At 39.4% G+C, this 144,179-nt stretch overlaps 4 protein-coding genes across 7 annotated transcripts in view; all 4 read right to left on the reverse strand.

Annotated features, from left to right (window-relative positions):
• mnta (MAX network transcriptional repressor a) overlaps window positions 1-1,406 on the reverse strand; it is a 15,172-nt gene extending 13,766 nt beyond the window's left edge. Inside the window, exon 1 of the mRNA XM_058413386.1 lies at window positions 1,095-1,406. Coding sequence (XP_058269369.1) covers window positions 1,095-1,167 — 73 coding nt within the window. The 5' untranslated portion in view covers window positions 1,168-1,406. The remainder of the gene's footprint in view (window positions 1-1,094) is intronic.
• Window positions 1,407-4,726: 3,320 nt separating this feature from the next.
• On the reverse strand, window positions 4,727-45,857 carry mettl16 (methyltransferase 16, N6-methyladenosine). The gene is made up of 10 exons (XM_058413387.1): window positions 45,699-45,857; window positions 45,234-45,363; window positions 22,077-22,264; window positions 20,054-20,194; window positions 19,848-19,960; window positions 19,515-19,657; window positions 15,090-15,159; window positions 11,997-12,086; window positions 5,637-5,810; window positions 4,727-5,381 (listed from the first exon to the last, which is right to left on the reverse strand). Exons 2-10 carry the CDS (start codon window positions 45,359-45,361, stop codon window positions 4,896-4,898), a joined length of 1,533 nt encoding a protein of 510 aa, XP_058269370.1. The 5' UTR covers window positions 45,362-45,363; window positions 45,699-45,857; the 3' UTR covers window positions 4,727-4,895.
• A 1,063-nt stretch (window positions 45,858-46,920) lies between these two features.
• On the reverse strand, window positions 46,921-90,659 carry LOC131368205 (lissencephaly-1 homolog A). 4 transcript variants are annotated; one of them, XM_058414182.1, is made up of 28 exons: window positions 90,278-90,659; window positions 85,638-85,822; window positions 85,372-85,543; window positions 85,123-85,266; window positions 84,906-85,033; window positions 83,707-83,861; window positions 83,414-83,539; window positions 82,706-82,853; window positions 82,511-82,603; window positions 82,153-82,433; window positions 81,570-81,983; window positions 80,354-80,691; window positions 79,602-79,703; window positions 79,410-79,510; window positions 79,000-79,152; window positions 78,857-78,919; window positions 78,522-78,766; window positions 78,124-78,208; window positions 77,877-78,030; window positions 77,593-77,732; window positions 77,432-77,512; window positions 77,203-77,328; window positions 76,882-77,003; window positions 76,699-76,792; window positions 76,365-76,499; window positions 76,207-76,280; window positions 70,227-74,292; window positions 66,238-66,474 (listed from the first exon to the last, which is right to left on the reverse strand). In XM_058414182.1, exons 1-27 carry the CDS (start codon window positions 90,408-90,410, stop codon window positions 74,163-74,165), a joined length of 4,122 nt encoding a protein of 1,373 aa, XP_058270165.1. In that variant the 5' UTR covers window positions 90,411-90,659; the 3' UTR covers window positions 66,238-66,474; window positions 70,227-74,162. The 4 variants fall into 4 exon arrangements, with proteins under 4 accessions (XP_058270167.1, XP_058270165.1, XP_058270164.1 ...); XM_058414181.1 differs by having other exon boundaries at window positions 80,267-80,691; XM_058414183.1 differs by lacking the exon at window positions 90,278-90,659 and adding an exon at window positions 89,301-89,439 and having other exon boundaries at window positions 80,267-80,691.
• A 1,199-nt stretch (window positions 90,660-91,858) lies between these two features.
• On the reverse strand, window positions 91,859-105,330 carry ccdc92ba (coiled-coil domain containing 92Ba). The gene is made up of 4 exons (XM_058412989.1): window positions 104,935-105,330; window positions 104,022-104,166; window positions 102,892-102,939; window positions 91,859-97,369 (listed from the first exon to the last, which is right to left on the reverse strand). The coding sequence occupies exons 1-4, from the start codon at window positions 104,959-104,961 to the stop codon at window positions 96,678-96,680; spliced, it is 912 nt and encodes a 303-aa protein (XP_058268972.1). The 5' UTR covers window positions 104,962-105,330; the 3' UTR covers window positions 91,859-96,677.
• Window positions 105,331-144,179: the final 38,849 nt, after the last annotated feature.

Genomic DNA, 144,179 nt, shown 5'->3' on the forward strand with positions numbered 1-144,179 from the left:
AATAATAAAAAAAACCCCAAAAAACTGTTCTTGACAGAAACTATTTACACCTACAAACAAAATAATCCACTCTTAGTAACAGATACTGTCACATATTTAACGGTGTTGTTTTTGCAATATTTCTGCTATATTTACCTTTGAGAGGTTTAAAAAAAATGACACAAGCACTCACTTTGCCAAAAGATAAATATAGTTTTCTTAAACATTTGTGCAACAATCTGCATGGCCTACTTTCCCCCCAGTCTGTACAGAGTGCGCGCGCTTGCCTGGCGCGCACATGGCTGCGGGGGCGGAGTTTAGTACCACGCGGATTCTACTACGGGGGCGTGGCCACAGTGCACACGTCACCAGCAAGAACGCGCTGTTCCGCGCGGCAGACCGAGCCGCTAAAGGAAAAAGAAAGAAAAAAAAACACGGGAGAAAACAAGAGTGTTTCTAAATCCTAATGTTAATACAGTGACTAAAGTCATAATGCACACGATCGCGCTGCGAATCACTAAAATACTTTCTTTTCAGTCGTCCAAAAACAGGAGCAGCTTTTAGACGCGTAATACGACACCACGGCAATGTCAAGTCATTATGTAAAAACGCAACTGGCACACACACACACACGTAGCTCCTACAGCCGCCACCGCCCTTAGGAGCAATGCAGATGTGTTTTAACTGAAGCCATGTGATTAAGCATTTGGAAAGATAAGAATTTCGCTTCATTCAGTATCACATGTAGTTGACAAGCCTGCATCGAGCCCAAAACACTGCATACATCAGGGGCAAAGAGTCCAGTTACAGCTACACGCTTTAAATCCTCGGAATATTTCAGACAGTTCCTGACTACTTGTCTCGTGATTTGCACTTTTTCCTCTCTCTCTCTCTCCTTAGAAAACGTCTTCAGAAACATAAAATGATCGATTCCGTTCAGTGTAGCTCTTTATCATTTTGACAGTCGTTAAAGTCATCACAGGAGCCATCAGTAAGCGGTGTGAGACATTAAAGCTGCAGCACTACGTGCAATCAGGACCCCTTTGCACCACTAAATTCGCGCGCGCGCGCGCACACACACGTACACACACTCCGATAAGTACACTCTTTCTTACCACGTGTTTTCTGTTGTTGCTGGGCTTGCAATTCTATAAACTTGGCTGCCTCCAAAAGCGTATCGATACTCATCTCCGTTGTTATTTTAGTTCCGCAAAATAAAATAGCTGAGCAGATCCTGCTCTGGAGCAATTAAAACAAAATCTTTTCGTTCGGCACCCTGGATCTCCACTTAAAAGGGGAGGAAAAAAAAAAAGAAAGAGAGAGAGAGACGCAACTTGATCCCCCCCCTTGGTAGGAACTCTTTCACACACGTAGTAGAGCCGCAGCAAGATGGCGGGCTGTGAGGCGCCTGATCAGTGAACACAGCGGCCCACAGTACAGCCCGCTAGGAGTTGACCACGCCCACAAGCGCTGTAACCACGCCTCAGGAGGGATTACAACCAAAACACGGAATACGCTCTAAAAGTCAAAGATATTTTATTGTCTTTAAGCTTCATCCAAATGTACATTCTTATAGCTACTACACTACATAATGCCCACATGACACTGTCCTTAAAACCCTTACACAAGAAATAAACGTGCAATTCGTCCAGGTATTTATAGACCTCTGTTTGCATTACCGATCCGGGTTTTATCTAAGATAGTGATGCGCAGTCTCCCGTGTCCGTAATAAATAAAACGTCTCGAGCAGCCAATAGGAGGAGAGAACAGACGGCATGGTAACGGCTCACGTGGGAGACATTCGGCGGTTTTGACGTCTACGGTCCCGACAGCTCACCAACCAAAACCTCCTGTTTACTGTGATCATAAAACATTACACACGGATTAAAGCGTAAAGCGAAAATACACAAGGCATTATAACTATAACCCAAAGAGCTATATGAGCACCAGGAAAGATTCTTGGTCATTTTGTGCGATTTGGACACTTAACAGAAGAGCACATGACATCCACATGATGGAAGTTCTCACTAAACACTGTGCATGAAGGAAAAGTTATAAGGCATAAACAGACAAAAACTAACTCCACATTAAAGCTACAATGTGTAGGTATGTTGCTTCAATGAAAAATCATTATTGGGTCAGGGAAGGAAAATTATGACCTGGATATGTCAAACATCAACACCAGCTAAAAAGACTGTACTTCTACAGGGGTTGGACAATGAAACTGAAACACTGACAAATTTAGTGTTGGAGGTTTCATGGCTAAATTTGACCAGCCTGTTGGCTAATCTTCATTGATTGCACTGATTGCATTGATTGATTGTTCAAAAGAGGACAAATTGTTGGTGCACGTCTCGCTGGCGCATCTGTGACTAAGACAGCAAGTCTTTGTGATGTATCAAGAGCCACGGTATCCAGGGTAATGTCAGCATACCACCAAGAAGGACGAACCACATCCAACAGGAGTAACTGTGGACGCAAGAGGAAGCTGTCTGAAAGGGATGTTGTATCCAAAAAACATAAAACCACAGCTGCCCAACTCGCTGCAGAATTAAATGTGCACCTCAACTCTCCCGTTTCCACCAAAACTGTCCGTCGGGAGCGCCACAGGGTCAATGTACATGGCCGGGCTGCTATAGCCAAACCTTTGGTCACTCGTGCCAATGCCAAACATCGGTTTCAATGGTGCCAGCAGCGAAAATCTTGGGCTGTGGACAATGTGAAACATGTATTGTTCTCTGATGAGTCCACCTTCACTGTCTTTCCTACATCCGGGAGAGTTATGGTGTGGAGAAGCCCCAAAGAAGCGTACCACCCAGACTGTCGCATGCCCAGAGTGAAGCATGGGGGTGGATCAGTGATGGTTTGGGCTGCAATATCATGGCATTCCCTAGGCCCAATACTTGTGCTAGATGGGCGCGTCACTGCCAAGGACTACCGAACCATTCCGGAGGACCATGTGCACCCAATGGTTCAAACATTGTATCCTGAAGGTGGTGCCGTGTATCAGGATGATAATGCACCAATACACACAGCAAGACTGGTGACAGAGTGGTTTGATGAACATGAAAGTGAAGTTGAACATCTCCAATGGCCTGCACAATCACCAGATCTAAATATTATTGAGCCACTTTGGGGTGTTTTGGAGGAGCGGGTCAGGAAACGTTTTCCTCCACCAGCATCACGTAGTGACCTGGCCACTATTCTGCAAGAAGAATGGCTCAAAATCCCTCTGGCCACTGTGCAGGACTTGTATCTGTCATTCCCAAGACGAATTGATGCTGTATTGGCCGCAAAAGGAGGCCCTACACCATACTAATGAATTATTGTGGTCTAAAACCAGGCGTTTCAGTTTCATTGTCCAACCCCTGTACATAGTGAGTGACAGGAGCCACAGCCAATCAGGAGAGAGAGAGAGCAAATAAACACACAAAATCAATACCACAGATTAGATAACCAAATACATGAGGACACAGATCAGAAGTTCAAGTAAACCAGGGGAAATGATTAGGTTTAGTACACTACATTAGATTTTAGGCAGCTAGTGATGGACAGTTCAGTGTTGTGTGTCTAGCAGTGTCTAACACCACCTAGAGATGTGCAGAGCATCAGAAAAAGTCTCTGCATGCATCCTGTGGTCTGGTGCAGACACAGATTAATGCACACAGTGGAGAACAGTGCAGAACAACCCACATTACTATAGCATTTTCTGCAAGTATCTTGCAAAGCATATAAAGGATAAAAAAACAAATAATAATAATAATAATATGAAGTAGAAGAAGTACACTCTACAGGTTTAAGTTTCAGTTCCACTTTATGAGCTGTTTTTATCAATTAATCATTAATGCCTTCGAATTTTTGTTGTTAGTCCTGACTATAATGCGACCAGTTAAATCTTTCAGGTAAATAATGGTAGAAAGAAAAACTACAGTAGGAATTTAAAACTGAAGGTTGTGTTAGTGGAGGCACAACTAGACAGTGTGAAACCTGATCACATAAACAAGACCTGAGCCCCAACAAAAAAATAATTCATACATGCCACCACAAGCTCTAAAACACACATGGAGTGTAAAAGTAAGCACATTCTGTTCTCATAATATCACATGATTCCCACAAGTTTTGCAAATGGGGAGCAAAGTCCCTGCTTCAAACAGAAGATGCATAAGCTAGCATAAGCACAGTAGATGATTTATTTCTAGGATCAGAGAACTTCACATGACCCACCACGCTGGACAAACGCCACTGCTTCGAACAGTTACTTCCTGAATCGCTGCTGACTTCCTGTTATCCATGCCGGCCCCACTCTGGACTTCTGTCTACTAGCCCAGATTTCCTGCCAGGAAACCACCAGAGGTATTCCAGGGACAGGAAATGGCACTCTGCACAAACATCTTCACAAAAAGCTGTAAATCAAAATCAAATTAGTAAAGCACAGCTGGACACTAGGAATTCCGCTATTCTTATGAAGTGTTAACTTCCATACTTACCAGTGATGACTGAGAAAGCTGGAACCACGAGAGAAACAAATCTCCATGAAAGGACCAAGATATCAGTGCTGACAAAAATCAAGGGACTAATTAGATACCAACTGTCCTTTCCTTTTCCAGTAGTTTACTTAAGCAAAAATCTTGTACACAGAATAAATGATAGGCATCAGTTAGTCTAAACAAAAACGGCCATGGGGAACACAACGTAATATCAATGAACAAATCCAAGGTTTTAATTTAAAGAAAGATTCTGAACCACCAACAATTAAAATGTTTATTACAAACGTATCAAAGCCAAACATGGAATAAAACATATTTCACCATTTTCTCTGCAGTTGTACTGTACAGGCAGGAAGTCGAAACATTAGTACTGCTCACACCTCAGTTTGAGCTCGATCTGTTAATGAAATCATATGCTTATAAAAGGGGTCAAATGGACTTGGCTACACGGCGAAAGAGTGAGTTCTTAATACATGTGCATAGCTGGTTCATCAAGTCTTTATTCTGACCCTCCACCCAGTGCATCTCAACCAACACATCACTGTCTTCTACCTTCACGTTCATCAGGCACTTAAACAGGAAGTTGTGGACTGAGCTGGAGCTTGGGGAAATAGCAGAGACACTGGACCCCTGTTCCTGTGTGCTGGGGGTCTTACAGAGGACATCTGTATCCTTTTCACTGCCCTGTTTTGCCTTAGATTCTTCTCCATTACTGTGAGGATCAGTAATGTCCTGTGCTGGTGTCGGGTCCACACTCTCAGCAGTGGGAGTGTCAGGTTCTGGGGCTCTGGGGAGCTCACGAAGCTGTCGGCTGTGTTCGCGGCGTTTCTGCCGAGCATGGACCCAGGTGTTCTCAACAGCAGTCAGGAAAAGACTGAGTTCAGAGTTGCAGGAGGGCACACGATTGTGCAGGACCTTTAAACACAGTTCAACACTGTTATACTATGACTGCTCTAGTCTTAACAGTCTTTTGAAAGATATCATCTTTCCCCATAATCATGGGTTCTCAAAGTGGGGTCCATGAAGTGTAACCAGGGAGTCTTTAAAATTTAGTCCCAGTGGTGAAAAACACAACCCAACTTTGACAAATGTTCTGTGATGAAAAGCTCTATAGGACTAGTAATTAAAATATTATTGTACATATTAAAATAACATGAAGTGTGTGTGTACCTTCAGGTCTGTTAGAACATTCTCCAGCCAGTAGGTGACGCTCTCCACATGGCTGGTGTGTGTCTGGCCGATGCTGAGCGCCTGAGAGTGCAGTTCTGCTGCGGTGGCTTCTACCACGGTGAAGGTCAGAGGCTTACGTGCCTTCTCCAGCTTACGCTTCTTGTTCGGCGGAGACTGGAACACACAGACCAAGTGGAGCAATTTGCAGTCGGACAAAAACTGATTGCAGTTATTTGTCTATTATTTGTCTGTTATTTGCAGTTATTAGAAATGTCTAAATCTACCAAGTATGACACCATCATCAGAAATCTGTAATCCTAAGCATACTCCAAAAAATACTGCACACTGCCTTAATACAGAACGGTTTGAATGAATCTACTACATGCTGATGGAACAAAGTTTTATGTTAATTAGTCATGCACGTCCACGTCCACATACATGTTTGGTTAATTTTTAGTTTTTGGTAGTTGCTGTTTTGTCACCCAAGGTAAATCTATACAAATGTCCTTAATGAGGTTTCTTTTTAAACCCTTTTTGCTTAATACAGAAAAATTTGTTTTAATAAATGTGGGTCATTAGAAGTAGACTTATTTTCTAATATATTCAGTTATCTATTCATTTTCCAAATCATGTACCTACTGGATGCTTACTCTGGCATTTGAGATTCAGTCTAGCTCTAATAAAAACGCTAAAGTATTTCATCCATGAAATGTGCAGCACTATGTATCCTGGGGTAGAAATGTAAAACTGTAAATATTGGTGACAAGAAAACTGTAGTTTAATACCTTAAAACAAATCGGAACCATAATCCACGACACAATTACGACCCAGCCTCGCTGTGAGTTCTGTTTGTTTGAGAAAATGCCAACATTCAATATTTGTGTTTTATGGGATATGGGATGCAGACTGCAGCACTATTGCTAATGTTTGCTCTGCAGCAGTATAACATGCATATGCATACTGAAAACTTTAAGCAATGAACAACTGAATGTGAGCTAACGTCACTATATTCTGTGAGTGAGAAGAGTCCAGCAGAGGGCAGCAATGTACAATTGAGGATTTAAAGGTGTGGCTGCTCCTCCTGTCCCTGACCTTGGCTTACAGCGGAGTAAATACACCATCACTGTCTGAGAGATGTGCATGCCATATGTCGAGGGTCTGATGCACAGGGACATGACAGCGATGTCTGGGCAAGACATTAGAGGAGAGATCTTTAAAAAAACAAACAAAAAAAAAACAACTCCATTCCATGTCATTCATAACACCTCACAGTTATGGCAATGGTTGAGCTTTACATTTATGCCATTTGGCAGATCATTTTAGCAGTCATCAAGAGCAACTTAGTACAGAAGTGCTTGCCTTACAGCAAAGAGGTCACCAAGCAGGTCCAAATATTACATAACACACACCTCTCTCTCTCTCTCTCTATCTATATATCTATCCATCCGTCTATCTATCCGTCTCTCCATCTATCCATCTATTGGTCATCTGATCTCTCAAGGGGACACTATTGTCACTGATAAACTGCATGCATCTAGTCTAGTATAGAAAATTATCTGAATATGATTCATCTGTCTGCCTGTCTATGTATCTACTAGATACATGCAGCTTTATTCGACAATCACACAATTTGTTCATCGGAATCATACAGATCTGTAAGTGTTATTACAAAACAATCATATTTATGCATCCCTGAGTAATGAGGTCAGGACGCAAGCAGCAATGTGACCCTCACTAAGCCTTGAGCCTAAGCTCATGTTTCTACAAAGCAGATAATGCTCTCCCCCACACACACAAAGCAAACATTCCACACATCAGGGACAGACAAAACCTAAACTAGAACATTTACCTTAAAAACACCATCGAAAAATGTGCAAGCTATGTCAAAATATGATAAAGGAACAAAGCGAGATTCTTCTCAGACTTTTCTACAGGTCACATTAGCAGACTGTGCAGCACAGAAGAGCAGAAGAGGTGAGAGACATTTGGCAAGAGTGAAAAACAGAGTGAGTCAGAGTAATTCAGCATGAGAGAGGAGCATGCCTCATGGGCATTAGTCTTTACTGAAGCAGAACATTTGTAGTTATGAAAGACAAACAATCATCTGCTTGAGTTAAAAGTGCACACATTTACAGCTAAAACAGAAAATTACACTGGCATTTAGTTAACACAGTGGACACCCATAAGCCATCAGGCTACTGCTTTCTTTCACAAGATGTCATATGATCAGCATCTTACTTAATCTGACTGACTCCAAGAGAATCTGCTCCAAAATCGTTACTGGATACTCAACAAACCCCTGAATTTAAAGTGGGGGTATGTAAAAAAAAAAATCTTTTTAGACTTGTAAAGATATGCCACAAAACTATGCCAAGAAGCATGTGGTTGGTTTCTTCTTTCAGTGGAAACATAGCAGCTCATCTCTGCCCCCTTTCCTTAAAAGGCAACTTAGGAAACTAATGCAGTCTCAAGAGAGAAGATGGGTTAGGTTGGAGGAAATGAAAAGGGTGATCAATAATTTCTCTGCAATTAACCCCACAAGCAGTAGCAGGCGCTAAACATAACAAACTGCTCCTTTAAAATGGACAGAGATCGAGCTGTCTTGCTGTGAGCTGCCCCTCAACAATCTATGGTGCTCACTGAACAATTACTTTCACATTCTGGAATTTGGCAGATGCCCTTATCCAGAGCGACTTACATCAGGATATTCCCATCAAATATTACATAACACACACCTATCCCTATATATCCATCCATCCATCCATCCATCCATCCGTCTGTCTTGTCTGTCTGTCTGTCCATCTGTCCATCTATCTATCTATCTATCTATCTATCTATCTATCTATCTATCTATCTATCTATCTATCTATCTATCTATCTATCTGTCAAGAGGCAATCTGTCAATCTAGTCTAGGATAGAAAATGATCTGAATATGATTCATCTAGCTATCCGTCTGGCTATCCGTCTGTCTATCTATCTGTCTGTCTATCTATCTATCTATCTATCTATCTATCTATCTATCTATCTATCTATCTATCTATCTATCTATCTATCTATCTATCTATCTATCAAGGGGCAATCTGTCAATCTAGTCTAGGATAGAAAATGATCTGAATATGATTATGTGTATTAAAGGCAAATGTATATAGTGAAAGTAAATGCAGGCTTCATTCGACAATCACACAATTTGTTTTCAGCATTGCCTTAATGTTCAATTCAAATTCAAGGAAAAACAGAAGAATCTCACAGACTGCTGTATATCAAACTTTTGTGAATAAATCATTCATACTTAACACATACAGCTCAACTGGTCCACTAGCAATTTTTCCTAGTAAACCAGCAAATCAAAACCAGTAATCCATTCATTTTCAGATGTGAAGCAAAACCTGTTTCAGTATATCATTTTTTTAGTGATTAATTAGTACAGGAAAGAAGCGCACTTCAAATCACAGCATGAAACCAGTGCAGTAAATCTGCAAAAGAATAAATCTCCATTATATTCCATAATGAAAAATAAGTGAAATTCTTCCATGCCATTTAAGATTTGGATAAACTGGCAGCTCTGTGGAAATCACTGATGATGAAACTGAGAGCACACAGCATGGAGCAGAAACTCTTTACAGCTTAATAACAGATAGAGAGATATGAAGGTGTTTCCACCGTGTTCAACTCTGGCATCATCAGCATCTGAAAACAAGTCAGGATTGGTTTGTTTGAGTTGGCATGCGCTGCTGAGCTGACTCTAATCTAACTGAGTGGGACTGCTTAATGAGGTGCAACCCATGGCTCTGAAAGAGAACTTTCACACAGCGCTGGTCCTGATGGAATTCACCATTGCACAATGAAATGATTTTATTTGAATTTTATTTAGCTTTAAAGGTCGACATAAATACATGTGGGAGGAATTCAACTGGGAGTGGGATTAAAACAGGATTGTGTATGCCTCTCATGCAATATGATAATGTGCTAACAGTCCATTAAAGCAAAGAGAATGGAAAATACAACAATAACCCTTTTCTGTAGTCTGTCCTTCTACCACTGATCTGCATTCATATGTAAACATTTTTATATTTTTCCCTATACTTTTCCACCTGTGAATTCCTTACTTCTACTGTAATTTAATTCACATTCTATTCTTGGTATATTTTTATTCTCGGTATATTTTTATTCTCATTGTTTCTATTTTTATGATAAATACAATAAACCATGTCATACAACATGATTTATGATGAAATTCATGATGAATACAATAACAGCACTGCATGTACTGTGTGTGGTTGTGTATGTGATGAATAAAATTTGAAGTGTGAATCTAGCCAGAGGGATTTCCAGACCAATAAAGTGCATTCAGAATGCTGTATTCACCATCTGCCTTATTGTTTCAGCACAATACAGACTAGACCATATACCCACAGCAGCCAAATGGGAATGTATAAACTGACTGGTCTCTGTATCCCCTGGTACTTAACCTAAAAATACACACCTATAGTGCACCAGGGGGAGCCATTCTATGGCTGTTGGTCACATAGTGGCTACAAAAAACATCAGTGACACTGGCAGGTATGAATCAGTCTATCCACCTAACAATATTGCACTAATGCTCTGTAGTTTAACATAAATTACTGTCCAGCACTAATTCAGTCAGTCAACAGGCTTGTGTTAAACCACTGGAACTGTGCACAATAATGATTAATTACTTGGCTACAACACAATGCATGATATTCTATTGATTGAATTGTACAGCAGGCAGGTTCAGTGCATCTCATCCTGTTGGGTCTGAAAGACTCTGGTCCATATTAAAAGCTCAGTGCTTAAAATAACAAACAGGCATTAGAATCAATAAAATTGATCAAGTCAGTCAGTCTGTGTAGTGCACATGGGTATGGGCAGCTAATGAGACTACACACACAGACTAACACATTTTCAGCTGCAATACTTCCCGTTTCATTCTTCTGTTCATTTTTTTGTCTATCATTTATCCAATTTATCTTTCTTAATTGTCTGTTATATAGATGCACATCCACGGCTGAGCATGGAGAAAGACCAGGAAAGTCTTTAAATGGCTGGTACACTCTAGCTCCACTTGAAGAAAAAAAAAATCATCTATCCGGCACCTCCACAGACAAAAAGGTTCAACATATTAATTATTGAACATACACAGATACGGCTGAGTGACAGAGGGATCAGAGGTTAAACTCAGAGCCTGAAAGGAGGAATGATTTTGACACACACTTCTCCATTCTGTCATTTCTCTCATCCTCCCGGAACGCTGCTTCCACTAATGCCTCACAGTCCTGACCTCTGACCTTTCAGCCAACGCCTCTGCCGTAAATCTACTGTCCTAACAGCTAAACGTGTCAGATGCCCCCCCCCCCTGTGTGTGCCCGAGACAGTTTCTCGCTTTCGTCTTGGTGAAAGGAGGATCATATTCCATATCCGTGAACCTGCCACACTTTTCACCATCTCACAACTGTATTAAAGACCAAACTATCAATCAGATTGATCTGGTTTCTATAATGGGACTCAGCTGGGCTCAGAGAAAACGGATTAACATAGACGTACAGGCTTAACATAGATGTGACAGGCTTTTTGTGCATGTGTGTGTGAGAGAGAGGGAGAGAGAGAGAGAGAGAGAGAGAGAGAAAAAGAGAGAGAGAGAGTGAGACAGACAGATAGAGAGAGAGAAAGAGAGGGATGGGGGAGGGCATATATTACTTCTTATTTACTTTGCCACCTGGGCTAAGAGTGATTAGTATGGCATGATAATATAAATAACTAGATAATGAATAAATAAATAAAATAGTTAAATAAATAAAAACAAATACACTAGATAGACAATCATGTCTAAATAAAACGATGTGTACAATGATCCCTGGTGTGTATGTGTAGCAGCTCATGGTGTGATAAGGAGATGAGTGGAATGCAGACAGAAATGTAGGCCAATCTTTCTGCTCAAGTGCCCTCCACAAAGGCATGTAGGGAAGTTGGGAAAGACTGGAAGCATTCCACCTCCCGCCCCTTTCACTATGCTTTACACTTCTCTCTCTCGCTCTCTCTATCACTCCCTCTCACTACAAGAGCATGGCTATACAGCACAGCCCTGCTGCCCTGGAGACCGTTGCCAGGCTACAGCGACTGGGGAAGAGAGCCGGGCTGCAGGGAGCAGTCAGAGTGTGCCTAATGGAATGGACCAGAGTTTGCATTATTAACACAGGCACCGATCTGGAGCTGCATGAATATTCTGCCAGTGTGGCTTTCCCTCAGCTGAACCTAGACACACACACACAAAACTCCCAAGTAGCTTAGTAGGTCACAGCAGGACCAAGTCACATAAGGTAGAGCGCTGAAGTGAAACTTACTGGCATGGTCACATCCTCATAGAAGCTCCAGGCCAAAGCCCAGCGCATGGTGCGTCCCTGACAGAACTCAGTGTGTGTTACTTTGGGGACCTGTTCAAACAAAAGAGCAGATAAGAGCTTTGATCAACAGCAGAACAAAAAGGAGTCTTTACAAGGCACAAACATTTTATTTTAAACCACTTCTTATAATCAATGTAGAATAAAACCAACAGAGTGTTTTAAATGCCTAGGAAACATCTGCTAGAAACATCCTCATAAAATGCCCAGATCTCATTAATATGTATATGAATGTGTACAATAACCATGCCCCTATATCCTCCTGCCATCACAAATAGCTGGTCAACTATCTAACTGCTAACTGCAATTCACAGAAACAAATAATTTCAGTTTGCAAGTCATTGGTCATAGCTTCAGCAAATTATACAAACAATAGCCAAACCTGATAAAATACACCACAATAATCATGATCACAATTGTCAACAGCAGCTAGTTTAATACACAGATTTTGTGGCTAAGGAAACGCTAACCCTTGTATTAACGTGCGTCTCAAGGTGAACTGATCCCAGATGAACTGGAATAAGCTCTAATGCGCTGAAGAAACATTGTGATCTGCTCGTCAACCCGCTTTGTGAACATGTGTAGTGTAAACACTAATGAGTCTTTGAGGTGACATCTATTTAACTGCAACATGCGTCTACGTCATGAGATCAGATTACCGCTCACTAGAGTTGCGATCAGGACATGAAATCATAAACAGCTCTCTTACTCTTAGTTGTGTATTGGTTTAGATTAGATCACTGAAAGCCCTATTTGGATCGGATTAGTTTTGAATAGAGAGGTGGGGTAATATTATTATTACTGGGGCATCTCTTGAATCTTTCTATCTCAATCCATCATTTCAGTCATTTTAATGGATATTGTGCCATATTTTACGTCTCATTTGAATTGACACAACGGTAAAGATCACATTATAGGCTTTGCAGGTTTTGTTCTTCACGATACAGACACTCGAAGTAGCATTCTTCTGTCCAAAAACAAAACAAAACAAAACCAAAATCAATTACTGGCACAGAATAACACTGAATAATAAAGAATGGATGAGATTTACAAGGACGTATCAGAAAAGTGAGTTTCCAGCACAGGTATAGCCTGCATTTATATTATGGTCAGGTGATCTATCAAGTGATCAATCACAACTAGCTCTACCACACACACTAGAGAAGATGCTTATAATGAAGGTCAAAACAATGTGTTTGAATGAATATGAACTATATGTAGTACAGTAGTAGTTTTTAGGGTGATGACCATGCATCCCATCTCTCTGATTTATAGAGAGTCTACTAAATTGTGCAATTTAATTCTGATTACTGAAGACATCATTTGGAAACATAACTTAACAGACATGCACTATGTCTGAAAAAATCTTAACCTGAAGAGTACTTAAGAAGGGTCTTACTATAATTTTCCAGGTACAGTGTCACCTTACACAGATCAGGCATAACATTATGAGCACTGCCATGTGAAGTGAATAACACTGATTATCTCCTCATCATGGCACCTGTTAGTGGGTGGTATATTTTAGGCAGCAAGTGAACATTTTGTCCTCAAAATTGATGTGTTAAAAGCAGGAAAAATGGGCAAGCGTAAGGATTTGAGCGAGTTTGACAAGGGACAAATTGTGATGGCTAGACGACTGGATCAGGGCATCTCCAAAACTGCAGCTCTCATGGGGTGTTCCCGGTGCAGTGGTCAGAATCTATCAAAAGTGGTTCAAGGAAGGAACAGTAGTGAACTGGTGACAGGGTCATCGGCGGTCAAGGATCATTGATGCACGTAGGAGGGGAAGGCTGACCCGTGTGATCCGATCCAATAGACAAGCTACTGTTGCTCAAATTGGCCAAAGAAGTTAATGCTGGTTCTGACAAAGGTGTCAGAATACACAGAGCATAGCAGATTGTTGCGTATGCATATGGGATGTTATTTGCAAGTAAGTGTGGAATGGATTATGCATTTCAGTTTTGAAAAGACTGTACTGAAAAGTTCATTTTTAAATGGACAAACAGGAATTTAGAGCTGTTTCAGCAGAGCTCTAGTCTATAACATCAGGATCAGACACCCGAGAGGAGAGAACTACATTAAAACTGGTTTGGAATTTACATGACTTGTTCCAGTCAAACAGTCATTTAAAACACATAAAGCGTATGCTAATCAATCATCTCCATTCGCAGAGTCTTAAATGCAGCCTGCTATTTTCTAACTGGCTTCAGACAGCAAGAGAACTAAAAGTAGCAGATGCATGCAGCGTTTAGGGAGTTCTGTAGCTCATCATTTAAATCCTTTCTACCTGAAAAGAGTCTGTGGCCAGGTGTGAAATGATGCACTTCTACACGTTCATCACGGATCACGGCTGTATGTACGGGAGTGGATAGGGACAGCCTTGCTCCAATCCCACACTCTATTCTCTAATTTCACACTATCTTCACAGCACTACATAAAGCAGATTCTAAAAACAGGGCGTAGTTAGACTACTAAGTGACCTCTAAATAGCCATTTAAACTAAAGATACAATCAAAAAGGAGAACAACAGGAAATGAGCACGTGAAGGAGAGAAAGTCTCATTAGCATATTAATTAGAGCCCCATTAGTTGGCTACGGGGCAGATTGGAGGTATCAGGCTTGAGTGCTGGAACACAGCCAAGTGCACCATCGCTCTGATGAGAGGTGACAGCACTCTGACACCTCCAGATGAAGTGAGGAGAGAAGACCGATACCATCCTAATAACCTGTAAACGTGGAGAACAGCTTGCAGTCACAGCTATTAGAGAGTCCTGTTCTCACACAAAGCTGAGCTTGGGGCGTATTTGCTCATGGGGGAGGGGGCGGAAGCTAATGATTGCTAATGAACTAATGAAATCCAGCCCATCATAGCTCTGTTTCAAGGGGCATTTTCAGGGCCACTTGAGGAAAGCTGATTTAGATCAATTAACCTGCAGATTCTTTCAGCGATGCACATTTACTCATTCAATCTGGAGAGGATTAATGAAAAACAGCACACAGGTTTGTATACATGCGGACACACGTGGCACGACTCACCCCTTGTTTTCTCAGCTCCTCCTTCAAGGGTGCCAGACTACACTTTTTCCCCAACATGCAGCTGTACCATCTGCAAAAGACAAAGACAGAGGCTGTGTTTACATGCAGAGATATTTGTTCATCCAAATCAACTCCAATTGGAGATTCCTAATGAAATGTTTACATGCACCCTAAACTCAACAAAAAATCATTACATGTATGCAAAGTTACAAACATGAGACTTCTTTGGATGATGAGAATGACAAGAAGCTGCACTATTCTGCTATAATGTGATAAATATGTAAATCACAGCATGGTACAGTGGTGATGATGATGATGACAAGGATGATGTAATAACGTTTTTATAATGTTTAGAAAAAATCTAACAAAATGTTTCAAAATTATAAAATGTCTTCTTTTAGGTCAAGGCTTTTGGGCAAGATGTGCTTCATACATGATACATTTGAAGTCATTTTCATTTAAATGATGATTTTAAGGGTAACACACGGTCAGAGCTCCCTTTCAATCCCAGCATTCCATCCTGAGCTCAGGTTACTCTCTGTGCACAGTACTGTACTGTACTGCAGGTGTCCATATGGGTTTTCTCCCATATGGAGTGTGGGTGTGTGGACGGTGCCCTGTAACAACGATGTGGCCCATCCACGGTTTATTCCCACCTCAAGCACTGTGTTCCTGGGCTAGGTTCCAGATCTACCATGACCCTGACCAGAATAAAGCCATTAAAGATGAATGAATAAATGGCCATTTTAATGGCAAATGTGACAAATAAGAAATTCTTAAAAAATTAATGTCTGGCTACTCCACTGTAATTAAATTAAGAGCTCTTAGAACAAAACAGACAAATAAACAGAAGGAGAAAATTGGAACACCATTGTTTGTTTAATTAATTTATTTTATTTTACAACACCTGAACATCACACCCATATGTGGGTTTTTCCAAAACTGTTGCCACATAGTTGGACGTTGAACATAGAATGTCTTGGTATGCTTTAACATTATCATTTCTCTTCACTGGAACTAAGAAGCACAAACATGTTCCAGCATGACAATGCACAAAGCAAAGTCCGTGACGACATGCTGTGTTAAGACTGGTGTAAAAGAACTCAAGTGTACCCAGCACATGGTTATGACCTTAATCTCACCCTTTGAATGACCTCGAACACCTTGGACCCCAGGCCTCCTCACCCATCATCAGTACCTGTCCTCACTAATGCTCTTTTGGCTGAATGAACACAAATCCTTACAGCCACACTCCAAAATCTAGTGGAAAGTCTAACTGTTTGAATTGTTCACCAAGAGCATATAGCTGTGACGTTAAGGTGTCCATAAACATATCACCATATAATACATTATATGTTAATTCAGTGCATAATAATGATATTTATTATTAATAACGCCTAAATAAAACAAACTGAACAATGGTGTTCTCATTTTCTCCTTAAACTGCAACAAACATTCTTTCTTCAAAGTACCTGGTTTTTGCTATGGGTTTGTGTATGACATATTGGGCATTGTGTTTGATCCCAACTCAAACACCAGAGCTGGGCGAGGACTGGAGCAAACAGCTTGCGTCATACCCAACCAGGCCCAGGACTTTGAAGTCACACAGCAGAAGAAGAAAAAAAAATAAAATCAATGCTTACACTTCACAGTAAAATCTGAGCCTTCATCAGCCATCACTGGACTCAAAAACACAGCAGAAAGAAAATCTATGTGTAACTGACTAGTACATGCAGGGTTTAACAACTGAAGCCCTTGAGGACCAAATAATCCATACGAATAATTGCCATCAAAGAGAGCATCCTTCAGTTTAAGAGGAGAGTAGCAGTGGGAAACGAGGCTGGCACGGTGTCTAGCTGAATTCCTACTGAGGGCAAACCCCCAACTCCTCAGGGGATACCCAAGTTGGGGAAGCCTGCAGGCCTACAAAATCTATTTCATTTTTTCTCGATAAAATATTAAAGAATCTTAATATCCACAGATGTTCTTCATGCTGCTCAGAAGACGCTACCAGCACCTAACAGGCTAAACTGATTGAAGATTATAATGAAACTGAACAGGCAAAAAAAAAAAAAAAAATTTACTACACGCTCATCCTTTAACTCACTCTAAGGAGGAAGCAATTAAAATGTCAATAATAAGAAGCTCTTGGCAATTTGTGAAATTAGATCTGTATTTTGTGTGTGTGCATGTGCGTGTGTGTGTGCGTGTGTGTGTGTGTGAATGAGATAGATGCAGAGAGGGAGAGAGAGGGAAAAGACTGGGTCTAATTGCAGATCTATGGATTTAGAGAGGAAAAGCAATCTGTGTCCGGCGGTGTCTCTGGCAGAAAGTCTACAGACACCTGCCAGCAAAAAAGAAAACACACACACACACGTGCACAGACACTTTACAATTTACACAGACAGCCTTCTGGTCTTGAAGAAATGGAAGCACTCAGAACCCACACACCCCTTTTCCAACAACAGTGTGCTGGTTCTGATGTCTATTCTGGAGCTGTTCCACCTGTCTCTACTACAAAAAGCACAAAAACGCTGCTGGTCTGAAACCAAGAACCTAATCCTAGGTGCTTGGAGCAGTCATTGCGTCACCATGACAACAACTCGAGTTATTTACAGGAGTCTTGTTAAAATAAGATAAACCCTTTTTAGATCATTGTTGACAAACAAGCAATATTAAATATTTTTCCAGTGTTCTGAGGTGGAAACAACCATGTTTTAATACCATGCTTAATTTAAGCATCTACAAACTTGAGTATAATCATGTAATCAGCAGATAATGGAACAGTCTTCTTGCATGTAAACATCTGACATGGAACATAAAGCATTGTCTCAAAGTCCCAGAGGAAAATTCCATGACTATTATTTAGTTGCTATTTTTATGGCATACACTATGTAACTCACATGCATTGTACATCTAATTAATGTTAAAGGAAATGGCAAAATTAGCTTTACCTGGAACTGTAAAACAATCTACATTGCAAAATAGTGCTCACAATAAAAGAAAACACATCTGTCATTTTGCATGTAATCATTCAATCAGCAGATGTGCTGTGAAGAGACGATTTAGAGGTAACTGAAAGAACCTGTCTGTGGAAGCACCCATTTACACCGCATCATACTACTGAAATGCATCACAAAGCAGAAAAACCTGCAGTACAGTCCTTTCTCTCTCACACACAACCAACCACACACACACACACACACACACACACACGAGTACACTCATGCAACCACTCCCCTGGGGCTTCCAGGTGTGGCTTTGTTAATCAGGTCTAATGTGCGCTGCCATGCACACACATCTGCTCCCATCGGACAAGCCGGATGCTGCATGGGTAATCGTTTGCTTTTTCTGCCAATTAATTAAACAAACTCTGGATGACAGTTCCATCTCTGCCTCCATCTGCTGTGCCCCGTCATCAGGACAGCTTCTTCCCCTCTGCACCACCACAGGAGCTGGGAATAACCCACCGTAATGCAGTACGAAGGGGAAAGGATGAAGTGGAAGCTAAATGCAAGCTTTCATTTTTCTAAATATAAGACAGTTATTCCTATCTTTGCACCCGTCTTTCCACCGGAGCACGAAAAGCTAAACATATTTTTTTATACTGCTGTCCACTGAGCATTGTTAAACAGCTCAACACGTTTAGACATGTATACTAATTACTCGACTTTGGCAAGTACATCGCAATCAAAACATGCCCAGATTCACTCCCTCAGACCTCCTGCTCAAGTGGCACTGGGATTTGAACATTAACGCCACTTTTCCTTTAGACAGTGTGATACACATTCCACCCAAAACCTACCCATGTACCCGAGCTCTGAACCATGTGATCTGAGGCAGGATACATGAGTGCAGCTAAAAATAGTTCAGGCAATCGACTGGTACTCAAATTGCTTTTCTGCCATTCTAATGTAGTATTGTAATGTTTTCTTCCTCATTTTAAACACTCATTTTCTAAAAGCTCTGAAGCAATTTTATCACATATTCTACTAATGTGTTTATTTATTCATCTCCAGCAAGTGGTGTTCTCACTGATATTTAGCTCATTTTCACATTTCCTACCCATGGTCCATGTGAAATCTGCTTTCCTTAAACTCCAAATGGCTTCTAATCTTACAACTATATGCCGTATGACATCATATCATTTTTTTTTTTAAACAAAGAATAATGTTCCCTTGCCTGTATGTGGACGTGCTTAATGCTATAAGCATGTAGTGTCTCATTGCCACACACTTTAACATAACATGAGAGAAGTGAAAGAAACGATTAGGACATTTAAGGTACTCAATTAGTCAATTACTAGACTCCACCCCACAAAGCTCCACCATGGTACTGAAAAATTACACATTAGGTACATGAACCGTACTACATGTGTGCCACTATATGTGTGTGTGTGTGTGTGTGTACACATGTGCATCAAACCTGAGCCTCCTCTTAAGCTGCACACTGTCATGGATAATCCTTTTCACAAATTCCAGCTCCCCTCCCTCTGCCATGATTTCGGTCACTCCACCCGTGTTGACAGAGCTGGGTGGGGGTCTGCGCGAGTTCCTTGAGTTGACTCCCTGATGGAGTAAATGTAACACAAGCCACAAAACAACCGCCCAGCCGTTATTAGCAGCATGTGAAATATACAGATGCTTGTATTGGACTGAAATTTAAAATGTTACATTAATGTAAAGTCAACATATAGAGCTTGAATATTAAAAGAAAATGGGCTTATGTTCATGTCTGAGACGGAGAAAACACTGTTACCTTAGCCTCTAAGTGGTTAGCGAAGAAAGGAGGATTGCACATGCAGAAATCGTACACTATCGACTCCTCCTTTAGGGCATCCATTAGCAAGGTCTTTTGGGGCACCTTCACCACTGCAACACACACACACACGATTGCTCAAATCTCACACAAACTTGGATCAAAATCAACATGAAACAATGGTCAGTGAATGTACAGACTCGTACCTTTTATTAGGTCTGCCATATTGTTTTGTTCAACATTTTTCTTTGCGTAAGTATAGCAGATGTCATCCACCTCTGTTGCGAGAAAGTACCAGCTATTCATTGAGGCTCCCAATAGGGGGTAGATACAGGAGGCCCCCGTACCTGCATGCGCACACACATTCATACGCACCCGCACACACACAGACACACACAAAAGAAGACAAAGAGCTTACATGCTGTTCCACCCCAAGTCTGCCATCTCAATAATATTTCATTACACACACGATTGCAATCGAGGAAGTACACAATGTACTGGAACCCCATTATTGATGAATCACCAAGTAGCTCAATGTCACTGATACATACTGTCTTCAGTATACTCTTACATTATTTTAGTGAACAGGAGAAAAGAAAAACGGTTAAAACAACACAGTGGATGAAACCAACTGCAACAGAAAAGTAGTGGAGATGTGATTTTGTAGTGGAAATGTGATTTTGTAGATTTTATATAGAAATGTTCGATCTAAAAGGAGTTCTAATATGGTGAATCATGCTCAAGTCAGTTAGCACAAGGAAGTCTGTTAACATGTTGACCTGAACTGACAGACGCCCCACCAAAATGACAGATCAGGTCTCTAATGCAATAATGTGCAGCAGGCCACCTCTACTCATCCATTATTTACCCTCCCACGTCTGCTACTCTCAGGATGCCTGACAGACAGAAAGGCTTCTGAAGCCAGAGTTAAACAGCTACATCGGGCCAATTCATCATGTGTGTGACAGTAAAACTGCATAGACACAAATAACTCAATAACATCACCTCAATTTAATAACACTCACTGAGAAACTGGGAAAGGAACAATAAACAGATGGACAGATGTGTAAGGATTTCTTCTGCTTCCCTCAGAAACAAAGAACACACAAAAGCAGAGCAGTGACAAGGACATCCTAGTGGCCGAAGATCTTCCGAGCGAGGGAGGGAGGGAGGGAGGGAGGGAGAGGGGGATGGAGGGGAAAGATTTGGAGGAGCTTTATCTTGTCTAGAATTCACCACCAGACATCTGCCTATTAGTAAACCTACTGGCACCGCTGGCACAGTGCGAGAACCAGGGATTTTCACACAGCATGTGACCCACCGCTCACGGCTCTGTCTTTCTCCATCTGTTTCCTGCATGACAAGTCAGAATTCTGCTGCTTAGATTAGCTTTCAGGGCAGGTGAAAAAATGCTCCTGTGTCTTGAATGGTAATGACTTTAGAACAAAGCAGATCAAGAGCTTGTCCAATGCTCAAGTATTTTAGGCAAGAGTTTATTTACTCAATGGCCACTGCCCTGAAAAAAAAGAGTGCTAATACGTGCCAGCAATATTGACTACTGTCATACATGATATACTAGCTTAATGCTAGCTAGCTTGCTATAAAATACATTACATAATGCTAGCTAGATTTCTTGTGATCTGGCATACTAAGATATAAAATATAATAGTTAACCTAATATTAGCTAGCTTTCCAACAACCTTGGCTACTGATTAAACACAATATATGCCTAAAGTTTTCTTAATGTATCTAGCGTGCTGCTTTACGCATTACAACCGTTAGTTTCATGTTAGCTAGCTTTCCTGTGAAAAAAATACTCATATTTAACCCAATGTCAGCCAGTTTGTTAGCTTTTTTTGGCTAGTCCTTTAAATTTGAAAACAAACTTAGTTAATTTAATGCTTGTTAGTTTTCATATAGACCAAAGTGACTAGTTTAAACATTAGAATAAATAATTAGCCTAACATTAACTAGCCTGCTAGCTTCTTTGGCCAAAAAAGTAATTAACATCTAAGACAAAAAAAAACCATGATGCCAGTACAGAGTAAATCTCTGCCCAGATCTGGCTGCAAAACTACACTTTCACTGTTCAGAGTTTCGTGGGAATGTGCCATCAGTGTCGCCTCACCTGCATAATGATCAGAGAACAGGAAACTGTGTGTAAAGCCTTGTGTGCTACTGGGAGCAGAGAACCGGGGATGTGGAACTGTGTTAAAGAACTGTGCGTACCAATATCGATGCCCCTGCGTGGACTGCCCTGCCCTCCGGTCAGATCCTCCACCCAGTGGATGTAGTTGAGGCGCAGAGGGACAGTGGGGATGAGCCGTTCCAAAGGAATCTCTATACTCAGGCCAAAGTCTTCCTTCAGCAGTGTGCACGTGAGAGCACGCACCGCCTCAGGGTCCTTAAAATTCAGCCTGCAGGACATTGAGGAGCGTGAGAAGAAAGTGGGGAGAGAGAGAGAGAGAGAGAGGGTGACAAAGAGAATGGGAGAACAATAAAAGCCATAAGTTGTACAGCAGGTAGGTGTATACATTAGAAGTGGGCATCTCTGGGGATAAAGGCGTCACAACACATCATGCGTCAGCTTCATTTCTATTTTTTTATTGTCCAGTTTGACTAATTGCTGCTTTCAAAAACACTTTTCATCCATCATGAAAAACACTTCCATCATGGCTCTCTAAAGACATTTTCCAAACAACAACAACAACAACAACACAAATAACTAACTAATTAATGAATTTATTGAGACTGATGAAACAAACAAAGAAACAAATAAATCCAGGCATAGATAAATATGTATATTAAACCCTTGGGTCATTTGGCATTCTAAAAGACTTTAAATAAAGGCCCTTGTGTCATAACGTCTCTAGTTTTAGTGACTAGAAATCATTAGGGGATTTGATTTATCTGTGTGAAAATGAGTTGATGGTTAAAGTTCACATGGATTCTAAGAAGTAACCTATGAAATGCTGAATCATCACTGTGAAAACATGCAACCTTAAAGTCTTTGATTTAGGATGATTTAATAATACTTCACTGCAAATATTACTTCAATCTGTGACAAAGAAATGTAGTTTAACCTTTTAGAATAATTCGTGTCAATATTAAGGGTTTTCATGAAAAACTATTCACGTAGAAGTCTATAGAGTAGTCTGGGCTAAATTGTGCTTCGATGCAGAATCTAGCAGGAGAGATTTGTGAAGCATCTAGGGATCGATTCTTTTCCCCTCACCCCTAACGTGCATTAATAAAACCCGCAGTAAAGCGGCTTTCAGCTCGTTAGTGCTGATCACTCCGACGTCCACGCTGATGGAGAGACACAACAGAGTCACATCTCTCTATTTGCGCTGGCTCCCTGATGGAGTGTGCATTATCAGCACCAGAAATCCCCCAGTTTACCCGCACCGCTCCACTCCTAATGTATTCTGCAGCACTGAGAGCACGTGTGGAGCAGAAAGAAGAAGATAGGTGTAATTAAGGCGACTCCATTCACACCTCCCAATATGTAATTAGACGCTTCCTTGTGAGGAGGGGAGTCTGGCACCTCTTGAAAGACAGGGTTTGCATGTGTGTGTTTTGTGTGTGTCTCAGCGTGAGAGCTTAGAATCGAGTCTTGGCATGTAAAACGCTGTTGTGTTGTCGAGTGATCAGCCTGCAATGCACTCTTAAAAACACCTGCAGTGAGCCGCTAACCACCGCAGTTACTTACACAATGAAGCTAGTGCTGCACAATACGCAGTAAATACTACACTAATATACACATCGGCAAAACCTCAATATGACACAGCATCACATGGATGCTGGCATTCATCAAAACAGCCACAGAAGCGTTTACAATACAGAAAACTGTACATGCATTTGAATATCAACATTTTCTGTGCTAATATCAGAAAAAAGATTTAGAAATGAGATAACCGAAGATATGGGGCACACTGGGACTTGAGAATAATTTGTCCATTTTATAGAGAAGAAAACACCCATGGTAACACAAAGAAGACGGGATGAACATAGGTGCAATTATTCTGAAACAACTTAAAGCAAAATCTTGAATAAATGATTTGATTTTATGGTGCCACAGCAGGGAGTGCGGCTGCATCACAGCTCAGTGGTTCCCAGTTTGAGGTTATTGTCTGTATGGGTCTCTGTAGGTCTCTTTGGAACCCTCCTGTTTCCCAAAAAAATGCTGGTAAGTAGATCTAGATGTCCCTAGATGTGAATGAGTGTGTGAATACTGAGGTAGGCTGATGTCCTGTCCAGTGTGTATTCCCATAATATACCCAATTTTCGTGAGAGAGAAAGAGAGAGAGAGAGAGAGAGAGAGAGAAAGGAGGGACAGAGAGAGACTGAGAAAGATTAAGAGAGAGAGAGAGAGAGAGAGAGAAGGAGGGACAGAGAGAGAGACTGAGAAAGAGAGAGAGAGAGAAAGGAGGGACAGAGAGAGACAGAGAAAGATTAAGAGAGAGAGAGAGAAGGAGGGACAGAGAGAGAGACAGAGAAAGAGAAAGGAGGGACAGAGAGAGACAGAGAAAGATTAAGAGAGAGAGAGAGAGAGAGAGAGAGAGAGAGAGAGAAGGAGGGACAGAGAGAGAGACAGAGAAAGAGAAAGGAGGGACAGAGAGAGAGACAGAAAGAAAAAGATTAAGAGAGAGAGAAACAGAGAGACAGAGAGAGAGAGAGAGAGAGAGAGAGAGAGAAACAGAGACAGAGAGACAAAGAGAGAGAGAGGGACGTAAAGAGATAAACTAGAGGCAGAGACAGGGATTAAGAGACACAAAGAGAGATGAGAGACAGAGATAAAGAGAGAGACGGAGTGTGGGAAGTGATGAGTAAAGTTGCTGGATGTTGTCTGCGGCAATTCTGATTGATTAGTTAATGTACAAAGTGTATAAATTACAGCGACGTGAGCGTGTTCATGATGTCCACATGGTCACCAAATAAATATTCATTGTTTTTAATAAGTGTAAGGCTGGAAGGCTTGTGGTCAGGCTTTTCATTAGTAGCTCAAATGCTCAGGTATGAATGTATGCTTTACCAGTGCTTTAAACACAATAACTTCTAACCTTAAACCCCCAAACCGTCGCCTCTCTGACAAGCCCTTTCAGACGCTGTCTATATTTCATTGTTCTGCATTGTATACTTGGCCAATATTTGGTTTTTAGTTTGGTTTTTTTTTTTTTTTTTTTTTTTTAAGAGTGTCTTTATGCTAAGAAAAAAATGTAAAACATCTTTCCCCTCAGGACAGGTTTATTCATCTTTAAAAGGCTTTAAAGGACAAAGCTCACAGACATGAACAGACAAATTGAGAAATTGTGTCTGTGTGAATAACAGACTGAAATGTCAACTTCAGATTAAAAAGATTAAAAGACATTTAGAAAGAAATTTAACTTCTTAACCCCATCAAGTACACCACTGGCTTCAGATACAAAAAAAAAAGTAATAGAATTATAGAGGGTGGAAAGACAATATCATCTATATTTCATTAAATAATGTCTACATACAGTTTTCTGAGAATATTTTGAAGTGTTTTATACAAAATACAAAACAAATCGACAACCAGTGTCTAAGTAGATTATTGGAAGTTACATCTTTTTTTTCGTTCTACCAATTTAATTTTTTCTTTTATTCTATACCAATTTTATTTATCTTCTACATTATGTTGCTGAATATTGTTACATTTTATTAACAATACATACATTTTACAATACATTTTATTATCAACTGGACCAAGTAAATATTTATTTGCATATCCTCTCCAACTAAAAACGAAACACAGATATGTGCATCATGAAAATGATTACAGCTATTTATATATCTGATTATTTTAAAGTACTAAATATAGGATTCTATACAAGGCATAACATACACACATGCTCAAAAGTGTTAGTACCCTTCTACTGAAACAAGAAAAACCCCAAATGGTAACTGAAATAACTTGAAACTGACAAAAGTAATAATAAATAAAAATTTTACTCAAAATTGACTTATGGAAATCAGACATTGCTTTTGAATTGTGGTTCAACAGAAGCATTAAAAAAAAACCAAACTAATGAAACTGGTCTGGACAAAAATGATGGTACCCCTAGAAAAGACTGAAAAGAATTTGACCATAGGGACATGTTAAACTAAAGTGAGTCCTGTAATTAGCATCACGGGTGTCTTCAAACTTGTAATCAGTCAGTCTGCCTATTTAAAGGCTGAAAAGTAGTCATGTCCAGATTATCAAGGCATTCTGGGGTGAAATGTGCTGCCCAGTGTCAGAAAGCTTGGTCTCAGTCACAGGTCATGGGTCCTCCGACAGGATAATGACCCAAAAAACACAGCAAAAATACACCCAAGAACGACAGAAAAAAAAACATTGAACTATTCTGAAGTGGCCTTCTATGAGCCCTGATCTAAAAAATACCTGTGGTCAGGTGCAGAAGTCTCACTGAGAGTTACAGAAATCACTTGATTGTAGTGATTGACTCAAAAGGTTGTGCAACAAAGCATTAAGTATCATTTTTGTCCAGGCCAGTTTCATTAGTTTGTTTTGTATTAAATGCTTCTGTTGAACCACAATGTCTGATTTTCATTAGTCAATATTCAGTAAATTTGTATTCATTATCACTTTTGTCAGTTTCAAGTTATTTCACTGACCACTGCGGCTTTTTCTTTCTTTAATGGAAGGGTACCGACAATTTTGTCCACGTGTAATTAAGCTGATGAAAGTAAAGGAAGTCACAGTGTATGTGTTTCACTGTTCAGTGTGTTGATGATCAAGTAAATCTTTGTTCAACAGCTTATCATTTCTCCAGAAATCATTTAAAAACACGTGCAACAGCATTCTGTAAAAACCTCAAGCTGCTCGGAGGAGAAACGGCAAGATCTGCTTTACCTGAATATTGATCCTTTTTTTTCCGTTCTCCTCTATAGACTGGAGTGTAGAAAAGAGTCTATAGACTGCTCACATCTATGAAAACACCAGCTATGAAAAGGAAGGTCATGTTTGCTCGAGTCCCAGAATTCATTGTGGTCAGATGGTTGCAGTGTTACAATGCAGTGCAGACAGCACCACCTGACTCTCCAAGAGGCAGAGAAATATAGAAAAAACCCAGAGATAAGCAAAACAACTTACAAACACACATCATCTCTCTAACTCCCTTCACATAAAACAGCAGAGAGTGTCTGAACATACTCGAGTAAGGATTTCTCTGGCAATACAAGAGGTTACATTTGAACACCTTCTTTATCTGATTTCAGTGAATAAATAGCAATTTCACTCTAAAATGACAACCACATTAACTCTAATTAACCACAATTTTAACCAGGTCTGTTAATTCATTAACGTGACCTTGAGGTTGACAGCTATATTAAATATGAATCTGATTGTAACAGATGGTTTCCGTGGTTACGGCTTAATTGGGTCACCTATATTGATGAGAAAATTGAGGGGCAAAATGGAAAGTCAATATGATGAAGTGTGGATCAGACAAAAAGTGCTTCGAAAAAGCATGAGAAAATATGAGACTAAAGAAGACAAAGAACTGACTCATATGAAGCTTTTAATAAGGCATTATTAACACTCAGTATATTTGTACTACTACTACAGGATTGGTTTTTGGTGCAGCACCTCTTGATTGTTCACTACCATGTTGTTTTTGTTTATTTAACTCTGTTGCTCATATTGTATGTGGATTACTGAGTAAACCATTTCCTGCTCTCAATTTGCTTTTTTAAGTCCTTGGATTAAAACGGTATCCCTGCTTGGTCTGACTGCTTGGTGTGCTCTTCTCTAAAGAAACCATAAAGTATAATAAACTGCACAAGCAGGTTACAGCTTAGTTTTAGGCCAAAGATCTAGCTTTTGCTTTTTTGGCTATTAAACAACAAATCACATTTTTTCCCAGAAACTGCCATCCAAATTGCAACAGCATCATATTTACATGCCAATAAAAATAAATACAATTTATATACATGTATACATATACCAATCAGGCATAACATTATGAGCAGTGACAGGTGAAGTGAATAAGACTGATTATCTCCTCATCATGGCTCCTGTTAGTGGGTGGGGTATATTAGAGGCAGCAAGTGAACATTTTGTCCTCAAAGTTGATGTGTTAGAAGCAGGAAAAATGGGCAAGCGTAAGGATTTGAGCGAGTTTGACGAAGGGCCAAATTGTGATGGCTAGACGACTGGATCAGAGCATCTCCAAAACTGCAGCTCTTGTGGGGTGTTCCCGGTCTGCAGTGGTCAGAATCTATCAAAAGTATCCTTTAAGTCCTGTAAGTCTCCATGGACTTAAATGATCTGCTGCAAACATCTTACTGCCACATACCACAGCACACCTTCAGGCATCTAGTGGAGTCCATGGTTCGACGGGTCAGGACTGTTTTGGCAACAAAAAGGGGACCAACACAATATTAGGCAGGTGGTCATAACGTTATGCCCGATCGGTATATATATCATAATATACATTTCATGAAAAAGTTCCAAGAACCAGTTTTCAGTACAGTGACCAAATCCTGCACTATAAAGCTCAGTGAGTCACAGTGCTTGTTTTACCTTCAGTAACTGGTGTTTGTATGTGTGCGCACACACACACACACACACACACACAGTGCTGAGAGACGAAAACATTGCAACACAGCTTGGGGCCAGAAAAGTGCAATAAGTATTGAAGTCTTTAGCAATAAGCTATCTGAGGCTGAGACTAGATCATTAGTCTCTGCTATAGATACAGATTTTTAATTAAAGTATATTTAACAGATATTTTTTAAGGAGAGTCTATATTGCACGTTTCAGATATTTTCTTTCATACGAGTCTATCCATAGCCGAGACTGAACTACACCAGCTTAAACGCAGATCATATTATAAGGGGCAAATAGATTTTCTACGGGGAAGGCCTACATCTAAATTCCCTACATCCCCTACTTTGTGTTGTTTGTGTGATTTTTTTTTATTACCTCTTAGTCTGTGACCTAATGGACCAGTATCAGGATGTATTGACAGACTTTGAGTCGCTTATGGATAAGGGCTTCTGTCAAATGCCATGAATGTAAATGTTTCTTTAAACAAACTACAAAAAAATAACCATTACAATTTTTTGAATTCGATTCTGTATCTTGTTACTACATTAGACTAATTTATGTACATTCTCTTAGACTGTGTATATAAAGTAAAACATCCTTTGCAGAGCGTAATATTGTTCACACTAGCCAATAACTGACTGGCTGTTAATGACTTTATGTCTTGTACATGCTTTCAGGTCAACATGGGAGTGATCTCAGACTAATCCAGTTCGTGTGTGTGGTCACAGTATCAAATGAACCTGTTCGGAATGATTACAGTTAGGCAATGTTTAAATGTAGCTTGTTTTTCAATATTTAATATTTCCATAAAAATATTTTTCACTGCACTCACTGTGGACAACCAGGACATAACCAAATCTCTAACTCCAGCTCCTGTATGCTATCCTGTCCCTCTATTTTTAGCTGCTAATGAATGGAGAGAAAGAGAACGCTTCAGGCCTGAGCATCAGTCTGTGAGATGAGCGAGTGAGATGTGTGATGCTGACAGCAGTGATGATGATATGAGTGTGTGCTGCTGACAGTGTATATTGGTGTCCTTGCTGCTGTGAGACTACATGCGGGATAGAAAGCTCAATGATGGGAATATTGCCAAATTTGCTGATGTAACAGGAGTTTAATGGTTTACACCGATATAGAGCACTATCCTGCAATGCTTAGCACACTAACTAACACACACACAAACAGAGTTGTAAGAAAGACAGCAGGAGGGAAGAGAAGATATTTTCACAAAGACATGAGCAGAGAGGTCAGGGAGTGGTGTTACAGGCTCCAGGGCAAAGGTTTGAGCCACATAACAAGATGAGTGAGTGTGAGAGAGAGAGAGAGAGAGAGATATGTGTGTGTGTGTGTGTGTGTGTAAGGGTGTGAATGAAGAAAAAAGAAACACACACGCCTATGTGCTACATGTACACACACCACATTAATAGGTATTCCAGTCAGACTAAAGCCTGTGGTGTTTACTGAAAGCAGCTCTGAACTTCAGCTTCACCTGGCACAAGGTCACCTTTAGAAGCTATTGAAAACCTTCTCATGAACTGTTCATGAATATTGCAGGCCTTTTCGTAACTGTCCAAACAAAGCTTGAGCATGCAAAATAAATGCCAGCAGCATCCCCTCTGTTTCTAGGAAACCATTATCCATGACACTAAGCAAGGGCTGTTGGTCAGTGGGTCATCTTAAAAATGCCCTTAACAATAAAAATAAAATAACATAAATATTAAAAATCCCTTGACTGACTCTCCTTTTCTCTCACACACCTTACTACCTTTGCTAAAGACATTATATGCTACATCTTACCATAACTTCAAAAAACACATTTTTTATTTATTTATTTATTAATTAATATATAAACCCTGAGAAATGCAGTTGGGGTCAAACGTCCCTACAAGGTCAAACTCTCCACACAGGATTTTTTTTTGTTTTTCTGTAGCTAATGTTTCACTAGATTTAGCTTAAGGCTTCGACATAAATATGGGCAGGTTCAGGATTTCCAGAAACCTTTCACATTAAATCATGATTTCAAGTACAGTAATCCCCCGTTTATGGCGGGGGTTACGTTCCAAATCCACCCACAATAAACGAAAATCCACGATACACGGACTCCACCCCCAAATGCTTTTTTTTTTTTTATTGTTTAAGCCGTAAATGACCCTCCCACACTCCTTAAACGCACACAGAAAACATTTGGAAGCATGTAGTGAGTGAATTTTGGGTAAATTTGTAGAAATATCCCATTTATAAGCCTTAGAAGGTGCAGAGCGTTTGGGCGACATAATAGGGCTTGCAGAAAAACGTAAAAATACAGCTTACACAGAACAACACAAAACACTCGGGACAGTGACACGCGAAAAACTGGGATGCTGGAGAATTCTGCTTCCCTTTCCCCAACTGCACACATAGCCAGCAGCCAATCACAACTGTGATTAAATGAATGGGGCGTTCCGATTGGCCAGACTCGTTCCTCCAGCCGTACTGTACTTTGATTTTCAGCATCCCTGCACTGCGCTTTCCTAAACAACGCTACGTGTTCTTTGTCACTTGAGTAAATACGCTGAACAGTATTTTGTATATTATTAACATTTTACTTCATTTTAATTTATGTTTATATTTTGTAATTAATAATTATATTTTTATTAATAAATCACCTTATTTCAGCATAAAAACAATTCATTATAAGGTTTGCGGATACCGCGATATACCGGGAAAATCCGCAAAAAAAAATGTAGTTATGTTCCAAATAAAAATCCGCGATATACCGGGACTGCGATATATGAACCGTGATATAGCAGGGGATTACTGTATTATCAGTGATGTATAAAACCTTATTCATTATAAAACAACAATCAAGTTTCAATTATTCCCTCATGTTCACATAACACCACAGCAAACAAATAAAGCCAGTGGTTCTGTGTATGGTTAATCTCCGTTCTTTACAGGATTATCTTTAAACATAACGTTCTCATAAATTCCCTGATCTCTGGAAATCCAGAGGACTTTAAGCTCAGTGTCTCTGCTTTTATCTCCACCTCACTTGAACCACTCTAAGAAAATGACATACTATTAGCCACATGGAAAGTGGCCCGGGAGCAAATTACAGATAATAACAGAGTGTAGCTAATGCACAAACCTAATACTGATGTGGCTTTAAGTGTAAAATCACCACACAACGCATACAGTCATGAACATGCTGGAACACTCGAATGTCCTTTTAGAGAGGATATAGGTTTAGGAGACCCCCAGCTGAGACCCCCTGACTGCTGTGTGTGTCAGTTATAAGTGGGATCGGGCTTAAACACCAGAATTATTCCCCTTATGTGAGATGAGGGTCCTCAGCATTAATAATGCAGCTCCAGCTAGCAGGAGGCTGTGGAGATTAATACAGCTCTTATCAATCGAGCTACTGAAGCTACCTCTGTGGTGAAAGCAGACTACAACACAAAATGTCACCTCAGCTGAATTTTTAATGTTCTCCAGAGCACACTGTCCAGGTCGCTGGGACACCCGTGATGGACAGTGTCTATCTGCTTATCATTTCTTTATCCTCTCTTTCTCTCTCTCTCTCGCTCTCTCTCTCCTGCTTAACATTTCCTTATCCTCTTTCTTTTTCTCTCTCTCTTTTGCTTAACATTTCTTTATCCTCTCTCTCTCTCTCTCTCCCCCCCTCCCTCTCTTTCTTTCTCCCTCTTTAACATTTTACATTTCTTTCTTTATCCTCTCTCTCTCTCTTTCTCTCTCTCCTCTTTAACATTTGACATTTCTTTCTTTATCCTCTCTCTCCTTCTCTCTTTCTTCCTCTCTCTCTTTCTTCTGCTTAATATTTCTTTATCCTCTCTCTCTCTTTCTTCCTCTCTCTCTTGCCCCCTCTCTTCCTCTTTCTCTCTCCCTTTCTCTTTCTTTCTCTCTGCCTCTCTAACATTTAACATTTCTTTATTCTCTCTCTCTCTCTCTCTCTCTCTCTCGGCCAAGATATGAAAAAAGGAAGTGAAAGAGGATCTGCTTCCTGTCTGCGTGAAGTGAAGAGCTGTCTCTTCACATTAACCCCACTCTGCTTAAAATACTTAAGCCAAATATAAGGAAGCTTATCAAAGTCATGCAGCTAAACCCAAGTGTGAACAGGAGAGACGTACAGAGATAGGATAATAATAAATCAAGCAAATACATGAGGGGCTGATTATTTGTGCAAATCCAAATGTTAAATTCGAACAGTTTGAGAACAGGTGGAGGACGGACTGTGTCTTGGAGACTGCGAGAAACAAAGAAAAACAGAAATACAGAGACAGAAGGGATTTGCTGTCTTTAAAAGTGGTGGAGGATTGATGTACGCTGTAACTCACACCTGTTAAGGCTGTGGTTGCCTGGAGGATTTAAGGAGCCCACATGCGCGCACACACACACACACACACACACACACACACCGCCAGAACACTGAATTCATCTGCATTTACACAATGCTATTTTCTCCTCTCTTACACTGTCGAGACGCACAGCTGTGCACGTGTGTGGGCTGCTCCAAACAGGACAAGACAACATCATGTGCAGGTTCAGGAGAGTCCCATCTGGCAGGAGAAAATGTACAGTGATAACAGAATGCAAATAAAAAAAAAAAAAACCCACCCCAAAACGGAAGCAAAGCTGAGAAATACTAAATCTACACCAGGGTGGAGTGAGGCATGTAAAGTAGCTGTCCCTGAAGCTAAAATCATATAAATCATACACTTATTAAATGACCCACATTTGCAATGTTGCAGAAAAATTATTAAACATTGTATATTTTAAGCGAATTGGTATCAGAGATCACTGAACACACATTGTTCCATTTTCACATCAATATAAGCTGTGGGGCTTGGCTGATACCTGAATGCTGATCTGATACTAATTCACTGTCAGTAAAGATGATAAACGCAAATCATTTGCCTTGTATTTTTCAATTATGTTAAATACAAGAGCTGCGTTATGTCACGTCAAATTCTGAGTGGTGCAATAGAAAAGCATTCACCAATTTATTGATCGAGTTCAAATCCTGTCAATTTGCTAGCTGTGTCTCAGAGCCTAGAGTGTGTAATTAGTTGTGTCCCTGAATGGGAGGATGACCCTGTCAATCTGAGCAACACTAACCAATCATATGTGTCTGTGAGCTCATGCATGTGGACGAGGGCGGATAGCTCTTTCCACCAAGAGTGTGAAGCTGCCCTGTGATGCATGAGCATGAGCAGAAATTCTCAGAAGTACATGTTAGCCTTCAGCTCCTCAGCTGCTATCGGTCATGTGGTAGCAGAGTGTGTACTAGGTGCTTACTTGTGAGAAACTAAACTAAATTGGGGGTTGCTAAGAAATCCTGTTCGCATCGGTCCAACATTACAAATCAGTGTTGAGCCTGATACAAATACTCAGAATGGGAATCAGATTTATAAGCCAAGAATTTACACACACACACGGAATTTAATACTGGATATCGCTCAAAAGTATAGACAGAAAATAATCACACTATATATTTAATTTACAGACAATGATGATGATGTTTTTGTTCTTTCGGCTGCTTCCTATCTTGGGGTCGCAACAGTGGATTACTTTAGTCCACATGTTTCCTGATGCAACCCTCCCATTTAACCCAGGCTTGGGACTGGCACTAAGAGTTAACTCTTCAGTGGCTGGGTTTGCTCTCTGCCTGGGAATCGCACCCGGGCCACGGCAATGAGAGCACGGGATAATGCCGCTGGACCACCAGGAGGCCATTTAATTTACAGACGATGCTATACAGAAAAAATAAATAAAAACCACAATCTGTACCACAGGTCTGTACCATTATAATGTTACAATACAGCACTTCCAGTTGCAGCAGCTCCTGTCGTGTTGTTTTGGTGTACTTGTTATTGCTTTGTTTGTATTGTTTCTAATTCTGCTTTTGTATTTTTCACTTTCCCTGAAGTTCTGGAAGTTCTCGCTCGTTTGCACTTGCTTTAGTGTGTTTATTTATTTATTTTTTTAACAAAGTCATCCGTGCATTTCAGGTAAGCCTCTTGGTGGTCCGGTGGCAGGATCCTGCTCTCTCATTGCCGTGGCCCGGGTCCGATTCCCGGGCAGGGCGCTAACCCAGCCGCTGAAGAGTTAACTCTCAGTCCCAAGCCCAGATAAAATGGGAGGGTTGCGTCAGGAAGGGTATCCGCCGTAAAATCTGTGCCAAATAGAAACATGCGGACCAAATGATCTGCTGTGGCGACCCCAAACAAGGAGTGGCTGAGAGAACAACAACAACATCCTTGTATTTCAGGTTCATTGTTCACAGAGCGAGGCCCGCTATCCCTGCTGAGGTGAGGTGATGATCCTGGGGGATGCAGAGCTGTGATCATAAGAGCTTTTATGACACTAAATTTCACCTTGCAGATTACTAAAGCACGCTACACTTCTCCACAATAGACCAAAACGCCACATTATTCCCAAGTGCTGTGCATTTTGTGAAATATTATATGCTACAGACTTTTTTTGGGTCACCTACTTATTAACAAACAAACATGCAGTGCTTATTGCATTTCTAAAGCGGTTAAATAAATAACTGAAGGTAAAGGGTAAAATCTCTTAGAAATGTTCTTGAAATAAACACTGAACAGTAGCAGAGCTATACATTATTTAATGTCATCTAGTGTGCAAATATGGTGCAATTTAATGAGTGAATTTTAATATTGTACATCAATCCACTTTACAGTATCCTAGATATCACCTTTTATGTCACTAACAAGTACGTTATTAATTGCAGTTAGAAGTAGCAGAAGATATGTGCAATAGTTTTTGTGGACTGAATGTTTCCTTTTATTTCCATTTTTACAAACAAACAAACAAAAAAAAAGCTGTGCTCTTCTTGCTGCATTTTCTCCCAACAGAGTTTTTACACTGATGGTATTCTTAATCTGGAGAGAGCCATACAGTTTCAATGTATTCACCGATAGATAAATCAAAAGTACTTCTATAAGACTCTGTATTTTTATTTAAAAACCAGCACTGCTGTTTTCCTGGCATGAAACTAAACATACACTATGAAAATGCTTTCATGTATCTTTACATGTCATTACTGACTCTTCCTCCGTACCAGGTTGGATGGTTAGGAATCATAGACATATCTTTTCTACGCTGGATCTCTGATCATGTATCACCTTGGAAGGTGAGATACACTCGTCTGGCACACATGCATTAAACATGAGGAACTAGAGAGACATTCAAGGAGGTCAGGTAGAAAATCAGCAGGTGTGAATGTACACGGTGTGACTCGGATACTTGTATGCTAAACATGCATTTCTAACCACGTCAAATCACTGAACTTCAATTATAGATTAGATTTCTTCATATACCCATTCAGAGATGAAGCTGATTGAGCACAATTTTTTTTTTTTGGGTAATAAATAAAAGGGTGCCAATACTTCTGGCACTGACAGCAATTAAAGTGCAGCACCGGGATGTAGGAAGCTGTTTGCTCTCCCACACCATCATTAGAAGAAATCAAAGGAGAGGCCTGCAACACGGGATTCTTTTCATGCTGCACCTTCAAAAGCAGCATCCACAGTCGCATGTGACAGCGCAGCTGAGATTGAGAGGTGAGATAAAGAGACAAAGCTAGCGAGGCAGACAGGGGTGCAGATCACGCACTCGGTTCACCCTCTCCAGGTGTGCGCATGTCAGGAGAGATGAGATGAGATAGAGGGAAAAAGCACGTCTCCAAGGTCCAGCTTCTTTTCTTCTTTTTTTTCTGTAGGGAGACACTGATGGACGTCTCTGTGTCTGGCGATAATGACTGTCCTGCCGAGACGATGAGACACGAGCCGGCCAAGAATGGGGTACATTATAATAAAGTGGGCTTAAAAGGACAAATCGATTCTGAGGGGGCTGCACATCAATATTATCTTTAGTTGTGCAAAAGGTTTCCTACATTACCCACAATGCCACTAGTGCAAATTCACCTCTAAAGACAGCGATGCAGCGGCGCTTTAGTGCATGAGTCTGTCCAACAATTTTACCTCCTCATCTGTACACTCTGTTCAACTCAACTTTCATGTTAACGCTGCCATCAACACTACTGTGCTCATCATAGATGGCCAACGAGCCGAGCCATAACTCTGTGGAGCTTCGAGTCCAGTATGTACTCCATATTTTGTATATATAGAATATTTCATTTATATTTTCGAATACTTTTTAAAATTTTTGAATACATTTGTGTGTGAACTTCTAAATTCAAAATATAACTATTGTTATTTAGTGTATATTTAAAGGAAATGACATCACATCAAAATAACCCAAGATCATGCAGTATTTGCAGAGCTTTAATAACTCAAATAAAACAAAATGCAAATAATTTATAAACAAATTGTGTTAATGCTTTGGCTAAATAACATTAAGAAATCAGTATTTGGTGGAATAACCCCGATTTGCAGGCGTTTTTGCTCCATGATCTCAACCAGTTTCTCACATTGCTGTTAGGGAACTTTATACCACTCTTTTTGCAAAGATTCCCAGATTGTAAAACAAATCTGAACAGCCATCATTTCGACTATTCAGTAGTCTGTGGTTTGAATATACAGTATTCATCATCACCATCATCACATCCTCAATATTACGAAGACTTAACCAGAATAAACACTTGCGTGCATTAACGTGGCAAAACGAACTAAAAGAACGAAAACCAGGAGCTTTTACAGAGCACTCATACTTTGTCTCTAACTCTCTAAAAGCACACAGATAATACCTCACATTTTCAACCAAATACTCCCCTGACACTTTCTCCCCTCATTTAACAAAAATCTTACACACTAAAGCGTTAAACACATTACTTATGCACAAGTAATCTGCATAAAAATCATTTAATATGTATGAGGAATCTGTATTTGTAATCTGTGCATTAATGTCCATCAACACTAGCTCTTTTCCTAATGTTTATTTACATTTATTAAGGGCTATAAATGTAAAAGTTACGTTGTACAAGCACTCTTATAATTTAAGCGCTCAGTTTAAAGTGCACTTAAAAGCAAGATGAGCAACAAGGATTTATGTGAAATGTTAATGATTCTAAATAGCTATTAATTAGTTAAAATCACAGGGAACAACTGCACCCACAACATTTAATGATAATTCTCACTTTCATACTAACTGCATTCTCTAACCGAGCAGTTACAGTTCTGTGTTTTCTGCAACAGTGATTTTCCTCAGCAACGTCCAGCACAACGTCCAGCACAAAAACGGCAGGGACACCCAGAGTGGAGTGGACACACAACAAGTCCCATCCAGTTCTGCATCGTTTATTTCGCCAATTACTGTGCTTGGAAATATCTGTGCTTGGAAACGTAATGCAATGTGACCAGGAATTTTTGTCCTCTCCTGCCACTCTAATGCTCAATGGCCCAACTTTTATTCAGACATATACACTAATCAGGCATAACATGACAGGTGAAGTGAATAAGACTGATTATCTCCTCATCATGGCACCTGTTAGTGGGTGGTATATTTTAGGCAGCAAGTGAACATTTTGTCCTCAAAGTTGATGTGTTAGAAGCAGAAAAAATGGGCAAGTGTAAGGATTTGAGCGAGTTTAACAAAGGGCCGAATTGTGATGGCTAGACCACTGGATCAGAGCATCTCCAAAACTGCAGCTCCAGTGTGGTGCTCCCGGTCTGCAGTGGTCAGTATCTATCAAAGGTGGTGCAAGGAAAGTACGGTGGTGAACTGGTGACAGGGTCATGGGCGGCCAAGGCTCATTGATGCACGTGGGTAGCGAAGGCTGGCCCGTATGATCCGATCCAACAGACTAGCTACTATTGCTCAAATTGCTGAAGAAGTTAATGATACCACAGAACACCTTCAGGGATCTAGTGGAGTCAGGGGCACCAACACAATATTAAGTAGGTCATAATGTTATGCCTGATCAGTGTACATTCATGTAGCACTTTACTAGGAACACCTCTAAACCTACTTAATCATATAATTATCAGCGAATCGTGTGGCAGTATTGCAATGTATAAAATGATGCAGATTTGCTCCAGAAGCTTTAGGTAATGTAAACCTCAACCATCAAAATGGGGGAAAAATGTGATTTTGCCACTATTGTTTGTGCCAGAGCTCTGGTTTAAGTATTTCTATAAATATCCTGGGATTTTCCCATACAGCAGTCTCTAGAGTTTACCCATTTACATTTCTAGAATTTGGCAGATGCCCTCATCCAGAGCGACTCACAACTTCTCATTTTATACAAGTGAGCAATTGAAAGTTAAGGTTAAGTTAAGTTGCTCAGGAGCCCAGCAATAGCAGCTTAGTAGATCTGGGATTCGAACTCACAACCTTCTGATCAGTAGCACCTTCACCATTATCACATCCCCACATACTCAAAATGGTGCAATAAAAAAACATCCAGTGAGTGGCAGTTCGGCAGACAAAATCACCCTGTTGATGAGCGAGTGAAGACGAGAATAGCCAGGCTGGTTCAAGCTGACAGAAAAGCTACAGTAACACCGATAATCACTCTGTGCAACTGTGGTGAGATGAAAAGCATCTCAGTATGCACAACATGTCAAACATGTTGAAATAACTGTGCTACAAAAGTAGAACTTTGGGTTCTACTTTGGTCCAACATTCACAGCTAAAAACCTGCAGGAAATGTGTGATGTGATCAACTAAACATGGACCAGAATCTCAAAATACTGTTTCCATCTTGTGGAATCCATGCCATGAAGAACTGAAACTGGTTTTAGAGCAAAGGGAGGTCCCACTCAGTATTAGTATAGTGTTCCTAATAAAGTGCTCAGTGAGTGTGCATGAAAAGAAGGAATATTTACACCAACCTTAGACAAAAATGAGCCTTCATCATGACCAGGGCCAAATCTGGGTGTGTACATGGTTACATGCGTGCATGTGTGTAAACCCTAAGGCTATGTAGACTGAGAAACACACTGAAGAACAGCAGCTGAGCCCGGGCCTGTAGTCTGAGAGATTTCCCTGCTGACTGTAGCCTACAGCACCACCAAAAACCAGCACTTGCATACACACCAGCCCTCAGAGACTCCCACCCTCTCCTTTCTTCCTCATTCTGCCTGCCCAGGTTGGAGACCTATTTTTAAAAAGCCCCGAAGCTACCATCATTACAATGCTCCCGCCCTGAAGTCACTGGGGGTGTCTGTGTGCACCTCTTGGCAAGGTTAGCAGAAAACACACGAGTGACTCAGAGATGAGAATAAAAATGCTAAGATGCAAAGGGCTGAAATACACACGGGTCATTTCCCTCAATACAAAAATGTAAAAATGAGAAAAAAAAGAACAATGTCTGCGTTAACAGAGTTAAGCGCTACTTGTCAGGATCAGTTTTTTTCCACATTATAACATGGATCCTCTACACACTCCTACTGACTGAATTACCGAGGGACTCCTCTTTTCTTAAGGCAGAGCTAGCGCTCAAAAAATAACACAGAGGGTCTTCCAGTGTGCTGAACAGAGCTATAATGCTTTCATTCATAAACCACACGACACAAAGAAGACGCTTAAACACCACCTCTACAGACAAAACATTCAAATTACCTGAACTATGCTGCCAAATTAGTCAAAAATAATTAAATAAAATTAAAAACCTAATGATTTTTGAATAGAAGTAAGAAACGATCCTGCACGAGAGACATCTCTACAGCTCACATCACAGCTGCTGGTTTGTAAAGCTTTACTGATTTGTGCTTACAAAAAACCCAGACAATCAATCACTGATCATCACTAATTCCACCAATAACTGATCACCGCTGTTCCCAACGATTAATCACTGGTCACCATTTCTCGCCAAAGACTAAGCACTGATCACCACTGTTCCTAAAAAACCAATCAGTGATCACCACTGTTCCTAAAAAACCAATCAGTGATCAACACTGTGCCTAAAAAACCAATCACTGATCACCACTGTTCCTAAACAATCACTGATCACCACTGTACCTAAAAAACCAATCAATGATCACCACTGTTCCTAAAAAAACAATCACTGATCACCACTGTGCCTAAAAAAACAATCACTGATCACCACTGTTCCTAAAAACCAATCACTGATCACCACTGTTCCTAAAAACCAATCATTTATCACCACTGTTCCTAAAAAACAATCACTGATCACCACTGTTCCTAAACAATCACTGATCACCACTGTTCCTAAACAATCACTGATCACCACTGTTCCTAAACAATCACTGATCACCACTGTTCCTAAACAATCACTGATCACCACTGTTCCTAAACAATCACTGATCACCACTGTTCCTAAAAACCAAACATTTATCACCACTGTTCCTAAAAAAACAATCACTGGTCACCACTGTTCCTAAAAACCAATCATTTATCACCACTGTTCCTAAAAAACAATCACTGATCACCACTGTTCCTAAAAAAACAATCACTGATCACCACTGTGCCTAAAAAAACAATCACTGATCACCACTGTTCCTAAAAACCAATCATTTATCACCACTGTTCCTAAAAAAACAATCACTGATCACCACTGTTCCTAAAAACCAATCATTTATCACCACTGTTCCTAAAAAACAATCACTGATCACCACTGATCACCACTGTTCCTAAACAATCACTGATCACCACTGTTCCTAAACAATCACTGATCACCACTGTTCCTAAACAATCACTGATCACCACTGTTCCTAAACAATCACTGATCACCACTGTTCCTAAACAATCACTGATCACCACTGTTCCTAAACAATCACTGATCACCACTGTTCCTAAACAATCACTGATCACCACTGTTCCTAAAAACCAATCATTTATCACCACTGTTCCTAAAAAAACAATCACTGATCACCACTGTTCCTAAAAACCAATCATTTATCACCACTGTTCCTAAAAAACAATCACTGATCACCACTGTTCCTAAACAATCACTGATCACCACTGTTCCTAAACAATCACTGATCACCACTGTTCCTAAACAATCACTGATCACCACTGTTCCTAAAAACCAAACATTTATCACCACTGTTCCTAAAAAAACAATCACTGGTCACCACTGTTCCTAAAAACCAATCATTTATCACCACTGTTCCTAAAAAACAATCACTGATCACCACTGTTCCTAAAAAAACAATCACTGATCACCACTGTGCCTAAAAAAACAATCACTGATCACCACTGTTCCTAAAAACCAATCATTTATCACCACTGTTCCTAAAAAACAATCACTGATCACCACTGATCACCACTGTTCCTAAACAATCACTGATCACCACTGTTCCTAAACAATCACTGATCACCACTGTTCCTAAACAATCACTGATCACCACTGTTCCTAAACAATCACTGATCACCACTGTTCCTAAACAATCACTGATCACCACTGTTCCTAAACAATCACTGATCACCACTGTTCCTAAACAATCACTGATCACCACTGTTCCTAAACAATCACTGATCACCACTGTTCCTAAACAATCACTGATCACCACTGTTCCTAAAAACCAATCATTTATCACCACTGTTCCTAAACAAACAATCACTGATCACCACTGTTCCTAAAAACCAATCATTTATCACCACTGTTCCTAAAAAACAATCACTGATCACCACTGTTCCTAAAAAAACAATCACTGATCACCACTGTTCCTAAAAAAACAATCACTGATCACCACTGTGCCTAAAAAACAATCACTGATCACCACTGTTCCTAAAAACCAATCATTGATCACCACTGTTCCTAAAAAAACAATCACTGATCACCACTGTTCCTAAAAACCAATCATTTATCACCACTGTTCCTAAACAAACAATCACTGATCACCACTGTTCCTAAAAACCAATCATTTATCACCACTGTTCCTAAAAACCAATCATTTATCACCACTGTTCCTAAAAAAAACAATCACTGATCACCACTGTTCCTAAAAACCAATCATTTATCACCACTGTTCCTAAAAAACAATCACTGATCACCACTGTTCCTAAACAATCATTGATCACCACTGTTCCTAAAAACCAATCATTTATCACCACTGTTCCTAAACAATCACTGATCACCACTGTGCCTAAACAATCACTGATCACCACTGTTCCTAAACAATCACTGATCACCACTGTTCCTAAACAATCACTGATCACCACTGTTCCTAAAAACCAATCATTTATCACCACTGTTCCTAAACAAACAATCACTGATCACCACTGTTCCTAAAAACCAATCATTTATCACCACTGTTCCTAAAAACCAATCATTTATCACCACTGTTCCTAAAAAAAACAATCACTGATCACCACTGTTCCTAAAAACCAATCATTTATCACCACTGTTCCTAAAAAACAATCACTGATCACCACTGTTCCTAAACAATCATTGATCACCACTGTTCCTAAAAACCAATCATTTATCACCACTGTTCCTAAAAAACAATCACTGATCACCACTGTTCCTAAACAATCATTGATCACCACTGTTCATAAAAACCAATCATTTATCACCATGGTTCCTAAACAGTCACTGATCACCACTGTTCCTAAACAATCACTGATCACCACTGTTCCTAAAAAACAATCACTGATCACCACTGTTCCTAAAAAACAATCACTGATCACCACTGTTCCTAAAAAACAATCACTGATCACCACTGTTCCTAAAAAACAATCACTGATCACCACTGTTCCTAAACAATCACTGATCACCACTGTTCCTAAAAAACAATCATTTATCACCACTGTTCCTAAAAAACAATCACTGATCACCACTGTTCCTAAAAAACAATCACTGATCACCACTGTTCCTAAAAAACAATCACTGATCACCACTGTTCCTAAAAAACAATCACTGATCACCACTGTTCCTAAAAAACAATCACTGATCACCACTGTGCCTAAAAAAACATCACTGATCACCACTGTTCCTAAACAATCACTGATCACCACTGTTCCTAAAAAACAATCACTGATCACCACTGTTCCTAAAAAACAATCACTGATCACCACTGTTCCTAAACAATCACTGATCACCACTGTGCCTAAAAAAACATCACTGATCACCACTGTTCCTAAACAATCACTGATCACCACTGTTCCTAAACAATCACTGATCACCACTGTTCCTAAACAATCACTGATCACCACTGTTCCTAAACAATCACTGATCACCACTGTTCCTAAACAATCACTGATCACCACTGTGCCTAAACAATCACTGATCACCACTGTTCCTAAACAATCACTGATCACCACTGTTCCTAAAAAAAACATCACTGATCACCACTGTTCCTAAACAAACATCACTGATCACCACTGTTCCTAAAAAAAACATCACTGATCACCACTGTTCCTAAACAAACATCACTGATCACCACTGTTCCTAAAAAAAACATCACTGATCACCACTGTTCCTAAACAAACATCACTGATCACCACTGTGCCTAAACAAACATCACTGATCACCACTGTGCCTAAACAAACATCACTGATCACCACTGTTCCTAAACAAACATCACTGATCACCACTGTTCCTAAACAAACATCACTGATCACCACTGTGCCTAAACAAACATCACTGATCACCACTGTGCCTAAACAAACATCACTGATCACCACTGATTTGAAAATGTGCTGTTATTTAAAAATGTCATGAGTGTCAGTACTTTGTAGCAGACACCTCAGCAATGTCTTGAGGACAAAGATTTCTTGTTTTTATGTCCAGTTTTTTCTAGCAGAGAGAAACAGAGAGGCTGTTGAGGGCCTATTTATAGCTGCTCTAATTTAAGTGATAATATGAACTACCTCATCGTGGAATAATGAGCATGACTCACTGAGTTTTATTCCTTATTCTGTTCAGACAAGACTCTTCGTTCTTCATGAAACAAATACTGATATTGAAAGATTATGTGCATCATTAATCAAATACATTCACATTGTGACTGCCTCTCAGATACAACCAGCTGTGTCTGTGGGGGTTTCATCAGAGGATGGCCCATACAGGAGATGGGTGTGGGCCAGACAACACACACACACAAAGGAAATTCAGGTTCCACAGGAGGTCCTTACAGTTCTGTATTCTTGTATAAAGATCTGTCTCTGACAAAAATATCGGTCTTCAAAATATCTTAACCCAAAAATCTGTCTGTGAGACAGATCTTTATACAAGAACACAGAACTGTAAGGACCTCCTGTGGAAACTGAATGTTCTTTGTGTATGTCATCTGTACCACACCCATCTCCTGTATGGGCCATCCCAACATCGCTGTTGAAAACCTGCTACACTGCTACCTTCAATAAATTCTTCTCACCATAGGAACTCTGGTCAAGCTTACTTATTTTATGTATTCGAGAAATCGAATACATTGGCGAGCCACCCAAACCACTGCTCAGCCAAATACAGCAAAATCTAACAATATGCAAATGATCATGATGAATGAATGTGCAAATTTGTTGATGGCGTCATTTGGCGACTTCTAGTGAAGTTTCAGCATTCATTACTTAAGTTAAGTTGTCTATATTTGTCACATATACATTACTGCACAGTAAAATTCTTTCTTCGCATATCCCATCATTGGGGATTGGGGTCAGCCATGATGCCACGCCCCTGGAGCAGGGTGGATTGGGGGCATTGCTCAAGGGCCCAATAGTGCCATTTTGGCAGTGCTGGGGCTTGAACCCTGATCCATAAGCATTGTGCTACCACTGCTCCTACTTTCCCCTTAAATAAAAGGGTTTGAAACACTGAACCAGAGACACATACTGAAATGATCAGAGACAACAACAACATTCCTAGATCTCAGTAACCCAGAGACTTGGAAAGAGCAAAGATACAGGAAGGAGAGGAGTTTACTTACATCACTCGCCCGGATAATGTAGTCTGTACATGCTTCTGAAAATCCGGATACTTGGAAGCCAGGTATGCAAAGTCTGGTGGTTTGTCCTTATAACGGTTTCGAGGGTGCATGGATTTGTTCAGTGCCATTCCTGTCGACACAGTTTATAAACAGTGCAGTACATTATATAAGCAATGCACACTGATAGCAAATAATTATATCAGCTGCTATTTATTCATAAATAACAAAAACAAAGTGGAAGTGTTTGTGGCAGGACCCTTCTGACTGTGGAAGCAAGTAAGATTGTGAAGAAACATCTAACAAGACATACTTTAGACTTATAGTACACTACAGATCATCATTAAATAGCTTATAGTGTGCACGGCTTGGGAGCCACTTGGGAGTCAGTCTCTGTTCGTGAACCGGATGATAAACAGCTAACAAGCTAAAGATCGCGCATTCCTGTATAAACAAGCGCGTGCGTACCGTGTAGTCCCTTCAGTAAAGGCTCTTAATAATCTGGGAAACAGACAGATAAGACGATGGTTTTCTTCTAGAGTCAGTTGCAGAGTTAAGTCACGTTGTTCCGACGTTGATTGTTCCGGGTTCGCGGTGAAGTCATACACTCGCGTCGGCACCAAAATATGACGCAACGCGCGCGGAGGAGCTGAGAGGAGGAGGTTTTCTGGTGAAAGTCGTCCACGATAGTTAAATGTGGAGAGACAAATATATACATATTTATAGCTTATAACATATAAATACCGTCTTATACTATGTTGGTTTAATGCTACTAATATTAGTATATTCTTTTCAGTTATAACGCCATTTCAGTAAAATACGAATTTTCCACGAGAGACACTGATAAACTGCGGACAGTTTATTTACAACACATTGCCAAAAGTATTGGGACACCCCTCAAAACCATTGAATACAGATTTTTTTTTTTTTTTTTTTTGCAGGGGTTGGGCTTGACCCCTTAGTTCCAGTGAAAGGAACTCTTAATGCTTCAGCATACCAAGACATTTTGGACAATTTCATGCCCCCAACTTTGTGGGAACAGTTTGGGGATGACCCCTTCCTGTTCCAACATGACTGTTCACCAGTGCACAAAGCAAGGTCCATAAAGACATGGATGAGTGAGTTTGGTGTGGAGGAACTTCACCTGACCTCAACCTGATAGAACACCTTTGGGATGAATTAGAGCGGAGACTGCGAGCCAGATTAAAACCGAGACTGAGACAGTCTGCCTTTACATGCACATGAATGTAATATGGAGTTAGCCCATCCTTTGCAGCTATAACAAGCTTCAACTCTTCTGGGAAGGCTTTCCACAAGGTTTAGGAATGTGTTTATGAGAATTTGTGACTATTCCTCTAGAAGCATTAAGAGTTTCTTTCACTGGAATTAAGTGGCCAATCCCAACCCCTGAATTCATTGATTTGGATGGGTGTCCCAAAACTTTTGGCAATGTAGTGTATCTCATGGTAAAGTTATATTTCCACTTGGGTGCCTTTCCTTCTGGCTCATTTTACTCATATCAAGCTATAGTGACCCTGGTTAGACAGATTTGCACGTACTAAAACCAACCCACCCATACAACATTTCATTTCTTTAAAAAAGCAAATCATTTAGTCAAGTGTAATGGAATGAAGACCACACCATTATTCCACTGACCATTCACATGATAAGCATCACTAGAGTGACAACATTTGAATTTGTTTTTCTTTAATTATTTTGCAAACAATATTAGCATTCAGATACATTGTTAACAGTTGGCTGTGTAACGTCATGAAAGCAAAAGTCCCATTAGAGCTGTGAAGACTGAAGCCTCTGCTTTATTTACAAAGCAAGTAGAGCTGACAGATGAACTTGTAACTGGAGAAGAAGGAATCTACAAATATCCTGTACATTAGTCCGTTCAGCGAGTGCAGCAGTGGGATTGCTTGGGACCCAGTGAAGAGCAAACATTATTTCCTTAGGGTAAGCAGAAACCTTGAAGGCCACATAGCAAGCGTTCACACAATGAGGAATGTGTCCAAGAAGTGTGTAATCTTTACCTTCCCATGCCAAGCAAGGAGGCATGCTTAAAAGTCCATGTTTTATGCCTTTATTTAATTTTCATGTTTGAGTCTGCCAATCAGGAGGGGATTAGCACTTTTGAGGATGGCTTTTTTTGTTGTTGCTCAGAACAAAAATACCAATTTGGGTGTTCTAGCTAGATTATTTCCAGAATTACACACGGATATTTAAAAAAGGCTAGCTAGAAACGAAGTTAATTATTCCTTCAAATTTCTACTTTTTTGGTTTAGGCTTTGTTGCCAGTTTAGAGTTTTTGATGCATTAGTACACCAATTGGTGTACTTTTCCCCTTTTGAATCAAAGATGCCCAGGACCCTTTTCTGCTCTCTCAATCGTAACACAAAAAGGTACAATATCAACATCTGTACCATGCCCGAACTCCTCACATTCTCGCTCTCTCTCTCTATGGCGGGGCTGAGGCATCAGCAATGCATGAATGGGGTGAGCAATTCTCCTTCACTCTGCTGCAATCCCATCACAAATAAAATACAGAGGATTTGAGCCAAAACAGAATAGGCTGCCTACAACCACACACTGAAACCTTTCAGTTAGCTTGCCAGCTGATCTATATGGAAGGGTGTGTGTGTGTTTACAGTCCTTCATAATAGTCCTATATAATAAACAAATTCCCCTTTACTTATAATACTTAAAAAAAAAAAAAAAAGAAAAAAAAAGACAGGCTTACTTCCATTTTTTACACTGGAAGTCGTCAGGACGGTTTGAGATTAGTAATGAATTTCGGTGACCAGCACAAACCCTCACCAGGCAGCTCAACCATCAGCACTGTTACATGCAGCAGTACGATATTGACAGGTGTAAATCTCAGACTGGTCATTAATCTGATTTGCAGCAGCAGCAGTAGCAGGTATGTCCAGTACACAACAGGAAATTCGCTAGATAACAGACTAGTTAAGCAGTGGAATTCTTTATTATATAATTGCATTGTAATGAAAAGGGTAAATTAAAATGATATTGGTTTATGCACATATTAATAAATCTTAAATTGCTTACATCTTCAGTCTGAAAGGACTAAAGATCTAAGAGTAGGGATGTGCAAGGTTTTTTTTTTCTTCTTTTTTAAACATTTTTGCTTTGCTGCCAAAAAACAAAGGCATGTTTCTTTCCTCTTTTCCTTTTTTTTAACACGTGGAATGGTTTACTTCCACTCTGGGATTTGTTAAATACATTTCCCATAGTGTCTATATTTTACATTTACCCACACAGACTGCAAGATGAACAGGAGAGAATGACATCGGTAATGAAATTGTGGCACGTCTCTGTTGTGGAGTGTTCACAGTGTCACCTGCACTCTGCTCCTCTATAGGCTGATCCTGCCATGTTGAGGGAGAGCTGCTGTGCATGTGAAAACCACTTTACAAGAGAAGCCACCATCAAGCCTTTCCACAGAAACATCAGGCAGACGAGCATAACCGCTGTTAGTATCTCATTTGATTTCTTAAGCTAAATTCCCCACTAAATCAGTGTAGAACTTCCAACAGTGGCAAACTTATACTGATATATGAGGGATGTTGTAATCATCCCACTTAAACAAAACAAAAACAAAAAACACAAAACAAATCAGAGATCTTTGCACATCCCCTACCCAACACTGGGAAACTCTTTGAGCCCAAGTCATGTGTTCATATTCTGTGTCCAAACTGTGGGTAAATTCTGCATTGTACAAGAACACCTGCTCTGCATAAATCTCATCATATCTCCCAACAAGACGATTTAATGTTAATTCAACATGATTCTTAGCAAGTAGACACAGATACAACCCAAGAACACATTAACTCTGAGTAGAAGAGTAAATGAATTCATTTTAGTAGAACTTCAAACTAGCACTACATTGTCAAAGCACTGGTGGCCAATTCGAGTGCTTTACCCAAGGCAGCGTTTTTGGTGCTCGTTAATGCCGAAGTGCTTCTGAGGACGAGAACCAACAAGGGGTCAGAATCTATGTACATGGCTTTGCTGCTCCATACACAGCCTGGCCAGTTTACGCAGAAGAAATTTCAAGCGAGGTTCTTCTCTCAGATCCCAGTATCTCTGGGTGCTCTCAGTATGACGTTTCATGACGAGTGTACAAAGATGTATTCCCCAATGTCTGAAGAAAACGGTCTGAATCATTCTTATATGCAGCTGTTAAAATTTTATCTAGTTCCACAATAAGAGAATGGTAAGCATATTTCAGAATGATGATGATACAAAGCTACAGATTATTCTGATAACACACCCTATAGACAAGTCTCCATATGAGGATCCTTTTTGTTGTCTTTTCCCCCTCAAAATGTCACCAAGCTAGGCACCAATAGTTTACGACAGTGACAAAAAATAAAAAACAAAGAAAAACCTAAGGTAAAAAAAAAAAAAAAAGACCAACAAAAATAAAACAAACAAAAAACAGACAAATAAGAACAACACTGTCATTAAATTATCAGTATAGTGCCCTACATTAACCCAATCAGTTGAAGCCTTCGGCAGGTAAGGCTGAGTCAAGGTTCAGCCTGGGTTAAACCTATGGTACTTCTAGACAACATTATGCAAATTTACAGTATACAATTTTGGATTTACCATGCAAGAATACTTTTTTTTGTGTGTGTAACATTTAATAGCTTGACATCCAGAATAATTTACATAAAAGGACAATAGTTATTCAACCAGAGCTAGGTGAGTCATAACCATGGTGGTCGAGTGCATCCAGGCGAGACGGAGAAGGGAGAGTGAAATGGGTCAGGGGTGAAAGGGGTGTGGTCCTGCAGATAACATCAGCGACACTCCCACACTTTTACAGACTGATCTACACTCCCGGTCACCACATAGGGAGCAGTCTTGTGAAAATCTGTGGACAGATAAGACCTTTCAATTACGAGCATGCAATAAAAAAAGGTCAATTATAACAAAAACATGATTGATTGCTATTTGGTTGGCAAATGTGGCATGAAGTTTAAAACCATATACAAAATCATACCAGCTCTTTTTGCCATATACAAAATCATACCAGCTCTTATGAATGAAGAAATCAAATTTGCCTAAAAGGTACATTTTGTTTGAGCTTGAAACCAAAATGCAAAAAGCATTCTGGTTTCCCCCAAAAGCATCAAGATACGAGATGTTGTGTGCTATGTACTGCTAAGAACTCGATGAATGGTTTGTGAAGCATCTCCAGAGAGTTCTTTAGCCCTGATCCACTAAAAAAAAAAAATCCAGACAGTTAAGAGCCCCCAGGATGCTGCTTTGTTCTTGGAAGATGGACAATCACATCTCAAACTCTTAGCACACAGTGAGCCTCCTAGCAAATCTTTCATCCTTTCAGAAGGATGATGTATTTTATGCTGCCTGGAGGCATCTCTGCTCAAACGAAAAGAAAGACATTTTAAAAAGCATCACTGCCCAGACAATAGCGAGTGATTCAAGGAGGCTCCAGAAGCTTACCCAGAGAGGTAACAAAATGTTCATGGGCACTCAAGGTTTTCATGCAACGCTTGTTTTTGTAGTCCCAGATCCTCAAAGTCTTGTCATCAGCACAGCTCACAATGAACTTTCCACCAGGGTGGAAAAGCACCCCACGCACCCAGTTATCATGGCCAACCTATTCAAGACATCAGAATATCATACACGGCATTAAAAGAAACCCCTTGTCCCTTGATGATTAAGAAGAAACAAAGTGCTTAGAAACAACAACAGGTTTGAGTACACAGAATGCCAGATGAACAATTCTGCTTTTGATTCATTACATTATTAGACAATATCAAAAACTCTGACCAGTGTGCAACTGGCTGAAAACTGTGTGTCAGAAAAAATGTATGATAATCAAGCATCAAGACTCTTCATCCAGGTCAGAGCTGTGTGGCCTCTTACACAGAGATGCCCATGACTCAAATTAAAGGACTAGTGAGCTGATCTACACTTGTGCATTCTGATTGACATTTACTCATTCACACTAAAAATAAAACAAGTATATATACTGCATGCACAATTTACTTATTACTTACACCTCTCCACTCTGATTCTGATTATAGAACTGTAAATCAAGCACTTGTCAGGTACATATGGTACAGATTCAGTGAAACTGTACCCTAATACATAGCAAAACATAGGGTACAGTTTTGTGTATGCTAATTTCTGTTCACTAATGCTCAACAGTGCACATAACGTTCAGACAATTTTCATTCCACTAGCTCACTCACCAGTGTCATAAGGCACATGCCAGTGCTGACATCCCACATTTTGATAGTTTTGTCTCTGGAGCCAGACAGAAGGAAAGGTCCAGGTTTCCCACTCTTCTTAGTCTGGAAAGCAAACAAGAGAGATGAGCCTCAGGTATGGTGACAGCACTAACTGTGTGTATGTGTGTGTGCGCATGTAGAGCTCTTTATAATAATGGTCTCTATAGGAAAGGCTGAGTAAGATGTAATGCTGTGTGCAGATTGCAGATTTTGCCTCTACTTATCAACACAGTGAGACAGACTGCATTAACCTGAGAGCAAAAGACTACAATTAACATCATTGCAGCCTGACTCTTGAACAGGAGTGTTCATTCACATATCCAATTAACCCCTAGTACTGGGTGAAGGGGGTCCCTGAATGTGACCATTCTACAAAACCAATAAGCTAAATAGCTAGTTCTGAAAGCACCAATGGTGTTCTTCTGAAGGCATTTTACAGCTGAACAATATCCTGGACATGCTTGTTAATGGTAGAGCAAGTGGTCCACATATAAGTTTTTAAAATTTTTTCTAACATTACACACAATATTTCAACAAACACACATTACAACTAATCATTACTCTCAACTACTAATCAATGTCCATTTTTTACGAACACCTGTTCACCTGCACATTCATTCAGTTTTAAATCTATTTAGCCAATCATGAGGCAGCAGCATAATCTATAAAATCGTGCAGAATCAGGTCAAGAGCTTCAGTTCACAAACACCAGAATAAAGACAGTGTGATCTTTGATATTAATCGTGGTAGGGCTGGTTTGAGTATTTCACAAACTGCTGATCTGGTAATTTCACACAGTCTCTAGACTTTACACAGAACCAAACCAGCCTATCTGGCACCAACAACCATACCACAGAACACATCCCCCCTTCTGATGTTTGATGTGCATATTAACTGAAGCTATGAAACGATTGACCTGTATATGCATGATTTTATGCATTGTGCTGCTGACACATGATTGGCTAATTAGAGGACTATATAAAGTGGACAGTAAGTGTATACACTACCAGTCAAAAGTTTGGACACATCTTCCAATCCCATGGTCTTTCATGGTGTTTATTTCTTACTACATTGTAAAACAATGCTGAAGGCGGCCGAAATACACAATAATGTCGTTTGAACAGTTGATATTGAGATATGTCTGCTACTGATGCTCTGTAAAGCCTTCATAACGGCTCTAATCTGAGGTGCTGTTAATTGGTGATTTCTGAGGCTGGTAACTCTAAATGAACTTCTCCTCTGCAGCAGAGGTAAGTTTTGGTCTTGCTTTCCTGGGATGGTCTTCATGTGAGCCAGTTTCATCATGGTGCTTGATGGGTTTTGCAAATGCACTTGACAATACTGTTCTTGCAAGAACTATTCCAGAACACCTGACCTTCGTGTCTTAAAATAACAACTGACTGTTTTTTGTTGTCATTACATATGGATTACTTAAGTCCATGTGTGTTATTTCATAGTTTTTAAATCTCCAGTATTGTTCTAGAATGTAGAAAATAAATCTCTAAACAAAAAACACTGAATTAAAAGGAGTGTCCAAACTTTTGACTGTTTTGTGCTCTGTAGCTAGGTACACTACCAGAGAGACACGATCAAATTAAAATGCCTACTCTAAGGGAAAGCAATTAACATGTTCATGTACGCATATGTATTATTTACAGAAACCATTGCAGTAACAATGAGCTTCATTATTATCGCTAGCTGTGATCATGTAATTGAGGTCAAGAAATCCCTCAAATATTCTACCTGAGCAGGTTTGGCAGGGCCAAAAACTCTTTGAAAGAGTTTGTGTTAGCTGAGGGGAAGAATAGGAAGTTCCCCTTTTTGCAATTACAATTGAAAGTCACTGTACAAAAGCTGCCTGAAGGAAACGTGTGGTTTGGGCAAATGTTACATCTGATAAATTGGAAATTGGATATGGTTGATCATGAGACTGGTAAGAATGAAAAAGAACTTGTTTAATCACACTCCTCAGGCAATTAAGTGTTAATCATCCCAACTCCATTTCACAGTACTTTTTAGGTGATCTTCACTCTCCTATCAGGGACGTGTTTGCACTTGTTTACATGGTGCGAAAAAGAAGCTAGCCATAATAAATCTATTTCAACAGCAGCATGTCAAAACTATAATACACAATTAAATAGAAGCACTGTTCTGGTTTTTAGCCACATTAAGTGACCAGGGATCTTCCAGTGCTGTTGTAGCTATTCTCACCTCAGAGCCAGTGGCCTCCAGTATAGTGGGACTGGCACTTTCAGGAGCCCATGAAATGCATTCCACTACATGCTCATGTTCCCTTAGTTCAGCCTTGCACTCCTTCGTAGCCACCACCCACACGCGCACCGTCTGGTCATTAGAACAACTTGCAATCAGGGAGCCGTCTTGGTTGGGCCGCACCATACGCACCCATTCTCTGTGGCCAGTAAACGTCTTCACACAGTACCTATCAGACAGACAGAAAATTTTTCATCCACAGCCTTAAGATAATGAGGGGGGGGATGCTTTTAAAGATCTAATTTAAACCCATATACAAGTTATACCATACTTCAAGAAACAAAAGCACAATTTAGTCATAGTTACTAACAGTACTTACCCAGTGGCCACTTCCCACATTTTAATGGTTTTATCCCTAGAAGCAGATACTATGTGATCTCCATTGGGCATTATAGCTACAGATGAAACATTATGGTCATGCCCTACAAAAAAAAAAAAAAGACAAAAGGGATAGGAGATGAATTTCTATAATACATTTATAATAAAAATGATCAGATATTAAATATTCAAAGATACTGAATACTGTGTTCTCTGTGCAGTTCTCTTCAGCGATAACTCTAGCCACATTTTTACCATGCAAATTGGATTGTTCCAGCAGAACTTAATAATGGCTTTTTAATTGCCACCATGACAAAATGTTAAAACACATTAGGCAATACCATAAAAGAAAGTGACAGCCAATTTGCCTTGGGTGGCTTTGTTCTCAAAAGAACATGAGACGGAATAAAAAGCTTACTGCACAGCACACCATTTAAAGCTACTAAACACATTCTGAAAATAAGTAGCTGAGAAAAAGAGGGTTAAATATGGAGAAAGCCCCACAGAACATTATCTTGTCCTAGCAAGGATAATTAAACTGCTGTGCAAATCTCCTAATCTCTTACCTAGAGAGAAAGAGAAAGGAGGGAGGGCAGAGAGAAAGGAGGGAAATGGTGTAACAGAGACGGAGTCATTTTGCACCCAGCCAAGAGAGGAAGAGACAGATTGAGAGGAGGGGGGCAGTGGGCGGGGTTCCTGCAATGCTTCCCTCAATCAGCACGCTCTGCTTGTCTGAGGGCAACATGCCAGTTTAACTGACAGGGTGTAAATTACAAGGCACCAGATTTGAACATAAAGGCTGTTGCAAATGTGCTGTTTGGATTTGTACCACTGAGGATTTACAAATTTTGACAGGGATTAAAATATAAAAATTCATCCAGCACAAGTGACGAACAAAATTCTGGTGTGATCCGGCAGGCAGCAAGATGAAATGAATGCCATTTTCATCCATTTCTGTTGTCTTTACCTGTCTGTGTAGCCTGCAGGCTCATATTACCAGATACGTGACAGTAATTTACCGAGCAATTGGAATATGAAAGAAGGTAGTGTGCAAGGTCTAAGTGAGCAAGGACATTACACGTCATGTTCATGGAGAAAAAAGGGGACTTTAATGTTTCAGACAGAGACTGAAGGACTGAAAGAATTGATTTTCAAGCTTGAATTAACTGTATGTCCATAAGCTGCAACACTCTGAAGGAAAAACAGCACTGTTACAGAGAGAAAAAAAAAAATCAGTGTAGTATTGTGAGATTCTCATTATATCATTTTAATTCTATTCTTGGGTACTACAAATAAAGGTGCTAACAAGAATCATGCAACACCTTCCCCATTAAACCACTATGGAAAACCACTTTCAGGGCAAGCAGCATGTTTATAAGCTACATGTGAAAATGCTCAGATTCAGCTATTCCAAATTAGCTTGAGAGAACTTTGCTCACCATGCATGGTCCTGATGCACTCAAAGCCTTGGAAGTCCCAGAGTTTAATAGTCATGTCTGCTGAGCAGGAAGCCAGCAGCTTTCCAGTCTGGTCAAAGGAGATGTCCTGGACAGAGTCTGTGTGGCCTTTCAGGGTACGTTCAAAGTCTCCAGTCTCATAATCCCAAACCTGGGGGAAAAAGAATAACAAGATTTCCATTTAGCAGGTATACTGATGCTCAGGTGGCCGGCTCTGAAGAAAAATGACAGATGCCCACCACCTGGTTATCTGTCTCTCTTTGTTTGTGCCTACCTAAAACACACTCACGAGTGAGAGGAAGCAAACATGCAGACAAAGTCTCCAAGATTTCAGTACAAATTCAGACTTCTATGGTACATGATAGACTAAAATGAGAATTTGGGCTTCCTGGTCATGGTACCTTAAGCACATTGTAAAATAATGCAAAAAAAAAAAAAACAGCTTTAATACCACAGCATGAAAAACACAGCAGATGTGAGCAGAAGGGACGGGACATGGCATGCTTGGGTGAGGGACCATGGCTGCACTGGGGCAGAAGATAAATTGGCTGAAAGGCAAGCACAATCTCTAAAAGAGAACAAAGCCAGTAGTTTTAAGTGAATTTTATAATCAGTCATGAAACAGCTCCTTCCATTATTTAAAATAGCAAAATAATAAGCAGTTACAATTATGCAACACTGTATTTGGAGGCAGTGTTTGCTGAAACAGAGTTTGCTATTGATGCCAAGCTGGTGGAAGTGGGGCACATATTTTACTATAGATTTCTCCATTGCCAAGGAAACACTGGCAGTATTTTAGAAAGAGAAAACAAGCATTCAAAATGCTTGAGAGTCACAGGAGGAGTTGGAGAACAAAAACAACTCTCAAACACATCTATAACTCTCAGTGATGGCAAGATATTGAGCTGACAACAATGAAGCCTAAATAAGACGCATAAATGACCAGTTTGAATGTCAAGAGCAAAACACTAGATGTAAAGACAGCAGATCCTAAATAATCCATACACAATCACTGCTCTCTGTGTACTGCAAATTGCAGTTATTTTAATTTGCAAGCCTTGTGCCAAAATGAAAGAGTTAACCAAAAGTTGTGCAGTTATTAAATAGTCAGCAAAGACAACTCACCTTTATTGTAGCATCCTCTGAGGCAGACACCATAACACTGAAGACTGGGTGGAAGATGACCTTTGTGACAGGACTCCTGTGGCCACTAAGGGCATATCTCTCAGGCGGGCGGGGGATCCATTCTTTGGGGTCTCGTTTCTGTCCTATAGGTCCTCCTAAAGTGATCTCCTCTTTTGCTTCATTCAACTTGGATTCTAACTCCATCACCTTAAGCGAATCAGTTTAATGTGGAAAATAAGGAAACAAAGGATCTTGAGAGTTTTATCATTTTACTTTGCACCTTTAAACAAGTGATGGTTGAATATTATCATTTACAATTTAATATAATATAATGGCATATGCTTCTGTTTTATAGAGAATACATCATACCTTCTTCTGTAATCTGATGACTGAGGTCCATTTCTTTTCCAAAAGGCCGGCATACTTCTTATCCAATTCTTCATTCTAATGACAAAAAGATGCACGAAATATGAAATCCAAACAGAGCAAATCATTATTGCAATCACAGGAGAGAAAGAGTGTTTACGTGTGTTCATCTCCTATGGACCAAGACCGCTCACTGAGATTACAATTATAGTGTATACTGGGAAAAACAATTCATGATCCTTGGTGTCAAGGCTGACTTGGTCATTTCATCAAGCTGACTGAGGGAAAACTGTCATCAATGTTTAAAATCTTAAACTAGAATGTAAGGAGGGGAAATCCTTCATGAAATTCAGAGGAACATCTTTAGTTAACCGTTTCAGCTTTAAAGGCTATGACAATCACAGCCTCATGTTTTGTAAATATATAAAGAAATCATGGAGATTTTGGATGGATATTTTCTGTACTACACTGAGCTTGGTTTTTTTAGTGGTTGAATATCAAACACTAAAAATAAACATGTTTAAATAATAATTGCAATAATCTCCCGCTGAATGTAATGTTTTATATACAGTAAAAAATGTGTACTGACTTACAGTATGAAAAAAAAATGATTTACATGATTTATTTTATATTCCCCTCAGTATGTGTGTGTGTGTGTCCTTGCACATGAATGGCTGTAATCGGAGCTGGCAGCTAAAAGGAGGCTCTGTTTGTGAAGAGAAGGGCGCATATTAATGTTTGGCTTTGTGAGGAGTAATGTGTATTTTGGGTTGTTTCTAGCCACAGATACAGTAGAACATTAGTATCCATTTATGTTTGCCTTTTCATGTGAGAGAATTAAGCTTAGGCTTTCATGTGAGAGAACAATACTTCTTTATGCATTGTATTAATAATACTCACACACATACATATATACACACTATTTATACACATATATATAGATAGATATATTTACATACATATATACCTACATTCTGCATATGTTTTAGACAAATACATTTTTTAGTTAGAGGAAGAAGACAGGTTAAATATTCAAGTCATCTGCAGTCAACAGCACCAAATAGCTGCATTTTTTGCACAGGATACTGTTCCAAACAAAGGGTATCTTAAGCACAGTTACACTAAATATGTTGCCATCCTGTGGCAACCACCATTTAAAAAATCTATTCTCTATTGACTTTTGCCAAACAGAAACTAGTGAACATGCTTCTTTGCTCCAACTATAGCACTTTTAAAACCGGCATCTGATGCAACTGGTAAAGACATGACCAGGCTGACAACAGAATTACTTATACGAGGTAGATTAATTAGAATGCATGGATGACATTAAATCAGGATCCCTCAGGTATGTGGAAACGCTGAAAAAGTAAAGCCAGGCACAAAACTGTACATGCTGCTTATTACACACAATCACCCAACATTCAAACATTAAGAGAAAATAAACACATGCGCCAGACTTGTGTCCCATAGCCCTTAACTGAGACGTTGGCCAACTGACTTGTCACCAGTGCAAACATAATAATGGAACAAAATTACTACTGTTAAATAATGTTTCATAAAGGTGTCCATGGGACTGTTCCAGCAATGTGCTGCAACACATCAGTCATCTGCGTGGATGTTTTATTACATGGTACAGCTAAATATGAACCTCAGTACCTACTAACAGTACTACTTCAGACTACTTAATGCCTTCTACAGCACAGGCAAAGTAAGCTAGTACCCAATACTCAGTGGTTATCAATAGTTTGCATAATGGATCTCAGAGACAATGATGAGAACATCTCAGCAGAACACCACTAGCTAATTAAAGAGAGCTCTTAGCCATGCTTCCAGCAGGTGCAAGCTCATCTGATGCTGCATGCTTATCTATCGACAAGTGACATCAATTATTCATTGCCGTTCCTCTATAAAGGGGGTGAAATTTTTTTTAGTTTTTCTGTACGAAACTACGAAACCTTTTACCAAAAACTGCTTTTCTTGGCAATTTGGCAGGATTAACAAGTGGTAACTGAGAGGGACTGTGGTTTGGGTCTTTATCACTCATTACCATCTCTTAGGAAACAACATTTAGCACATTTTCATTTGGAATTAATTAAGCAAGGTTTATGTGAAATTAAGCAACATTGGTCCTTGGTTCTAAAAAGGAGAAATTGAAAGGGTATACCCCCACACTCACCATGTCTAATTCCGCCTCCTTCTTGAAAACTGAATATGCCTCTTCATAGCCATTTGAACGAAGGTAATCAGCTATCGCTCTATTTCTGGAAAAATAAAAAACAAAGAGAAGAATAATTAGTTCTTAGTGACTGGCAGGCTGATTCTATTTAAGACTGACTGGCATTAAAAAAATCCTTAGTAGGGGGTTTTGGTTTTTTACCCCCCATTGACAACAAAGAACAGAACAATAATGTCTGAGGGGAACATTCAAAGCTATAATTTATACATTTTTATTTCTGTGGTTAAAGAGTGTAAAACTGCATGACAGCATCGATTTTAGAAAATGTAACATTTACCATGAGTGAATAACAAGATTTGGGGTAAACAATGAAAGAAAATTGTTTGTGGAATGATAAAAACAAAAGAACAAACCACCAACAGATAAAGAATTCAAAGTCATCTGTGCAGACTTAACATCTGTATAAAAGGTCTCTGAGAATATTGTAAGGAATCTGACTTTAATGGCAAACATGTTGCTGATTAAAGGTTATTTATAACAAGATTCCCCACCCAACTAATCAAACCCAAAATGGAAAAAGATCGGCTTTAAACTCAGCATTTCACCCCATCAGCTCCAAAGGAATGCTGGACTTGCTGAATACCACAGTGCCCATGATGTGGAAATCTTGTAACAAAGTAAAATAATGCTATTCACATCTTTTTCTTATGATATAATTATTTTAGCTATTTACACTGTGCTACTTTGCTATGCAAGCAGAAAGCTGTATCTTCTAACCAATCATATTATTACAGCAAGTCATGAAGACATGTTTTTATTCATGCGTGTTAGATCCATACATGACAATCACACTGGATATCAAATTTCCAGTTGCACTTTTACAGACTGCATAATAAACCTTATTTTTTATTGGACAATATTAAAAATGTCGTATGGTTAGCCGTGAGAGATTTACTTCACAGTATAATCACATTAAATATATACACAATATTTGTTCTCTTATCCAGGAATACTGAATGAAATATCCTCTCTAGGCAAGTATGTGCAATGTAAATAATAAAACTGATCTCAGAGATAGTGAGCACAATGAAGGTAAAGAAGCATATACGCTGTAGGACCCCTTCCTGGTATTGTGTTATCAGATGAGAGAGATACATAAGAGGAAACACAGAACTGCAGCTTTAGCACAACAATCATTTTTACTGATCAAGATACATATTAAAAAAAAAAACCCCACCAAATTAGCATTTGGTATTATAATGGTGTCCTACAAACACACAAAACAAGGCACCCTCCAAAATTGAAAAGGGAAAAGAAAGGAAAATAAAAGGAAACAACAATGCCCCATGTAATAAGTACATCTGTAGATAAGCCCACAGAATAAAGTGTCAGTGTTCAGGGCTGTTTGGCATCACATATTGATTCCTGGGCAGAGCTGTTCAGTGTGCTTCATTGTAAGCAGCAGTTCAATGCTGCTCTCTCTAACAGCAAGACCATGAGCTAAAGTCAAGGTCAACCTGAGGTTATCTCTCATATGACAGTCTGTAGGAATACAACAGACACTGCTAGAGGGCATCAAACATCAATGTGTGCGTTAAGGTCATGGCAAAGTACAAATTTCAGACCATGATGCCTGCCCCCCACCCATGTGTTTGTGAGTCTTAGAATATTTACCCTATTTCATCCTTCATTCTGACAGGTTCAATACCAATTTTGAGTTGCAGGGAGAAAACCAATATTTTTTTTTCTCCCCAGGAGCTAATCCAGAAGCCAGTGTGAAATTTCCCCAACTATATACTATAAACACTGTACAAATTAGTAATATCACTATCCCAGGATGACTGACTATCGGTGAACACAAGTTGACCTAATAAAGGGCACAGGGAGACCATAACTATTCAAATCATCCTCCTCTATTTAGCAGAGGTTTTATAAGGAGGACAACAATATGTTTTACATGTGGTAGGTTCACATAAAAAGTATTCAAATTTTCTAATACCCCAATTTTTACAAATAACTTTACAGGAATTATCAACACTAGCCCTAAAAACATATACCATAACTTCCATATAAAAAGCACATCCTGATACAACATATGGTGCCTGCCTCAGTCTTGACATAAGATGATATGATCTGGTTGACAGCAAGTGGACAACTTGGAATTCTATTCTGTGAATATAATATGCGCCATAAAGTCACATTTCAAACCAGATAAAACATCTAGGTACAAGAGAGAGAGAGATCACAAGCTCAAATTTAGTTGTTGCTAGAGCCATCTGTGGCTTGAAGTCCAAGAGAGCAAAATTGGCCTTGGTAAAAATGGAGACACGCTCCCTTCCATCAATCAGAGTGACACTAGCCAATCACAGGTGTCTCTGAGCTCATGTATGCAGAAGAGAGGCATTTGGCCCCCTTCTTAACATGTTATCCTGCTCTGTGACACAATGTGTAGCAGGTCGAAACAATGTGACTAGGTGACTTCATGTGTCTTAGAGGACGCAGAAAGAGGTAGTGGGTGATAACACTGTACCAAATTTTTACTTTTTTCTTGTTCCTGGGAAATAAGTGTTATTTCCCCATTCTTTGTAACCCAAATAAAGAGAAAAAAAACCCATCTTAGCCATGAAAGTTTGGGTTAGTTTTTTTTAGTAAAATGGGATAATTTTGAGGTTTTCGTTCTCTTAAAAAGCCCTAACTTCAAGGGGCTTAATGGCTATTTTCTTATCATTTTCCATCAAAAGTAATTGGAAAATGTCATTCACTACCCGGGAACAAAAATCGTGTTACATAGTGTAATTGTTTAAAAATCCAATAAAGCAGGTAGCTGAATACTGTGGGACAAATTGAGATGAAATGCAACACTTCCACAAAAAAACTAAAGTAGAAGTAGAAATGGACTATTCAACTAATGGCTACGCTGAATTAAAAAAATAAGCTTCTGGGGCATCTGGCTTGGTACTGCAGCGCAAAAGAAAATCAGTGGTGAAAGTGCTGGCCAGTAACTGTGGAAACCACAGAGATAGATAGAAAATTCGACTGGAGAAGATTTCTTGTGCATGAAGGGAAAGAGACACCAGCAATCTCGCAATAATAAAGAATAAAAGATATATTTGCTATAAAACTTAACTTTTTTTTTTTAAACCTTTCATAAACTATGAGGAACATTTTAAAAACACTGCTAATATCTGCCTCAAAGCAGGCAAGAAAAAAAGCAGAGATGACAAGGAGAACATCTGGCAACCCAAATAATTTGCTCTACAGCTTGGAAGATGGTCTCATTGGCAATAAATTCCAAGCGGTATGACAGCAGGAACTTGTGAAAGTACAACTGCATAAGCAGCGTTACCTCACATCATAGTGTGCGTCTAGCACTCATCACTTCCTGTCCATTTACCATTCACTTCCGCATTGACATCAAAGCCAGACACAAAGCACACAGCGTACATCTAGCTTGAGTAAACTGCTCTGTATAGACCAGCTACTTCTCAGCCTCTGTGGGAATCTTTTTATGAGACTGCCTCAGGATAGTGAATACTGCTTTGATATTAGGCTGTGGCTGTCACAGACCAGTGTGTGCATCAGAACACTGCAGTGTGCGTAAACAGGAGGCGAGACCGCATTCTTCCCTGCAGCTTTGACCTGAATCAACACTCCTGACATAAAGAGCCTTACATCACAGCCATCATACTCTGCCGCCTTTATCCAGGACACTCACACAAACAAGGGATCAGAAAGACTGCAGAAGAATCGCCTTCTTTTAACACATAACTGAAAAAAAAAGGCTTTGAGGCTTTTGAAGAGGTTGCTCTGCTGAATAAACTGACAAACTTTTAGCACAAATCAGTAGCCTGGTCACCCAAGACAAGCAGGTTTCATGTCTGGGCTAGTAGTATCTTTATAGTTACTGAGCAGACAGGCAGATTCAACAACGTGGGAAAAATAAGCATATTTTAAGGAAAACTCCCTATTACGTTTGGTGTGTGTTTAAAGACAATATGCTTCTACTCTTTAAAATCCCTGCTGGACTCCACACACTGGCAGAGACCTGAGCAAGAATTTAGTGTACATGGTCTTATACATGCATAGTGTGCATATGCATGTATTTGAGATCATTAATACAAAATAAAGCAATTAAAGAACAGAGCATTGAGGTCAAATATCTCTCTGCCAGTACAACCTGCAGTCAACTTATGGTTAAACCATCAAGATAAAAACTCCTTGGGGAAATGGAATAGTAAATAAATAGTAAATTAAATGTAAATGTTGAATTCTGGTGATGTTTAAAGACAACCAATCAGGTCAACAAATTAAACCACTGCACATCATAACCAATCAGGCCTAGTCAGAGGGCTTCAGAGAAAAACTAACATGATTTTCATGAGCAGAAATGCTAATATTTTATGAGAAAATTTCAAATCCAAAAATTCTGCTAATAAGATGATGTAAGCTGCCTCTACCAAATCACCGCACATTCATATCTAACACATTGAAAATTAGAATAAACTGAAGATGAAAAAGCTAGACACGATATAACAAACTCAGGCGTGATTTTCATTGGTGATATGAATATAAGCTAATTCCAAATGCTCAATTTTGTTTTGAACAGCCATCAAAGTGCTGCTGGTCCTTGAATGAGAACTGATGGAGGACACTCAAAGCTGGACGTGTGCATGCACAGCATGCGACTGCTTAGCCAGCTGTCAAACACACACACTTGGTAATGAGATTTGTGGAGCTCAGCAGAGGCCACACCTCTTAAAATATCACAGTCTAGCGAAGCAGGGACTGAAAGGCTTTGCTTTGTTTACAGTCATTTGAATAAGGATATGAGCCAGTGGTGGGCACGCACACAAACGCTTTGACACACAACCAGCAGCACGTGGTGGCAGATGGGTTTACACCCTCATCTAAAAATGAAGCTCTGAATTACACATTAAAATTCCCTCAGTCAGGTCTGGATGGTGTGACTGCTGGATGGTAAAGAATGTCAACCCAATTTTAAGAAATGGTCTCTTTGGTCTGTGTAGGATTGTTGATGAATTTCAGGACAAAATGGTGTTCCATGGGCTGACATGTCAGGGTAGCTCCACTTACACTGAGACAGAGAGAGACTGAGGGCCCACACTGCCTTTTCATTCACATTCATAACATGTATTCCTATTATGTTACTAAACCATTATATTTAATGCTAATACAGGACATGCATAAAATACTACAGGCCTGAGGCAATAGGGCAGTTTGAGTGGTGAAACCCTCACAAGTGACAGAAGGGCCTTAAGCTCATTCATCTGACAGTGTTTAGATTAAATCCATAATGATGGTGGGCACCCCACAGAAAGGATGGCGAGGGTTCATCCACTACCCATCAGGAGCTGGAAACCACAGACTCTCACACAAACATGTGCAAAGCTACCAGTCTCCAGAGTCTACAGTAGGCAGGCACACACCTGCAACCTACATCCAGCACACAGCAGCCACACACTGCTCCCTATGCAACACCGCATATGAAGCACTATTGTGATATACACAAAGAAGAACCCTCCTGCAAAGCAATAGAAAAGAACCCTTTTACAAAAAAAAAAAAGAACAGTCACTATTGAGCAAAGGTGAAATAGATAAAAATCAAGCAACAAAATAGACTCAGGGTTGTAACAGTGTGAACATGTGTGCCCACACACACAAAATCAGTATCCCAAACAACAGATATAACACTATCCGAGCTGCATTTTTTCACTTTTCCCCTTTATTTTCCATAAAACGTCCATTGCATCGTGCATCCATTAATTACTTTAATCTTCAAGGTGTTAATGCAAAGATGTATTCATCCTAGTGTATGAAAGTCTAAAGGAAGAACAGACTACTGAAGAAGGCTTTTGGCTAATCATTGCCGTTAGTAAGTCAAGAGGCACCTCCTAATTCTCTGAAAGGCATTCTGAAACATTACATAACTACTGGGAATGTGCCTTCTGCCAAATTTACTCAATTACACATAGGAAGAGTCAATTATTGAGTAGTACATTATGGTGTATTAGCAGATATTCTGTTAATCACTAGGAGAGAAAAAAAATGTATATTAAATCACCATAATCAATCCCTATTCCACTTCAGTGAAATCATCTGTGTGCCTCAGCAGATATCAAGATTCATCAGCTTCTGCCCACTGCAGCCTCAGCTTTCTGTTCTTGGCTGACAAAAGTGGAACCCGGCATGGTCTTCTGCTCTTGTAGCCCATCTGGTTTGGCGTGTGCATCCCGAGATACTTTTCTGCTCACCACAATTGTACAGAGTGGATCTCTGAGATACTGTAGTCTTTCAAGCTCAAACCAAACCAATCAAGCCATTCTCTGCTTACCTCTCTCAACACCGAGGCATTTCTGCCGCAGAACTGTCACTCATTGGATGTTTTTTTCTTTTTCGCATCATTCTGAGTCTCTAAAGACTGTTGCTGTCAAACCTTTTTCCATTGTAAGGGTTTATGTGAACAATACCAAAAGCTGCTGGCCTGTGTCTGCATGACTTTGTGCACAGCTGTCAAAACTGCATGAACGAGGTGTACAGGTGTTCACCAAGGGGCTGATTAAAGTCTCATCACTCAAATGAAACATTCATTAATATGAAAAAATATATTATGTTTGTTTTAATGTGGATGGCAGAATTTTGTCTCTTGACCTGACTGACCAAAGTAAGCAATTCTCGTATCAGTAAGAAATTATCTTAACTTTCAGGGTCTCGAATAAATCTGGATTGTCACAGGGTCATGGTGACATGCTTAATGGAGTGTATAAATAGGCAAGACTAGGCAGGGAGGGCCTCTAGAAATTATAATGGTGCAATACATTCGCACCACTTTAATATAATATGGCCTGATCAATGTGGACAGTGGACAGATACAGTTGATAAGCAGACAATACAGCTGATTGTAGAAGACCTTTCATAAACCCACATTCCTTGGGTTGAGTGAATATGTGCATAAGGAGGCAGAGCATTGAGACTTGTGGACTTACAGTTCATCCCGTTGTCTCTGTGACAGCACCATGTTGGCAGTGGGGAGGGAAGAGGGGGGTCAGGTGAAGGTGTGCAGCAGCTGCTGTCTCCTTGGCAGGAGATCACCGATCGAACACAGACTCAGGCTCACAGGGATGTATGCTGCTCACACTGTATTCTTCCCCTGACAGACCAGCTCCAGTGAACACTGCGCAAAGACAGTCTGCGAACATCCACCAGTCAGACTGTCACTGCATCTGCACAAGGAAAGCAACACACAAAAAGTGAGAATGTCAGACCAAGCCAAAAAACACCTCACAGAAGTCAAGCATGCAATGAGAAAAGAGTGGACAAATCCAAATCTCTAAACATTTCAGTCAGACTGGCTTAAACAAAAATGTTATCGAATGAGCCATCTGTTCCTCTCACTCCCATATACATTTTCTCTCTGCACTCACACTGACATGCAGAGCATTTTGTTATGGCGTCCTGCTGCCCCTGGTTGGCGCTTCAGACATGCAAGAGGGGTCTGATGACCCAGATTCAAGCATCAACCTACTTCAGCATCCCAACAACACCCTGTCCTGCTTAAGAGGAGCAAACAGGTTTCAATAATTTGACTAACAAACACCACTTTAATTAATCTCAACGAGAAAAACTAAAAATCCAAACAGCAGCTACATACTCTCACAATTCACAAAGAAAGCACAAGCAGAAAGTATGTGAAACTAGGAAGCTTTTATGGCAAAAGCAACAATAAAATTTAGTTAGACCCCCACTCCGTTCATAAAATCATTAAGCCTTTTGAATACATGAATTCAAAAAGAAAGGTAAATGTTCTGCAAATGATAAGCTAAGTTTTACAAAGACAGGTTATATAATTCTGATTGAGACTATAGAGAAAGAACCACAAATTGTGCACCTTCGTGAGTGCGACTCTGAAAACAATCTTGCTCAAAAAAAAACCCCATCTAAAACTGACCAAGAGATTTTCACACACAATAGATTACCCCTTAAAAGGCAAACCAACGCTGCAGATAATAAAAATACCACCAATTTTCCCTAGAAAAAATGCAATATCTTCCTTTAAAGAAAGAAAGAAAGAGAGAGAGAGAGAGAGAGAGAACTAAACAGGGAGAGGAGAAAGCCATGTTATGAATGTGAATGAGAAGGCAGTGTGCTCCCTCATTCTCTCGGTTTGTCTCACTGTAAATGGAGCCACCATGAAACATCAGCCCATGGATTACAATTCCCTACTGAATGTTGAACAGGCCTAAACAAAAGCAGACAGTAGTAAATTCTAATAAACCTGAGTACAATTGGATCACTATAATTTTAGGTTATCTAGAATAATCTAGAAATGCAAGAGAAATCATCAAAATCACTGCAGCATGGATATCAAGTAACTAGTTTGTGTGTCTCTCTCACAACATTGTGTGTGTCCCATCCAGTGTTTATTTTCTCCGTTTGTATGTTGGTCCACATACAGAAATGTAACATCACATGTCTATAGTACTACAGCTCTTATTTTGTTCACTGTGCAAATCATGGCTTAGTTTAGCAGATGATACCTACCAATAAATAAACATCCAGGTCCTAAAATACATAGCATGGTTGGCTCACTTTATGACTAGTTTCAGCTTGAAATCACTTTCTCAATGCAACCCAACCATGCTAGAGTACATTCAAAAGGACAGAAAGAATCCATACAAAAAAGCCCCCTTACGGTTTCTGGTTTCAATACACCAGACTCTTCACCAACACTCCTCCCCAAGAAGTAACATTAGGCATGTAAAAATGATATAAAACATTTATGAACCTTCACAAAAACTGGTAATGCACAAAAAACACTGCTGACATATTTTAACATACACTACTTGCCTAAATGTATGCGAACACCATCACATCCATATGTAGGTTTTCGTACATATGGATGTGGAAGCATGCAATTGTATAGGATACTGACAATTTGCTGTAACTAAGGGGTCCAGCATATCCCTGTGCAAAAAGCAAGGACCATGAAGACATGGGTTGCCATAACTGGAGTGTGACAACACAGACCTCAACCCCACTGAACTCTGGGATAAACAGGATCACAACTGCACCCCAGGCATCCATCTCCTATCATGCGCTAAAATCTAGTGGAAACCCTTCACAGAAATGTGGAGGTTATTATAATAGCAAAGAGGAACCACACCTGGAACTTGATGTTCGAGAAGAACATATGTGGGTGTGATGGCCAGGTGTCCAAACACTTTTGGCTATAGGGTGCATTTCGGGTTTTGCAACATATTCCAAATGCTTCTACAACTTTATCTACACACCGAAGTTACAAAGCCTTGCTGTCAATCAGCTTTACTTGGCTCATTACATAGTACCTCTTGGAATCCCACTAAAACACAATCTCCTAGTGCTTTATTCGATGCAAAGACGTTGCAGGGTTTCTTAGCAACTGTCTGTGTAGAGCACAACCACAGAGCAGTGGTGGAGTCCAGTGGTAATTATCCATTACGACTTTAATAGGCCAGTCTGTCTTGATGGAACTGCCATTACTAAATAGTATACATTTCTGCCAAAAAAAAAAAAGGGTTGCTGACTATAGTCTCTTCTGGATAGTGCAGGAGACCATAAATAACACTATAATCAGTCAGTTAAAGCCTCAGAAAATTACTGTGCTCAAAGAATTTTCTGCAACAACAACAAAATAAACTAAACACATGCATGCATAAAAACAAGCCAGTTCACTCTGGTACATTCCCAGAAATACAGCTAACAAACTAGTGATCCTGGTCACCATCACACTGTTGTTCCATCTGTGGGACATGCTTTAATATAAATATAAATATATAAAGGTATAAAAGATGCATCTTTTTTTTTCAGAGAATGGAGAATGTACAGCTACCCTTCAATTCCTTCCTGTCTCCTTTATAAAAAGCTACAACTAGTTATTCTTGGTTATTGGTCTATATGCTGGCTCTGAGCTGTTAGCACTAAGCAGTGTGATCAGTGGAGCTCCACCCTTTGCTTTGGATGTTTCTCCCATCCATCATGGTCCAATAATGTTCAGCTGATGTACAGTTCAACACACCTGAAATCAGCGGCCAGATGGAGATCAGCTCCCGCCTAACCAAGCTTGTCATGGCCTCCAATGGGTAAACAAAATACATGACATTTTATACAGTGACGTTTACTTCATGTCTTTTCTAATTCACCGTGTTACAGTATCAGAGAGCTCACCCTGGGTTCAAATATACACGGGTTAACGAAGTAGCAGTTTGTTTTAGAAATTACATTAAACAAAATACACAAGTCAGTCCTTAGCTGAGCCTAACTACCTAGATCACTGTTCAACTTAGGATCATATTAACATTAAATGTGATGGCTGACATTTAGCAATGGAACAGTTTGGGCAGAAAGCAATAGAATGCTAATTAGCTTATCCAGATGACCACCGGGCAGCTGTGAGCAAAACAGCTAAATCACCCGCTAACGTTCAACAGTCATTTTGTACCACCTCCCTGCAAACCGGCTAAACGCTATAGTACAGGCGGAGGCTCGAATTTGCCGGTTACGATCCCGGAGGCCTAACTTGTCTTCACAGCTCAAACAAACATCAACACCATTTCGGCGGCGTGGTCCTCCATCATTGACGACGTTAGCCAACTGTTGATAGCCGCCTCGCGCGCTAGAATGCTCGCGCAGCCTGGCGTTGATGAAATGACGTGTTGATTCACACCGGCGGCTAACCTACTAGCTATCTAACCGAGACATCACAGCCACTAAACACACACGGCAAAATTACACACACTCGAAGAAACGACGACCATTTTAAAGTGTCCTCTGCTCATTTTTTTTTTAATAGCGCAATGAAACTCGACAAACCTAAAGAAGACTCTGAACTATTTCTCTAACGGCCCGTCCGCCATTTTGAGACACTGCAAAAAGGAGGTGCATTTTTTTCCCTTCCTTCAGTACAAGCCATACGCAGAATCACAAGAAAGACACTCACCCTATAGTGTCACCACCGAATTCGTATCCACAGGAGCCAGGCAAACGGGAAGCAATTAAATGTTGGTAAAGAAGATGACCTGAAAGATGTAGGTCTACCTCCGTGCCCCTTCTCTCTGGTTAGCTCCTAGCAGCTACCGTTGTTTTCTCTACAGCATTCGCTACCACGGACTGCGCATGCGCGTAGGCTGACTTACAGCGAAGCGGAGCGCACGCCCTTCACTTTCTAACAGTCTAATTTTAACAATTCAGGTCGCTTTGACTGTAACCAGTAATTATCCAATTACACGGTCTTTGGAACCATTTATTGAAATAAGTTTAAAATTGGACTGAAAACTAAACTTATCTGAGGGAATTGTCAATGACCTCAAACTGAGCGCGGTCACAGCGGTATCAGTCATGATCAACCTGACCCCACGAGGCACCTGTTAATGACGTCACCTGCCGGATTTCATGTTAATGGCAAGCTTAAACGTGAACTAAAATATTAGTGATTTTGTTGTCCTTATTGGTAAATATGACAAAGACTCATATAGGGATCAACGCAATGGTTGGACTAAATATCATTTACATGAATAGGGGAAGAGAGCTTGGGTAAATTGAAGAGGCATAAAGTAAGCCATGCATGTTGTTCATCTGGTACTGTTGTGCATTTTTACATGATCTTAATTAACAGTATTACCTTTATGTGAACTACCTGTACTGTTTATCCTACACATGGTCACAAGGAGCCTGGGGTCTATCCAAGGGGACTGGTGGAACACCAGTGGGGTGGGGTGGGGTGTAACCCATCACAGGGCATAATGGCACACTCATTCACACACTACAGACAATTTACAGAGATACCAGTCTCTAAAGGTTAAAGGTGAGGTAAGTAATGGGTTTGTAATTTTTTAGGGATAAAGGAAATCTATCTATCTATCTATCTATCTATCTATCTATCTATACTATAGATTAAAGCAGATGATTTTTAAGGCATGACAGATGACTTGTCTAGATTATACAAAGCACATATACAATATAATAAGCCTACATTAGTACATGATTAGTAGATTACTTTGCATGCAATATCTGCAGAATGCAAGAATTTCAGAACACCACGTTTAAAAGCTGAACAAATGTAGACTGTTAAACCTCACTGAACCCACTCAATATTTGCTAGTTCCTTTATTTCTTTTTAATACAAAAGCATACTCCGATCAAAAATAATTAGATTATTATTTATGGAGCACAACAGACAAGTTTCACATCAAAAATGAATAAGAAAGAAAAAGAAAGACAGACACACAATGGTCTGGACGGATTTTACAGGTTAATGATCCAAAACGAGGGAAACAGGTTCAGTTCTGAGTGTGAGTTAGACAGCAGGTGACATTGACGTGAATTTCAACAATGTGTCTTTAAAATAGTACTGGTGGCTTTTTCGATGACGTCTGATTTTCTAGATTTAATATTTGCGCTTAGAGATAATATCAGATCATATACATACAAGCAAATATCTGGAAGCTACATCTGAAACGGTGGGATTGAGAAGGCTTTGATTATGCAGATTGTATTATATTCTCCAAATGAGTAGTGTGTGGTGCAATGAAGTGTTCATCAGATTACAAATCTGTGAATCTTCTTTTTTTGAATGCAATCTTTCACACAATCACTTCTGTGAACATCAAAAAAACCTAAAAAGACAGACAGTTCCAATTAAAAACTGTAAGCGTCTTTTGTAAACTGCATTGCGTCCTCTTAACGTCAAAAAATATGAACCCCAAAAGACCTAAGTATGTAGTTGACAATTTGTTTTCTATTGCACTAATTCTCATCAATGAAAAGCAAACAAAAAAATCAAACTAAATTGAAATAACACCAACACTTTTTTTTTTTTGCATACAGCCAATGAGAATCAATGATATTTACAAACATTTCAGCCGTTATAGAGGGATATATAAGAATTGTGTTAAATATTCCAGCCATTTAGAAGTATGGGACTCTGATCGATTTTAATCAAGCCTAATGAACTTCTACTTTAAAGCAATTGCATTCACAGAGTTTAAATTAGTAATGATGCTTTGTGTTCCATTATAAACTGTGTTTATTTGTCAATTGCAAGTTGATCGCAAAGAGCCTTTGTTAGATTATCACACACCTTAGTGGCTACTAAGAGTACTGCAGCCCGAGACAAGCCCAGCATACAACGTGGCTCCTTGGTAAGCTACTGGTAGGCAAACAAAGGGTAAAGCAACAACAAAAAGGAACACATTGAGCATAATCAAGATTTTTAACCCTCTGGAAGGCATAGAAAGATAGGACACATACCAGCCTGGTTCCATTACAAAGCAAAAACAGACAAATCTCAACATTTACAGGGTGATTTGCTCTGTTTTTGTTCAGAAGCAATAAAACATCCAATTACTCTTTCCCTGTTCTTAGAAAACGCCAGTTTTTTTCATAAGAAACACACACACACACCGACAAAATCAGTTTAGCAATCCGTCTTCCCTTCAAGTGCAGACTACAGCAGCACACAGAGGGCCAGTGCCTGCATTTCTATTGCTTTAAACTTGTACATTTATCACAGCAACAAGTTTGGCATTTGGACGGTAGATCCACACAGCATTTATACAGGCAAGCACGGTGTTCGTCATCCTTTCTTCTTTTTTTGGTACATTACACAAAAGCAGCCTCCCTCATCCATTTCTGGTGCTAGTTTTGGAAAAAGTGCACTATATACTGGTAAAGGGAAAGATGTAATACAGAAAAGGGTCCTGTAACTGCTGGAAATGAGAAGTGTCAAAAAACTAGGCGTGTCGGTGTCAAAAGAAGTCCAGTCTTTCAAAAAACACTACAGCAATGGTTCTTTTCAACATGCTAAAGTGCCAAATACTGCATGTTCATCCATTATTCAAGTTTCTACTAGTCATCCCATGTTTATAACAAGTGTATATAGAAAAATATGATTCAGAATGATTTTGTCTAAGCAGCAGTAGTACCTGTAGAGGCATCCTCTCAAGATATCTGCACAAGTATAACCAACACACACACACAGAGAGAGAACTGAAAAGATAAAGATTCAAATGATCATATTTAAGCTGGACCATTTGAACCTGCATTTCAATGAACATTAATCAAGTTTGTCACACCTTACAGACATCCACATCTTTTGAATATATCTCTATAAAACAGACAAAGCTTAAATTAAATGGTTTGATGAAGGATATAAAATGGCTTTAATTCCCCCAAACACTTACTACTACAAAAAGGGAAAAAAAAGAAAGAAAAAAAATTAGGTTAGCTTTTTACAGAACTTCTGTGATCAATTGGAAAATTTTTAGATGAGAACGCATCTGTAACGTCGTGAACACTCAGCAGCCATCACTTGGTATGTTAACGGTACGGGACAAAACGGGACCATTATTTGTAAATGGCCTTTGAAAGCTAGACCATAGTGTGTACATTCTGAAGCCTCTGTCTCATTTTTTGTGCATCTTTTTTGAAATTTTCTTTCCGCTCGCATCTCGAGCAGCATAGAAGTCACCTGAGGATGGCTTGGACTCCTAAACACTTAAAAGGGAGAAGATGAGATCGTGAGGGCTCAGCTCAACAGATGGATAGTAAGATGTGAAAATGGATGGATGGATAATGCTCTAGCATACAACGTCATGGTCATTCTTGGTCACCAGCTTCAGACAAACTGGCAGGAAAACAGTAACTGCAAGAGAGCCTTAAGTCTGGCCCTGTGCCTGCCCGCATTAAACACTGGTTCCGGTGCTTTTCATGACTGCTTTTTACTGTACCGATTGCTGTACATTTTCCTGTCTGTTCCCTCCGCTTTAAGCTCAAATATACTCATTTAAATTACACATCTTAGTTCTCAGTTCTACAGGTTCAAGCAGATGACTGTTGCATCAATGGCTTTCCCTGCTACAGGGTACAGCGGGTGGGATTAATCATCGACGGGAAGTTTGTCGTCCAGTGCCAGCTGACCGTTCTCCTGATGTTCCTCACTCTTCCCAGAGTCTTGTAGTTGCTGCCGGCGTTGGACTTCTGCCTTCAGGGTCTCCAGGTCCTTTTGGCTGCAAGCCAACAGGTATTTGTTAGTTACTGCTCAATTAAAGCAGGAAATGTCATCAAAGCAAATTACTGATTCCATAGTACAGCATTATTTGTTTAATTGCAACCATTTGCCAGTTTTGGAAATGAAAACAAGGGTTAACCCTAAATACATCTGACAAGTGAGCATGGTATCTTAATCTAGAAAGAAAATGCAGAAATACATCACAGTAGGTATGTTCATGTTTAGACCATTTCTGTCAGTCTGAACTCTGAATGCAGATTAAAAAAAATATATAATCTACATATTAATATAATAATAATCTGATTCACTTGCAGATTAAAAAAAATACAAAATGGATAGGTTGCATCCACTTCTACAGTTTTTATGATTTTCCTTGTGGTAAGCCGTTAAAAGTTATTTCTTCCTGTTTTCAGTTTGCTCTACTGATCGACTGAATCCTCAAAACTGCATTTCCTCAATCATTTCTTAGAAGCGATTATTACTGACTTTACTTCTGTCCATGCGCTCAACAGTCTTTTAATATGTTTAACAAATATTCTGTCTATTGCAATGACCAGCTCTTTCCAGGTTTGAGCTTTTTCAAGCTCAGTCGGATCGATGGAGGTCTGAAGACTTTTCAATCCGTTTGAGCCAACAGATTATCTGGTTACATGTAAAAATACCTAATGGCAGTGAAACATGGAGTAATGGGGACAGTTGAAGTCCAGCTGTAATAACAACGTGGTCAGTGTGAGTGAGAATGAACAGCGCTTGTGTCGACCTTTTTGTTATTCCATGAGCATCACTACTGTACAAACCTTTCGCTGTACTGCTACAGGCTGCACAAGCATAACATCTTCGCACCAGAGTGGGATACGAACACTTATATTATTCAGACTTAAGCCTGTGAAGCATAAAATCTACATAGATGGCATGAAAAGAAGCACAGCAGGATGCAAGAATTCATGTTTTAAGCACATCTAGCAGAATCACCGTAGACTGAAATCAGTGCAACATCGATGTGTATTATTGCATGTGACATGTCTTATGTTAAATGCCATAAACCTGTTGAAAGTGTTCACCCTTAAAGGAATCTTAACATGATGTTAGATCTTGCATTTGTTAAGATACACTATATTGCCAAAATTGCCATTCATTGATTTCAGGTATTGTTTTTCGGGGTTTGGAAGAATATGAGAAATTTCTCTGTACCTATATATATATATATATATATATATATATATATATATATATATATATATATATATATATATATATATATATATATATATATATATATATATACACACACACACACACACACTATATTGCCAAAAGTTTTGGGACACCTCTCCAAATCATTGAATTCAGGTGTTGTTTTTCAGACGTTGGGCTCAGCCCCTTAGTTCTAGTGACAGGAACTATTAATGCTTCAGTATACCAAGACATTTTGGACAATTTCATGACAGTTTGGGGATGATCCCTTCCTGTTCCAACATGACTGCACACCAGTGCACAAAGCAAGGTTCATGAAGACATGGATGAGGAGGAGGTGTGGAGGAACTTGACTGAACACCTTTGGGATGAATTAAAGTGGAGACTGTGAGCCTTCTTGTCCAACATCAGTGCTTGACCTCACAAATGCACTTCTAGTGGAATGGTCAAATATTCCCATAAACACACTCCTAAACCTTGTGGAAAGTCTTCCCAGAAGAGTTGAAGCTGTTATAGCTGCAAAGGATCTATAAGGACTCCATATTAAATTCATTTGCATGTAAAGGCAGACATCCCAAAACTTTTGGCAACATAGTGTATTTCTGGAACTGTTTGTGTGCTAAATATTGTAGTACATGATATAAGCAAGTACCACATGCCTGTTTGAAATACATTTAAAAGTGTGTGATGTGAAAGTCTCTAGTGATGTCAAGCCTACCTGAGAGGAATAAAGATGATGCCATTGATAATGTTGAGCTGCTCCAGGACACTGGCCATGCTTGGAGCTGTGAACTGCACAGAAAACAATTAAATATCAACTCACAGCTACTAAAAAACTATAACAGATTGTGAACATTGAAGAAATGGTGAAATTACTTTGAGAGGCATGATGCTGGCATTGGAGCCATTCTTGTAAATCTCATTCATGGTTCTCTGTAGGGCCACAGCCTGCTGTGTGAGGTACTTCAGGTACTCTGAACTCTCCTTGGTCTTTTCATGAGCTTCACCAACCTGTCAATAAGATCAATGCTAAATTTCTCTTTCTAGTTCACTGAACATGCTATCTAGATTCCTTTATAATGGCCGTGTGCACAGTAGGTTATATTGTGGAATATATTTAGAAAAGTGTGTCGATATGCAAGGTTGAGTGATGCAAGGATGTACATCATTAGCATAACCGCTAAACCTGATCGTGTGTGTGAGAATGTACCTGGTTCTTGTAAATGGTGTAGCCCTCCTTCTCGTGCTGCAGAGCTGAGCGGAATTCAGCCTTGCTCTCATACACCCGGGCCACGAGGTGGTAACTGCACAGAGATGCATGCAGAGAAGAGATCAGAGAGGACTATAATCACGTTCCAGTTCAGTACTGTTTAAAAACGAACAATCCCCATACCTGAGGGCAACTTTAAGGGATCGGTGTCCATGGTATTTGGAGTTGATGGCCAAGGCATTTTCTAGGAAGCGTAGTGAGAGGTCATACTCCATCACTCCATGTAGCACCAGACCAATATTGCTCTGTAACAGCGAGAGAAAACAAACAGGGGCTTTATTTCAGTGTTATAACACTGGGCAAATGAAGTCCTATAAGACCAGAAGAAACCCAGACAATCTGGAAGAAACTTTAAATCTGATTATAAAAGATTTAAAATGTACTAATACAAAGAAATGATTTATTACAGTATTATCCATATAATAACAATCCCTGATAACTTACATCTAGCAGAGCCATCTCAGGATGGTCCTCTCCACACACTAACAGCATGAGATAGCGGGCACGGTACAGCAACTTCAGTGCCGTGGACAGCTGCCCGTTAGCAAAGCAGTACAGAGCCAAGTGCATCTGTAAGAAAAGCAAAGGTCACTCAAATCTAAACGCATCAACAATTCAAGGACTATTACATTATTAGAAGTGACGTGGGACTAGCTTTTATCCAGAAACTCACGTATTCTTGAATGGTGTTAGGATGCTCAATACCCAGCACTCTCTCACTCATCAGCACAGCTTTCTGCTGGTTACTGAGGGCCTGAAAAGGAGGACATTCATTATGAGGAAAAATTCTAAGCAATGTGTGGAAAAGAGAGAGAAATACATGCGTCTATGAACCTCAGGGTGGTCTCCCATGATGTAATTGAGACGAGCCAGGAGGCGCAGACAGGCACAAATCTCCACATGCATGGCTCCATACACGTTGTTGAAGAGGTTCAAGGCCTCGTTAATTAACTCACATCCTTCTTTCAGGAAACCTAAAGATGTAGGGGGCAATGAATGAATTTAATTGATTAAAGTGAATTATAAAAAATCAGACCCCAGACCAACACTGTACATCAACTTTGGTTGCAAAACCTGTCATGACTCTTTTACTATACAAAAGGAACCCAGCACAGTACCTTGCTGGACTTTGGCTTGACCACTCTGGAAGAAATGGAAGGCATCTGAGGCTTTAGGGTTGACGTGCTTTACTACTGGGAAGATGTTCAGGATGTCTTCCTCTGTGAAAGCTGGCTTGTGTCGGCTATCGAAGTTGTACTCCTTTATCAGGATCTGCAGAGATAGCATAAAGCAATGGCTCACTGCAGACCTGATTGTCTAGCTACTGCACTGTCACTAAAATGGGCAGATCGATAAAAGCATTACCTGGATGCCAGCTTTTATGGAGATTTCTCTCAGGAGGGTGATCTTTTGCAGGCCGTATTTCTCGACTGCCTGGTCCACACTCTCACTGCCAATAGAAACACACAGTGCCACAAAGTTGCAGAATTTGTCATGCATTTGAGTTTTCTTTATACTTTTGTATGAGCTTTATGTATATTTAAGTCTGAATTATGCATGTTTTTTCTTCAAAGTCTTAACAGTAGCATGCATATGATGACAAATAACCACTAATAACACCTTTTTCCACCACCAAATGGTCACACTAATATGCTACAGACATCAAAAAGATGCAAATGGATGCAAATTCAACTCTAAGGTAGATAAAGACTCTTGTTATTACTACTACAATACAAGAATAGTCAAAAGTAAACATTCCTTACCACTGTAGAGCGTAGTGGTAATAAGTGCGAGCCTCGGTACCGATGTTCTTCCACAGTTCGCTGGGGGTCAGGCTGGCCCAGGCCGTGTTGTCTCCTCCTCCAGGCACCCTGTTCCGTCTCTTCTTGTTTTTCTTGCGTGAGACCAGCTCGTCTGCAGGCAGGTGGGCCACGGCGTCTGGGAAAGAGCTCAGGAAGCAGTTCAGGAAGTGGCTCACTGCAGCGGACAGGGCTGAAAGCTCGACACCCTACAATTCACACGCATATATGTAAGAACATTTGCATACGGCAGAAAGTGCATTAAAAAAATTCATCGTTCATGAAAACTGGGAGCTCACCTGGAGGTAGGTCTTAAAGATATGTTTAGTGCATCTTGTGATCAGCTCAGTGATTCCTATTCTCTGTAACAAGGAAAAATGGATCAGCATCAGGATAATGCCAAGAAGGAACAAAAAGATGATATGAAAATGAAGATGCTTACATAGAAATGATCAAGCTGTGGTTTTGCAGGCATCTTGTCCACAAACTCCAGCACATTGCTGAGGTAGCGCACGTTGATGCCACGCTGATGGAGGGCCTCGGTCAACGTGGCTCCATCCATTGGCAGGGCAGTGTGCTCTAAACAGTCTTTTATCTGCAGCACCATAATGAAAAAAAATCATCATTTCCATTCATTTCTTCCCTTATTAGCAGTAATCGCTTCATTCTAGTCAAGATCACAAAGGAGTAGAAGTGCATACTGGAAGCACTGAACAGGAGCCCTGGGAGTAATTTAGAGTATGCAATCCACAGCCAACATGTTTAAAACAAGACTACTCAAAGGAAACCCTGTACACTGGAGCTGTGGAGGCAGTGACTCCCACCATTTAACTTCATGTAAATGTCACTCACCAAAGATGGGATCTGACAAGACACCAGGAAGGCTGCTGAATCTTTAAGAAGCTGCTTCTGCTTCTGAATATCTTCAGCACTGTCTTCAGGGAAACGCACTCCTACAATACAAAAATACAGATTATCACAGCTACTCATACCAACTTGGATAAATTTAAAAAAATGGATTCAGAAAATGCATATTTCTCATACCTGGTGAGAAGATGTCTGGGTTGAAGCGAATGTCAAAGGAAGTGTTGCTGATGGAGCCCACTGCTTTGCATGCGTTGAGGATGACCTCTCGGCTTTTGGGGTCTGTATTCAGTCCAAAATTCAAAGTTATAAAGGAATTCACTATAACATACTGCAATGCAATAATTATATTTACACCCACACCAGTTAGAGAATAAAAGGTTCAAATTATATGTTAAACAGTTGATTAGCACACACTAGGCAGACTGATTAGCAGGAGTAACTCTGTGGTCCCACAATCACAATCAGTTATTCACACCACAAGTTAATTCATCAATTTGATTTCATCATTGGAGAGTGAGTACGAGTGTGTGATTGGATGTTAAAGGAGAATGATAAAGACAGACATTATTCATCATGTCAGTTCTCGAAGTTTTTCCATAAATGAGCGTTGACCAGGAACAGGAGCACACACGCTAACTGAGAGATGCTGATTACACACCAAAAGGGGTCAGCAAAGCTCTAATGAACTAAAAAAGAAATTGGAAGGGCAGTCTGATGTGCAAGGACACACAAAGAAGCAGCTAAAAGTAAGCAGATGCAGCATAAGGAAAGCTCCGGTGCATCTCTGTTAACTGTGCGCTCCTGTTTCTCACAGCTCATGTTCAGCTGTTCGCATGACGTACCAATCCCAGATCCATCTTCTGCTGCTAAAGATTCAGCCAGCTCTTTAGCCTGAGCTAATCCTGGTATAGTTTCAAGGGCCACCTTACCCTCCAGAGGACTCTCACAGCCTCCATTGTGTCTCTCTGGACCTGTGGGTTCATCAGCACCCAACGAGACGGTACCATTAGTGGTTGCTGCAGAGTTTTCTGTAGCTGTGGCCTGCTGATGCTCGGCTGCTTCAGGTGTCTGCGTGGATTCAGAAGCGGTTGCTGAGACAGAGACTGGTGTCGCAGTTTCAGCGGCATTCTCAGAGGCGTCTGGTGCTGATGCCGGCTTGCTATCGGCCTCGTCTGTTGCGTTCTCGGGCAAGGCTGCAATCTTGCTGTCTTTATGTGCTTTGTGCTGCATCAGCTGGAGTGCTGCCATCTTCATGAAAAGGAGATACCTTTCACCCAAAGAAAGTTAGCACAGTTAAAGGTTATTTTTATATATATATATATATATTGTATTTTGTAAATTGGTAATCTTTACAAAGCAAAGGAAAGTAATCAGTAATCTTCTCAAATTGCATTTTCCCCCTATGACGGAAAGCTGGAATACATGGGCTAGAATGATGGGGGGGGGAGGGGACATGACTAATTTCATTTATGGCATCCAAAATCAGCTAGATGTCTTAAAGCAGATTATGTTTGGGAATAATAACAATATACAGAATGGTATGAAGAAGTGAAGATGGGGCTGCTGTCTTTCAGTCAGAACTGAAACTTTAGGGTTGATTTCAGAGTGAACAAAGGAGTAACTTCTCTGTATCCTTTTTTGGTATTAGGAGGAAACACAGCATGAACCCAGTAGACCATTATAGTTTGAAAAGAATGCCAAATGCTGCATACACAAACGTGTATAAAACTTTGCCTCAATTCATTCTTACTATATCTTCAATGAGACATGATGCATTACTCAAGGTTCATTGTCAAGTTAGTGATCAGATTACTAACTTGACAATGAACACATCATCTGGTCCATGAAAAGTTAAAATAAAAGCATCTTAAACTGACAGATATGACTGACAAATATAGAAATATTTCAATAAATTAAATACGGCCAACTACACCAATTAACATGCCTTCATTTGCATCATATTAATAGAACCAAATGTGGCAGCTTAATTATTATTAATAATCTAACCTAAATAAAGAAAGGTTATAAAATGCTTACACAAAGAAAATCTACATGTACTTGTTAAACTAGCATTAACCCAAGTTGCTTAATTACTGATCAGCAGCATTAGTACTCATCTGTCTGACAGAACTGGGGAGAGAATACCTGTGCTCTACGAAGGCTTCAATGAGTTCCTGGCGTAGACAGGCCAGACGGTGACGATGCTGTCGAGGAAAGCCCTGCTTCTGGCTCTCGGGGTTTAGCTCCTCCCCTTCCACAGGCAGGAAGTTGAGATCAGGAGGAAAAGTGCGTAGCAGGTCCAGGATGTAGTGACGCCCGTCATTGCCGATGATCCCCTTGCACTCGACAGACGAGCAGAGCTCCACAGCCGTGTCCTTTTCATTGAGAACAGAATGATGCTGCACCTTCAGAGGCCGGCTCGTCTTCTCGAGCAGCTCCAGGTACTTGGGGTGGGACACCACAGTCTTTCCAAAATCAATGGAGCCATAGATGACGCTCTGTTCTTGTTCACGCTCCAGGATCCCGGGGATGATGGACTGCGCGGTGACACGGTAACCCCTGTGGTAAGCACAGATAATTAGTGATATACAATATTAAGTTTGCTTTTTAGATAAAAAGGTTACCCAGTAAAACAGATAAATGTAAACATGGAATGCGAACTGTGATGTGATATAAAAGCCATGATGTAATTATTAGCAAATATGGTAATATAATGGTGCGTATCTACCTGTAGTCCACAACCACAGTGCCCAGCGTGTACAGCCCTTCCACATCCACTGCACCATACGCTCTCACTCCGTTCAGGTCGTTGGTGGGGGCGGTGTGTGCTGCAGCATCTCCTCCCAGCTCTTTGTAGTGATCGCGGACATCAAAGCCCAAGCTGAAGAAGATGTTGTTCCAGATAAACATCTGCATGCGTGTCTCCTCGCCGGGATTGATAGCCATCACATTTCCGTCAATTACCGCCATGGCACCACGCGTAGCTGCTGCAGCAAAGTCGCTATGAACCTGAAAGAAGTTTGGTTTTGAGTCTTTTGCTACTCTGGTTTCTCTCATCAAACTCATCTCATTCTTTGTACACTTACCTTGAAAATGGCTCTCTCTCTCAGCAAACGTTCTGGCAAGTTCTTGCGTGGGAGCTCTCTTGTTGTCTGCAACTCTTCATTCCAGTCTCTGGTCTACAGCGAAGACAGAAAAGTTGTAATAAAAAGCCTTGCTAAAGAGTACCGATACCATGTAATAATGCAACGGACAAACGCACAAAATCATGCATAGCCTACCTGGCCAGGTATGTGTTCCTCATATCCTAAACGTGAGGTGTAGGCATCCTCTGCCCTCACACAGTCCATGGCATGATCAATCTGGGGTGCAGTCCAGCTGTACACCTGGAACGGTGTGGCTATTCTCTCAAATGGATGTCTCTGGACTCTGCAGCACAATCATTTAAAGATATTTTATTTGTTTACTTCAAAGCTGATAGAGACGAGGCGAATCAAGATCAGGAAGCGTTATATAAAATGATACAAACTATAAGAATGTGTGGTTAGAAATTCCACTAAAGTAATTTTTCTCAGTAATTTTCAGATGTGGTTGATACAGAGCCAATTTCACTGCAGGGTCATTTTTTAAGTATGTGCTTTCAACTTGGTGCTTCATACCAGGAACTACAGGGTACTGATCATACCAAACAGTACTAAATATCCAAGGCTAAAATTAGCTTCACCTAATGACTGACCCTCATAAAACTGTATTTAACTGTTATATCAGAAGAAGCACAGCACCTGGAAGCAAAGTAAAATATTTCCACAATGTTTTTAGTTTCAGATATATGGAATAGTGTATATTCCAAACAAATAAAAAATAAAATAAATAAATAATCATGTGTGAAATTGCGTTCATGCAATGCAGTGGAAAATGTGGTCCAAGTTCAGTCCTTCATATATTCCTGAAACAAGCTGGAAACATGCATAATTAACTGAAGCCCTCACCTTTTCTTCTGCAGGGCGGTGAAGTTCTTCTTAAAGGCTGGGCTGATCTGACTCAGCAGTTCCACCAGAGAGTGGCTCAGAAAGCTGGGGTTGGCAGGCTTAGGGTTGAAATTGTAGGTGGTTGACCTAAACAAAACAATTATTATAATTATATTATAATTATACTTTATACCAAAACAACCATAGGTGGTATAAATATAGGACACAACATTATATAAACAATACAGAAAAAGAAAAAAGACACACTTAGAGATGTATGATGCTAATTACTAAAAGGGTCCGGTTGTACTCACTGGTTGAGGTAGAATCCGCGTGTGGAGGCAGTGATGCTGACGTGCCGCTCTTCTACTGTCACAACGTACAGGTACATAAGGTCTCCGTGCATTTTCCTGTTGCCGGGCGGAGGGTTCCAGCCACTCATTGTGAGGACCTTGAGGCACTGAAGTGGCTATAGACAAAATATATTATAAGCAAAGACAGATCGTCAAGTCAGACAATAACAGGAGATGTCAATATGATCTTAATATAGAAATATATTTCATCACAGTAGGCGTTTGTGAGAGTATTGTGGTGATTGTATGTAAATAAATTTGCCTCTTGACCCTACATTCACATGGGCAAGTGACAAGACTTGTGTGGGTGTTGTTAATCGCTTCAAGATGTGCATTATCCGTTACTTTTTCCATTGAGAACCAGAAGCAGATACACTACATTGCCAAAACTTAATGAAAACCCATATGTGGTTCTTTCTCAAACTCTAGCCACAAAGTTGGAAGCACACAATCATATAGAATGTCTTTGTATGCTGTTATATTACCATATCTCTCCACTGGAACCTAGAAGCCCAAACCATGACACTGCCCTTGTGCACAAAGTGAGATCCATAAAGACATAGTTTGCTATGGACTGGAAGAACTTCAGTGTCCTGCCTCTGACTCGACCCCACTGAACACCTTTGGGATGAATTGGAACATCTACTGCACCCCAGGGCTCCTCACTAGACATCAGTACCTGACTTCACTAATGCTCTTGCAGCTGAATGAACACAAATCCATGCTCCAAAATCCTTCTCAGAATAGTGGAGGTTATTATAACAACAAAGGCTGATTTTCTGAAACAGCGTAACAGGTTCGATGTTGTAATGAGTGCGAGAATTGTGTTTACTGCACGTTTTAGCTTCATACAGGCTTCACGAGCAGATTAGCAAAGAAATATTAGCTATGTACACTCACCGTACTTCCTTATTTTTCTTCATAAAGCAAAATTATTTCTTTTATTGAAACAAAATGTAAATAGAGTTTAAAACGAAGAACTGAAGAAAGTTTGGACCACATGTCTATAGAATTGGTATAATAAACTGTTCAATCTTTTGGATCTGTCCTGTATGCCGTCAAACGTTTGTCACTGAACTTGTTGTTCTGTGTCATGCACATACGCAGAAAATGAACGGCCAGTGTGTCACATGCTGCTGTGAAAGCAGGGTGATTCTTACCTTCCAGTCTTTGTTCTGTGGCTGGAGGGGGACTAGGGGGCGCTCTTTGCTGCCAGGCAGAATGTGTTCAGGAGGAGTACAGTCGATCTGTTCAAGCTCACTGCCCTTCTTTTTACGTTTGCCACTATCTGTAGGAGTGAGAATTATTGAGCATGAAATCAAAGCAGATCAGACTGCAGCTGTTTCTGTTGGCAAGTGAGCGAACTGTTACACACACCTCCAAGATCTCCATCTGTGAAGACACTGAGGAAGGACAGAGAGTTGCAGTCTACTCCATTGTAAGCATCCGAGGGATCCAGGCTCTTCAACAGATCTCTTATATGACGAACGTGAATGCGAGCCTCGCGCACTGTATAAGGCTCTGAAGAGTGAAAGTGAAGGACAGATACATTAAAACCTCTAGGAAAAATAAATTAAAACAAAATCAACCAATCGAGTAAAAACAGCTCTGCTCTATAAATCATACCTTCTACCACTTTGAGCAGGGATCCCTCTTGAAGTCCCTCAATGGACTTTAACTCGGCAAAGTTGTCCAGCACATTGCCGTCGAGCTGCAGAGAAAAACAAGTGCGATGGCAAGTGTCTTCACGGTCCATAAGCACTTGGTGGATCTCCTGCACCATTTCCTGTGGAGACACCTGCATAGAAAAAAAACCAAAGAGCATTTTTTAAAATAAAGAAACTCTTCTTCTCATGTCTCTGTATTGAAAAGCAGGAGCAGGACTGATGTACCTGCAGGTCAAATGGCTCGATTCCTGGTGCCTGAATCTTCACAGTGAAGCCAGTGTCCTGAATCACGATCACCTCCTGCTCGTTGGAGTCATCACCCGCATCAGGATCAGTGCTGCCATCCTGCTTGGACTCTGTCTCCTCGTGTCCTCCGTCACCATTCATCACTGCTGTAGCTGCACCGTGCGCTGTGGAGAAAAGCAGCATTCAGTTTACTGGAGAAATAAACCGGCACATTTGGGCTAATTACATAGAATGATCATATATAGATTCCACAAGGTTCTGAGGAAAACGTGTCTTGATGACTTAAAAATTGACCAAAAGTAATTCCTGTTGAATTTTAACCATCATTACATGTTGGATTCCCTCACTCTGGACTTTGTTTTTTAGTTTTTGCCTTTCACTGGTTGGTATATAGCAGGCAAAATTTACACTATACTATTATGTAGTCAGTAGTGTGATCCAGTTAAATGCTGATGTTATAACAGACAAACAGGCAAGCATTAATTACCCAAAAACAACCAACAATAATACAGGAGATATCGCTAACTTTATTTTTAAGACAATTGGCTGGATGTCAGCTAAACAACTTCTGTTTCATAGCTGGATTTTCTTGTTGGTCATGTTGGCTGTGATCTGAACCCGATTATAACTGCTTCTGGCCCTCATGGTTTCAGACACGCTTGATTCTATCAAACTGCGGTGAATTCGAGTACAACTTCACCACAAACACACATGCGAGCACATTTTGTGCAGTAGGTCACTTCACCTCTTGTGTGTCCCAAAACATTTCCATGCCACGTGTGCTGGCACACGTGTTGTGGAAACTAGCGTTGTGGTCATCAGCTGAAACATATGCGCAGGTTACTTTACTTCTTGAACAAGTGCAAAATGTGTTCAAATTTACTGGAATTTTGTCACAGTTACAGTGCAACAGACCACCTCCTACAGCTACTCCCAGGTTCAGTACCACAATGTGCTTTCCTCTACACATGACATTACCAATTTTTCATGTAAAACTGTGCTCTGTTTTGGACCAGAGTGCAAGTGTAAAAGTTGTCTTAAAAGCCGGACCCTTATGAGACTGGACTAGCTAACCCAGCCTGTCGGATTTTACCAAAACAACTCAATAATGACAGAAATAAACAGATCAAACCTCCCAATATGTGGAACCCAAGGTTAAGTTGCCCCCACACACACAACCAAGTGAGAGCTTTTGAGGAATCCTAGAGTTCTTAAGTCAAGTAAGAAGCTTGGAATTAAGGTAATTAATGTCCAATATGATCATCTCACTAGCAGCTGTGCGATCTCTAAATCCTGCTTCAAGCCATTCAGTTAGACACAAAAAAAGAAGAAAAAAAATAAAATCACACATCAGTTGTAGAGTCAGACACTTTATTGTGTCCCCAGTTCAGCCCCTACAGAGCTCAACAAAGCTGTTCAAAGAGTTTTCTTTAAAAACAGCAGCAGCTGCTAATCTTGAGAATGTGAACATTCATGCTGAACTCAACAGCTGACTACACCCATGCCAGTGCTGGAATACCTGACTCCATTCCCAGCACTCTGAATCTGTTCCACACAGAACCTGTACATTTATCGCACGCGGCCTCAAGGCTGGAGGATAAATCACACTTTATCAAACACCCTACTACACCACAGCTGCTTTTGTTAGAACACAGCCAGGGCCAGAGAAGACCCAGTGTTTGCTTTCAGACAAATGCAACTTGTCCTTGACTGCCTTCAAGGTAACCAGTCAAGGGGGTCAGGGTTCTAGCAACAAACATTAGGCATCCTGTTACACACAGGGCATAAATCAGATACACAAACATAATGAGCACTGGATAACGAACATGTCACACACTTACACAGAGAACAATCATTTATGTCTGAAATTTGACTTTTAAACAAATCACATGCCAATGTGACACTTTTGAACCTCACTGCATCCAATGAGGAAAACTGCAATTACAACAAAATATTGACAAGCCTTCATCTTTTCTACAAAACTAGCAGCTCTGCCTCTGATATGGCAAAGCTAATTTCAGAGCTGGAAAATGCTATTTAAACGCTACAGTTTTATATATATATATATATATATATATATATATATATATATATATATAAATAAAAGAGCCTGCAGCTTTATTACTAACCCAATACTACAAATTGCAAAAGAGGCCTATTTGACTTAAATAGTGCAAAGTGTGAATGGGGTAAGTTCATCACCATATTGCACAACTTCAAAGACGATCCCCGTGCCCTTCTGTCCCCTCCCAGCGGCCTGAGTGAAGTCCATCCGCCCTGCACCCTCTTCAATCCTGACCAATAACCCTTAGTTTTGCATGAGCACAACAATACAAATCAGACAAGAAAATTTTTTAATGCACAAGTCTAGCCTCCCCATTTCCCTGAAAAGAACAAAATCCCAAACCACTCCTTTCCGACACAGCAGATGTGATGATCCTAAGCATTTATGCATAAACTCCATCTGATTCATACAAATTATTGAAATTCTCTTCACATCAGGTTGGTCTTGGGCATGATTCGCCACTGAGGAGAATCTTAAGTAGCCTATTCACTGTTATCTGTTGGTAAATATTATATTGTTGGTAAATCATTCAATGACAGACCACAGTGCAGGTTTTCTACAAGCAGCACTCACTTCTAAACAGCTTTCTTGTGTTTTACTCACTTCACTAAACACACTATATCCACGCAGGTCAAAAAGTGAGGACTCTGACAGTGAAAAAAAATAAATAAATAAAGACAGCAAACCCGAATGTGTTGCAAAAAGAAGCATTTCTAATTTCTTAATACAACTCTCTGTTACGAAGTTCATTCTTGATGCTTCATGACAACTTCTAGAGTTTGGGAACAAATCATTAACCTCATTAGAACCCTAATGCCATAAAGCTCAGGAAACAGTGTCCAAGTTACGCTGGGAACAACAAAGACACGCATTAATTTACAATAGCTGTAATGTAGAAATGTTAGGACTCATCTGTCAACAGTCTACCTTTAGAAGGAAAAAACTGACAGCCAGGTCACAAAATAATAGTATTTCATCTCAAAGTGGATCAAGCCAGATGCACCAAGGATGAGTGCTTAAGAAGCCATGGCATGGAAGAAGACCTGCATTTACCCTGGAGACACACAGACCCCCTGCTGACCGGGCTTAATCTCCTGTCCAACTCACCCACACACACAAAGCCTACTGACTGTCTGACAATCTAATGCTCAGGTGTAGATCCTGCAAAACACTTGCTCTGGTAAAAGGTCAGAAGCTGAGCTGCAGTGGAGGCTGCTGCAATACATTCAAGAACACAGTGCAGTTTATCCGCAACCGGTACTCCGAAAAGACTGATGTAATCACCTGATCAAGCAGAATCAAACAGAGCCTGAAACAGTCAGATCACATCTACCTGACCACCTCCATTCCAGCTCTGACCACAACACCGCTATTCCAAGGTCCTTGGTAAATGACACTGAATGAGCGCGCTAGCCAACTCAGTGCGCGCTAAGTTGTAGAACTTGGCCGGCTGTTCGACGCAATCAAAGATATGAAGTTGAAATGGTGGCATTAATGTTGGAAATGTAATCGGTACAACAAAAAATAAATTATATATATATACATATTATATATACATACATACACACAGCACTTACCGGCAGGATCGCTCTATACTGAACAGGTAGCAATAACCTTCTATCGGCATACAAGCACCACGACTTTCCATGTGCGGCAACTTCCGCTTCCCAGTCAGGGCATTATCATACAGTTAGTTTTACAGGGGGGGGGGGACGAGTGGGAAAAGAAGTCCGCATAATAAACCCGACGTACGTGACCTGGTAACTTCACTCAAGTTATGACCCAAATATCATTATTCAATATGAAAATATTCTGAAAAGACTTGAAGCTTAGTGAATATTCAGTTCATAGGAAAGTCTCAGTACACACACCCCTGTTTCTGTGTCTCGAGTTGGTCCGTTCCAATGAAGGTGACCTTCGCCGCTGCACGCTGTTACAGAACATGTGCGGCGAGGCTCTTCACGCCTTCGCTAGGGAACACCATGCTGAATTACAATCCGCACAGTTTTATTCGGTGACATGAGTACGTTTGGATAAAGGAAGCCGCCAAAGACACGAGGCTTAACCGAGAGAAGACTTAGTAGTAGCAGTGGTGCGATAATGCTAATGAAGAACACGGAGAGCTGCTAGCTTCGCAGTGATTAGTGATGTCTGGCACGCAGACACACTGATGTTTATACTGAGAAGGGGCATCTATCACTGTGCCATGATCTTGACAATAACACTTATTATCCCAATCAAGCGATTTGCTCAACACTGAAAGAACACATGCGCACGCGCGCACACACCTGATTATTGTCTGAAGGCTCCATCCACGTGACACGTCCTTTTACATGTCCTGATCACTGTTAGTTAGCATGCTAGTCTATGCTAAGGTGACACATGTAACTTATGTGTGTACACATCTCTGATCTCTGATCTGTTTCGAGACATGACAGACTTTAATAGCACATGTTGTGCACTCTGATCACCTAGTTACCTGTCTAAATGACTAGAGTAAACAGTATAGCTGGCTAGATTCAGCTATTTCCCCCCTCTCCCAGGATAAACGTACCGCATGGACAGCACTCCTTCAGCTGTTTCTTCTTGGTGTCTTTGCTGCTCGGTGCCTCTCCCTCCTGAGAGAGCTCCACCGTGGTGCAGGTCGCCACTGATGCTGCTGGTATCTCATCCGTTTTGCTCACCATGATGTAAATTTCCACAAACAAGCAGCTGTCAGAGTCAGCAACAGAAAACCCCGTTGCTTTGGGAGGTCAGGTGTAGAGATGTGTATGTAGAGTGTATCGGTGTTGTCCGGTCAGAGAGGTGAGCTAGCTGCATGCAGACACATCAAACAGCACAAAAACAAGTTCACATTAGCAGGAAGAAGGACAGGTCTCCGGGCACAAGCCGACCCACGTGTTTTCTCCTCCTCTTGACCTCTCTGTCTTTGTGTTCATCCCACCCCTTACAGAGCAGCTACGGCGAGCGCAGCGGGACATTTCAGGTAGCATTCGTACAAAAGAGCAAATGTAGGTTTTGGTAAAGCTGACAAAAGCTGACATTTTAATCATGTAAAGCACCTACAAGACAAGCGCTCTGTAAATACAATTACATATATATAACCATCCCAAAGGTTTTGGGACACCCCTCCAAATAATTGAATTCAGGTTTTTTTTTCCAGGGGTTGGGTTAGTTCCAGTGAAAGGAACTCTTAATGCTTCAGTATACCAAGACATTTTGGACAATTTCATGCTCGCAACTTTGGGACATCTGCCTTTCCATGCACATGAATGTAATATGGAGTTGGCCCACCCTTTGCAGCTATAACAGCTTTAATTCCTCTGGGAAGCCTTTCCACAAGGTTTAGGAGTGCGTTTATGGGAAGTTCTGACCATTCCTTTAGAACTGCATTTGTGAGGTCAGGTACTGATGTTGGATGTGAAGGTCTGGCTCACAGTCTCTGCTCCAATTCATCCCAAAGGTGTTCTATCAGGTTGAGGTCAGGTGAAGTTCCTCCACACCAGACTCACTCATCCATGTCTTTATGGACCTTGCTTTGTGCACTGGTGAACAGTCATGTTGGAACAGGAAGGGGTCATCCCCAAACTGGTCCCACAAAGTTGGGAGCATGAAATTGTCCAAAATGTCTTGGTATGCTGAAGCATTAAGAGTTCCTTTCACTGGAACTAAGGGGCTAAGCCTAACTCCTGAAAAACAACACCTGAATTCAGTGATTTGGAGGGGTGTCCCAAATCATCATAGTCAGCACGCTTTGAAATTGTGGTATGCAGAAATTTCTTTTTTTTTTTTAATTAAATTTTTCAATATAGCATTACATACAGTTCTTACATCCCGCTTATACATTTATTTACAGGATAGGGGTTACTCTCCAAATAGCCCCCCTGCACACACATATACAAAGGAGGTAAAGTAAAAATGACCAAAGAAGTAGGTTAATTCAAGTCCATACAGTTTAATCCATTCAGTTTATTTCCATTAGACATACTTCACATATATAAAGAGGGTGGAAAATGGGGGGCATTAACTCTAATTGTCTAATGTACTATCTATTTTTTTATATATATTAACCATTTTCTCCATATCAAACATATCCTTTACAATCGCTAGCCACTCTTCTTTTGTTGCTGGATTCTCATTCAACCATTTCTTGGTTATTGCTTTTTTACTAGCATCCAATACAGAGACGAATTTCACAATGCACATGTCAAAAATCTTAAAGGTGGATGGACTAGAAGAGCACATTAAATTCCACTGCTGTCAGAAAAGGACAGGCGTCTGAGCCGACAGTAAGCACAAGCTTACCAAAACTAGGCAGCTGAAGATTAGGTTTTAAGACAGAGTGATGTTTCGCCAATCTTCAGCTATTCAGGTTAAATGTACCGATGATACTGTAGCCACAGACATCTGTTCTGGGCTGACAGTGCAAGCCAGTGTGCTCTTCTGCTGTTACGGCCCATATCCATGCCTGTTTTGTATTGTTGTTGTTGTTTTTCACATTATTCAGCTAAAAGTCTAGATTGATGTGAGTAAAAATCTCTAAAATTATAATTTCTGAAATTATTACATCAGTCCAAATAAATGCTTCTATAGGCCATGTGTGTCTCATTAGTTCAGCATAGCCCTATTGTAACCAATAAAGAAAAAAATACATGAAATGAGCTGTATTGCTGTAAATTGCTGTATTCATCTTGTGGTATGAAACATTTTCTGGCTAAAGTGATTAGCGAAAAGTGGCTTGGGGTCGGTTGTGCCCCATTTGTCTCTATAAAAGACTAGATTACTTTATCAATCAGTTCTTATGTATCTCAACCGAAAGCCTGATGATATGTCTGGAAAAACAGGAATGATTTCACAAAGAAGCCTCAAGAGACAATAAAGGATACAACCTTTTTAATATTGTGTCAGAGAATACAGTGTATTATTGCAAGATTTTGGTGCACAATGTCTCATGTCATATAGAGACTAAAGAGTTGACAGGTAACTGGTTTGAAGCGAACAAAATGTGGTTGTAAATCCAGCAGGAAGCTGCCGCGGCATAATAACAAAACCTCTACATATCATATAACAGTCAAATAGTTTTGTCACTCTGAGTAGGGAAGACAGTTTCTCAGTCTAAAATCTGAACCTCTTAGAGGTAACGAAACCCCTAAACTATCAATAGCGATTAAATACAAAGTAAAGCATTTAGAAAAAAACAATTTAAATGCGTAAAATGGTGGAGGTTAAACAGCTGATTATATACTGTACGTACTGGATGGCATTTCACTACCATCCCTGGAAGTCTAATCACAGTCATAACAGTAATAAAGCAATAGATGTATAAAACAAAATGTACTGGTGGTATGCTTTATACAAAATGTCATTGAAGTAAACCTTACAGCTACAATCCTAATGCTCAGCATAATGTTTACAATTACAGCTCTGTGCAAAAGCATTAAGCCTAATTCAGACTGGATGTACATGTCATAATGACTGGGGGTTTTGTCCTGTCCCGAAGCCAACATGTCAGTAATTTTCCCACACCTGGAAAGACTATGCTATAAAAGGACTTCTTAAAATAACCCCATGTAAAATAAGCACTGTCCAAATTGACATGATGGCAAAGAATCCCTCACAATCCTTTCTTTTTTGACATATGGTCACATTATGGTCATGTGACCTACTAATGATCAAGCACAGCCACAAACCCCAGCACAAGAAATGAAACGTTAAAATGAAATATAATGAGAATGTTACTAAATACTATGAAAGAGAAGTAAACAGTACGAGACAAATTAAAGCAACATTTGGCGTGAACACAATTTGACTTAAATTTGCATCATGTTCACTGCTGTGAAGTTTTATAAAGAAATCAGCTACAGGATTTTCCATATGCCTTGGAGAACTTGCTGTAGTCCTTCTGCTGTACAGACAGACTCAATCATGTCTTTTTCTTTTAATCTAAAATGTGATCTAGTCCTGACTTAATGGACATGAAAAAATCTGTAACGTTATATTTATTGGATGTGGAATATCTGCATATCTAAAATGTTTTAGACATAAAATAATGCATTAAAAAGGCAATTCATATATTAAAAAAACACAAAGAAAAAATCAAACTCTTGCACATAATTTAAAATACAGACTTTCCGCACATGCATACTTGAAGCGCGAAACTGAAGCGAACATTATTGTATTGAAAGCGGGATTTAATATAGTTTGTAAAATCATTTTAAAATAGGAACATAAGTATTCATCCCCACTGCTGTGAAACCTCCTGTGAAATTGATTTCTCTTGTAAATAGACATGATTGCAATGTTTTTTTTTTAGCTTGCTAATGAAAAATTACATCATTAACACATTTTATCAGTGACTTTACGGCCCTGAGTTTATTGCTTTATTTTTGCTCCGTAGTGAAATTTCACAGACTAGCTCTTTTTTTTAATCTAATTTCCAGTTTCCAAGACAATAACACTGAGCCTAAATTCATTTGTTTGGGGCGGATTAGGTATATATACGACACCCCTGCTCTAAAACAACAAGCTCTGGATTAAGGTTTAGCGATCTTTCAGTTAAATGCAAGCGTATTTAATTTAATCTAAAAGTGACAACAGATCGCCAGGGATACATTACATCTAGCCGTGTTTTTTGCAGTGTGTATCTGCAGGATCCTTGACAGGACTAGGCTTAATCTGTCTCAGGAAGGCTGAATTTCATTTCACACACTGTCAACATCTAAGCTTCAAAATGGTCTCATCAGCTATGCGTATATATTGCTTGGCTTGCACGGAAAGTGTGTTGAATCCTGTTTGATCTCACACCACACTGTAGCCTAAAACACACACTTACACATACTAGAGCCATCCAGCGCTTGAGAAATAAGCACTGTCTGAAAAAGACGCACATTCTAGGCATAACTTTTAGATTTACAAATGATTTGTTTTCCAGAAATGACATACAATATTCGGCAACAAGAGTGAATATGAGTTGTAAATAAACCTTTTTAATATAAATCAAACTGAGTTTTGTTTAAGTGAATATGAATAGCTTATGAATAGCTTGATTTCATTTTTAGTGCGTACGATACTGCAGCACAGATCCTTTATTTTATTTATTACTTGTTAAGCAAATATTTATTTTATATAACTTTATATTATATTTTTGGTGGAGCTGCGGGTGAACATGCTCCTTGCACATATTGGCCAATGCTACAGCTTTTCTCCCTAAAACTACACAATCCACTTAGAAACATTTTTCTAGTTTTATAGTTTGTTTGGATTTTATCTGGATGGTAAACCAGCTATAGACCATTTTTGTGCCTTTTTATGGTGTGGGCATCAGTTTACTGGCATAAATATGGGTCTAGTGATACCCTTAGCTGGAAGTCAGTGGAAATCAATACAAACTTATTCTGACTCCTATTTTATTTCAGTGATTCTATGATAAAACATTTCTAACCTGATGAGAGCGCTCTGTCTGCCAGGTTGAACGTCTCCAATCACAGGGCATAGGGGTTCACGAAATGGTTCGGTGAGCATGAAAATGATGCAAATCCTGCATGCGGGTCCCGACAGTGACCGTATCTCAACGCAATTCTATATTTTGGAGATTTTGGACCAACATGTTTAGATCATTCTCTCCATGGCCATCATCAGCCAGATCTCATCTGAGTGAATGTCTTTTGTAAGAATGCTGTTCATTCTTCCTATACCGTTCTACAGACTGTAGAATTCTGTGACGAGATTCACTAAACTGAATCATGGTGGCCCAAAACTTTGCTAAGTCTCCAGATTTTTGGTATTTCCACTTTTCCAACATGGTATTTATTTTGTCACCTATCTGTACATACACTCATGGTTCAGTTTATTAGGAACACCTCTACAACCTCACATTCATGCAGTGAACTAATCCGACCATCATGTGGCAGCAGCGCTATGCAAAAAGTCATACAGATAGAGGTCAACAGTTTAATGTTCACATTAAACAACAGAATAAAGAAAAAGTGTTTCGGAAAAAGTTTTTCAGGAGCTGGGCTCTCCTGGGATTTTCACACATAACAGTCTCTAGAGTTTGTGGTAGTCTAGAGAATGATAAGTGCACAAATAAGCAAGGATACAGGTGTTCCTAATAAAGTGGAAGGTGAGTGTATGTATGGCAAGCCTTTATATTTTAGACCATGATGCAAAACATAAAGCACACCAGGGCCACCTTTTTTTTTTTTTTACAGGTCTGAGAACGGTATGTTTGTGGGCCATTTAAGAAGCGTCTGAGTTTGTTTGTTAATAATGGATGCAAAAAATCTGTCATCAATCAGAGACCATGTGCAAGCACACGTGGAACATTCTAAAAGGGTTTTTGAAAAGATTCGAAGCAAACCACTGATTCCTAACACGATTAAAATATGATTCCTACTTGATTCTCCTAAAGCTTATCTACCCACAAACACACAGATTCTCAAACTCTCTACACTAAATAACCCCTGAGCCTTGATCTACAGCGACCAGTTCCCAAATCTCTACTTTTATACACAGCTGTACTGATAAAACAGCTGCTTCTTGCTTATGAAAAAGCCGGAGTTTTCATATGTGCACTCACTGCAGTGCTCACTTGCTTAAAAAAGTGTCTATGAAATATGATGAAGAATTACCAAGATCACTGTATAGCAACAAAACCTGCCTGAATACAGCATTACTGCACTCATGAGCAAGGGCATGTAGGTAACAAATAGCCAAGACACAGAGGCACCCCACCACGTGGACAACTATGAGCTGCCCTATGGCTGTCCTTCCTAAGGCAAGGCGAAACCACACAGCGGTGCTGCGTGCTGCGGCCAGTCCACTGGCCATTAACGGCTAAGAACAAAAATCTAAGTATAAAGCAAATATAGAAAATAAAGATGTCCGCCAGTGCAGTCAGTGGTAAGAGGTAAACAGCACTGAAAGAAGCAGGCCGTTTTTGCAAGACAGCACTATCACTTTGCTTTACTCTCAGCAATAGCTGCTGTTTTTACAGGAACCGTGGCTACCAGCCTGCTGGCCGAGTCTCCCTGATCAGTTTCATCTGGCTCCACTCCTCCTTCTGCCCCCCGCAGTGTTTGTGTGTGATGCTGAAATGCTCGAGCTGTTGCCGGTCTGCGTGGGTGGAGGAAGAGTGCAGGATCAGGCATGGCCATGGGCTCCTCGGGACCTGTCACCCTCTCGCGGGGAACACACTCCCTGGCCCGCTCGGCACGGAGGTGTGAGCACGCCCTGACGCCGCTGCGCCTTTTCGGTTTGACCGTAGGCGCAGTGAAGTTGTCATGCTGAGACAGGCTAAAGGAGAACGGATTCTCTGTCTCAGCCACTTCATGTCGCCTTCGATACTGTTGCTGTTGCTGTTGCTGCAGCTTTTGCCTGGCGGCATGCAGCTGGAACGACAGGTAGGCAGCAGTCTTGGTCTGCTTCTGCAGCTCGGAGTTCAGCGCATTGCTCCTGTGGCTGCGCTGCTTGAGCTCTTCCAGGAAGCGGCGCTCTTTCTCCTTTAGGCTTGCTCTCAGAGCTCCCACCAGCACCCCCTTGTGGCTCAGCTCATCACGTAGTTCCTCCTGAGAGTGCACCTCATCTTGTAGCCTGCTCTCCACGGCCTGACAGCGTGCCTCAAGCAACTCCTCTTCCTCAAGTACCTCTAACAATGTACACACACACACACACACACAGGAAAAGAAAGCTATTTAAGCGGTGCTCTTCATGTCATTACTGCATGCCATTATTATATGCTTGACTCCAAGCTCCCATGTGATCTTAAAATAACAGATGAACAAGCATTCAGGATATGAACAATCTTTTAATGGCTCTGTAAGTATAATAACAACTAAGCTAAATAATGGATGGGTATTAAAAGGAAAAGCTAGACAATGGCAAAGGACAAAATGACTACAGACAAGGATTTGAGAATTATTGAGCAAATCCTAAACCACCAGACCGCTAGCAGGGTGTGCCATCTGTTCAGGGTTACAAAAAGCTCTGCTCTTCTGTTATACTGGAGTTATACAGTGTCTGTTAAAATAACATCTTTGTGTATTTTTCATTAAAAGCAAAACTCTTCTGCAGTCAGTCAGATAAAGAGCAAGCTGTCCACCTAAAATATATCTAGGAGTGGAACATGAGGTACGAGTGCAGCACTGGGAGGCAGATTATTCCAGGTTGATCATTTAAGTCAATCAAATACCTAGACCCTGGGATGTTTTATACAAATACTAAAAATATATGCCAAACAACAATATAATATCAGGCATAAATCTCAAGATATATTCAGTCCAAACTACTTACACTGAATACACTGGGACTTTTGCACATGGTCCAAAGGGGACTAACAGGAAGAGGTTTTCCTTCAGTCATTATTATAAAGCTTTCAGATATATTTTCAATTCAAACAAATTCCTCACAAATTTAATTCCTTTAGGAAAATCATAGGCAAAATGACCAGTTAAACACATTTAAATATTAATTTCAGGTGTTAAGACACTCAAAATATGGTTTCTATCAAAGAAGAAGTATCAGAGCGAACACGAGGAATGAGTGCATGAGCTTCTCTGGAGTGCTCACCATTTATCATGACATTTTTTATCTTAACTACATTAGCTTTGAAGCTATTAGGTGTCATGCAGTGTCAGAAACCACACACATCATTTATTTGAGACCTCAAATTTAACTCATGTTGCATCATGTTAAAGTAGCTCCCTTACTACATTTTCCTTTCTGATCTCTTACATCTGGAGTGAGAGGAAGATTAAAATGAAGTATTCCAGAAATTATTTCAGTAAGACCGATAAGCAAAACTCCAAGAAGAGATAAATATTAGAACTCTATTAAGAGATAGATCAAAATATAGAAGTTAAAACTCTAAAAATAAATAGAAATTAGATCTCTAAAAATAAATAGAAATTAGACCTCTAAAAATAAATAGAAATGAAACCTCTACAATGCGATAAACAGAAAATAGAACTCTAAAAATCAACCAATAGAAATCAGAACTCTAATCTGAGATAAATAAAAAAATTAAACCCTAAAATGAGATTATTAGAAATTAGAAATTTAAAATAAGATAAGATAGAAAGAAATTAGAACTAGAATAAAATGTATGGAAATTAGTGTAACAATTAGGACATGTAACAATCAGGAGGCTAAAATGAGGTGGATAAAGAGTGAAATACATTTCGTTTAATGTTCTCAGTTGAATGTTTGAACTGAGCAGTAGATGCTATGAAAAAAAAATGACTGCCATCACACCACCTTAGGAAATATATAAAATATTGGATGCAATCTTATTTTCTATTCCCTCTTTACAGCTGCAGTAGCTCTGAGGCTTCTGCAGGTATTCCCTGTAGCTAAAGCCTTTCCTTCCCCAAGCGCATCCAGTCCATCAGCCACCCAGCAGGTCTGATTCAGATGAGCTCATGCAGTGAATATAGAAAATGCAGTGTTATCTGATCCTCATTACTACCCATCCTTTTGTTTAGGCTCCCTCCCTTCTCCCTTGTAAAGCCTTGACTGGTCCCACTTGGCAGATCTGACATCATGTTAGATGAAATTAGGATTTGAAATGATTTGTTCTGCAAACAGCAAAATGTTCAGGGACATGTGATAGGATTCTGATATTTTACTTTGATTAAAAAAGCTGTTTACCAAAATACCCAGCTGCATACTGAACCCCTTTATGTCTATGCTCAATTTTTCAGTAATTTTCACTACACCCCTACTGCACTCAACCTCTCTGTCTCTCTGACTAATACAATCTTAGCGAGAGAAAAAAAACATGTTGTAATTGGATATTCCCAGTGGGACAGTACTGAAGAGGAGAACAGGGAGGGGAAGGGAAAGAGGAGGAGAAGGTCTGTGTGGGACAGATCAGGAGAGAGGTGGCCTGATGATGAGAAAGGAGGATTGTGAAATTCTGGCATCAGCTCTTTGCATACCCTTTTATTAACCCTTTTACTATTGAGATAGATAAATATATTTGTGGAAATGTGCAGTGGGGAAAGAAGTAAAAAATAAGGGCAATTTTTCAGTTGGGGGTCATTTAATCATTAACAAGTCAGCTATTAACAGACAGAACAAACTGCTTGATCAATACTATCAGTTTACAGACAGAATATTTGAGATTTGAATTGGCTGAGGTATTAGTTTCCCTTAACAAGACATTTTTATGTTAGCTACATTAGCTTGGTATTGAAGCTATTAGGCATCTGAGTTTGTGTTTATACACCGATTAGGCATAAAATTATGACCGCTGACAGGTGAAGAGAATAAGACTGATGATCTCCTCATCATGGCACCTGTTAGTGTGTGGGATATATTTGGCAGCAAATGAACATTTTGTCCTCAAAGTTGATGTGTTAGAAGCAGGAAAATCAGCAAGCGTAAGGATTTGAGCAAATCTGACAAGGGCCAAATTGTGATGGCTAGACAACTGGATCAGAGCATCTCCAAAACTGCAGCTCTTGTGGGGTGTTCCTGGTCTGCAGTGGTCACTATCTATCAAAAGTGGTCCAAGGAAGGAACAGTGGTGAACCGACGAAAGGGTCATGGACCGCCAAGGCTCAGGATAATGTGCCGTGCCACAAATAAAAAATGGGTGTGGTTACAGGAGTGGTTACATGAGACCCGCCCAGGGTGTACCCCTGCCTTTCAACCAATGTGTGCTGGGATAGGCTCCAGCAGATCCCCATGACCCTAATTAGGGAAAAAACGGGTATAGAAAATAGATGGATGGATGGTTTGATGAGCACAACAACGGGTTTGAGGTGTTGGCCTCCAAATTCTCCAGATCTAAATCTAATCGAGCATCTGTCGGATGTGCTGGACAAACAAGTCTGATCCATGGAGGCCCCACCTCGCAACTTAAAGTATGGACTTAATATAAGGACTTAAAGGATCTACTGCTAACATTTTGGTGCCAGATATCACAGCACACCTTCAGGGATCTAGTGGAATCCGTGCCTCGATGGGTCAGGGCTGTTTTGGCAGCAAAAGGAGACCAACACAATATTAGGCAGGTAGTCATAGTGTTATGCCTGAAAGTGTAGATAGTTTTTTTTTTGTTTAAACTGTGACAACAAATTTCTCCTCTGAGGACAATAATGAATCTAACCTAAAAGCCTAAAAGTGACTGATGCTTACCAGCTAAGTATTGCATAAATTAAACCTCTAAATCTTCACAACCAGTTTGACAAAGAACAAACTGGTTGATCAATACTATGATGATGCTATATAATATCTTGGCTGATGTTTTAGTCAAGTTGTGAGAAACGTTCTGACTTGTACATGTATTTAAGAGTTTGCTCTTGTTCTGAGAAGTTCTGTGAGGGGAAAAGGAGAACTGCATACTTATTCTAACTGTAGGATTCTTCAGGCCTGCAACTTTTGTCCACTTGTCAATGAAAACCTTTAACATGAATGTCTTATTGTGTATTTAGCTAATATTGCTTTCCTGGCTCAATCTTTGTCTACATCAGTAGCTTAGGTGATTTAAGTTAGGTTAGCTTACAGCCTTATGAGAAAAAATGTAAAGGTAGCTACAACTGACTTTTTGTTTTCTGGAGAAACATGAAGATACCATCAACATCAGGACACACTATGGCTGCAAGTTACACTATATGGCTAAAAGTATGTGGACACCTGACCACCACGTCCCATTCCAAATGTAATCCCCTTTTGCTCTTATAATAACCTCCACTATTTTGGAAACGATTTCCAATTGAAATTTTGGAAAGATGCTGAGGGGATCCAGCAAAAAAGGCATTAGTGAGGTCTGGTACTGATACTGGGTGAGGAGGTCAGAGTTCCAGTTCATCTAAAAGGTGTTTCGTGAGGTTGAGGTCAGGGCTGGGTAGGCCACTCCACCCTCAGCTGTTTTTATTTAGTGTGTACTGACATTGTCATGCTGGAACATGTTTTGGGCTTCTTAGTTCCAGTAAAAGCAAAATTGTAATTCTACAGTATATAAAGATATTCATTACAACTCTGTGCTTCCAACTATATATGGGTGTGATGGTCAGATGTCCACAAATGTTTATAGCCATATAGTGTGTTTTCAACTGCTTGGATATCTAAGAAGTGATGAACGTTGGCTACATTGCTGTTCTTAAAACTTATTTAAGCTAAAATGCAGATTTGTTGTAAAAACACTTCATTGATTTTGAACCTGTTTGATAATGGCTAATTGTTAAATCATGGACAACTTGGTTCCTGTAACTAGTTATGGACCAATAATATGTAGCTAGTGCCAAAATACTGCTTAGATTATTATTACAATTTTATACTATTAATATTACTATTATTTACAACTACTTGATCAAACGTAGCTAAATTGTCTCTATTTTTCTAATTTCCTCCCACCTGTCAGCTTAACCCCATTATACGACAGCTACTAACAGTGAAGGCTAACATGTATTTCCTGCAAGTGACACATGAAGCCAGCCAACCACAGCATTTCCAACTGCTGCACATCCTGGATCCCAGGGTAACATAACACACTCTGTGGAAAGTGCCATCTGCCCTCTTCTGCATCCATGACCTCACTATCACACATGATTGACTAGTGTCCCTGTGACTAACAGGGGAAAGATGGTATGCTGTTTCTCCCACCCAGAAATCACAGCCAACTTTGTATCATCATCAGGCTTTCAACATGCAATATCCTGATAATAGAGCAGGTGCAATTTTGGTCCTATTGTTTTCACTTTGTTTTCTACAAACTGGCTGGTGCACTGGACCACAGACACACAGGATGATGGGTTATGTAGCATAGACTGAATAAATCAAATGAAGGGATTTTAAAAGACTGCTTTATTGCAACCACTTAGTTTAGGAATGATATATTGTTGAATATAGCTTGAGTAGACAACATTTTCTTTTCTGATGCTGTATAAAAATTCACAAATTCACCCTTTTCACAGTTTAGCAGACTTGACTTTGTATCCTCAAACACAACTGCATGGCTGCAGGGGGCTGTCATGCTGTTTTAGTCATTCCTAATGAGGGGTTTCTAAAACGTAATAGGATGTAGCTTAAAGCCTAGTTTTATTAGAACTCATACTGCCATGTAGGAGAGTGGACGTTCATAGGGATGAAGGATATCAATGTTAAAGCAATCCAGGGCTGTTTTTCTGTGTTTCTCTGTGTCTGTGTGAATGTTTGAGCACTCACCTGCTTCACTTTTGCCAGGAGGTTTTAAATTCAGCTCATGGGTCAGTTCTGTAACATATGTGACAGAAAATTATTAGAGTCAAGAAATTCACCTATGGGCTGAAACAGATGCTGTTCTGGGTAACTGTACCCATTTTTACAATTGCTGAGATCATTCTTACATTTCATGAAGCCATGAACATGCAGAAGTGCTTCCCTTTTCTCTTCCTCGAGCTGTTTCAGCATTTCCACAAACAGGATCAGGTGGACCTCGTACTGTATTACACAAAGCCCATGCTGCCAGGAAGCTATTGACCTGCACTGCTCTCGGTAGAGTCTACACCATTCCATAGAGAGATGGGGGGAGGGGTGTGTGTGGGCAGAGCTGCATCCCTTCCTCAACAGAGAGATGAGTGGTATAGTCCAGCTATCGCATGCACTCACACTAATGTGCATTCTTGGGCGTGGCAGCATACAGTGTGCTTACATGGGTATACTATTTTCACATATCCTTTATAACTGAAATAAGCTTTCCTTTATAATGTTTTTTTGTACAGTAAGCGGTATAATAAGGACTTTACAGTTTCATCCTTCATTTAATTATCTTGAGGAGGAACCTTGATTATGAACTCTGTCTTACTCTCAAAACACACTATATTACTGAAACATTGCACTAATGTTTTTTATGTCATTACAGCTGTAATGTTTCACATACCTTAAATACAAAATCTTAGAAAATGTCACCTTGGTTTGGCTCAGTAGAGGATTAGATTTGGATAATACTCAGCGCTTTCATACAGATATAAATATAATTAAATACGATTTGTGTATTTCTGTAGTAACGTACTGTAGCACACCATGTCAGCCAGTCCTGTCACTACATTCCAGCTCTGCACAGCCTGATTCATAATACGACAGGTTAGCAAAAAATATCTCCTTGGCAAAATTGGCTGTATTTATGGATCGCTTTGCCGCTGTACTGTTTCAGCACTTTTGACACTACCTCTGTGAAGTCAGCTGTCTTGCTGATAAAAGCACTTCCTGTAGCTGTCCCATTTACTAGCTCTATTATATGCACCTGCTCAGGATTCTTGCACAGATGCTATATGATGAGTGAACGTGTGCACATGTTGGCGCATTTGTAATCTCACCTGTGCAGCGTTTCTGCAGGGACAGGATCTCCAGGTGTAAGCCGTGCAGCAGTGTCAGCTGTTCCTGCCGCAGGAATATGATGCTTCTCTCCACACTCTCCACCTGCCTCGCCAGTGCACTCCTGTCCATCACCACCTGTGGCCGCTTCACAATGAAAAAAAGGAAAAAAGTTATCATCTTTTATCTACGTGAATATGCAAAGGATCCTGGGTCAATCTTGAGTACAGTTTCTGTCCTTCCAACGTTTGCATAACTTTACTCTGAGTTATCTGGTTTTAACCCATCTTGCAAAAACATCATGGCAGTAGTCCAAACTGTCCCAGGTGTGAACATGTGTGTTTGTGCGTGTGTGTGTGGTGCCCTGAGATGACTTACATCCCATCCAAGGTTTATTCCTGGGTAAACCACAACCGTGAACGGGATTAAGCATGTACTCAAGTTGAACAAATGAATGAACATACAGACACACCTTGGTGAAATCAACTGATAACCTTCTATAAACAGATTTACCCTGAAACTTCAGCATCTTACCTTCTAATAAACTGTTTACTGAGGAGTGATTTATTTACCTGCGATTAAAGTGAAGTCTTTTGTGATCTCACAGGAAGTTAAACCAGTTTCATCTGTCACCCATGCAATCCCAACCGACCACTGAACCCATACAAAAACTACAATTAATCTATTGTAAAGCATCTTCACAGGAGCTGTAGCAGCAGAGTTAAGCCCCACCCCCACTTCCCATCTTTAACAGATGCATGCTTAATACTGTATATGGTTACCAACACTATGTTAAACATTAAAATGATATTTATAAACGGTGTATTTTCAACATCTGTAAGAAACACGTTCGAATGAATAACCAAAAACGATGCAATGATAATTAGCAGTTTATAAAGCCTGTGTGACACCTACCAGGCTCTCCATTAGCGCAGGCTGCATTGACACCCAAAACGAGGAAAACAAAAGCTTTACAAGCAAATGAACTGATCCACGAAATGAATATCCAGGTTTATATAAAGTCCACTCCGTTCACACAATGCAGGGTAAAGCCTGGACGACATCCTCCGAGCAAGCAGGTCGATGTCCAGTGAAGCATTAAGACATCGTTACCACACTGACGGTCACCAAGGTTACATGAGGCAATGCGAACAAATATTAAAAGATACGACGTGCATCACACTGGCCTATGGGTCTGTTACAAAAAAACCCCAAACCAAAACAAAAAAACCCTAACAACGACAATTTACAGTAGATCGATATTTCCTGCGCGTGGCCCTAGCGCCTTTTCTGCAGCACGGGCGCGTGCCGTTTTCTTCACACGCCAGCAGGGCGACGAGAGAGCTGCGCGCGCCGGATCAGCGCCCAATCTGATTGGATGAGGAGAGCGCGCAGAGCGGCCACAACAAACACAAGCACATCTGCATGAATCCAGCAAAACATATAGTGGCAAAGATGGGACACAAAATATAGTGGGTGGGGGGATTTGAATTAAATATGAGCATTAAATTTGTTTCTATATGCTGTATAAAATGAACTACAGTAATGTTTTTGATTTCTTACCTGGGGCGTTGCTAGGCATACATTTCTACTGGGGCACGAGCTCTCATCAATCCAAATTGTCTTGAATGCCTAATTTATATACTCTGCATTCCACAAATATAACAAACAACAATGTAAGGCTAGACTAAAGAACATTTGTTTAAGACAGCAATGTCAAATTAAGTAAATATGTAGTAAATAAAATAAATATATCCTTCTTCTTTTAAGAACAACAGTAAACAAAAAGTATTGTGCTGTAGGCTGAGTGTCTCTCATGTCCAACACTCTGTCCTGGTTCATTTCTGGAGCAGTAAACTGTACTGTCTTATGTTTCACTTTACTGTGACTCAATTTGCAAAGCTCCTCCTTTTCAACTGATGAGACAGCATGATGGTGAAGTAATCAAAGCAGCTAAATCTGAGCACCTACACACTCGTACCTACATCATGCTACAGCAGACTGCCTGAGGCTTTAGACAGTTTAATCAACAAAGGATTAGTTTGCTTTCAATTAGTAAGACAAGAATTGGTTGCAGCCTCTGTGTATGCTCTGGGACAGCTTGTACATTTCCCCATCTGACCACTAGAGGGCGACACGACAGGAATATTTCAATGCCTTTGTTTATGTTGCACTTGTGATGTTTTTTGGGGGGTTGTTTTTTTCCTTACTATTTTTTTGCTTTTGTTTGATTACATGCCCTATTCCGTACTGTCATTTGCTGCCTTCCTTTGTCGAGTAGTACTGTGAAGTCCTTTTGGTTTCTCAGTGTTGTTTTTTTGTGTTTGCTGGTTTCCTTTTCTCAGTAAGTCACCTTGCCTGTTTTCATCCTGCATGTTAGTTTGTACAATGGGTAAAACTTGGGCCCTCCTGCTAGAGGAGGAGGGTGGTGTTACATTTTCTGACAGAAAGCCCCATGAGAGACCCAGCAGGAGATCAGTCAGTCATATGGATCAGAGAAGAAATTTAATGTAGCCGTCTTAGATCTAAGTTGGAGTCTCAAAGACTAGACTTCTAAACTGGCATGGGGACATTAGTCAGTACCTGACACAAGCCCTTGAGCACCCGACCCCCCACCTCGCCCTATCAGAGATGTTGCTCTGTCCCAGAAGTCCGGAGTTTTGTGATCTCAAAGAGCATGACGGATTGTAGCATGTTAGAAGACTGGTTAGATACGTGGGAGCTAAACCATTTAGAGCCTTGTAAGTTAGTAGCAATGGTTTGTAATTCTAAACTTAACAAGTAGCCAGTGCTTGAATGATAATATTGGGGTTATATGATCATATTTTCTTGACCTGGTAAGAACTCTGGCGAACTGTGAAGATGCAGGACAACCACTTAGTAATGCATTACAGTAGTCCAGTCTGGAGGTCATGTATGCATGAACTAGCTTTTGTGCATCAGATACAGATAAGATGTTTCTTAGCTTGGCAATATTTCTAAGGTGGAAGAAGGCTGTTTTTGTAATATGGGAGATTTGATTTTCAAAGGACAATTTGCTGTCTAATATATAACACCCAGGTCACTGTCGAGCTAGTAGTAACAGTATATCCTCCTCAGTGCAAGCTGAATTGTGAGAGCTTCTGTGTACTGGTTTTGGAAGTAATATCTGGGTCTTATCGTTAAGAGTCATCCAATCTTTTATATCTTTAACACGCTCAGTTAATCTAGATATTTCATCTGGTTTTGATGAGATATATAACTGGGTATCATCATCATAACAATGGAAACTAATCCAATGCCTTCTAATGATGTTACCTAAGGGAAGCATGTATATTGAGAAAAGCAGAGATGTACTAAATAAGATCCTGGGGTTGTTTTGGTTATTTTCTATGAGTTTGCTCGAACAGCTTTTAGAGCCTGTCTATAACTGGACATACAGTCTTTGTATGCAATTCTAAACACCTCTAATTTAGTTTTTCTCCATGTCTGCTTGAGGTTACAGGTTACTCTCTTGAGGGTGTGAATATGACTATTATACCATGTTTTTTCTCTAAACTTTTTAATCGAATGGAGCAAGCAAACTCAATCATTCGGCTGTTCTGTCAGTTGAAAAAGGAATTCTCAGCACTATATATACTAGTATGGTAATTGACCATTTTGCTCAAGTCAAGTCCCTGAGATACTCTCTGATGATTCCACCCTCAAAGAAATAGGATAGAAAAGTCACCAAGAGAAAGTAGACAAGATACAAGCAGCAAGACAGATGAGAGAATGAGAGAACAATAAGGGAAGAGAGGCTGTAAAAATAAATAAATGAAGAATAATACATACAGTAGTGGCAGCATAAATGAGGAATGAAATAGGTGCAAGTATAATATAGATTATTGTAAAATAATAACAATAAAAAAGGATCTACACGGCACTGCTTCACACACAGGCTGTAAAAGAGATAATATTGCATGGCATATCTGTGAGAGAGAAAATGTAATGACTTTAATGAACTCCTTTTTAAGTAGCAAGACTCTGAAATGATGGAAGGAGTCAGAAAAAAGATTGAATGAAATTTTCTAAAGTTGCATACTGTTTGTGTTAATTTGTAATGATTATTAAACAATATTACACAAAAATGCCCTTACAAAACGTGTTATTCTTGCTTACCCCCTTTCCCTAATTAGCCCCTGATGTTTCGGGCTCAGCCCCTGATGTTTTCAAATCCTAGAAATGCCCCTGGTCTGTAATATCATTTTGAAGTGAAGTTTTCTTGGTGAAGTGTGTTTTTCATTTTTTCAATAAATCACCTAGTCCTTTTTAATCCAGTATTCGGGTCTTATCCTATAGAACAGGGTTGAAACCTGGAGACTAGGGTTCAACACCCACCTGTGGTGGCATCACCATTTTCTGACCTTTACCTAAAATGTGTTAAAGAAATCATTTGCTCCACCCCCATATCAGTTTCTTTAAGCTTATGGTAGTTTGATAGCTTGTTTTATTACTTGTAACCTGATGTCTTACTTCTCTCACTCTTATCTTGGATCTCTGTTTTTTGGCCCCTGCTTGGTAAAAAGAAATTTCCGATATCTAAAGGAGTCAATAAAAAATGAGTCAAAATAGTTTGTCTTATTTAAACTTTCTTCAGTTTCAGGTAAAGAAAGTTAAATGAAGTCAATATGGTTAACAAAGTTCCCCCTCATATGCTACTGTAATCTAATTTTAAAGTCACATTACACAGGATGAGGTGAGAGTGAAAGAGGTAGAGTGCTAGATTTAACAGTTTCTCTTAAAAGCAAAACAATGCCAATTCCTGTACCTCCCAAATGTCTTTGAGAGGTACATGAAAGTTACATTTGTTGAACTCTGTTTGATTGGAAGAAACACATCTGAATTAAATAACTGGGAAACAGTAAAAATGTTGTTCTCAGACCAATTGTAAAAAACAGACTTATATCATGTCTCAGTTATTCCAAATAAAGTACTGGAGAGGGAAAAAATTGTGTTTATAAATAAATGAATTAATGAATAAATGAATTACCATGCACGTAACACCTGTTTATGAAATTTAAATAATTGCCAAGGAACTTGAACAATATTATAATTGCATATCCATGAAAAGGGGAGACCACATAAGGTGGAAAATAAGAAATTGCTGATAAATTCCAGACTGAGTTTGGGTTACATGTGAACTGTCAAAGACTTCATTCATTATTCATTGAATTATTCATTCACTGTTTTCATTATTACAACATAATGGATTCTCTGTTTCCAAAAAAAGTTGAAGAGGATTTTATTGATTAATATACAGGGAAAGTGCAGCATATCTGGACATGGAAATTCCCTCAGCCTTAGAAATCAAAACTCTCCCTCTCAAGGTCAGGTCTCTCTGCAGCCAAAAACTAAATCTTTTTTGGGCCTTAAATTTGACTGGATAAAAGTTCATATTACATCTGTTCTCTTGAGTTTTATTGATCACAATGGATAAATATGTGACTTCTGATTTTATTGGAATATTATAAATAGAAAGTGCTGTACAATCTTTAACAGACTTTAACTCACACTTACTTATATTTAGATTACATCCTGGTGCTTCAGAAAACAGCTTTATGTGGTTAACCGATGAAGGAATTTGGGTAAGCATTAGATCAATAAAGAATCTTACACTGATAACATTATGAGCACTGAGAAGTGAAGTAAATAACACTGGTTATCTCCTCATCATGCCACCTGTTAGTGGGTGGGATATATTAGACAGCAAGTGAACATTTTGTCCTCAAAGTTGATGTGTTAGAAGCAGGAAAAATGGGCAAGTGTAAGGATTTGAGCGAGTTTGATGAAGGGCCAAATTGTGATGGCTAGACGACTGGATCAGAGCATCTCCAAAACTGCAGCTCTTGTGGGGTGTTCCCGGTCTGCAGTGGTCAGTATCTATCAAAAGTGGTTCAAGGGAGTTTGCATCACAGTTTGCTGCGTATAGTGCTGCATAGTCGTAGACCAGTCAGGGTGCCCATGCTGACCCCTGTGCACTGCCGAAAGCACCAACAATGGGCATGTGAGCATCAGAACTGGGCCACGGAGCAATGGAAGAAAGTGGCCTGGTCTGATGAATCACATTTTCTTTTACATAACGTAGATGGCCGGGTGTGTGTGCATCGCTTACCTGGGGAACACATGGCACCAGGATGCACTATGGGAAGAAGGCAAGCTGGTGGAGGCAGTGTCATGCTTTGGGCAATGTTCTGCTGGGAAACCCTGGGTCCTGCCATCCATGTGGATGTTACTTTGACACGTTCCACCTACCTAAACCTTGTTGCAGACCATGTACAACCTTTCATGGAAATGGTATTCCCTGATGGCTGTGGCCTCAAAGCAAAAATGGTTCAGGAATGGTTTAATGAGCACAACAATGAGTTTGAGGTGTTGTCTTGGTCTCCAAATTCCCCATATCTCAATCCAATTGAGTATTTACATTTACATTTCTGGCATTTGGCAGATGCTCTTATCCAGAGTGACATGCAAAAGTGCTTTGAAGTCTCTATCAATGAATACGTTAACACTGGTTCAATAGGTCACAGACTTATAATAACATCAGCCTAAAACTGAGTTCTTTTAATGTACATACACCAAATACATAAAACAAACAGGGAAAATAGGAGCTAGTTTAAGTGCTTCAGGAAGAGGTAGGTCTTCAGTCGTCGTTTGAAGACAGTCAGTGACTCAGCTGTTCAGACATCTAGGGGAGGTTCATTCCACCACCTCAGTGCCAGAACAGAGAAGAGTCTATATGTATACTTACCTTGTACCCTGAGAGATGGTGGGACCAGTCGCGCAGTGCCAGTGGATCTGAGGGAGCGAGGTGCAGTGCGAGGAGTAATGAGAGCTTTGAGGTAAGCTTGGTCCTGTTAGCTTTGTAGGAAAGCATCAGCGTTTTCAATCTGATGCATGCAGCTACCGGAAGCCAGTGGAGGGACCGCAGCAGTGGGATGGTATGGAAGAACTTAGGCAAGTTGAAAAGAATTCATGCATCTGCATTTTTGATCATTTGCAATGGATGTGCTGGACAAACAAGTCCATTCCATGGAGGACCCACCTCGCAACTTGGAGGATTTAAAGGATCTGCTATGAACATCTTGGTGCCAGATACCACAGCACACCTTCAGGGATCTAGTGGAGTCCATGCCTCAACAGGTTAAGGCTGTTATGGCAGCAAAAGGAGGACCAACATATTTCTATTTATAAGAAAATGGAATTCATTTAATGCTACTTTGAGGATGGACATTCATAAGCCCTGATTTTGGATATACCGATAGCGTATCATAGCATAAAGATTAGTTTGCGATGTCTAAAAACACAGCTAACGAACAGAGGTATGTTTCGAAGACAGAGTATTACTCAACTATTCCAGAGCAAACGATGTAAGGAGCAGAGCTGCATTCATACACACACAAATCAACTTTCTGCTGCCGCAACCAGCTGTACTTCCTGTATATCATGAGTGACAGATATCTCTTTCAATCAGCGGGAAATGCCAGACCCAAATGCAGGGGTAGCATAACAAACTGGGGATTTATTAAAATAACAGAACAACCAACACTGGGGAAACGCTAGATAACTGAAATACAAAATAAATGAAAAAACAAACCATGAAAACAGGAGACAAAACCAGGAGGCAAACGATGAGGAGTCAGCAAAAAACAAAAACAAAACAGCAGGTATATATAGGGAGGGTAATCAAAGTGACACAAGGAGCAGGTGTGCAGATGCGGGAAGGAATTAAGGGTAACACACGTGACACAGAACGTAAACAAAAACACATGGCACAAGAGACACACACGGCCACCTTAATGTTCCTGGCAGGGAATTGTCCAAGCATAACCCTAACAATACCTGCCTTTTCTAGTTTGTCTAAATTGTCATTGTGTTTTTGGATCTGTTATTGTGTTTTGCAACGTAAGTTTAAATGATTTAACGATTTAACAGATAAGTATACAATCAGAGAAGTTGCCAGTATGTAGCCTATAGTAGGCCTGATTTAAACACAATCAATATTTACATTTCAGCTTGGTGGACCTGGGATTCGAACTGACAGCCTTCCTATCAGTAGTTCAACACCTTAACCAGTAAAGCGCAATTGATTATGGCAGCCATGATTAGATCGTATCTTTTAACAAAGTTATTTACATAAAACCCCCAAAACAATAGCAAAACGTACCTCTGAATACTTCTTGGGCATTCAGGCGCAAACGCTGCGATGTGTTTTTTTCTTTTTGCAAGTGCAAGTTAACCAATAAGTAACACTCTGGAGACTCCAAACGCATTTTCCCGAATTTGTCAGTGTAAAAGCCTGCTATAAATGAAACTCGTGATACAGCATGAATGTCACGTCAACACATCACCAGCATGGCTGTAGTGCATTATAAATCCTCACACTGCAATACTGTATAAAGATAGGGAACACTTGAAGTGTAATGTAAGGATAGGGAATGCCGAAACATCACCAGCATCACTTTAGTGCATTTAGTGTGGAGGAAAATAATGTTATTGATTTTTAGCCATGTACTGAAGAACTGAATATGAGACATGCCCATTGTCACAACTAGTTACTTTAATTATTATTATTACTATTATTACCACCTTCATTAGATAAACTTCTTGAAAGTCTAGTGCTTGAGTAACCTAAAATAACAACACAGACCGGGGTTTTTTGCTGTGCAATACAGTTTATTTGTGAAAGAAAAAAAACCTCAGGTTATCTGACAGGAAAAAAAATAGTCAGAATAGGAGAACGTTTATGAAGAATATATTAGTTATATTATATTATATTGTATTATATAATGTATTTAATATTATATATTAAATACATTATATTTCATGCCTTAATTCTAGATGTTACATAGACTAAAAAACAGATGGAATGCTAAAAAAATATTTAATGTTTATTATTTTTGTTGTTTTAATGTTTCCTGGAAAGCACTTTGGTCAGTGGTAGTTGTGTTAAATGTGCTATAGAAATAAAGTTTGTATTGTATTGTATTATATTGTATTGTATTGATTAAACAAAATAAATTCTTATAATAAAACATTAAAGTCTTTAGAGACTTTAAGTTATGTCTTGAATTGCAAATGAAAAGAACGTGAAATATACCTTATTTTGATGAAAAGTACAAAGTACAAAGCTGCAGAAAGATTGGTTTGAAAATCTTGGTCAGTGGTGGGATGTGGGCAAAGCAAATATAAAAATATTTTGCCAAAATTATAATTCACATGCTACAACAATGTTGAAAGCTACAGTAAAAGGTCTTTAAAAGGACATACAACTTCTAGAAAGTGCTCTTTTAAATAGTAATGGAGCAGGGCAGAACGAACCTTTGAATGAAAAGAATAAACTTGCATCAATTTTACAAGAGCAAGTAAAGGGAGCATTAATAAGGGCAAGAGTCTGCTCAATTAGGGACATGGATTCTCCCACCTCTTACTTTTTTGTGGATAGCAATGCACCAGCTATCCACTGGACGTTCCCCTGGAATTGACGGACTGACTGCTGAGTTTAATCAACATTTTTGGAATATATTTAGGACATACAAAGTTCTTTTGGAAAGCATCAAAAGCATCATTTGTTCTATTTCTTTTTTGGAAATGATCTTTGTTTTTCTTTAAAATTATTATGATTATGATTATTGTTGTTGTTGTTGTTGTTGTTGCACCAAACACATAGCTTGGAATCTTTTTTCTTTAGAAATTTTATTTGTTCGGGGAACAAGCACTGAAGGATCTGGGACCTTATTTCTATTATTATTATTATTATTATTATTATTATTATTATTAATAATAATAATAATAATGATAATGTTGTTGTTACTTTCTTCTTCTTCTTCTTCTTCTTCTTCTTCTTCTTCTTCTTCATTTTCTCATTTGCATAACACACCAAACCTACTTTTAAACTAATTCTAGGATTTTTGCTGTATGTTCACAGAGCTAATGACCAACTACACAGTAGAGTTTAACCCTCCAATACTGTCAAAAATAGGTCAATGTTTGTAAACAACATGGCCACCATAAAATAATCATATCTAGTAAAGCAGAGTCTAATTAAACTTAACTCATGATTGATTGCACTGATTCATAAGACAGGAAAAGATTCTGTGGATGTCTCTAAATTGTGGGATGTGGGCTATGTTCTGATAACTGTCCAGTTAAGCTGTAATTTGGTCTATTGCATCTCAATGCTAATCTGTAAGTGGATTTTTGATTATTGCCGGATATCAGCCACTCAGGTTTCGTCAGGAATTTGACACTGATCTATCATTCATAAACATTGAATAGGAGATAGGGATCCAGGAGTGAGTGAAGTAATTTGATTCACATTAACAACTGGAGGCACTGTCCATATTTTTGCACATAATATAACATTCAAGCACATCTCATGTTAAATAAGGTGTACAGTGGAGCTTCTTTTCCCTCTCTTATTTACTTCCTGAAACTCAACAGTAGGGGTTTGTAAACATGACCACCATATAAAACGGCATGTTGTGATTCACATGGGGTTGAAAGTCTTATTCAGGACTAAATGCTGATGTTATCTGTAAAGGCTGGGGTATGGCCATTTATGAGGCAGGGATTCGTTCACATTACAGTTTCTCAGACCCCATAAGTCTGATCAGGCTAACATTTAGTGTACTGCATTGTTGTGCTAATCTGCGAGGAACTTTTTACTGCTAACCTGATTAAATCAAAAACATAGCTGCTGTTGGCCAATCAGCTCTCAGTATGCACTTCACAGTGTTAGCACTGAGCTACCATCATAAAACTTTTAAAGTATGCTTATCTATGGTTGCTGTAGTGTTCTATGCAACTTCGTAAGAAGTAGCCACTAGGGGGTGCTGTCTCCAAATGAGTTTAGGCAAGATTGCTGCTTGGGACTATATTTTTATTAATTGTTTAACAGTTGATTTTAAAAAAGTTAACATTTTGTCACAAATTAAGTTTGACATGTAACTATTGAAGATCATTGGACCTTGTTGTTGTACCAAAAACACAGTGAAAATATGATGAAGTAGAAAGAAAAATAAATGACATTACACTGAATAAATGTCATCGAATCAGGCCATAAATCCTTAATGTACGCATTGTAGCAGAATAAATGAGCAACAATAGTGCTACAAAATCAGGCTGGGTATGTGGAGTGTGTAGAGTTAATGAGAAAATGCTGCAGAACTGATAAACTAATGAAATATTGCTGTTAAACCAATATTCTAATGTTCATTATCTTGGTTATTTTATTAATGTAAAATTTAAAAAATGTTTTTATTTAGAAATTAAGCTCAATTGGAAATTATATTATTTATTATTATTAATTTAATATTATTTACATATTACTTCAATATTTAACCATATTGTATCATACTATACCATACTAACATTATGCCTTTTATAATATTTTTTAAAAATAAAATCATATTCATTCTGTATTTTACAGGTGTCCAGTTTTTATGTTATAAACTTACTAAAGCTTCCTAATGCATAACAGTTTGCTCTAAAATTTTCATGCATGCGTCGTAACAGATGTGTTTAACAGTAAGAATATAAAAACAGAATACAAAAACAGTTTGCTGTTAATTTGCTAATGTAAAAATTGCCCGCAATATATAATACTGCAATATATATATTTTTTTACTATAAATGGAGCAGCAGACATTTTTTTTACAATTTACAATCTAAAATGTTCATTCAGAAAACATAAAAATCTGCAAAATGTCATGGTTAATTAGTAAGTATTGTAGAAAGGAAATGCAAACTGGTTAACCAAACCCTCTGTGTACCTGACCACAGCACTTTACTGTCTTTTCCTCCATATTCAGAGTGGACACAACTTGCTGCAATCTCTTGTGAGAATGAACATAACAGTAAAATCCCACACTGAGATTCAGTTTATTTGGCATTACATTCATTATATATACCAAATTATTATTAGTTCAGACTGTTGACTAGAATGTATTTACTTGTGAGAGGAAAACAGTGTAATTACTTCTGTACACCAAAGTTTTAACTGAAAGTATATTTCTACATTGTAATTGTATGGAAAACCGATGAGAAATGCTTATAGTGTGTTATAAGAAAGAGACACTTGAGACTCATGAGTGTTTAACAAAAATAAAGACAATTATTAATAATTTGGAAACATAAACTGTACATTAAAAGTCTATGTGTGTTTTGTACCACAACGAATAATCAAACTAAAAGGTGTGCATCATCTTAATAAATTTTAGTATAATTATTAATTATATAATTAATTATTTTTAGTAGCACAAGTAATTCCTAATAATAAATGGATTAAAACAAAACTTATTATTATAAAGGTTGATTTGATTTTTAAGGAAAAGCTAATAAAAGACACATTGTAATTGCTGAGAAATCATTCTGGTATAAGCTGATTAACACACTCTTAACTAATGTGTGTGTGTGTGTGTGTGTGGGGGGGGGTGTTAGAAGCAGGGTAGTATTAATCCAGTACTGGTGTGTTAGTCCTCTTTAATCTTAGAAAACTTAATATATACATATTACAACAATACATAAATATTTGCACCAATATATGTTACATTAAATCACATAGCCTACACTTTATATAAATAGAAATATGATGAAAAATGTTGTCCTTAAATATACAAAATCCTACTGTAAAAGACCTAAATATTTAACACTAACTAGATGTACACAAACAAACAGACATTAGAAAATCAGAAACAGACATTTTTTTTAAATAACTGCTATAACGGATGAGAAGGTATCTAGTTGATTATCATCACCCCACATGGGTAAAGGGATAAAATTATTTACTTAAACAGATAAAAAAAGACTAATGCTGAAGCCTGAAATACTTACCATACATACTTACCACAGATACCACATGTCTTAAAATGAATATGTGGTGATGTCCATGAAGTCTTCCTCCTCTTCGGTAATTACATGGAGCCTTTTGTAAGGAGGGGCTTCTGCAGTGTTGTCCTCATCCCTGGCACTGGAGAGGGAACATCACAGAGCACCCAAGCGATGACTGGCCAAACACGGTGACGTTCATGTTGAACTGCACATGGTGTCAAGATGCAGGAGGCATAGATGGAGCTGGGCTCATTGAAGTGGCCGGCCTCTTCAAAGGGACTCAAATAGGTGATAGACCTCTCAGAGGTGGAGATGGGCTCCTCATACAATCCTCACTCTCCTCGCCTCCATCTCGCTCTTCCTCCTGCTGACCAGACCCGCTGTCATCATCCTCATAATCGCTGAGCTCGGTGCTGTAGTAGAGCTCGCTCTGAGGAAAAAGGCCAAATGGCTCCCTCCATCTCCCTGTGTCAAAAGATATGAACAGACAATGAGATACATCTGCACATCTTATAAAAAAGAAGCAGAAACCTTTATTTTAATAGCTCAGAATCTGTTTTTTACGTCAGGAAAACCTTACACTACACAGTCCTTTACACAAGTTATATTAATGTAATCTTCCTATAACAGTGCACACATCCTCAGTATTTACCGATCAAAACCCAGACTTAGTGATCATACTGTCAACACTCCTAAATGGTTTCATTAATTAACGCATAAAACTGTTTACAAGTTCATTTCTGTCCACTTTATCACACAGATAAACATATAATAAACCAATAATAAGCTATTCATGTCGTTGTAAGTGTTTTAACTTGTTATAACATGCTTCATTCACTTTGTTAAAAACAAACTCTGAACACTGAACACCGGCATTAACTAGGCTAACTAGCTGTCTAGCTTATCTTTTATTAGCTAGGCTAACTAGTCGTCTAGCTAATCTTCACTGATATTTCTCCTTGGCTTGACTTTAGTAAACTTTTGTGGTCTAAAATTGTCCTCTTCTAATTGTAAACTTTTTCACTGGGAACCGTCAGAAGAACGATGAAGAGTTTTCTGTAAATACGTTTTATCGTAAAATACGACTGTATAAATTCTGTGTGTGTCTCAAACATGAAATGCAGGAGAATAAACCAGATAAACCAGAGCAGGATGAACTATGTTTAGGATAGTTAGAGGTGTTGTGTTTTTTGTTTATTTATTTATTTGAAAGGGCATGAAATATCTGTTTCAGTCTATAATTTGAAAGTCAAGTTATTATTACGGATCTGTTCTTCAGTACATGAGTGAAAAAGATTAAAAACTTCCAGAAGAATTTCTTTCTATCTGAGGGTTGAGAAGGGAGTGAAAATGTTGAGGCCAGTGATTTTGTACATTGGTCAGATGTCTTTACAAATCCAGACTGGAAACCAAAAAAATGCTGAAATGAGTGTAGAATAGATTATTAATACACTACTACACTACTGAAATGTCTACTTAGTAAACTCTTGCTTGTGGAGGCAGGCCATAGAGTAGAATTAAAAGAAAAAGAAGGTTGTGCAGTGGACTGTGTAATGGATTGCGTAGCAGAACGGATTTCAGAACGTTCTGATGACGTTGACAGTTGTTATAGCTACGGATAGCAGCGGATCACTTCATAGCGCAATAAAACACCGACGAGGATCGCAGCAAAAAAGGACGGCGAGAGAAAAGTGCAGCATTTCTGCTTTTTTTTAAACACAAAACGACGGAAAGACTCACGGATCATCTTTATACCACCTTAATAACAACCACTGAAATGATGAGCAGCCAGAAAATGAGTAAGTAAATGAACAAAAAAGTGAAAAAGACAAAAATGTTCTTAATGTTAAAACGGCAGCTGAAGAAGCTCAACACAGACTTGTAAAACTTCCTAATGCTCCATATATATTACTCATTTACTGCTTTTTAACACGTTAAGGTTGAAAAAGTCCAATTCTAGACTTATTTGAATATGAAATGTGTTTATTTCAGGTGAAAACACCGGATACAGCATGACGGAGAAGGCTGAAGCTGATGCTAAGACACCGATGGAAAGTTTCGTCACGTCTCTCGACGGATTTCTGAGTGAGTAAAAAAGCTTGTAGTAACTCGTAGCAAAAAGTAACCAACTTTGCTTCAAGTCTTTTAGCCTAGTGACACCTAGTGGTCATTCCATATTATCAGCAGTAATCACACAGTGACACCTAGTGGTCATTCCATATTATCAGCAGTAATCACACAGTGACACCTAGTGGTCATTCCAAGAAGCATTTTCCATTGCGATAATGATGTTTAGTTCAGGATACCACAAAACTGACATGGACAATGTTAATGAGATAAATGCTTGAAGGTACTGCAGACAGAAGATGAAAAATAAAATAAAATAAATTGTGTATCATGTAACTTTCCAGAAGAAGTTTGTAAAAGCGATCACTCACACTGATACAGCTCTTTAACTCTCAACTAAACTGCACACAATCCCTCCAAACATCAACTACTCAAAGAAATAAGTAACTAAACAAACGAGCATAAAAAATAAATACAAAAAAACCCCTAAATTCATCCTTTATTGATAAAAAAAAGTATTATTAATAATCAAAAATGTCAATAATGGTATTGTTTAAGACGTTTGTATATTATTTCCTAATTATGTAATAAATATCAATAATAATGAAGTTTATCTGTGTCAATTAATGTAGTCAAAACTTTATATCAGATTTTAATTGTGAATCATGATTTCTTTTCTGAAGTAGATGAGGAAACCGAGACTCAGGCTGTTGCTGAGGAAAGCAGCGTCAAAGAAAAGGAGAGGAAGAAGAAGACCAGGAGAGGGAGACGAGCAGGAAGAAGAAGAAAGAATAAAAACCAGGTCAACAAAGCAGGTATGAATATTAATATCATGTCATGATGTCAGTAATGTACCTGGAGATCTGCTGATATTAAATTAATGAGGAATTGATATGAAACATTTTAACTTTATCAATGAACACAATCTAAACATTACACCACATTTTAAATGCTAATTATTTTTTCAGAAGTAGATGAGGCTGGAAACTTGGTCCAGGCTGAAGCTGTTGAATCAGCGAACAGCACATCTGCTGTGGAAAACTCCAGTGGTGAAAAGGAAAAGAAAAGGCGGATGAGAGGGTCACGAGGCGGAGTAAAAAAGAGGCTTCGGGCCAAGAAAGCAGGTATGAATATTAATCTCATGTCACGATGTCAGTAATGTACCTGGAGATCTGCTGATATTAAATTAATGAGGAACTGAAGTAAAACATTTTGTCTGTGTCAATTAATACAATCTAAACATTACCTCATATTGAAAAAGAGAATAATGTTTTTTTTTTCTTTAAAGGTGATAAGGCAGAGGTTGAGGCTGAAGCTGAAGCTGTTGTTGAAGCTGAAGCTGAAGTGGAAGCCGAGACTGAAGCAGTCGATGCTGAGGCTGAGGTCGAGGGCGAGAAGGAAGCTGAGACTGAAACTGGTGCTGAGGCTGAAGTGACGGTTGAGGCTGTAGCTGAGGCTGAAGCTCAGACTCAAGTTGAGTTTGATGCTGATGCTGATGCTGAGGCCGACACTTTCGAAAGCAAGTCAGGAGATGCTGAAACAGAAAACATCACATCAGCTGAGGAAAGCACCAGCAGTAAAAAGCAGAAGAAGAAACGGACCAAAAAGGCAGGAGACGAGGCAGAAGAAAAAAGAAAGTCCGGGTCAACAAAGCAGGTATGAATATTAATATCATGTCATGATGTCAGTAATGTACCTGGAGATCTGCTGATATTAAATTAATGAGGAATTGAAGTGCAACATTTTATCTGTGTCAATTAATACAATCTAAACATTACATCATATTGAAAAAGCTAATAAAGATTGTTTTTTTGTTTTTTTTTAGAAATGGATGAGGATGAAAACATGGTTTAGGAAGAAGCTGGGGCTGAAGCTGTAAATAGCAAGCCAGGAGATGCTCAATAAGAGAGCAGAAAATATAGATTTAGATTTTATAGATAATAGATTTTACATTTTTAGATAATAGATTTTATAGATAATAGATTTTACATTTTTAGGTAATAGATTTTACATTTTTAGATAATATATTTTACATTTTTAGGTAATAGATTTTACATTTTTAGGTAATAGATTTTACATTTTTAGATAATATATTTTACATTTTTAGATAATATATTTTACATTTTTAGGTAATAGATTTTACATTTTTAGATAATATATTTTACATTTTTAGGTAATAGATTTTACATTTTTAGATAATAGATTTTACATTTTTAGATAATATATTTTACATTTTTAGATAATAGATTTTACATTTTTAGGTAATAGATTTTACATTTTTAGATAATAGATTTTACATTTTTAGATAATATATTTTACATTTTTTCATAATAGATTTTATATTAAACATTGTATAAAAGATAAATTGTTAAAATGATTCTTTAATAACATAGAAAAATACTTTTGTTGTTGTTGTTGTTGTTGTTGTTGTTGTGACTGATAAATAAAAAACTGTTAAATTTCAATCGGCTCAATAATGGCTTTCCTTCCCACTGGAGTTACTGCACAGCTCTCCATATCTACTGCTCATAGATCACTTCTTAAGCAGTGAATTCCTAAAGATTAATAAGTAAAAACTGTCATTTTAATAAGAACAGCTTAACTAAAAAATGTGAAAATTGTGGTATTCACAGTGAATCTCCTTTATCTTAATCCATCCGACTTTCTCACACAATCATCTCATCAACCTCAGGATCAGAAATTACTGTCTTAGTACCATGGTCTGTGTTGAATTCTGTGAAAGAACACACACACACACACACACACTATAATAATTATTAAAAACTCTATTCAATAAACTTTCCATGAGGAGTGATTATTTCTCCACATGCACTGAGTAACATTAAATAACAGGAAGGTGGTCAGTTTTAAAGATTTTAAGGCAGCAGGACCAGACGGCGTCTTGGCTCGGCTCCTTACGGCTCCTCCTGTACTCGGCAGTGGCACTGGTGTTCAGGAGGATATTCGACCACTACCTGGAACGGTCACTAATTTCCATGTGGATAAAAAACACTGCACTACTCTTCCTGTCCTGAAGAAGCTCGACAGTGTCTTTAACACCATAGACCATCCACAGACTTTCAACAGAACTGAAAATGACAAATGTATATAGCTCATGTACGTTGGAGCAAAATGTGGTTTCTTCCTTCAGGATCATGGTGTAACACATAACAGTACAAGATGTGACCTTTGTTTGTTTGTTTTTCTTTGATTGCAGTTGACATGAAAAATAGTAGTACAGCATTGCTTCATCCAGGCTGTGCCACATGAAAGAGCAACTTTTACTTCTAAACTTTAGGCTTTTCTTGAATTCTCTTTTTAGGAAGCACTTTCTCTTTAAGTAAATTTGAATTTCTTGAGACGATAGCTCCTCGAGGTGTAGCATCTTTTCAAGGTTGTCCTAAACACAAGTGGGCTACGAAATGATAAAACTTATACAAAGGAAGCATCAATGAATAGCAAATACACAAAGAACAAATACACAAAAACAAACAAACAGGCCACAGCCATCAGGGAATAGCGTTTCCATAAAAGGGTGTACATGGTCTGCACCAGTGCTTAGGTAGGTGGTACATGTCAAAGTAAAATCCACATGGATGGCAGGTGCCAAGGTTTCAAGTTCATATGATGTAAGGAATAACAGAATGGCCCAGAACATGACAGCATCAAACAAAACATGACAATAAAGTATATGAGGAAATAATCCCTGTTCAAAAAGTTGCATACCTTTAGTTCTTAATATTGTGTATTGACCCCTTTAGCATCAATGATGACATGCAGTCTTTAACTGTATATTACCAGATAGGGTGAGTTTAAAGTGGAATTATTAAAAACATTCACAGTAAAATTGGTTCATCGTTATTAGGACCATAGACTAGATCATCCTGAAATGATCTGGAATGATTTGATCAACTAACAATTGTGATTGTCTATTTTATAATAGATTTTTAAAATAGCTATAATGGATATCGTTGGATTATAATGGATAGTGGGGTATTCATTAATGACATGCATGTGTAAGTTTCGCAGATATCATTACCATTCACAAGAGTAGTTGTTTACAGAGTTCCACCTTTTATTTCCCATTAACTGACAGAATGGGAATTGTGCAGGGAGCTAGTGGATTTAGGATGGTGACCCTGGTGTGTAAAGATGCACGGATAAAACGTTATCTCACTTAAGGGGCAAATCTTTATGTTTTTAGACTCTCCGAAACAGTCTCTTGAAGTATGCTTTACGTTTAAGTATGACGGAGGATATTACACTGTGTATGCTAGCTCAGGGAGCATGAAATGTTTTGAATGCCCGAATGTGGGACACAAGTGTTTTACTTGTCCGCATAGGGAACAAACTGAACATGCAGAGAGTACCATGATGGACAAGGGACCATTTCAGCATCTATCAGCAAGTCTCCTCCTCAGGGAGAATAAATGCACAGTGCTGTCAGTGAGAGCAAGAAAATGAACAGAGATGTTGAACAAGTTGAGAGTTCTGTGGAGCAGTCAGCTATAGTTGACAAAGCAGTTGAAATTCCAAAAGAGGAGGAAGATACAGGAAATGAAACCGACATAAGTGAAGCCATGGGTGATGCTGAGCCTAATGGGCAGGAGGTCTCTTTGACAAGTAAAGAGAAAGACGTGAATACGCTTAGTGATAGAAACCTGGCAGTAAGTGATGCTGAAGACATGGAACAGGACGAGTCTGATGAAGACAGTTTAGATGGATCCAATAGGTTGAGAGCCCTGTACTCAGTATGTCAAAGTAGAGGTTTACTTCGCTGATACTGAAAAAATCATCAGGTCGGTAACAATTTTGCAAAAGATGGTCAGTTGTGAGTTGTTAGATGAAAGGAAACAATCCAGATTAAGGAAGCATGTTACTGCATTAAGAAAGGCCTCTAAGTTAAACAAATGGAAATGCAAAAAAAATCTTCGTAAAGTAGATGATGTCTGTCCTGACTTTGCCACACTTGCTGTTTCGTTTGCTTCTTTACTTATCTGTTTTTCTCCATTATCTTATAGTCAGTTTGAGGGTAGGCTATGTAAACATAAAAGGTGGGAGGGATAGACAAAAGAGATTTCTTTCTTTTTTTTTTTTTTTTACAAGAAACACTTAGTACTATTAATGATGAAGCTGACTGGGGTCTAGCATGGAGTGGTCAACTATTTTTAAATCATGGAAGTAATGTAAGTGGAGCGGTAGCTATACTTTTCTCCAGTAACTTAAAAGTAAAGATTTTAAAAGGTCGAGGAGCAATGGTTAACATAAATATAGAGGGCTCAGTTTATTGTTTTTATTAATGTTTATGCTCCTAATGTTGGGGCTGAAAGAATCATCTTTTTTAATTGCATTAAGACAGCTCTTGAATCAGATGACAGTGACTACATTATTGTAAAAGGGGATTGGAACTACACTGTTGATTTTAACCATGAAAGACTTAGTGAAGAACCACACTTAGCAAACACCTAAAGAGTCTTTTAATTCAGTTTGATTTAATAGATACATGGAGAATTATACACTCAAATGTAAATCAATATACATGGATAAAATTCTTGGAATGAAGAATAAGTGCAGCAAGAATAGATAGATTGTTGGTTTAGATCAAAGTTAGTTGACAGTGTTATTAGACCAGTTGGTTTTTCTGATCATCATCTTATTACTGTTACTTTTTTCTTGAAGCAGGGAGTGAACAGGTCTTACTGACATTTTAACAATAAATTGCTCCAAGATGAGGCTTTCTGTGGAAATTTTAAACATTTTTTGGGATAAGTGGAAAGAGAAGAAGGAATAGTTTGAGTCATTAAGTCAGTGGTGAGAAGTTGGGAAAGCTTAACTCTTAACTTTTTGCCAACAGTACATCTCTTACTCTTCGGTTATGTTAAAACGGGCCATAAAGCAAGACATAATACACCTAGAGAATAGCTTTTCAGAGGAGAAAAAAGGAGATCTGACCCAACTTAAGAACTGGAGACCTGTTTCTCTCTCATGTGCGGACTACAATGTGTTCTGTCCAACAGACTGAAGCCTCATATAGGTTTACTTGTGCATATGGACCAGACTTATTGTATTTCAGATCAGACTATAATGGACAATCTATTTATAATAAGAGATGTTTTAGACATCTGCAAAGTGTACACTCAAAATGTTAGATTCTTATCCCTAGACCAAGAAAAGGCTTTCAGTAGAATAGTCCACAATTTTTGTTTTCTATTTTTAAAGCTTTTGGTTTTGGAGAGAGGTGAGAGAGGTATATAGCTTGGGTGAACCTTCTTTAAAGCAAAGCTTCATGCATGGTCAAACTGGGTGGTGGACTCAGTCGACTGATTCCAGTAGAGAGAGGTATAAGGAAGGGATGTCCCACTGTGGACATTTGTAGACCTCAGCGCTGGAGCATTTTCTATGTTTTTACAGAAAGCATGACTGTTTTCAGTTTACTTGGCTGCATAACTGACTCCCCTTTACTGGTCTGCACATATAAAGATGACGTTAACATATTCATTAAAAATATTGTGGACATATCCATAATAGTTAAGGCTCTGGAATATTATGAGAAGGCTTCTTATTCTAAAGTTAACTGGAATAATGTGAGGCTTTACAGGTGGGAAAGTAGAGACAACAAAATTAAGAAAAGAATTGGGAGGGCTTAATGAAGAAAGTGTGAGCAAAAACATCAAAATGAAAATGGTCGTTACCCCAAATGTCATATAGAGGGCGTGTTTTAGTAATTAATAACCTGGTCGCCTCTATGCTTTGGCACAAATTTTTAGTTGTAAATCCACCAAATGCGTTAATTGTAAGCCTACAAATTGTAATTACGGATTTCTTCTGGTCAGGTCATCACTGGATCAAAGCTGCAACACTCTCCCACTACATGAGGGAGAGCAGGGTCTTATTGATTTATCTTCCTGCAAAATGGCTTTTAGACTCAAAACTGCACACAGATTTTATATGGAACTGGCCTGAGATGGGATGAAACTGCTAAGGTGCTTCTTCAACAAGTAGAGAAGCTGTGCTACAGCAAACAAGTCTTTTTGTTAAAACCAGGAGAAGTAGAAATCACAGGCTTAATATCCTTTTACAGGCGTGGCAGAGACTAACGTTGTTACAGGCATGGCAGAGACTAAAGGTTTCCAGGGCCTCCAGTGCCCTACCTGGCATGTGTCTCTTTGAGGAACCACTCTTTAACAATGACTTTTTGAGTTTGAAGTCTTTAAACCCTGCCAGTCTGCGCTCAGTATTGAGAGAGGCAGGATGCACAAAATTAGGCCACCTTTTAAAAGCCAAACATGCTCTTCTAACTGAATTATGACAACAAGCAAACAAAGTCTGAAAGGCTAATGAAAAGAATAGCAAAAGAGGTCTGTGAATCTACACCACAGTCATTAATAGAGTTTGCTGAAGTGGTCAGTCAGTAGGTCGATGGGTGTGAATACACCTTCCCATTTCTTCCCTATCAATGGGAGATTGGACTGGGCCAAGAAATAGCCAACTCTTTTCTACTTCACACCTGGGCTCTTCTGAAGAGTTGGGGAAGAAAGAGGCCTACACTTTGTGTGTAAAAGTGCTCCAAAGTAGATCCCTAGAAGGAATGAGAACATGAAAGTGGATTGAGTATTATGGTCCAGATCAGTCAGCGAAAAGATGTTGGAGATCTCTAAAGTTGCCCATTGATAAACAAACAGGTGGAGAATTCAGTGGAGAATAGTTCATGGAGCTATAACCATCTTTTTATCTTTGATCCAAAATATTCTGTTAGGAAAAAACAAAAACGTGTTCTAATGAACTTTGTTTTTGGATTGGCCAGACTAGCTATATGGCTGTCCAGGAAAAACAAAATTTAGAATAAGGAACCAAAAGAGGTTCATAGAGTTTTCAAGGGGCCTAAAGATTGAGTTTGCTTATTACAAGTTAACCAGTAATTTACAGGCTTTTGTTGGGAAATGAACTGTTGGAAGAGTTTTGTGTGAAATAATTGTTATTATTTTTCTAATAATTAAAGTATGTTTTAAATCCAATCTCTCTCTCTCTCTCTCTCGGTGCATGCTGGGAGCGTGTGTGTGCGTGTGGGAGACGGTTCACGTGGAGAGGTGACTGATTGGATTTTCTTTGGCTAAATTTTCTTTTTGTGCTTTCCTGTGTACACTAACGTTGTTTACTATATATTACTATAATATTATTTTATCCCTTTTGGGTTAAAATTTTCATTTTGGGAGCAACCCCGGCGTCATGATGTCGTCTCTCCCCGAGCGCCACCTGTATCACTCCTCCACTGTTTCAGGTGTGTACCTGCACCAGGCGTGACTGTGGAGGATGTGCTGATGGTAATGGGAGAAAAAGTTGGATTGAACAATATTCCTTCGGCGTCCAGGATGAACAAGGCAGTGGTGGTTTTTTCTAGTTAATCGCTTGGTAAACAGCGGAATCGTGGTAAGTGGAGATGTGATTGTTTGAGCGCTAGCTACTCCGACTAGCAGAATCACTGCGCCCTCCATTCATAACCATGACATTGAACGGGGGCTCGCGCCATGTGGGAAGTTTGTAAGCGGTATTAAAATGATCCCACTGGGATGTAAAAACGCGGGCTTGAAACATGTCATGTAGTTCAGGAGGCAGGTTTTTATGTTTTTGAACGAAGCTGAGCTGGATGTCGTTTAGAGATTGTCACGAGGGAAAAGCGTATTTGGTGTATGCAGACACCGGCAGTATGAAGTGCTTTGAGTGAGGGGAGATCGGACATAAGAGGCTATAGCGTGTCCACATTACAGTCCAGGTTAGAGAGGAGACTGCCGAGGCTGTCGGTGATGCAGGGCTTAGTGCTTCTGCTGTTGTTCAGGTGAACAATAATCAGGTCAATTTAGAGGAACTTCCGGTCAGAGGAGAAAATGTTACTCATAGTGCTGAACTGATCAACAATGTCGTTCACAATCAGAACCTTTTAATGACGTTTTGCGCAAATGTGCTGCATTGAGCGGCTATTGCATTTTGTACTGTTCATCAAAATAAGGTATATTCTGGGTTTTTCTTTAATAGTTTAAAATTCAGGACATACCTTAAAGTATCTAAAGACTTTAATGTCTTAAGATTTTTTTTATTGCTTAATCTTTAGTCAAATATTTATTGTTTGCCTTTGTTTGTGACTCTTCCATGGGATCTGAAAAATAGCTTTTTGGATAAATGACCTACAGATTTCACAATTCACAACCTGTATATTAGTTGATGTATATTTAATTAACTTTCCAAACAGTTAATATGCTTCTATTTCTATATAAATGCAGAGGTGTTTTAAATATAACATTTGATGTGTTAAAACTGTGCTTTTTAAGTGAAGGACTGTGAGCTGTGAGTTCTACAGCACATAGTGAACATCTTGAAGAATATACCACAGTTCATCTGGAGGCTCTGACTCTCACACATGTCTCTTTTTTTGTAGTAAATCCAGTAGCTGCCATTATGGGGTTTTTTGGTCTAAAAAGTGGTCTGTTGCATAATTTATTGCTTTCTTTATTAATATGCAAAAATAAACTAGTCATTTCCTCCTTACTTATAATAAAGCAGGGGATTAAGATTTTATACATAAATTTAAGAGTTTCTACTTAATTTGATACTTTCCTGCTATATATGTATATCTCAGTCTGAGATGTATTCATCAATAGTCACAGCAGTTGTCTAGTGATGTTCATTTATGAATTCCAAAAGAACTTAATATTGGTTTGGGTCACACTAAAAAATAATAAAAACACAGATTAATAAATGAATAACTGCAATATATAATAGAATAATTATAGCCCTATTTAAAACAAAAAAAGGGACATTATGAAAAGAATAATATATAGATACTCAGTTTGGAATTCAATTATCACACCCTTCTTACAGGAGAAGTTCACTTCCAGAACAAAAATCTACATGTAATTTACTCACCCCTTTGTCATCCAAGATGTTTTTTCTTTCTTCAGTTGTGAAGAAATTTTTTGAGGAAAACATTTCGCGATTTTTCTCCAAATAATGGACTTCAATGGTGCCCGTGAGATTGAACTTCCAAAATGCAGTTTAAATGCAGCTTCAAAGGACTCTAAACGATCCCAGCTGAGGAAGAAGGGTCTTATCTAGTGAAACGATCGGCCATTTAAAAATTGAATTAAAATTAAAAAAAAAATTAAAAATTGGATACTTTTTCACAAACGCTCGTCTAGCACTAGCTCTGGGATCCATCTCCACGATGCTACGTACTACGTAATCAAGTCGGAGGGTCACGCATGTCATAGGCGGAACTACAGACCCAGTGTTTACTAGTGTGGAGAAGGAGGACTGCTCTGTTGTTTTTGCGTGTGGAATGACCGAGTTATGTGTCTTTTTGTTGGTTTTTCGTTTAAAATGGTCTGTTCGTGTGTGTACCCTGGATGTGGAAATCGTTTTAACCCTAAAAGATTAGGTCTGCTTGGAAATAACGTGACTGCTCACAAATTTCCTTTAAAAAATCCTGAGCGATTGAATCTGTGTTTGCTCGCTCGGATATCAACACACCCATACATTCTCTGGAGCAAAAAAAGAGTGTGCAGTGATCATTTTTTTGACAACAGTGTCTCCAGTTTATTCGGGGCAAACTGAAAAACACCTCCAAGACACTGATGCTCAGTGACGGTGGAAAACCACTGTGTTCTGTAATGCAGCTAGAACTTGAGGCAGTCTCACCACCTGACTCGCTGATTCTTTCCAACAGTGCAATAGATATGGTGCATTCGTGAGATTCCTCCTCTGTTGGCAATGGTTGGCATTTCTGACACGTGCACCACCACGTCTCGTTTGAACATGGTCTGCCCGAGGGTTGAGAGACTTGTGTCGCTGTAGCAGTCTCCTCTCTCTGTCTAAGTTTATCGTCTGTGTATTCCGGCTCAAAAAGGTAGGGTATTGTCAAAAATTCTATCGCGTTTTTTCCTACAACTTCAGAATCATCCAGTATCGTTGTACCTTTTAGCGATGTTTCTGACCTGCGTTTGGATTGTCGAGCTGAAGTCCTAGCATTTGTACCATGGTGATTCCATCTTTCATCTTGATGACTATGTTTGCGATCTTACTGAAACATCCATTAACGATTCCATCTTCTATATCCAAATTCCTAGCCACCATTACATGAACTCCCACTGCAACTTAAATGGTGTGAAGTAAATTGTCCTTTTTTCCAATGACAGGTTTGTTGTCTCTTCATCAGTCCTGTTTTTGGGTCTTCCCTGTAGTCTTTGGCATTAATGGTTATCATGTCAGTGTAAAGGGCCTGTATCGTTTCAGTATTGTGCTTGTGAACTTCTTTGTTGGTGGCAAATATGTGCAAAGCATCATGAGGGCAGTCTTTGGCATTTTTCACAGCCTGGAATTACAAAGCTCTATCATCTTCACTAAGAGTCTCAGTCCTCTGCTTCACTCGTAGCCTGCTCAAAAGTTCTGCGAAAGCAACAAGGTCTTCCTTCTGGCTCATAATCTCTGTGAGGGTAATCATTTGAAAATTGTGCTTCCAGAAGTCCAGCACATCCTCTTCATACATGTAGAGTGGTTTGGCTTTTTTCAGCAGGTGGCAGCTGGTAAAAGTCTCCGGCAGATAGAAAAGAGATTCCTCAAAAAGGTTTCTTGCAGCCTTTGACCTGTTGAAATCTCCAGTTTATTTAAGAAAACAAGTTCTTTGAAATCATGGATACTTCATCAATGATAAAAATCACCATGTTGTGTAATCCAGCCCTTACTTCATCTAGGGTCGTTCCTAAGTCCTTAATAAGGTGGCTTCAGGTTCCTTGGCAGTTTTAAAAGGAAATGCAAAGTTTTACCAGAAATATTGAAAGCTGTTGATGTTATGATGTGAAATGATGTGCAATTTTCCACAACCAGCACCACCTGACACAAAATAATAAAAACTGCCCCGGATTATGACCCCATACACGCTTCTGGCACCACTGGCATACAATGTAAAATATGGCTGCCTGCATCTCATTTAGACTCCTAAACAAATTCAGTGCTCTTCCTCGGTGCCTCCATTTGTATTCCAGGCCATCGTCCTGTTCATTCTCTTCTTCAGGATCAATGTTTTCTTGTTCTGCAATACACTCCAAATGATCAATTTCAATTTCTGGTGCAAAAGCTGTCCAAATATTCTCAGGTGATCCTTGCCATTGCAACTGTTCAAATGCTTCATCCACTTCTTTACTGTGTTTTTCATATTTCTGCTGGTGTGCTTTCACCTCGGCATGTACAGGTATCAGGAAACCACAGTGTGTTGGAAGTTCCACAAATGCACAGTTGTAAAACTCCTCATATGTTGGGTACTGTTGAGGTCTTAGCTGTGCTTTGAATCAATGTGGCACATAAAGTTTCACCCGTCTTCCGTAAAACTTTTCGGGCTGCTTCTTCTCTGAAACCCGAGCATATCTGATAATTGCAGACTTACCAACAGTTGTGTTCTGAATAAATCCAGTGTTATTGAACAGTTAGTGAACATTCTTTCCTTTAGTTTGCTGGCCATACACAACTTGGTAATTTGACACAAAGTCTGCCAGACACATCTTTTCAGACTCCTCTGTTTAAGGTCTTTCTCTGTATTGAACTATTATAGATGACATCCAGATTGGGATCTTTGTTTTGCAGGACACTAAAAGGCAGACTCATCCTAGGGCATCATCATCATCTGTCAGTATAAACACAAGGCTTCATAAACACTTCATTGGTAAGCTGCAGGTTCGCGCGTTTAATTATGCCTGCATTATGTGCTTCATTTCATCCACCTCATTTGTGTTTGTTTTACAAACACTCTTGATCATGTAATTCACAAAATCATTCTTTTCATGCTCTGGCTTGGAAATGTAGGACAAGATATACATGATGCAGCTGTAAGAGTCAAGAATATACTGAATGTCCATGTTAGCATTCCATGCCCTTAGCAAATCTGGGTTGTATCTATTTACCCATTTATTTTCGAGTGCTTCCTGCTGTGAAGTTGAACTTCTGTGACAATTTTATGTAGCTCGGCAACTGGCAGGTTATGTAACGGTCAGTAAAGTCACACCCCTCCTTGTCCGAGTCTTTTTCGAATTCAGGCACACCCTTTACCCAAGCCAGTAAATGAATATGTGGGCTTCCCCGGGTTTGAAACTCAACTCGATAAAAGTAATCCTCGACTTCACCAATCGACTGATCAGGTGACAAAAGCAGGTGAATAATTAGTACATTTAGTCATTTCTCGAACATCCGCATTATGGTGACGGGATTACTTCGGAGGATTTCACTTTTTGTCATCCATCAAGCTCTGAAAAGACAATCTCTTCACCTTGCTGAGCCTTGATTGCCATTATAACTTCAGGCCATCGCATTTCGGCTGCACTAAATGTACAAAAAAAAAGTAGGAGTTCCTAACTGCCTGATCGTGGCCTGCAGATCTCTGTGTCTTCTCCCAGTAAGACGGAGTTTCTCTCAATGTTTGCATGAACCTTCTGGCATCTCGGCTGTGGACCAGTCTTTCGATCTTGAGATCATCCTGAAGAAATTTTTGGAGATTCTACGACCATCTCTTCTAACAAGACATTTCTAACAAAAGATTTGCCTTTTCACAACTGGATAGACATGCTGTTTCTAGCCAAGTGTGTTTCAGTCACAAACTGTGCAAAGAAAAGGTAACTCTAGTCTCTTGCAAAGCGGGTGTCCATGCAGAACAGTCTTGCATTGAAGTACATACTTGGAGATTATTTAACTTGTCACACCTCATCAGTTGTATTCTGTCCAGTAGGGAAATGAACAGGGAATGCCATGGCTTCCACTTTGGGTATTTTGAAAAACCCCTGAGCAGGTGCAATACTGAATATTCTCTCACCGTACAATAAGACATCCTGTCCACTGTCAAGTGGCTGCATACATGTGTCTAGAGTAAGGCCAGGCCTAAGTTCATCGTTTTCTTCTGTGCTGACATTCTGGTCATCCTCTAGAAACTTCAGAAACTTCTTCCTCTGCATCATCTAGCTCAGGGGTAGGCAAGTTCGGTCCTAGAGAGCCTCAGTCCTGCAGATTTCAGCTCCAGCCCTGAAAAAAAACTCACCTGCCTGTAGCCTTAGTAATCCTGAAGACCTTGATTAGCTTGTTCAGGTGTGTTTGATTAGGGTTGGAGCTGAAATCTAGCTCATCATCAGGGGGGAATTCAAATATGACACTGTCAATTATAAAGATGTCCTTGTATTTCTCAAATGCATCACTTTCAGCTTTGCTAAAGCTGCTAGCACATTATGCATATTCACAGTGTGGAAATCTTTGTGTCCTTTGAAATGACATCTTTTGAGCTTCATCTGAAGTAACTTTGACTCACTACTGGGTCTTGTCAGGCAGTTGATCGTTTTCTCTAATTCAGAGGGCACCACACACTGCTTTTTGCTGTCCTTTGGGCAGTGCAACTGCGCAGATGTAATTTGGACCATGCAGAATTTAGCAACGAAATGAAGCTATGGCAGTTTGCATCAAGTTGGTAGACAGACTGGTTTTTAGCACCTTTATTGGGTGTATCCTTGCTGCAAATAATGTATGATTTTGTATTTCCTTTTGATCCGTAATGCACACCGCAGCTCGTAAAGATTGTGGAATCCAGCATCAGTGAGACCCTTCTGTTTCTTTTAAAGAGTACAAAGTAGAATGTGGTGTGACTTAAACTCTGGATCACTTTTATATCTTTTATCTAGGGCGGCAGCTATCGATTATTTTAGTAATCGTGTATTCTACCGATTATTCCATCGATTAAATTCAAATTTTATTTGTCACATACCGAATCATACACAGTACGACATGTAGTGAAATGCTTTTTACGACTGTCCTACATTTGAAGAAAGAATTTAAAGTGTGTGGACAAGAAAAGTATAGGGATATAAAGGTTTTAAAGTCCTTAAAGTTAATAGAGTAATCGGATAAGAAGTATTTTTTTCTTTATTAAAGAGGAATACTAAATATGCAAGAGAAAATAAGACAGGTCTCTTAAAATGAACAACTAAGTTGTTTCCTATTTACAAAAATGAAAATAAAATCTAAGCTTATTTAGTGCATTTAAGTGACATTCAAAATGCAAATACAAATATATATATATTTGTCTTTCCTGATGTTTATTTCTTTCTACATTGTAAAACAATACTGAAGGCGGCCGAAATACACAATAATGTCGTTTGAACAGTTGATATTGAGATATGTCTGCTACTGATGCTCTGTAAAGCCTTCATAACGGCTCTAATCTGAGGTGCTGTTAATTGGTGATTTCTGAGGCTGGTAACTCTAAATGAACTTCTCCTCTGCAGCAGAGGTCAGTTTTGGTCTTGCTTTACTGGGATGGTCTTCATGTGAGCCAGTTTCATCATGGTGCTTGATGGGTTTTGCAAATGCACTTGACAATACTGTTCTTGCAAGAACTATTCCAGAACACCTGACCTTCGTGTCTTAAAATAACAACTGACTTTTTTGTTGTCATTACATATGGATTACTTAAGTCCATGTGTGCTATTTCATAGTTTTGAAATCTCCAGTATTGTTCTAGAATGTAGAAAATAAATCCCTAAACAAAAACATTGAATTAAAAGGTGTGTCCAAACTTTTGACTGGTAGTGTGTGTATATATATATATATATATATATATATATATATATATATATATATATATATATAAAAATTAATTACTTCAAAAGAAGGTAAAAATAGTACAACCTACAACAACATAATAATAATAATCTCTAAACATTGCGTGTATGTTGTGCAACTTTCGTGTTTCAGTCTAACTCCAAGCTCAAGCATGACATAAGCCTTTACTGTCTTCCTGGAAGACTTGGAAGAGGCAAAATTAGTGGACAGGAAGGTAACTTGGAACAAGAACAAGAGTCCATACACAATTTCTTAACACATTTTTCTGTAACATGAAATTAGAGTTGTTTGGAGAATAAACCCTCTTAAATGTCTCTCTACATACTGGGGTGTGCGTGTGTGTGACAGAGAGAGAGTGAGGCTATCAAAATGAATGACGCTATATACCGGCAATCATATTGTTTTAAGCTAAGTGTGAACGTTCACATTGATTTAAGCTAAGTGTTAAGCTTGTGTCAACTCCGTGGACTTAAAGTGGGGATTGTGTGTTTTCGAATGAGATGTTTATGCGGTGAAGTTGGTTTGATATTCGGATATTAGACATTCGAAAGCGCTATTTTAGGGAGCGTCGACAAATTTCTGTACGACTGAAATCTGGCACTTGTTACTTACCTGGCTACGTGCCCCAGTTATTCTAATTTCTTCTTAAATATACATATGCCATGCGTCTTTGTATACAGCTTTTGTTAATTTATTAATAAAAATGTAATTAATTGATAGTATTAATTATACATCATGTGAATTAATTTGTAATTATTTATTTATTTTTTAATTTAAAAAATCACTATTCCTTCAATAACTTCTAGGTCATGTGACCCAAAACTAGTACCAAAATAATCTATTTGGAAACCCCCACAAGGTACACCTCGTTATCCCAAAATATGTCTTCACTGATTTTTATTTGTCGACGGTCCCTAAAATACCGCTTCCGAACGTCTAATGTCCGAATATTAAACTAACGTCACCGTGGTTGAGATGTTGAAGTATGGAACTTGTACTGTTGTGGTATACCAGTTCAGTCTTACAGTAATCACACTGTACAGAGTTTTCTGTCTGTTTTAGTTTGAAATGATCCCAAACTTTGAACACTTTCTGCCGTTTTCTTCGGCCTGAATCTTCTCTGTGTGTAGTTACAGTAAATTGACTAAACGAAGCTTCGAGGCAACTAATTTGCCTCGATGATTTTTTGTGTTCGAATTACTCGAGTTACTCGAGGAATAGTTTCAGCCTTACTTTTAACCATGTACTCTTTTATTTTCCCTTGGAAGAGAGCATCAGTATGGTACCTCTTGGTCCTGTACTCTTTGTTCTTCGTCTGGAAGAAAGCATCAGTGTTGTACCTCTTGGTCATGTACTTTCCTTTTTGTTTCTGGCAAAAGGATCTTTTTAGAGGTCTGTTTGCAAACTGGTGGCATGTTTCTCTTTCTCCTATCCCCTTCTTTTTGTTTTTGGACTTTATAATGTGGAGTTGTGTCCTCAGGTCCTGCACATTGATTCTGTTCTGCAATTTTTAATTACTTTTATGTGAGATTAGTTTTTGTCTTCTGCAAGATTTTCAGGGATTTCGACACCAGCATTTGGTTTTGGCAGAGATAAGGTTACTTGTGAAAGTGAATCGCAAGCTGGCGATGAATATGGTTTCCCAGGCTTTCAAATGAAATAGGCATGAGTTCATAGCATAAGTTCATAGCTTGATCAGGACGATTCTGAAAAATCTCAAGTATGTGCTTCAGGTTGGTGAAAGTTAGAATAACTGCAGTTCCATCACCAGCAGGATGTGGAAGAGAGTCAGCGATTCTGGAATGTGAATACAAAAAACATCTTCCAGATCTGTCTCTGAATACAGCAGTACACTCTGGAGAAACAATCAGCAGTGCATGGCTAAGAACTGTTAAGAGACACTGAAGTCTTTGATTAAGAGGAATCCACCATCCTTCCATTTCAGATCCTCTGGCTCTTAGATATCCCATCAGCATCTCTGACTTCTGTACACTGTAAGTGTAGTTAAAAGTTGTTATGGTCACTGGTATTTCGTCCATGCTTATATGATCCTGTTGGAATATTCCTTCAGCAATAAGCTGCATTTTAGTGCTGACATACACAGAACCCCCTCCTCTAGCACTCTGTCAAGATCAAGCTGTGTGAAGCAAGTTGAATGTCAGAGCTATACATTTGCACTGATGAGATTTCTTGAGAAAACATCGTACCTTGTATCACTCTGGCAATGAGATGACTGCACAGATAAAATTCTGGATGTGTTGTCACCATCGTCTGCCTGCTGGTTGTCAGAAGACTGAGCAACACCTTCACTGACGCTTGCCTGTCCTGTCACATCTATCTTCATCCAACAAAGTTTTTGCGTGTGAGATCTCCTGCCTTTCCATGGCATCCTTTAAAATATCAAAATACGGTGGCTTAGTGGTTAGCATGTTCGCCTCACACCTCCAGTGTCCTGGGTTCGAGTCTCGCTCCCACTCACTGTGTGTAGAGTTTGCATGTTCTCCCCATGCTTGGTGGGTTTCCTCCGGGTGCTCTGGTTTCCTCCCACAGTCCAAAGACATGCTTCTAGGCTGATTGGAGTCTCTAAATTGCCCGTAGTGTGTGGATGAGTGTGTGTGCTCTGCGATGGGTTGGCACTCCATCCAGGGTGTATCCTGCCTGGACGCCTGAGATAGATCATTATTATTATTATTATTATTATTATTATTATTATTAACGTTATTATTATTATAAAACATGACAAATTCCTCCACTATGTGTTTCTACACATTCTGATAGTAAAGCAATATATTATAAAATTATTTAAATATTACAATCAGATAGTAAAGGATATAAAATGTTTTTTAGAATTTTGTATTACTTCTGTTGTTTTTTGGGAGGTGATTGTGTGTCTTCTGTCCAGGAAGAAGCCTGATTGGTTCCTGCAGTCTACTTGGTTCTGAGGCCTCCCTGGATAGCTGAATTCTTGCTGCCTATAAGAAGACTCTGTCATCACTTCCTGCTTCAGTCTTGTGCTTGCTTGCTGTGTTTGCTCTGCCTTGTCTGCTAGTTAGCTATGTATATGCTAATGAGACTAGTAACTATATCAGTGTGTGTTCATTTGAGTGTTTGAGCGTGCAAAATTGACTGTTTGCTAGTGTGCTTAGCCCAAGCAGTTATAATACAGCCTACTGCCTGTTCTCAGACCTTGGTTCTGGATTGCCCCTGTTAGAAATGTCTTCTTACCACTGTGAATAGTTATACAAGGTTTATTGGGGCGGTAGAGAGACCAACGCCATTTTCTTTGTTGGACCTTTTTATTGATTGTTTTTGGATAGGGAGTTAGGGAAGGAATTTGTATTTTCTTTTCTTTTCCTTTGTGAAGTAGGGTATTTAGAGGTCTGAAAAATAGTGGGATTTTGTTTATTTCGGCCTTGTCGGCTCCCGAACCTACACTCCCCCCGTTATACTTTAAACCCCTTTGTTTTCATTAAAATACAGCTTTGACTGTTTTTTTTTCATATTCTCCTGCCATCGACTCTTTCATGTTGCGCCTTTACCCTAGACGGGGTGTAACATGAAATTGGGGGCTCGTTCTACAAAACAAACGTTTTGTCGATAAAACAAGGTAAGCGTTAATTAGCTTATTGTTTGCCTCAGGGTTTTTACTTTGTGTGGGAGGAAAAGTAGGCTGTGTGATGTCAACATTTGAATTGGATAAATTCACGATCACGCCGAAACACATGAACAAATTGATAAGTGCCGTAAAAATGATTATTGGTCATCCCTGGTCAATCTTACTGGTTGCAGATTTCTTTGATATTGGCGTTCCTCGTATTGTACTTAAAAGGGAGATAAAGGAGGTGTTGTGCACTGAGCTCATAAAACAAAAAGTTTTACCAGAAGAGGGTGTGGTTTCAGGTGTTGCTCCTAACCTAGAACTGTCGGGGGATTTGGGAGCTGCGAAAGCGGTACTCGAATCTGACGTAGTTGTTGGTGTAGATCCCGTTCCCTCGTCTACACTGGAGGAGAAATCGTGGGCGGTCTGCTTTAAGGAGTTAGACCTGGAAGCTACAGGTCCGAGCTCTTGAGCTTGAGACGCAGCGCGATGTTCAACTGAAGGAGCTGGAGCTTAAAGCTGCCCAAGCTCATCATCCCTCTCCGGAGGTAAAGGAGAATGTTATTCTGGGTGAGTGCGTCCTCTCCCTGCAGCATCGCAAACTGCACCAGTAAATTCCTCTGAGTTTGATATTAATAAACAAATCTATCTTATTAGTTCCACTGTTTAGAGTGAAGGAAGTTGACACGTACTTCACTGTTTTTTAATTTCACTTTGCGAGTGTTTTGTAAAATAATGAATGACCTAAACATTACCCACATGGTGTCTAGTGCTTATCATCCTCAATCTCAGGGTCCTATTGAAGGATTCCTCCAAACCTTAAAGACTATGTTTCATACTTATTGTGTAGAACATCAGAAGGATTAGGATAAGCAGTTACCACTTTTGTTGTTTACAGTTCGTAACACAGTGCAGGAGTTCTTGGGATTCAGTCCAGCTGAATTTGTCTTTAGACACTCCCTTCGTAGGCGATTAAGGTAGCTTCAAGAGCATCTTCGTGCTGAGGTCCCCTTATCTAAGTCTCCCACCCATGTGCTAGACTGTCAGTTCATTTCGTGAAAGATTACATTCTGGATGGAAACTAGCATGTCAGTCTTTAGTCTCATCACAGTCCAAAATGAAGGATAATTATGACAAAAAATCTGTCAAACGTTCATTTGAGGTTAGTGATAAAGTGCTTGTGGTGTTGCCTTTGCCAGGTTCCTCTCTGCAAGCAAAGTTTGCAGGCCCATATGAAATAGAGGAGAAATTCAGCGATACAGACTGTGTTGTATGAACTCTTGAGAGGCATCGGAAATCCTGTGTTTGCCACATAAACATGTTGAAGTCATATATTTCCCACCCAGACTCTGAAAATCCTAGACCTGCCACAACAACCTCTCCCTCTGTAGCAGTTCCTGTGGAAGTTGTTTCGTCTGCTGATTCCCCGTATGTGGATGGTCTTATTTTGGGCAGTGCTACCATATCCAGCACTCATTAACAAAATTCAGATTCCCTTGCAACTTTGTTTAAAATTCTCCCGTTTATCTGAGTCGTCTCGAAATGAGTTGTCGCAGTTAATTGAAAAATTTTCAGCACTTTTCTCAGACAGTGCCTACTGTAACGTCTGTATTAAAGCACAATATTGATGTTCCTGAACATCGTCCAATCAAGCAGAATGCTTATCGTGTAAACCCCGTGAGTTAATGAAACAGGAAACAGACTACCTTGTGAAGCATGGTTTAGCTGTGCCTGGCTCTAGTCCCTGGTGCTCATTCTGCTTCTTGGTTCCTAAACCTGATGGGTCCTCACGCTTCTGCACAGATTACAGAAAGGTTAACCAGGTCACCAAAGGTCATCCGCTTCCACAGATGGAGGATTGTATCGACAGAATTGGAAAATCTAAGTTTGTAACCAGGTTAGACCTACTCAAGGGTTATTGGCAAGTGCCACTTACAGAACGTGCCTCAGAAATTTCAGCATTTGCTTCTCCAGATGACTTCCTACAATATAAGGGGTTCGGTTTCGGCCTTAGAAATGCTCCAGCAACATTTCAACGTTTGATGTGTAAAGTATTATCAAATGTGAATAATTGTGATGCCTATCTTGATGATGTGTGTTATTCAGAGACTTGGGAAAGTCATTTGAAGAAATTAGAAACTTGATGCTAGTGGGGCAGGTTCTGTATTGTTACAAGATGAAACTGGAATCGATTACCCCTTGTGTTTCTTTTCTAAGAAATTCAGTCATCAATGTAACTAGTACCATTCTTGTTAGCTTTGCAACAATTTGAAGTTCATGTTGGTTCAAGTTCACAACCTGTTGAGGTTTTTACTGATCACAACCCTCTTGTATTTTTGCAAAAGTTCTATAACAAAAATCAAACACTTGTGTGCAGGGCTTTAATCTGTCAAGATTTTAATTTGGACATCAAGTATAAGAAGGGCAAAGATAATGCTATTGCTGATTCTCTGGCAAGAACTTGTTTATAAACATGTAATGTTTAATCTTGTGTGTTTTGTATTACTTCTGTGTTGTTTTGGGAGGTGTTTGTGTGTCTTCTGTCCAGGAAAAAGCCTGATTGGTTCCTGCAGTCTACTTGGTGCCGCGGCCTGCCTGGTCAGCTGACTCCTTGCTGCCTATAAGAAGACTGTCATCACTTCCTTCTTCAGCCTTGTGCTTGCTTGCTGTGTTTGCTCTGCCTTGTCTGCTAGTTATCTGTGTATATGCTAGTAATACTGAGAATATCAGTGTGTGTTCATTTGAGTGTTTGAGCATGAGAAATCGACTGTTTGCTAGTGTGATTAGCCCAAGCACTTATAATACGGCCTACTGCCCGTTCTCAGACCTTGGTTCTGGATTGCCCCTGTTAGAAATGTCTTACCACTGTAAATAGTTATATAAGGTTTACTGGGGCAGAAGGGAGACCGACACCATTTTCTTTGTGGATCCTTTTATTGATTGTTTTTGGATAGGGAGTTAGGGAAGGAATTTTTCTTTTCTTTTCTTTTGTGAAGAGGTCTGGAAAGTAGTAGGATTTTTTGTTTTTTTACCTTGTCGGCTCCTGAAGCTACACCCCCCCCATTGTACTTTTAACCACTTTGTTTTCATTAAAATATCGCATATTTTTTTGCATATATTTTCCTGTCATCGACTCTTTCATGTTGTGCCTTTACCTTAGATGGGATGTAACAATGTTGAGAAATATATTAGTTCACGAGAAAAAGAAGTCTGCAAACACTGCTAATAATTTTTTTTCAGTGAAAAGAACGTTAGCAATTTAAACACAGTCTCGTATTTAAAGGAACAAACTTTTTATTATTTTTGCAAGAAATAACAAAACTCTGAACCAGAAAAAAAATCTACAATTGAAAGGATATAGTAAATAAGGAACAAAATTTAAAAACAAAACCAAAAAAGGGCTGCTTTATAAATAAGTAGAACTGCTGCCTGGAGAAAAACATAGAACACAGAAATCCTGTAAAAAAAAAAAAATCAAATATTAATGATCATCATATTACAATAAAAGTGGCAAAATATCATTTAGGCATTGTGCACACTAACCAGCTGTTCAACTGCAGAGAAAAATGCAGATTGTGAAGGTTGTGAGTGTCTGCAAAATAAACAAACACACAATTAAGAATAAAAACCTTTGCAATTAGATGACTTCTAACATATCATTCTTAACAGCTACTTTGCTCACTGGCACCTGCACACACTGCACCACAACGACTCTGACTCCAACTCCACACCTCTCTCTTTTCAGGAATATGAGGTGAGGAAGATGCTGAGAGCAGTAAACCCCAGGAAAGCTGCTGGACCTGACGGCATCCCGGGCGCAGTGGTTAAAGCGTGCGCAGATCAGTTGGCAGGGATACTCGCCAAGTTGTTTAATCTCTCCCTGACACATGCCATTGTCCCGCATTGCCTGAAGGCTGCCACCATTATCCCCATCGCAAAAAAACCAAACATAGACAGTCTCAATGATTACAGACCCATAGCCCTTACATCCGTCATCATGAAGTGTTTAGAGGGACTAATCTCTCAGCACATCAGAGACTGCCTCCCGCCCTCTTTGGACCACCACCAGTTCGCTTATAGAGCAAACTGATCCACGGAGGACGCTGTCACCATTACACTTCATAGAGCGCTGTGTCATCTAGAAACCCGAAAGAGCTATGTGAGGATGCTCTTCGTGGACTACAGCTCAGCGTTCAATACCGTCATCCCGGAAATACTGGTCGCCAAACTGTCCACTCTTCAGGCCCCCCCGGGGGAAAATGTTTTTGATTTGAATCCCATTTCCTGCATTTATATACATTTAGGAACTATGATGATAAAAAATCCAGAAAATAATTAAGTTGATTATAATCTGCCAAAAAGAATAGTAGGCTACTAAACTATGTATATAAAAAAGATGTCTTAATTTCTTTATTGTTTAATAGGGCCCGATCAGCAAGACTCAAGAGAATCATTTTATAAAGTCAGAAATGTTCACCATTAATGCTTTGTGTGTGAATAAAATGTAAATCATGTGAGACTCAATTTGTCACAAACATAAAAAAACAAACTTTAATATAAAGAACATTTTTCATTGTTCTCCATCTATCCATTCAATCCCATCTCTCCATGTATCCTAACTGGTGTACAGTCATGCTGGAACAGGAAGGGACCATCCCCGAACTGTTCCCACAAAGGTGGAAGCATGAAATTGTCCAAAATGTCTTGGTATGATGAAGCATTAAGAGTTCCTTTTACTGAAACTAAGGGGTCAAGCCCAACCCCTGAAAAATAACACCTGAATTTAATGATTTGGAGGGGTGTCCCAAAACTTTTGGCAATATAGTGTGTGTGTATATATATATATATATATATATATATATATATATGACTGTGTTGATGGACATTGCATGTAATGATGGACAATGCGAGCCAGATGGGTGGTCACTCAAGGCTTCTTTTTATTGTCTGTGACAAACAGGACCATTGGTTGGTTATAATATCAGCTCACGATGACACACAACAGTCAGCAGCGAGGCTTCACAAGACTGCTCTAATTCCATTTTTCACTTAATTACCGTCAACATATAATGGTCATAAATCTAAATAAAACATACATGAAATATAAAACTGTACATTTCCTTAATCACATCAAGGCAGTGAAATTTAAGTGACCTATATTTTATATATTTTAAAGAAGAGAGACAGAACGCAACTCTTAAATGACAACACATAACTTGCGCGCTAATGCTAGCGCTTTATGCTAGCGGCTAATGATTTGCACACATAAACAAGAAACAACAGAATAAAACACATACCTGTGACAAACAGGACCATTGGTTGGTTATAATAACAGCTCACGATAAAAACACTTTTTTACAACACAATTTTATCTTGACTCAAAAATAAGAGGCTTAGGAGCTAACAGACAAAATGGTAACAATTTGTGAAACATAAGAGTCCAGTTTTGTGCTCAAAACAATGCAAAAACACAGTAAATAAGACTGATTACAGCACTGCCCCCTAATGCAATAAGCTTTAACAACCAATGGCCAGTGTTCCCAATTTATGTAAGGATTTAACTATGATTATTAACTCCGTTGCATATATGCATATATGCATATATACACACACACACACACACACACACACACACACACACACACAGAGAGAGAGAGAGAGAGAGAGAGAGAGAGAGAGAGAGAGAGAGAGATATTATTGCTACAGTACTGCGTTTTATTTCTACTCCACTGCTTGGATTGTCTTCCTCCACCGACTCTGCAGCGATGATGAACTTCTGGGATGAAGACGCGATGCTGCTCCAGGATGCGGACCCTGAGCCCGGATGGAGCGGGCTGTACGACCCCTGGAACGGTGAGTTAGCGAGTTTTCTCCTTTTCCATAAAGTAACTAGTGCTTTAGTGAAAGCGATAATGTTCGATAGCTTTTGGCTAATGGTTTTATTATTATCCTAAAGTTAGCGGGCAGAAAGTCGTGTAAAGTCAAGGAGTTTAATATTTAGTAAAGA

Source organism: Hemibagrus wyckioides, linkage group LG17 (assembly GCF_019097595.1).
Source record: "Hemibagrus wyckioides isolate EC202008001 linkage group LG17, SWU_Hwy_1.0, whole genome shotgun sequence".
Classification (NCBI taxonomy): domain Eukaryota; kingdom Metazoa; phylum Chordata; class Actinopteri; order Siluriformes; family Bagridae; genus Hemibagrus; species Hemibagrus wyckioides.

Coding starts and splice junctions, on each gene's coding strand:
- mettl16 (XM_058413387.1), bottom strand. CDS start 45,361: ATGGCACTGAACAAATCCATGCACCCTCGAAACCGTTATAAGGACAAA. Junction 22,265..45,233: donor ACATTATCCGGGCGAGTGAT/GTAAGTAAACTC, acceptor AATGTCCTGCAG/GCTGAATTTTAAGGACCCTG. Junction 19,658..19,847: donor CTAACCACTTAGAGGCTAAG/GTAACAGTGTTT, acceptor TTACTCCATCAG/GGAGTCAACTCAAGGAACTC.
- LOC131368205 (XM_058414181.1), bottom strand. CDS start 90,410: ATGGTGAGCAAAACGGATGAGATACCAGCAGCATCAGTGGCGACCTGC. Junction 85,544..85,637: donor TCGAGCCATTTGACCTGCAG/GTACATCAGTCC, acceptor TTTTCTATGCAG/GTGTCTCCACAGGAAATGGT. Junction 81,984..82,152: donor ACTGTGGTTGTGGACTACAG/GTAGATACGCAC, acceptor TGCTTACCACAG/GGGTTACCGTGTCACCGCGC.
- ccdc92ba (XM_058412989.1), bottom strand. CDS start 104,961: ATGCAGCCTGCGCTAATGGAGAGCCTG. Junction 102,940..104,021: donor CCTGCAGAAACGCTGCACAG/GTGAGATTACAA, acceptor CATATGTTACAG/AACTGACCCATGAGCTGAAT. Junction 97,370..102,891: donor TCCTGGCAAAAGTGAAGCAG/GTGAGTGCTCAA, acceptor GTACATTGTTAG/AGGTACTTGAGGAAGAGGAG.